This window comes from Mytilus galloprovincialis, chromosome 2 (assembly GCF_965363235.1).
Source record: "Mytilus galloprovincialis chromosome 2, xbMytGall1.hap1.1, whole genome shotgun sequence".
NCBI classification, from domain to species: domain Eukaryota; kingdom Metazoa; phylum Mollusca; class Bivalvia; order Mytilida; family Mytilidae; genus Mytilus; species Mytilus galloprovincialis.
The window spans coordinates 78,498,511-78,631,568 of record NC_134839.1 but is presented as its reverse complement, the minus strand read 5'-3'; the positions used below and the strand labels follow the sequence as shown (position 1 = coordinate 78,631,568).

The window sequence follows — 133,058 nt, the reverse complement described above, 5'->3', positions numbered from 1 at the left end:
TAAACCAAGTCGAACTATGTCAATAAAGGTTAAGTGTACACTTTTCATGCAATTCTACTCGCATTCTTTTGGTCTTACATATATATTAAAAACAAAAAGAAGATGTGGTATGATTGCCAATGAGACAACTCTCCACAAGTGACCAAATAGAAATTAACAAATATAGGTCACCGTTCGGCCTTCAACAATGAGCAAAGCCCATACATGTCTATATTCATCGGACTTCACGTGATTGAAAGAAATTGTGTTAAAAACAAACACAACACACCTCCCGCATAATAAAAAGACTGAAATAAAAATACTATTTATTGAAGCTATCTTTTGTTTATTTTTTTCAGATTCGTAAATGAGATGAGCCTAACCAACAGAGAATTTACATTGTTCTAGGAAGTAGTTGATAGCTTTATTCGTCATTCTATATGTGTTCATTATTACTCATGTCAAAATATTTCTGACAGTATTGTTTATATCAGATTTTATTTCTACATTTGTTGTTACTTCACAGACTCAATATATTTGCCACTTTTTTTTCTTTTTGCTCAAGATCCTATGTGTGTGAATTTTCAAGAATTAATGTCTATATGTTTTTCTCTTTAGTAGTGAATATCGTTATTGTTGAAAGTTTTCCAACAACAATAATATCTTTTCTGCTACTGGAATAAAATTCCTATAGTGCAATCTTACATGTTGTAATACAGAAACCATGTACATAAGTTTTAGTTTTGTTCTCTTGTTCATTAATAAAAAAAAAAACATTACATACAGTATTAAAGCTTTTACATATTATCAATGTACACACTAAAATGCTTATAGTTTCGACTTTTGTAAGTTTAGATACTTGAACAGTCATTTTCTTTTATAGACTTTAGTTTGTATTTCGTTTGTTGACGTACGATTAAATTAAAATATTTGCTAATTCTACTTTTATCTTATTTTACATATATACCTAGTGAAATGTGTTCAATACCACTGTTGACTATGTACTACTCCCACTTGGAAACGGGGAATATTCTTAGAAAATTTTCAGGTGATGTGTATTTCTTCTTCTATCAGTTTCTACCGATCCGTCAATTATTGAAGTTTTTTCGCCGGGTGTCGACTATTATTTTTCTAACTTAGTAATATATAAGGTAACAAGAAAAAAAAGAAACAAAACAATTTAATAATGTAAATAGATATAAAAAGATGTGCCAATGAGACAATTCTCCATCCAAGACACAATTTATAGAAGTAAACTATTAGAGTTCAAAGTAAAGTCTTCAACGCGGAGCCTTGGCTCAAACCGAACAGCAAGCTAGAAAGGGTCCCCAAAAATAACTAGTGTAAAACCATTCAAATGGGAAAACCAATGATCCAATCTATTATATAAAAACAGGAAACGAGTAACACTTATAAACTACATAAGCAAACGACAACTACTGAACATCAGATTCCTTAGTGTGCATTTGAAAAATAACATTTGCTAACGACAATATAGAAAAAGGAAATAGGGCTGAGATTGAGAGGAAGTTCTGAGATTATACCCTCGAATCCCTGTACTGCATATTAACAACAAATAAATAAATAAATAATAACGAAATAATGCTGCACAATGCTGTAAGTGTTAAAACAAATTCACTGAGATTTTCCTAGAAAAACATTTATTAGGAGTCAGCCCTTTTCAATTGATGTTTATAAATTGTTCTTATAAAGTGTTGTTTCTTATAATTTTCCCGGGTGAGGGGGATTGTTGAGCATTTGCTATGCAATCACACTTGACCCCGTCATATTCGTTAATATGTGCATATCATTATCAAAAGCTTATCGTCGTCTGAAATAAAATAAAAAATAAAAAAAGCTGCCAATATGACAAAAACACAATTTTTAAATGAAGGCGACTTATATGAGATATTAATAAAAGAAAATATTAAGGCATATTATTATATGAAAATTTTAATATGTTTCATGTTATTGTGAGATATGTGTTAGAAATCATAGAAAAATCTTTAATGCTGCTTGTTTAAACCGGTCGATTATATATATATATATATGTAACATTTAATAGCAAAAAAAATGCATTTTATTTTATGTTTACTCTGAAAGATATCAGAATCAGTTTCATGAGCGTTTGTGTCGAGTAATTATATTATAGGTACGATCTACAAGTTTTTTTTCCTTGGAAATGAAAGACTTTGGAGTTATCTCTCTTACAATGATTAACTACTAGTTTGGCGAATTTTAAATATCTGGTTTGTAGTACTAATATCTTCTATATCGATCGTTACTTAATCCATATTTGATAATCATATTTGAAACAGTACGTTTTCTAAAGTTGTAAAATAGAAAAAGAAGGGCACCATATATATACTGCTGGCATTGTTATTTTGTGTAGATAAAAGGAAAACACGTACTTAGTAAGATTAGTGAAAATAAGTTAAAATCAGAAAGAATATATTTACTTTCAATAATAAAATACACACACAAATTTAGAAAAAGATAATTCATTCTCCCAACCGCCTGTGAACTGGACGCCGTACGACCATTCACGAATCCGAAAAGCTTTTTATATAATACAAACCTTTTTAATGCTAAAATGTCGTTGTAGAGTTCGCCCCACAGTTTACGTACAATTTATGTGGTTTTTTTTTTTATTAACATGGTGCAAAACTACTTTTTATGGATGCTGAAATTCTAAAGTATTTTTCCAAACATAATGAGAGACATTCTTAGTCAAAAAAAACTACCGAGCCTTAAAAAAGTAAAAGTAGATAGAAAATATGAAAATTCAACTATAGCATTTCTAGATTCGGATATATATTTTAAACTATATACAAAAATTAAAGCAAGAGACGATATTTCTTGTTTTTGCCAAAACGGCTCTGGAAATTTGTACCTCTCAACCGGTATTTTTGGCAAATACCCCTTGTAAGCATGATATATTTGTATAATATTGTTAATTTTTCTTTTTGACGGTGACGTTCCTTTGGTACCTTTGGTGTGTACATATTTCTCAACTCATTCTCTGTCCGTCACGGTTTGTAGGGACGTTTTAGATTGCATTGATTATCCTCTTAGTTTAACTACCACAATCAAATGAAAACTTTTTATAGTGTGCATTTTTTCACAAGTACAAAAATTTGGTTACGGATTTTTGCTGTACCTGCAAATTTTTTTTTAATTGATGTGCATGGTTTATAAATAGAGCACACAACTGATGTGATCTATGTAAACTCATTGATCTTTTTGAATATATTTTTTATTTCTGATGTTGATTCTGCTGGGTGAAACAAATACGGAGGAAATTATCATTCCTCTTACGAAAGTTGTTGAAAATACTAAACTTTCAGATTTTCCCTAAATCTAGAACCTCTAATATGGAATGGCAAACAATACTTCTATATATATATATATATAATTACATACCCAGCATACTGATCTCTAAATATCTATTTGGTTTATTCTGTTGTTTGCATGGCTGCCATGGCACTCAAATATTCTTTTATTAAACTTTTCTAATTACAACCTTTAGCTTGGTTGTAGACGACAACATGTGTCATTGAAACCTCAAATGACACGCTTAAAGGATCAAACAGCCAAATGCGGATTTATAGTTTCAATATTACAGTGGAAATTTGTCCCCGTGGGTGAATTTTAAATCTAAAAAATATTAAACGATAAATTCATACATATGATTATTTGTAATAACAGTAGAATATTGAACGCGAATCGTATTTGGTATATCGAACCATATTCGAATGTTTAAGTAAACTGATTATTTCTGCCCAGGCTTCGAGTCCAAATGGGACATATATGGTTGCAATTTACGGGAGTTCACTGACCCATTTACAAAGCTACCAATGCAACTTTAAAGCAACGATTTTTTTTATAATTGCAAGGAACAGTTTGATAGAAGAATCTAATTTTACATTCATTTTTACCCGAATGTAGGTACCTTTGTCTTGATCAATTTTATGACGAGACACTAGATCTTATCAATTTGGTACCAAGTTAGTAATGGTCAGTAATATATAGCAACACCCGGGTATCTAAATCCGAGAACCCACATCAACCGAATACAGAAGAAGTTGTCAAAGATCTGCAAAACTATACCAACTGTTCAAAAGATGCTGAAGGTCGATACCCACCAATCAAGGAGACGAAATTAAACAACATCGAAAAACGATCAGACACAGAGTACATACATACTGAAGTGCATGGGAAAGACGTGCATCTTCATTTGACATCCACTTTATTAGAACTCTGTTTTTCAAAATATTAAATAGTTTAAACGAAAATCATAGTTTAGTGGTAACAATAAATGAAACATGTTACGCGGGACAGCCTAAAAATAACCGGTTTTTTTTTAAATGAAGCTTGTCACATGCAGCATAGTTTCAACAATTATTTTTTTCGTTTTTATTTGAAAAAAAAAAACATTATTTTTAAAATACGTACAATGACAATGAATATGATATCACAAAATTACATATTTTGGACCTGCACCGATTTTCCAATGAGGTACGAACATCGCGGTAACGTCATTAAAGCAAAAAGGATCAGACACAAGTAAAACATACTTATAAAGTCTTCTCCACAGTCCAGAATACAATGATAACAATACAAATTGAACGTGAGTATGCATTATATGATATAAACAACATATATATTACTAAACTCTAGTGAAACAATTGAGAGAAAATGAAAAAGAACGACAGAGGTTAGGACATGATGATGATGATGCCGTGCGTTTTACCTATGTTGTTACTATACTTCGAGGAATCGTTTTGATCTTTTCAAATAATTACAATAGTTTTGTGTCCAAATTGTAGCCTTGCGGAAGCCAGCTGAGACTATTTAACATAATAGTCCTTTCATTTAGATAGAAAGGACAATCAAAGAAAAAGGTGGTGCATGTCATCAATATCCAAACCACATTACATTTTGGATCAGATATAATGTTAGCTCTAAACAAGTCACAATTCAAGAAGGATGCTGAACATCTAAATTGTATTCAGATTATATTCAATTTTCTTGGACCATATAAATAATCTTGAGATTTATTCTCATTTCGAATGTCGTGGTTTTTTAATTCTAATTTGAATTTTGATAACGAGTCTACATTTCGAACTGACATGTTCAGAGTATTCCAAAGTTTGATTATTGATGGGGTAACTGATTTGGAAGTCAGTGTCAGCCTGCAAAATGGTAAAATAATATCTTGTTTAGTTCGCAAACGATATTGTTAAGTTAGCAAAAGATCTTGTATCAGTAGACGCTTCAATGTGTGGCCAGACATCAAAAGCGTTTTCTTCGGTGAGAGCAGAATCGAGAACAACAGGACTTTTGTAAGAAATACGATTAAGCGTTACATTCTTAAGCTTTGTAAAAATAAACAACGAATAATCCCCTGTTCAAACCAAAAATGTAAAATAAAAGGCGAGATAAGCCCCAGTCCATACTTCCATTCAAAGACGTGTAAAGGGCGAGACGAATCCCTGTACGGCAACAAAAAGATCAATTTGCCAGCAAAGACTCTAATTGTATAGTATTCTTGGTGTAATCAGCTGGATGTAAACGTGCAGAATTTTACACCAGTTTTGAAAATTCATACACTCTGAGGCCCTGTCCTTACTCGACGATAAGTTTCATATTGTTAATTGAAGCTGATATTTAACAATTTCAATATGCAGGCAACCTGATAATTTGTATTTAGTAAGCTAACGTTAACCAATGAAACTGTCTGAGTGCACGAGAAAAGACCAGCAAATATAACTGCCGAAGAACCAATTTTATACATAATGGCAAATGACAACGATAAGATTTTGTCAATAATGTCTTAGATAGGAGTCTAAATTAGCCTGTTTATACCGAAACAGTATGAAGCTGTTCGGATTTTCGCTCAAGAACAACAAAACATGTCATATTCCCTAATTTAAATTAGTCTGAATTTATATTTTGTGGCGGACGGTGCATAAACAGCATCAGGCGCTCTGCTTATTGACGCACCATGCAGTCTCCACTGCGTTCGTTTTTTTTTTTATTCTGTTGGTCATGGTTGGTATTTTCAAAACGGATTAATGGCATTTGAACATCGATATCTACAGTTGTCTCTTCAATTTATACAAGATGAAGTTTTCCTTGTCAATTTTCAATCCATTTCGGAAGTGGCCTCAGTTTTATCTCGGTGGTGTCCGAGGATAATATTTGTTTGAACGTATAACTAGACGATGGACAATGGACGTGAAATGATGATAACATTGACCTATAATGGTTTACTTTTTTAAAATTGTTATTTGGATGGAGAGTTGTCTCATTGGCACTCACACCACATCTTCCTATATCTAAAGGCTCATATTTCAGTGGCGGATCCAGAGGGGGCGTAGAAGGGCGTAACCCCCCCCTTTTTGCTCGGGATTTTTTTTTTCTTTTTGTAAAGTGATTAATTAGACTAGACTTCGTGAACTTCGCCATTTCCCGTGTACTCTAGTATTTAATTTTATGGGACAATTCTTAACTTATAAAGATATTTTTCGCTGGAATTTACTGATTGTCAAAGTCATGTGATTCGCTATGGTGGAGTTGACCAGGGCGTCGAAAAAACGTCGCTCATTCATTTTGAAATTGCTTAATAGGCTGGGGATGACATTTATGACACCTTCAAAGCGGCATAGGATTAAGCAAGAACGCATTGACTTCTATTTCACTATTCCATCAAACAGAAAGTAATACTCTATAGACTATTACACTCTCATGAAAAAAAGTTCCATGGCAATATTATTTACCTACGAAAACATGTTTAACCCCAAACGCCCCAGTCTATTTCAAAATAACATAGCTGAATAATGATCCCCAGTCAATATAAGCTCTAGATATATTTAAAGTCTAAGGCACGAACCATTCTTTTGAGGAGACAGTCTGAGATATTTGAGAGAAAAAAAAAATGACTGATTTTTCCCTTAAACAAAAATTTTGGCCGTAACTGGATTGAAAACAATAATCTTGTCATGAACATGATGAATAAAAACGGGCATATGTATTTTGTGGCAGGGGTTTGCATGTCTGACCCGAATGTCTGTTTCACCGAACTGATATATTAAATACTTTTTTCAAGACCAGACTGCAACCTGCCTGCTGGGTGTGGTCTTTATGGACCTTTATGTCTCCATTTGTCGACCGTTATTCATAAATTCGTTGTCCTTTTCAGGCTCATTCGTAGCTTGTGGTTGATTTGGAGCCCCTCACTTCCCTCTGTTGAGTGAATCATATCAACCAAACATTTGGATAAAAATTGCTTGTTTGTCTTTTTTAACTGGTGTCGGTCGTATAGTAAATTTCATTGAATAGTCCGGAGTATATCTTGTTTACAACAAAAAATCTATGAGGTTATGATAACTTAACTTACAACAAAACGGTAAAAATATCAGTACATATAGTTTTGGATCCATACTATCATTTTATGATAGACAATTAATAGAGAATACAGCATCGAACATGTCCAACCTTTACACTTTACAGCAACTACATGTACAAAATATACATGCCCCACGCCAGGAATCGTTACAAAATGCATATAACACTTATTTTATGTTTTAATCCCAAAAAAAAGTCCCAAATTTTTTTCGCCTCGCTCCGCTCGCCAATCTTTAAAAACTTCGCCCCCCCCCCCCCCCCCCGTTTTCAAAGTCCTGGATCCGCCCCTGTATTTGGTGTATTTGGTATGTTGGGCCATATAGTCGGCATTTTGAGCCACTTATTCAATAAAAAGTGAAGCGTGCATTAAACCGTATATCTTTAAAATCAGAATTGCTTTCTATATAAATGACCAAAACATGTATTTGTGTAAAGTTAGGGACGACACCAAAAGTTCAATGTAGGATAAAAAAAACTTATAATTCACATAGTTTTTTTATTCCCAGACTATATACACGGTTGTGACAATTCTTAATTAAGGGAAGTTGAAATACTGCTGCTCACGTAAATTATATTTTTTTCATTATAAGACGGTAAATTAATAGCAAAATGTATTTTTATCAAAATAGCAAATGATCCAAGATATAAAGATTCATGCTGCAGGTGAATCGGGCCACCGTGACATGGGTGACGAAATTTAAATACAAGGACAAGAGAATGTTAATTATAAACTTTGAAACTTTTTTTTAATCCGGCAGAATCTTTCATGAAACACGGGTTTGAAAAACTAATGTCGATATATATATTGGTGTACGCACAGAAAATAAACGAAACTTAATAATACAATGCTTGTCAATGAACAATGAACCGTATATATTAAATACAATTATCACGTGGTACTGTTATCCAATCGTTTTCTGTAATTCTTACATAGTCAGGATTGTCATTAAATGGTGTATTGAGAGGTCTAAGGTGTTATCAAAGTGAAACAGTACATGAATTTTATACTTATTGGAAATGTATTTTTCGCGACATAAACTGCGGATTTTATCAAATTAATTCAATGTATTTTCAATTAGTAACAAATCCCAGGTGAACAGGAAAACAGGAGTAAATCAGGTTGTTATCATCTGTGTATTGCCTTGTGAATTAGGTCACGTGTGTTATTGATACAAAATAGTCAAGATGATGGAAATAGAACCTGTTATGTCGGTAGATAATACTTCTCTGACACAAGTAAGTTTGCTACTGTAGTTGTTATGGAAATAATTTCTATATATATATATATATATTAATCTAAGGGTTAATTACATTTTCACTGGGAATGTGTGTGACCCAGTTTTGTAAAATGTCAATTGAAATATAAGAGTCGGATGACTGGTGCCATATTATACTTAATTTTCAGACATTTTTTTTAAATCATCAATTTTTTTAGATTTTTGAAATATAAATGGGAGGGAAATGAAGCGAAAAGGTCATAAGAGGCTCTGTATTTTAATCAATTTCTCGGTTCACCTGTTTGTTACCCGGAAACAAATTAGTAAAGGTGAGCGGAAGTTGTCTTTCGAAGTAACTGGAACTTTTATTGGTACAAAGAAAGATCTTGAGGATTCCGAATTACTTGACGTCATTTTCTAATTCGCTGAATCACATTTGTTATGAAGATTCTAGAAGAAACAGAGTGTTGCACGAATTTTAGTTGAAATCTCGCACAATATCGATACAAACATATATCAATACAGTCCAGGCTACACTATTTATACACTTATATCATCAAACTTTTACGAAACTGGTCTATTTTCTCCCTGTAGTAGCTGTCAGTGTCATGGCAGCCGCGTGCGCTCCCTGTTAAAAATGGGAACAAAGGCTTTGTTGTTATAAGTTTTATTTATAAACTAATAATCATTTGAGATGTTTACCAAGTTATAAGAAATTATGGATTAGCAATTTTCACCAGCTTATTAATAAAAATTCACAAAGTGAAGGACAAGAAACCGAAAAAAAAACCATTGTAATCAACTTTTAACAGGAATTCCACAAAGTACTTCCTGTTGTATTGGACAAGATGCTTAAAGACTACTTTGTTGATGGACTTGTGCAAATTGCCATAGTTCTGAGTTTGTTGAGGACTGACTTGAATAACTACATGAACATTCACTATGTAAATTACCCAGAAGTGCAAGAAATTATTCTCGGATCATCAGCTGCATTAGCTCCAACTAACTTCATCAACAACAACATCAATTCTTTCTATGGCAGTGGTAATCCTAAATCAATTTACAGTGATTTGACATATCAAAATCTTATTCAAGATTTACGTTCTTTAAGGCGATTTTCTGTTTGGCAAAGATCTCATTCAGCTCAACAAATAGAAACATTTCTGGTTGGTTTGAATAATTTACCAGAAATTGCAAGGGCACCAGCTGTAGAGCAAAACAACAATAATAATGTACAGTCAGAAACAAACACTGATGACCAGAGTGAGGTTGAATCAAGCAACAGCAATCAGAACTTAGATAGCAATGATAATGTGCAATATGAAGAAGTTGTTCTTGGTGTTGACAGTACATGTAGCACAAGTAGCTCTGTCTCTTCGAGTGTAAATAGTCAATATGACTTTCAGTTTGATGGTCTATCTAGGGAGGTATGAACAGTTTAATTCAAAATAGATTTTCTTTAGCAATATGTGAATTTCCTTCTTAATACCTGTACATATTGTTTGCATTTGGCAGTCTAACATTTAATCGCAATTATCAATTCTCAAGAAACGATTGGATTGCCAGTTGAATTTCCATTCTTTTAATGTTAAAAGAAAGACAGCAATCAAGACAAAAAATATTGTTTCTAAATATTTTTATATGCTCAAATAATACATGTAGACAACTTTCGAGTTTGAGGCATTTCTGTCAAAAACATTTGTGTGTTTAGGGGCGTCGTCACTTCCTTTCAAATGTTGAGCGAGTGGTTGGAAAGCTATAATTGCATAAATTATTTGGCAAATTGAATTCTCATAATTGTCCTTTCAGCACTGCTGTCTTTAGGGACCTGTGATTAAGTACATACAGAACAAAGATTATTTCTAGTTTATCCTACACAATGATGATCATTAAGACCCTTGGTGAACGTTTATAGTGCAGGGATACAGGTGATCCCCTCTATCTGATAAATGACGCAACAAAGGCACTCATAATATACAAGTTTTTTCTGGTGATGACAAACTCGAAAGTGGTCTATTGCAGTTCAGGGATCTCCATGCCCTGTTTAACGTAGGTGCCCCGCCATCGTTTAAATGTCTTGCGCCATCGTCAAATGACTCGCGCCATCGTTCAATTGTCTTCTGCGATCGTTCAAAACTGTGATCGTTTTTATAGCCTGACGACATTTTTTTAGCAATTATAATTAAATGCATGCAATTACATAACCCTCAGGCTTTTTTTATAGTATAATCCAATACAGTTCTAATGCCTGAGGGATATCCGGATTAAGATCGCTAATCACTTGTACCTGAGCTTGTACAGGTAGATAAACAAACCAGACAGGAGAATATTATCTGAAGATAGGGACTATTCATTAGTCGAATTATTTAACTAAGTTTCCACAAATGCTTATGATACAGGGCTCACGCTACCAGGCGACTTGGGCGAAGAAGTCGCCTTCCCGACCGTCACTTCGCTTTCCCCGACCCCCAAAAGCGAAAACAAGTCGCCCTGTTCTTGACGACAGTCGCTTTCAGTCGCTTCCGTCATCGGACATTTTCAATTTTTACCAAGTTGATGAAACATCAATTTTTTAATGATAATTAAAGAAATTCAGACATAAACGATTCATTATCTTTAGGAAAGAGGTTGAAGCATTGTCTTCGCAGTGTGTAGCAGGTTATTTGATAAAAATACAACTTTTTATCACTTCGTGCATAAAATTTTCCGCAAGTCCCGGTGCTTGTTACTCGAAAACGTACATCAACCTAAATTTCGGCGGCAAAATAAGTTTGTTACTTCATTTAAACGTGATAAAAGTTGCCTCCAGTAAATGTTTAATCCATTTATTGCATTAAAACCGTCATGTTCCTTTCCAAATAACTTGTCAAACATCGTTTATTTTTGTAAATTTTCTTGCATTTGTCCGCCATTGACCGATTTCTAAACTACGGATCTGAACCGGACCAGCTATGACCGAAATCCGTACTTTTACAATAATTACTACGGACGCACGGATGGAACAGCTGACAGAAGAATATTGATCCCAAAGTGAAAAATTACGCATTCCACACGCATTAAGAGACTTTTGGTTACATCTAATTGATTGGTGTTTATAATTCCCTATATTTTTTATGGATTGTTTCAAACTATTGATTAAAGTTGCTTAACTCTGAGACTATTCTACTAATATCAATATATTATGGCCCAGCTTAATAACTTTTATATTTTTTTATGAGAAACACTGAATTTCATACACAAGATAATTTTTTATTAAATTGTAATTGATATATTATAATTTCTTTACATTTTTTAAAATATTTTTTTTTTTAGTGCTAGATATTTAGTTGGTTAGTTTCTCACAAGAACCTTAGTAAAACTTAAACAACTTTTAATTTCAAATGTTACTTTAATTGTAATTTTTTACTCATATGAATTGAACAACATAAAAAGAACATTATTTACATATGGCCCTTTATACTATTGTAAAATCCAAACATTGTAGCGCACCACGCGAATGAGCACTTCTCTTTCAAATCTCACCACTTCTCCCTATCAGTTTCAAAAAGAGAAGTCACTTCTCCCTATAATTCTGAAGTAGTGTGAGCCCTGTGATAATTCAGATTAAATAAATAAATTAATTATCCAGTTACAAAGTTTAACAAGATGAGCACGCGCTTTTATTTTGACTTACGCAATCAGCATCCCCCTTTTTAAGAAGTACAAATTAGACGTAAAACAGTGTTCTCCCCAGGCCGTTTTAGCGTCGCGGTACCGCGACGCTATATTTCTTCCCGTGAAGCTATAATAATTACCGCAACGCTATAATTATTTTCAGTACGTTATTTTTCTCGTTCCTAAAATTTTGAACTTTCATCTAATTACCACTTATGATCATAAAAAAATATATCACTTTTAATTGTAATCCCTTCAAGTCGGACAATAGAGGCAATTTAGAGTGGTTAAATAGGTGTTAATTGCCCTTTGGGTGATAACTGTTTGGATACGAATACCCCAAGCTGTCACTTTGACATGATTAATACCACGTGGTTTGCAATCGGCAAATTTCGAAAAGGAGAAAACGTAATCAGAAAATCATAAAAAATCGAAATATATGTTTGCTAAATGAAATTTCAAAGAAACAAACAATTTTTCTCTTTTAAAATGAGGTTGAGTCTTATCTTTTTACGACTTTTAATATATTAGTATTACTTTCTTTCTCTTCCTATTACTTTTTGTAAATCGAGAGTGAATATTTTGATTTTGGGCTAAATAAGTTTTGTACTTTCTTTAACAAGTTATCAAAATTGGCTTGTGTATATGTTTCATCCATTTAATGCATTAAAAACGCCATATTCATTCCCAATCTCTTGTCAAACATTGTTTATTTTCGTATTTTTCATTGCTTTCGGCGGCCATTTAATATTTTAGTGTAAACTACTGATCGGAACCGGACCAGATATGACAAAAACTGCATTTTACAATAATAACTACATATGCACAAATGGCACAGTAGACAGAAAACAATGATACATAAAGAGAAAACTAAGCATTAACAGTCTACTTGTAGATAACTTTGTTAAAATATATCATTTTGTAAAAGGAAGCAACTGGGACCATGAACCAATATGTTTCAAAGACATGATAAAAAATTTTTTCTATTCAAATTTTTTATTAAGAACCCGTTTTTTTCCCTACATATTTAGTGCAATTGTATCTATACAGGTTGCACTATAATAGACCATTCATTCATTTAGCTGGGTATAGGTAGGGTAAGGGACCGTTCAATATTTATCAGATGGATGGGCCGGTGCAAAATGGGGCGGGGCAAGCACTTTTTTAGTGGAAAAATTTGGATGGGCGAGAACTTTTTTAAAAATATTTAATGGATGGGCCAGAACATATTTTACAGGAAAAATTCTACTATCAATTTAATCGGTGTGTAGGAAATTTCTTTTGCAGGCACTCATAACATGTCTCAACAACTGGTAGCTTGGTTCATTTCTGTCAATTTTAAGGATTTAATTAAGGAATAAAAAAGCTAGAATGTTTTTGTTGGAACTATCTTTTAAATTATTTTGACCTAAAAATATAGAATACCAAGTTGTTTAATAGTTAGGTGTATTGCTGTTAAATTTATGGATTTAATTAATAGGTTAAAAAAAAAAAGCTCAAATTTTAAGTTTAGGCTGAATCTAGAAAGTCATCTTTAATTTTTTTTATAACTTTTTTAAATCAACATGGATTTTCATAAAACTCTACAGCTATTTCACTTATACATTGAACTTACAGAATGCCAAGTTGATTTGTAGTTTGGTGTATTCTGTCATTCTTACGGATTAAATAAAAAGGTTAAAAAAAAGCTCAAATTTTCAGTTTAGGCTAAATCAAGATAGTCATCTTTAAATTTGTTTATAACTTTTTCAAATCAACATGGATTTTCATAAAACTTTACAGCTATTTCATTTACATATTGATCTTATAGAATGCCAAATATTTTGGTAGTTTGATGTGTTGCTGTCATTCTTATGGATTTAATAAAAAGGTTGAAAAAAGCTCAAAACAACTTGCATTTTCATAAAACTCTACTGCTATATCATTTTTATATTTATCTTACTGAATTCCAGGCTGTTTAGTTCTTTGTTTTTTTTGCTGTCATTTTAGGTAGCACTCCACAGTTAGGTGTGTAGTTTCGCATTTTGGCCCCTGTGGATTTTTCAAAAATGAGAGCTAGTGTGCAATAAAATTCATTTTTAGATAGCTGAGTATTAAAATAGCCTTTGTATTGAGTTTATATGAACATCAAGATTATGTAATGTATGTAATATAGGCTGTTTTCTATATGACAGTCCGTATTTGCATGTCCCTACCATATATTGGTCCGGCAATTATTGTAATTTTTTTTTCCAACTTTTTATCGCACGAACTTTGTGATTGGATTTTACGAAAAAAATGAGGCGAAAGACCCCCATTTTTTATTTGATCATTAGGAAGATTTATGAAAACAGTTTCTAAAAAGGTATCACTCAAAGGCATTGAAATTCTAGTTTGATCCAAATTTTGGGGGGATATGTGACATGTCCACCCCCCTTTTTGCAATATTTTATGGTAAATAAATGCAGAATGTTGCCATGGATACACATAAAAGGAATTAATTTTCACTCTTTTAACTTTTGAAAATCAAATCTATAGAATATACTGATTACATACATATGCACATGTACAACACAAACAGTTAGGTTAATGTATTAGAAATCCAGGAATAGGAGATGATAATACATTTTGTGGCTCATTTTTAATTTTATTTTCTAACTGTGGAGTGCTACCTTATGGATTTTGTTAAAAGGTTGTAAAAAACTACAATTTTAAGTTTAGACTAAATTCAGATGGTCACCTTCAAATTTCTTTTTCAAATCAACTTAGATTTTCATATAACTCTACAGCTATCTCATTTATATATTGATCTTACAGAATGCTAGGTTGTTTGATAGTTTGGTGTATAGCTGTCAAATTTAGGGAATTAATTGATAGACTTAAAAGGCTGCATGAAAGTCAAAAATATGTCTGCCTATATTTGCTTAAAAAGACCATAATTTCTTTTTAGAAAAGTAGAATAGATAAAGGGACATTGATTATTGAACTATAAACATGCTCTGTTATTAGAACAATAATTAGTAATTCAGCATGTGATAATATGTTTGCTAGTCCAAGAGTTATTGTCCCTGATTTCTTGATTCTTGATTTCAAGACATAAAAATTTAAAAACTTTAAAACAGAAAAAGAACCTAAATCATTTTTGATTGTCTTATAATTTTAGAGGGGCAAGGACTTTTTTTATAGATTTTTTTAGATGGGCAAGCACTTTTTTTCAGAATTTAAAAGGATGGGCATGAACTTTTTTAATGAAACAATATTAAGAATGCACCGGCCCATCCATCTGGTAAATATTGAACGGTCCCTAACTGGAACCACACATATATTTTTATTTAGACTAAGAGGAAAAAAATAATTCTGGAACTATAAATGAATATAGAAAACATAAACTGAAAATACTGTTATCATGGTTATAGTTTAATTGTATTCTCAGTTATGAATTCAACAATATATAAAAACAAAGAATAGGGTGGAATAGAACATTTTATTTACCAAATAAGGGCCTATAGCATACAAACATTATAATACATTTTGTAATAAACAATAATGTATGTAACATCAAGGAAATAAAGCGTTGCCACGACACGATAAATTACATTGAAAAAAAATACAATTTATTTTTTTACGCCAAATGTGATGCTATCGAAAATTTCTGGGGAGAACACTGCGTAAAACAGTAATTATTATTTCATTCGCAAATAACTCGAGTACTGCTGTATTATAACGATAATATAGAATTACTTTAAAAGTTAAAAAGTAAAAACTTTTAATATTTCCTGTAAAGAAATATCGTATCATAATTCCGAATTCATTTCGTAGTTTACAATCAAGTTGATACATCCGCGTTTCCAGTTTCTATTCAGACTTGAAAGATGCATGTTGCATAGCATCGATTTGCTAGATAAAGTCATTCAAAACCTTTTCATTTGACAATGTTTGCTTTACAAATCTTTTAAACCTTTTACATAACCCGTACGACTCGTTTTGTCGTTGATGCAAACTAGCGGTACCGGTAATGTGTTCATGACTTCTGAATTTGACAGTGTCCGTGAAAAATAAGCTCCACATGATTTTTAAGCCTCATATAACAATTACAAAAATAGCAAGAAAACTACATGGGGACCTTCGTGATAGCTATTGGTCATTCTCAACTAAGGGAAATGGAGGGGCATGAGGGCTTGGCCTTTGAAGGGTTACAAACGGCAATTATTGAAAAAATATATACTTCTGTGTAGTATTAATAGTGAAAATTCAAATAAATATAATTTAAATAAGCAATGAATTAGCATGTTCACCTATCATTATGTGGAGGGATGAAACACTTTCGATCGTGCTACACTGTACGGCGTAGATACGGTTTATGATGGTGAAAGTTCCTCCATCGTTCAATTTTCATCCATGGAGATCCCTGCAGTTACTGTCTTTTTATATGATTGACAAGGTTCCATATCACGAGAAAGCTACATGTAGGATAGAGTTTGGGAGTAATTGCCTCAAATATGAAGGAAGTGGGGGTAAAAAAGGGTCCAAAACAAGCCTTTTTCTAATTCCCTGCCAATAACTTGTGTTTATGTTTATTGATCTTTCTGATATTGTACTACAACGTTCCATACATGTACCTTAAAGGGAAGGCTGGGATTGAGTTTGGGGGGTAATTACACCAAGGGGATTCAAAAAGATTTGAAGGAGGTTCTAATTTCAATGGGGGTTTATATTTCTTTTCGTCAAGTTTGTGAAATTTCAAATTTTTTGAAATTTTTTTAAGAAGAAATCTTCAATTGCACAGTATTAAGCTGAAATATTGTGTCCGAACTTGCCCCAACTGTTTAGCGTTTGACCTCTGTGTTTGTATCAGGCTGCACTCAGTGAAGCATTTTATTTGCTGTTGCTACGCAGTATGACAGTATTTGAAATCATTCAAGGTTCATGAACCATTCTGTAGGCCTCTGTGGAAATTTAAGGTGAATGTGAATCAGTGGCGGATCCAGAAATTTTTATAAGTCAGGGTGCCCGCTTCAGTGATTCCCTATAAAATCAACAAAATTTTTCCAACTAAAGGGGGGCCTGCACCTAAATCCGCCTCTGTGAATAAATATATGAAAACATCCAAAACATTGAATACAAAAGTGGTGCCATTTTGTTAATATGCCAAGTAGAAATTCCATTCGCTGAGAGTTATGGTCTTTGAACTTCAAAATTCACACAAATTATCAGTTTCCAGCACATAGTTTTTTTCATGTTTGAAGAATGATGTGATGGTTAAAAGGTTTTGGTCAAGGTACAAATGTAGTTTTTATGATGGTATACTGGTTGTCTTCTGAAGACAGTTGGTTTCCGGACAATAACTTTAGTGTAAGTAAATAGATATCCATAAAAATTAACACAAGGTTTATAACCTCACAAGGAAGGTTAGGATTGATATTGGGATTTGTTTCCAACAGTGCTTTGACTACAGTTATTCTGTGTCAGTAACCTATAATGTGTCAAATATTTAATTACAATCCAAATTCTGACCTGTATCAAGTGTTAATATTGTGTCCAATTTTGCCCCAACTGTTCAGGGTTGGACCTCTGCAGACATATCCAGCTGCGCTCAGCGAAGCAATTTATTGACGTTAAAAGTTCAAGCAACTTGAAACTAAGAACACATGTTCTATGCGGATGATTGTTCTAATTTCAATGCTAAATTAGAGATTTTATACAAAGGAGTAAGTTCGGTAAGGCAGCAACCATTTGATTTTCTGGGGGGGGGGCTATGTTTTTTTTTTCGTTTTTCGCGACACGTCGAAAACAATTTTTTTTCTTTCAATTTTAGCATTACATATAGTGGCAGCTGAGGGTGAAACAAACAATTTTTTTTTCTCAGAATTAAAAACAAATTATTTTTTTCTCCAAAAACTGGAAACAAACTTTTTTTTCCAAAAAAAACCATAGCCCCCCCCCAGAAAATCAAATGCTTTCTGCCTAAGGGTCATATTTGGCGCCAATTATAAAGTTCAATGCTACAAGATAAAAAATGTTTTGAGTTAATTTGAAGACATGAGAGAAAGTTTTATACAATAATTTCTGTCATAGTTTTATTCTAAAGCATTGGATTTTACATCACAGTAAGGTTAAAATTAAGGGCATACGATACAGTTTTGAACCTGTATTTACAAGTTGATGAAAATTTGCATATAGGCTATTTTTTACCTCATTAAATCAAATATGTAATGAAAAATATACCTTCATGTGCTACTTTTTGAGTAAAATGAGTTCGAAATTTTGTATATTTGCTCAAAATTCAGTTTTGTGTCCGTATTTTCTTTTTCGAAAGAAAGACATAACTTTTTGGTTTTAAAAGATAAACACAAAATGGTTTTTATTAAATAATCGGTAATTTCTGTATTTTATAAGTATCATTTAAAATTATGCAATTTTTATTCCGAAATAACTCTATATTTATCAAATGTTCATGAATAGAGGAAAAAACGTCATTTTTTGCTGAATGTTTATCAAAATTAAAAAAATTGCGCTATTTACAGTTTTATAAAATTTGGGTCACATAATCTCCTTGCAAAATGAAACAAATTGCTGTTTAATAGGGGTCCATGCACTCGTTTTCAAATTAAATCAGTTTGAATGATAAAAATCAGTCGAAAAATGCATCTTTTCCCGATAAGTCAGAGTTTGACGTCGCGAAAATAACATTTTACGTTAGCAACGTCATTACCTTCCCTGTAACTGTATCGTATGCCCTTAAGGATATTGGTGAAAATTTATGATCAGGAAACATAGAGCGCAGCAGTCGACAACCTAAATATTCAAGTTAGACATGTAAAATGTCATTACAAACATTAGTGTCAAAGATCTTTTTTGTCTCATTTATGCTCTTTGTTACTTGCCTAAATTTTCAATGGAATTTTACCCATTTTTATTGTTTTTTCATGGAAAATAATGAAAATGAGTAGTATTTGTGACGTCATGAATAAAACGAAGAAACGTAAATTTGCAACAAAAAGACTTCTTTCCTATCTAGTCACTGAATTAGCTATTATTCATTGTGATATTGGTCTATAAATCGCAATTTGAAATTAAGGCTAAAAAATGGGGCCATTTTAGGCCCTTATCAAAACCTACTCCTTTCATGATCCACTGAACATAGTAAATGAAAGTGCCTGCTACAGGTTAAAGTTTTTGGTCAAGGTAGTTTTTGACGAAGTTGAAGTTTAGACCACATGTTCACTACATGATGATCTTTCTAATTTTAATGCCAAATTTGAGTTATGACATCAATTTTCCATATTTTGAAGATATTGACTTCACATTTGTTATGTTACTTATGTACATGTAGTTTACACCATGACAAGTTATGATCATGTTAGCATTTTGTTCCAGTATAATGAATTTTAAACCGGTAGGTGACTAAAAATTTGATGCCCCTTGAATAATCAATCAATATATGAAAATTTGCATTATAAGTGCTCTTATAATTATGTTTTCAATTTTTACCTGAATTAAAGAAAACAAAAAAAAGTAATGGATTTTAGCAAAAAAGCGGGTAGCCAAAAAAAAATTGTTATGTCCCTAAGTACCTCTATACGGGTATGCTTTTTGAGGATTATATAAAAATGGGTCTGAGGACACCATTTAGTGGAGGGTGCATTAAGTTTCAACCCTTGTCTGTATGTTGGCCGGTCTATACATGTACGTTCCAAAGATGGTTTCCATTCTGTATTAATTTAGCTTGCCTCAACTAAATGTTATGAAACGTATACACAATGCTCATTACCAAGAAGTTAAGTTTGATTTTGAATTTTGGTGGTGTCACTTTAACTGTTCTAGAGCTATAACTGTTAACAAATGAAAATATTGCTGAATTTTTTTTATTTTTTTTTTTTCTAATTTAAGTTAGCCTCACTAAACCAAATGTTTTGAGACTTATACACAATAATTATTACCCCCAAATTCAAATTAAGCACAAATTTAAGTAGCATCACTTTAACTGTTCTTCGGTTACATGTATGTCCCTTTATAACTTTATATGATGTGCAAGTGATCATCTGTGTCCCATGGACACATTCCCCATTTATTTAAAAAAAAAAAGATACAGGAAAAAAACAATATTAAAGCAATTATTAACAAGTCTAAGAGTCGATGTAGGATTTATAATACTGGTAGATTTTTAACAATGGCAAATAAATAAATTGGATACTTATACATGTATGCATGTTCTATGTACAAAATGTAGATGCAATTTTGAACTCTGAGACTGTTCAGAAAGTGGTGAGACTGCTGGTGAGACTGCTTGATTTTAAAGAGTGCAGATTTCATGGAGTCATCTTATTGAGAACCTTGGCAATTAAATCAGAATATTGGGGTATAAATACATGTATTTGAAAGTTTTTTTGAAAAAAAGAGAAAAGATTTTGTTTTAGAAAAAAAATACAATAAACTTGTGCATGTACACATTATACATTGTTATACATGTGGAATATGATTGATTTGAAATATTATAGACTAAATGTGTAGATAAGATCTTGAAATTATTTAAGAAGTTTTCTCAAGTATTTTGCATATTATAATCAGTTTGATAAAATATGTTCCAACAGCAAAGAATAAACTACATTCCATTGTTTCCAACATTTTCTACTCAGTTACCCCGCTGTGAACCTTGAGAGAAGAAACCCATTTAAGTTTCAGGTTATATAATATGCAAGGCTTTTGTTTGATTTACATTAAATGGTATTGACTAGATCTTATCGTTTTTCATACAGAAAATAAAGTTTTCAAGTACACAAATCGACATAATGTGTTGAAGTTTCTTAAATATTATTCTTATACAAGTAAATCAAACAAAATGGAGTCCAAAGTCTGAAGTTTTGAGACATATATTTAATAATAATAGATAGATAATATTCCCTTGATTTTTAATAATGGAAGTTTTCTTCACTGTCAAAATGTATTTTGTAGGCTGAAGGTGGATCATCACTTTATATTTCCTCGGATAGAATTTTCTTATACTTTGCAAAACTTAAGATTGTGCCTCAATTCAAAAGTATTGATCACGTTGATCAGTGTGCTACTTTTTAAACGACAAGTCCTCCAAAATTGTATAAATAGTTCTTGAGAAAACATTTTTTGTGAATAAAAAACAAATATATGAGATTTTAAATACTTTTGAGCAAGTTTAAAATGTGTGAAATCACATTTTGACACCAAGACCTAAATATTCTGATATTGTTTTTTCCTTCAGGTAAAAATGACAAAAAAATGTCCATTTGCAAATATAAGAGCCCAGACTGTTCTAAGTGAAAAAATTGGCAATGAATTTCAGAGAAATGTAATATTATATTACACGCATATCAGGATGATTAAGTTGTACAAAATGTAATATAAATATGAGGATTAACTCTGCTTTGTGGTTAACATTCTGAACTGTATAGGTGAAAGTCATTACCAAGGTTCTTACTCTTAAAGATGCAACAGTATAATATCAAGTGAGTGCCATCAATGACAGAGTTGAAGTTCTTACTGAGGAATAGTAAAAATCGTGCATGATAATGAATTAGATAAATGTATGATAATTTAAGGAGGTTTATCCTGACTTCAGTTACAATCCTCAGGTTTCCCACCATACATTTGTACTTTCAAAGACTGAATAATTATTTAACTTATCAAAATCCTGGAAACATCTTTGAAATCCCCAAAAATGAGAAAATGAATGATTTTGAATACATGTACACAATGTACTTAAAACGTGACATGTCTTTCTGCAGACTGTTTCCTTTTGAACTAAAAATGCAGAGCGTTAAAAACCAGTTCAGTATGTTGGTATAGTTCAAAGTTGTCTTGATATTCCTGCCACATTAACATGTTATCATCTTGATAATGATTTGCATCTAATATTTGCAACTGGACATTAAATACTAATCCATCATCCACTCTAATAATTGCAAACAAAAATGTTGTCTGAACTACTTGTTTTCCCTACCTTTAAAAAATCAGAGCAAAATATTATCAGAATTTTCAGAAGGGGTGTTATCATTGAGTAGACTTGGTTATAAACCTAATTTTACCTTAACTTGCATGTACTTATTTCACCAAATCAGGTTATTTATGATTTCCCACTGATCATCAGTGTATCAATAAAAAAAGTGTGAGACTAGAGTGTAGACAAACTACCTTGAAACAGACAAAAGGGAGATGGTTGTTAATTTTAAATATTTTGTAACTGTCAGGTGAACCTTAATATTAAGTTTATTTACTTTTAAAGGTTTTTCCATCCACCTCCATGCATAATTACTTGGTTTCTATGGTGACAACCACAAAAAGTGACTCACATGTTTGTTACTTCCTCTCATATTTCATTTACATTGTGTTCATATAAAATAAATTTAAGGGAAACAAATTTTTTTAAATAATTGTTAGGTGTGACACTTTTATTGGTAATAAAGAACAAATGAGTTGATATACCAGAAGTTAACTTCATAGTGCTTTTTTTTTTTTTAAATGTTATCAGTTGAAGAAGCATATAAAAGAAAAACTTGCGCTGTACTTGAATAATCATATTTTCAACATTTACTAATTATCTAACAAAAGTAAAAAAAAATAAGGAAAATACTTGAAAAAATATTTTCATTTGAAAGGAATTAGAGGGTATTTACTAGCTTTATCCAAGGCGCCATCGAATCAATTCAATTAGTCAGGCCTCAGTGACGGAACTTGATTTGGTGTCCTGGGGCTGTGACACTGCAGGTCAGGTTAGAGCTTTGTAATTGAGGTCATACACCTACTTACCTGAACATACATTTGATTCAAACTTATTGTTCCATGACAAAGAAGCTTTTGTTACTTCATATAGGTAGACAATTTTGTTTTGATGTAATGGTAACTTAACAAGGGTACAGTTAGAAAAAGATGGGTCATATTTCATTTGGATGACGGTCGTAAAACATTTGGATGACGATTGAAGTTGATAGATTAATTAGTAATTCATTTTTCCTAGGGTTGTTATTCATTGGTTCATAAAATGGTTTCAGTATACTATGTACACTAACTAGTAAAAAAGACTTTTCTATCTGACTTGCAAATAGAGGGACTTTTCTGTTTCACAAAATACTATTCCATCATCTGCAAATCTAGTTCAATAATGCAAATTGTACAATGTTATTTATTTTACAGTATGTACTAGGTGAATGTTGTAAAATTGTTTTCAGATAGGCTTTCAGTTTGAATAGATATTGTACTAGGTCCATTTCTCAGATGATATAAGCAGTAGGTCGTTTATGTTTGGTGTATGGAATGATTGCAGGTAGTACCGGGTACATGTCTGTCTAGCAGGGTTCATCTGGCGTTGAATTCCTATTTTCTTGGTTAACTTTTAAGTTACTGTTATATCTGTAGTATACCATGCATCATTAAATTCAATCATTGGTAAAGCTATAAAGCTGGCAAGATATTTCAGCTTGTGCAGTCTTGTTTTTGGTTGCTTTCTCATTGATATTTCTTCATTTTATTTTGGTTTATTTCATATTGAGTGGTCAATATCATGGTCACTTCTGACTTTTTAGATTTCTCATGCCTATGTTTTGTTTTCATGGTTGAAAATGCTTTCAGATTGGATCTCCCACAATGTTGCTTGGTTTTATTGGGTGATACTTTTTATGGCTTTGAAACTTTTTCGTTGTGAACCATTAAAGAAAAATGTTGATTGTACCAGAGAATAAAGTTGAATTCAATGATATAAGTAACACTCCATCTTGAATATGTTCCCTTATAATTTTGCAGGTGTTCATATCAAATGTTGCAGTATAAATTGTAACATTACCATATGGTGTTGATTTTTTAGATTTTGGCCATAGAAATGAAACTCAATATAAAACACAAACTGTAATTGAGAACAATATTTATTGTAATTTTACTGTTGGATTACATAATACAAACAAGACAATAGTAATATATATCATTCTACTGTATAAACACTTGTATTTCACAACTTTAAAATGTGTCCAAAATACTGATTTAAGAAGAAGGGGAAATTTACAAATATGTGTAGTAAACTTGAAATTGAGAACATTTTTATTAAAGGGTGTATACAGATACAAGAATGTTAAAGGTACATATGTACTAATTAAGTCAGTGTACTTGAGATTTCCAAAAATAGTAAAATTAATGTGTAGTCATTAAAGTTTATTATATAAATATATTTATATACATGTATATATTGGCTCATGTGTTTTCATTAAGCACGACATTATCATTTATTTCCTGTGTTTATAGGATGTGGGTTATATTTTCTATTATATTTGTATTTTCCAGGATCTTGATCTCATTGAGGTACTATGGAGACAGGATATAGATCTCGGGATAGGAAAGGAGGTGTTCGACATCAACCTAAGGAAAGAACTAGAGAGAGAACGAGAGATAGAGATACAAAAAGAACAAATCAAAGTAAGTGGTCAGTCACAATGGCTGTAAAATGCAATTTGTTTCATAATTTCCATAAATTTTCTTGTACAGCAAGATTGAAAAACTTAAACATATTAGGAATGGTAAATATTAAGCTATCAATATTACTGATGTTAGTCTTAAATTTACCGATGAACATCATGTGTAAATGCCTTTATTCACAATAGGGAGACATTTTGTTGAACTAATGTAAATTCATCTTATTTTCCTCAATCCAAAGATTACATTGGAAGTGTGGATGATATTTATAACAAAAATGTAATTGATTCATCGACATCTTTTTCTTCCACAGAAAAAAGAGGAAGAACTGTTGAGAATAAAACTTGAAGAACAGCGGCGTCAACAGGAACAACAATGGAGATCAGAGAATTTTACTAGAGATGGAGAAACTGGTATGTTATATTGGCAATATGGTCTATTTCTGGATCGAATTTCTAATTAGAATTGAATGGCCTTCAGATAACAAACAGACGAAAATAGGTCTATAAAAATGTACAACTGAGTCTTCCTGTTATAACTTGAAAAATAGTATAAATGTCAATTGTCATCAAAATTCATTGAATGTACATGTAGGACAACTTTCATTGGTTTATATGACAAGAAAATTCAAAAGGATGTTCTAATAAGAATACATCTTTCAGCATCTTGTTTGTTATAAGATGGTGAATGTCTTGAATAATAAGTTTCACTCAGAGTAAGTCTGTTTCCTAGACATAACTGTCATTACTACATGTATGGTTTAAACTTAAAATTCGGATGGGTTTGTCAACTTTTACCAAAATCTAATTTAAGATTATTTGGGGTGTAAATTTCAATAAGAAAAGCTTGACAGAAACTGTTTTCTATTGATTTCACTTGCTCATATGTTTATGCATCACATGGAAACATATTTCATCTTGGAATAAGACCTTAAATTTATATACCTTGCTGCTGAAATGCCATAGGTAGAAAACTTTATCACTAATGTATATATATGCTATACAATACACAGTCTTGTTGATCATAGTTGAAAATTCTAAAATAAAGTTGTTTGAGCTGTAAGAAAAAACTTATAATGTATGATTTTAATTAAAATTTGTTGCTAAACAATTAAGATTGATAAGATCTTGTCAAGTAAATAGAATATTTAATATAAAACAGTTACCTTGTAAAAATTGATCAGGTAATTATCTGGCGCACACCATACTAGGATTTATGTTTAGTTAATTGAAAAAGGAAAATCAATTTCTATGTTTGAAATCATTTGACCCAGAATATGGTAATAAGGAGGAGTTGTTAGGAAGTCTCTAATGTTTCTAAATTATTGGACATAAAATTGAGAATGGAAATGGAGAATGTGTCAAAGATACAACAACCTAACTAAAGAGCAGAAAACAGCCAAGGCCACCATTGGGTCTAACACAGAAATAAAAATTCAGCACCCCGAGGCGTGCTACAGCTGGCCCCTAAACAAAAATATGTACTAGTTCAGTGAAAATAGAAGTCATACTTAACTCCAAAACATATGAATGAACTGTATTAAAGATCATACAAGACTTACAAAGCCCAGAGGCTCCTGACTTGAGACAGGCCCAAACAATGCAGCATGGTAAAACATGATTAGTAAGATCTCAATCCTCCTATACCTGAATGGTACATGACATAATATTTCAAATAAAAAACTTACTTCATGTACCATTATAGTTATTGCTTTTTTTAAAATTTAATTTCAAAGAAAGGCTTAGGGTTTTGCAATGTTTTTTCTGATTTTAGGTGAATGGGTGCCTGTAGGTGGAAGAAATAGAATTCCCCCACCCCCTCAGACTTCTCAGCAACTGCAGCAAGTCCCACAGCAGCAAAATGTACAGAATGGTCAATACCAGGTAAATGTTCTTTCAACAAAGATGTTATATCAATATAGATAGATGGTGTGTAAATAATGAATTTGTACTTTATAGGCAGTGTAGAATAGGGAAGGATACAATGATCTTACAAAATAAGCTTAGAATATAAATATATTTGAAATCATGTTGTTTTGTTACCCATATCAGAAACTGACCACCATGAAATAGCACAATAGCACTGAAAGTGGTGTTAAACACCCACCGATTAATCAAAAGTAGTAATAAAAGAAGATGATAAGCATCTAGCTTGTGACAGTGATTGACCAGCATCAACAATTTGATTAAAAATTCAAATTACTTGTGAAATTACACTGGGAAAATTGTTTGAAGTTTTATTTTTTTTTTGTAGCGATGAAATGTCTATTTTACTTGAAAATGTTTTTTTTCTTGATGTTTTTACCTTATATTACATGTACTATGGAAATGAATGTAAAGACATCGTATGTAACTGTTCATTTTTTGTTAATAACCTTCTATAATAAGGAACATTTGTAACTTAATACAGAAAAACTATCATTACATCTGACTGGCATTCAATCAAATATTTAGTTACATATTTATAATAATACATAATTGGCAACAATAAGGTGTTTTATTTGTTCTGTATGTTCCGAGTCAATACACACTGCATCATTATAATTGTCAACAGACCTTTAATTATAACATAAATCATCCACACAACAAAACATTAGGATATTAAGATAGCTTTATATTTGTTCTTTTTTTAGGGCTAGTTAATTATTAATTTGAAACAAAAAGTAGATCAAAATGTGTATTATATTATTGGTAGTTTCTCAAATAAGAAGACTTTTCACATATAAGATTGTAAAGTTGGTCCTGCAAGGTGTTCTAGGTTACTTGTCAGCTCATCTTAATCATTATAAAAGGTTTCATTGAAGTTAACTTTTTATTTTTTACATCTTGTTTTAAAGAAGAAACTAATGAACTAATTGGTTTAATTTAGACATGATAGAAGTAAGAAGATGTGGTATGATTGTCAATGAGACAATTCTCCACCATAGACCAAATGACTTAGAAACTAACAACTTTAAGTCACAATATGCCCTTCAACTATGAGCAAAACTTGTATAGCATAGTAAGCAATATTAGGCCCCCTAAATGACAAATATGTGTACTTTGATCCAAAGCTTTGACTTCATTGTAGACAGCTTTTGGAGCTATTTCATATAATTTAAAAAAAAAAAGTGATATTACAAAGTCCTTTAGAAATTCTAAAGGTATCCATTAACAATCTACAGTTATTGTGCAATGGTATCAATACAACAGTTTATTGTTGGAAAATACAAACCATTAAATATCACTCTCTATATAAAGAGAACCAAACAAGTTTGATAAAAAGAGTATTTAATCAATGCAGTGGGAGTGGCTCCATACAATCATTGATATTTATAAAGCCTTTGTTGTCAGTCATTTTGTGTGTATTGGACACAAAAGTATTGATGTTGCTACTGATTTATGTATGCAATATAATGAATGTAAAAGCAGTTTTATTGTATTATTTATATATCAAGCAGTTTTATTGTATTATTTATATATTAAGCAATTTAAATTATTTTATAAAGAAAAAAATTTGAAATGAAATATGTCGTCGTCTGAAAAACTTACTTGTTTAATTGAGGCCCTGACTGGTTTGCTTATTTTGATGTATTAATTAATGGCTTTCTCTGGAAGGCAATAGTTTTAAATAACCAATCACAAATGTAGTGTAGGTCAACACTTGCCACTAAAGTAGATTATGTTGTCCTTGAACTTATTTTCATTAAATCAATTTCTTAGACTATCTGTGATTGTGAGGTGTGCATGTCCATCATGATTTTCATGATCAATCAGTTGCTGGTTTATCATGTTTATACTGTGATAGGTCAATTACATTTTGTCTATTGAATGACTAAACATTTACCAATGATTGTTTGACCAAGATTTTTAAAAAAACATAATTTTCACTGCATGTTTATTTCGTTAATATATCTCTCAAAGCTCCAAAGAGCACCTGAGATCACCCCCAGTTTTTGGTGGGGTTTGTGTTGCTCAGTCTTTAGTTTTCTATGTTGTTTCTTGTGTACTATTATTTGTCTGCTTGTCTTTTTCTTTCTTAGCCATGGTGTTGTCAGTTTATTTTTGATTTATGACTTTGACTGTTCCTCTGGTATCTTTTGCCCCTCTTCTCCTATTTGATCTGTTATTTTAGAAAACCAATCACATATCTATGCTATGATTGTGAGATTTACTCCTAATCATTTGCAATTATGCATGTATCATATCTCCTATGTTTACTATATTTTGAACATACTCAGTTAAAAAGTGGATAAGATGTCTCTATGTTTGTCAAGTTATAGTTAAAACTGGCGGGAAAACTCAAACATGCAAGACATAGATCGATTTGTTAAAAGTTAGGTAACAGATCAATATTTAGTGTTAGAATTTTATATTAGAATATTTTGAACACAGATATTGATTGTTTCAACTTTTCCTGCATATTTAACTCTCTGAAGACCCAGATAAAAGGTCATGTTTTGAGGTTACCTGTAGCAAAACATTGTTTTCAGACCAATCTAAAAACAGAGTTAAGTTTTTGTGTCAAAAATTTTTAAAACTTCTGTCTAGTAATTGACAGAATTCTTTTGCATACAGATAAAATTGAGAATGGAAATGGGGAATGTGTCAAAGAGACAACAACCAACCATAGAGAAGACAATGTTCAGCAGAAGGTCACCAACAGGTCTTCAATGTTTATGTTTTTGATTAAGAAGAATCCTTGAAGTGGAAAAAAAGAATAGAATATGGGTTCTTCAAAGGATTCTACAACAATTTCTATACAACAGTAAAATGTTACTGAAGTCATAAGTCATTTAAGTATAGCAGGCCATCACTATGTATTTGATTTAGATAATTGGTTGGTTTTTCTAAGGATAACCTCAAAGCTAAACCAATTCTTCTAGCATCAATAGATTGTCTTTTTACAATTGTAAAATATATTAAAACATATAACAATTAATGGAAATAAAATATTGTTGACTAACATGGACATTGCTGCTGCCTGAGCATGCAAGTGCTAACCTAAATAACATGCTTGATTTTTCTTTTGACAACAATTTTAATGTAACTGTCTTCTGATTTCAGAACTATATGCCCTATGAAAACACTATGCCTGTGATGAATGAAATGCCACAGTCTTCAGGAGAATATATGATGCCAACCCATGTAGAGCCTCAGTATCAGTCCCTTAGGATACCTCTTGAGAATGTAGATCAGCAGCAGACACAGCAGCAAAATATGACAAATTTCATTCCACAAACAAATTATAATCAGGTACATTGTTGTCGAGCCTGCAACTTTTGTTGCAGAAAGCTCGACATAGGGATAGTGATCCAGCGGCGGCGGCGGCAGCGTTAGCTAACTTCTTAAAAGCTTTATATTTTAGAAGGTGGAAGACCTGGATGCTTCATACTTTGTATATAGATGCCTCATGTTACGAAGTTTCCGTCAGTCACATGTCCAATGTCCTTGACCTCATTTTCATGGTTCAGTGACCACTTGAAAAAAAAGTGCAGATTTTTTGTAATGTTGAATTCTCTCTTATTATAAGTAATAGGATAATTATATTTGATATGTGCGTACCTTGCAAGGTCCTCATGTCTGTCAGACAGTTTTCACTTGACCTCGACCTCATTTCATGGATCAGTGAACAAGGTTAAGTTTTGGTGGTCAAGTTCATATCTCAGATACTATAAGCAATAGGGCTAGTATATTCGGTGTATGGAAGGACTGTAAGGTGTACATGTCCAACTGGCAGGTGTCATCTGACCTTGACCTCATTTTCATGGTTCAGTGGTGTTAAGAATTGCGCTAATATTAACGTACCTTTTTGCGGTACGGCCGCTATCTTTGTGACGTCGCGTAATTGTTATACTTTATGTTGTATTGAATAGAAACGTATAATGGCAGACGTAGTTATATCTTTATCGCCTTAGACTTAGTTAACTTACGATCAAATACACAACGCAACGCAATAATCTACATTGGTGCCGTGACTTCAAACGGAGAGAATGGACATCAGCCGACTAAAATCCTTGAGAGCGGGGAACAAAGCAGCAGTAACAAAAGTTTTTAAAAAACTGGAGGAAGCCATCGGAGATTCACAAATAGACACGGAGGAAGTATCAACATTGCTCGAAGCAATTGAGAAGAAAAAGAAGACGTTAGCCTCAATAGATGAACAGATATTAAATGCAGTCGAATCAGAAGATATTACAAATGAAATTCTTGAAACAGATGAGTATTATTTAGATTTAGAGGGTAAAATTCGAAAATTTAAGAAGTTCTTAAAGCCCGTAACAAACGCAACATCTTCTATACTAGATTCAAACGCACCAGAGTTTGTTCCGTACACAAACCCCTTTACTCACACAAGTCAGCCATTATCTCAGTCAAGTTCTACCTCAAGTAATAACCATCGCCTACCAAAGCTATCTCTTCCCAATTTTAATGGAGACATTCTACAATGGCAATATTTCTGGGATTCATACGAGACCACGATTCATCACAATCACACATTAACTGACATTCAGAAATTTTCGTACTTGAACTCATTGCTTCAATTTGAAGCTGCAAACGTAATTTCAGGATTGACCATGACAAATCCAAACTACCACAAAGCAATTGAATTATTGAGAAACCGCTATGGGCAACCACATAAAATCATTAATGCATATATGAGAGCACTACTTGATATACCCGCACCACATGATACATTAGAAAGTTTGAGAACATTTCATGACAAATCGGAAGCCTACATACGGGGTCTAGAGTCTCTCGGACAATGTCAGGAAATGTACGGATCGTTATTGATACCAGTAATTCTCGGGAAGATACCGCATGAAGTACGAAAAATATAACACGAGAAAACGGGAGCGACAGTTGGAATATTCAATCGCTTAGAATTGCGATAGGTAAAGAGATTTCTATTCAAGAGTCCGGATACGGAGATTATACACAGACGTATTCAACCGCAACCCCTAGCGCAAATTTCATAACTGGCGTTAAACGAGTAACTACAGATAAAACCCGTCCGATAAACACAAAGGACAAATCATTAAACTCGAACCGGAAGAAACAATGCGCATATTGTGACGGAAACCACTGGCCAAACGAATGTAAAGATGTCATAGATCACTATAAAAGAGTAGCCATTATAAAAGAAAAGAGGTTATGCTTTAATTGTTTAGGTAAGCATAAAATAGCCGATTGCAAATCCAAGAATACGTGTAAGTGTTGCCACCGGAAGCATCACTCTTCATTATGTAAACAGAACTCGTACTCAAATAAACATCATATTGAAACTGAACAATCGCAAAATAAAGTAGACACAGAAACTTCTATGTTGTATACCGCTAGCGAAGAAAGGTCCACTGTTTTACTGAAAACCGCATTCAGTCCAGTCGTTTACAAAAATACATGTATAGATGCAAGAATACTCTTTGACGAGGGAGCTCAACGCTCGTTTATAACCGAAGAACTAGCAGCTAAATTGGACATTAAAAAAGAAGGGTCTGAAACATTAAGTATAGCTACATTTGGAAGTACTACGAAAAAGGTGAGAAATCTTGACAAAACAACAATTAATCTTAAGTCTACCGAAGGAGAATTAATTCCTATTAAAGTTTTAATTGTACCAACCATTGCTTCACCACTTCAAACTCACAACATAGGAATAACGCAGAAGTTTTCATATTTACGTGGTCTACAATTAGCACACCCAGTCATGGATGGAGAGCAATTTGAAATATCCTTATTAATTGGAGGTGATTTCTACTGGGACATAGTTCAAGACAAAATAGTGCGTGGAAACGGTCCAACTGCAGTTAGCTCGAAAATTGGATATTTACTTTCCGGTCCTGTCCCTACAAGAACCAGTAATGCATCTTTCTCAATGATGAATATACTAGTATGTCACAAACAAGAAGAGTGCGATCTTGAAAAATTTTGGCAGCTTGAATCGTTGGGAATTGACGCTAAAGAACAAAATGATCCAGACCTAGCTGAATCAATTGAAAATTACTTACAAACCTCTATTACGAAGAAAAATGATAAGTATATTACGAAATTACCATGGAGAGAGAATGCGCCAGAACTACCGACAAATGAAGACATCGCAAAACGCAGAACGGAAAGCGTTATTCGTCGCCTTAAGAAGGATCCCGAGATGTTCCGAAAGTATGGTGAGATAATTACAGACCAAGAACAAAGAGGATTCATTGAAAAGGTATGTGATGAAAGTACATGCACAAACAAGGTTCATTACATTCCGCATCATCCCGTAAAAAAGGATTCAGTCACCACCCCGATACGCATAGTATATAACTGTAGCTGTAGAGCGAATGCCAGTAGTCCTTGTCTTAACGATTGCCTAGCAACATATCCACCAATTATGACTGATTTGACGGAGATATTAGTACGCTTTAGAATGTACAAATATGCAGTTACAGCAGACATTGAAAAAGCATTTTTGCATATTGAATTAGATGTTGATGACAGAGATGTCACAAGATTTTATTGGTTAGAGAATCCCATGGACACAGAAAGCCGTTTGATTACTTACCGGTTTAAGGTTGTACTTTTCGGCGCCACCTGTTCGCCATTCATGTTAAGCGCCACGCTAATGAAACATTTTAGAGACAATCCGTCAACTACATCAACAGAATTACAGAGAAATGTATACGTGGATAACGTTCTGACCAGTTTTACAGATAAACGCAATAATCTACAAGTGGTTATAGTTAAATTTTTGTGTTTTGGTCTGTTTTTTTCATACTATATGCAATAGGTCTACTATATTTGTTGTATGGAATGATTGTAAGTTGTACATGTCTAGCGGGCAGATGTCATGTGACCTTGACCTCATTTTCATGGTTCAGTGGTCAAAGTTAAGTTTTTTGAGTTTTGGTCTTTTTATCTAATACTATATGCCATAGGTCAACTATATTTGGTGTATGGAAATATTTTATGATCTTTATGTCAGTAGCGCAGGTTTCTTTTGACCATGACCTCATTTTCACGGTTCATTGCACAGTGTTAAGTTTTTGTGTTTTGGTCTATTTTTCTTAAACTATAAGTAATAGGTCAACTATATATGTTGTATAGAAGCATTGTTAGCTGTACATGTCTGCCTGGCATGGTTCATCTGACCTTGACCTCATTTTCAAGGTTCATTGGTCTTTGTTTAGTTATCTTGGTTAATGTTAAGTTTATGAGACAGTTGTAATAAAGCTTTATACTTAGGACTATCAACATAATATCAATGATTAGTATAGAAGGCGAGACATTTCAGCATGTGCACTCTTGTTGTCAACTATTTCATTGCCATTGATTGCATGAGTTGATTGACAAGTGTTGGTCAACTAATTCATTGCCCGTCACAATTGTGGTTTAACTTAAGAAATATGTATGCTAATAGACAGATGCAGTGTAAAATATTTGTTTAAACTTCAGTTTTTATTGGTAGAATAACTACCAGCATGCAATCTGTGTCTTGTTATTATTCCCCTTCCATTAGTCCAGCAATTCAGTTTTCCGCACTTTTTATAGGACCGCAAAAATTGAAATTTTTTTTCTTCGTATATTGGTATCACGTTGGAAAAACTTGGAAAGACATACTGGTGTTGGTCAGTCTGTCTCTGTCTGCTCTCAAGTGTACAATACTTGCCAGATTTTCATAAAACTTATAGCATATCATCATTGTCTTGGATTAGTTCAAAAATCTGTCTAGATCAATTATTTTAAAGAGAGTTATTCCACCTATAAAATATTAATTTCATTGAAATATTGCATTTGAACTTCTGGTTTTTTTTTTATTAATCATTAAATTTTGTCTGTGGGAAAGCATTTTTGTAAAGTATTTATTACTGGTACATTTTATTTACAGACAAATCCATACAATCAGGGAGAAAGTTTCGAGGAACGATGGCAAGATATTGTCAGTATGCTGAATTTGTCCCAGAATAATTCAGGAAACATGTTCAATGGTATGCCTCAAAGTATGCATGCTATGATGGGTCATAATGCTAGCATGTACAACCAATCAGATATGTCATCACCTCTTATGCAGTTAATCCAGTCAGTACCAGCAGCAGGTAGAGACAACCAATCATCTGCCATGTTACAAAATATTACCATGCCAACAGCTGGAGACAACCAGTCATCAGTGTTATTGCAGAATGCTTCAATGCCCGTTCCACCTATGAATAATTCCATGAATCCATCTTACAATGCATTTGACAACTCAGGTATAGTGAAATTATACAAAGTAGTACTTAAAAATTATAAATCTTGAGAATTTGAATGAAGTACTGGCAAATTTACCTATGAGATGAATTGAAATTAAAGTGTATCAAATGAATGAATTAAAGATGAAACCTACAGAATAAAATACTACCAGAGATAAATATATTGGCATGTATTTCTTGTGTCATTATTTCTTTCACTTTCAAAATGGCTGCCGTTACCCTGGCAGTGGGGGAAGAGTGCCATCCGTAATTGCTAGCAATTACAAATCTAGTTATTTATGGTTTTGTTCTACAACTTAGTCGGAAATCAATATATATATGATTGATTAAATTTACCAATTTTAAAAACTAATTCATACTCTTGTATTGGAAATTTTCATTGTAAAATATACACATTGATAGTATGAAGCACTATATTAAGCTTGTAACGTTTATATAATTTTTTTTAATCAAATTAGGTACTTGCCAGCAAAATGGTAATTTCACACCCTCAAATCCAGATTGTGGTATGACAAGCCAGCGTGATTTTGAGACTGGTGATCTTCTTTTCCTCAATGATAGTAGTCCCATGAATCAAACAGAATCCTTGAAAGAAGTAGAAGAACTACTGCCTGACATCATTAACACTGAAAATTTAACAGATTACAACATAACTGAGATGGCATTAAATGATGGCTTGCGTTCCATGCACATGCTTGATGAAGAGAGTAGTGAGTCAGGAGTATCTATGGGTAGTTCTGGATCACCAGTACATGTAAATATATAACATTTCTTAATTCAAATTTAGATTAGGATGGTTCATGGGATAGTATGAACTTATATTGAGTAAAAGTAGAAATGAATTTGTTTAAATACTGAAGATGTTATAAAACAATACCAGTAATTCTTGCATTGGACACTCTATCAAATTATTAAGATTCACTTGCAAAAGCACTGGCACATGATGGAATAAATAAATGGTATTCATTATTAATATTTGTGCTGGTAAAGTAAGTAAAGACTCCTGTGAAAAGAATTTAGTGTGCGATATATTTTGTTCCATTATTTTGGTTTTAGCTTGTCTTTTTTTTTTTTTGGATTTACTATCAGACATTTAAAGTAATTTACAGGGTTGGTTTGAGAGTGGATCAAGAACTATCAACAGTTCAAGAGGACTAGTTTTAATTAGATGTTGATTGTGTCATGAATCTAGTGAAAATTCCAATACAAATGTTTTATAATTATCATTGAAATATATTTTATTGCTATATTACATTGTTTGAATTATATATATCTACTTTTTCAGGATAACTTCAGTGACTCAGTTATGTCTCCTTTTGATGGTGCAGGTGGAGCAACTGGGGGTCAAGATTATGGTGAATCACCAAATTACAAAGGTCCCAATTTTAATAACAATAATAATAACAACAAAAATTACAATGGGTACAACAACAGTGATAGCCAATCAAATTGTTCATCTGTATCTAATGATACTGATTACCAAATAGACATGACAAGATCCAAGCATATTCATCATAATCATTCTTACCCAGTACAGCCAGGACAGGAACCGAAAGAGTACAAGAAATATACATTCAACAACGATAAACCTAAGCAGAAAGGACCACACTGTCGTGACAAAAAACGCATAGCAGAATTGAACATTCCACTGACACTTGATCAAGTTATTGAATCGCCAGTGGAAGAATTCAACGAAATTTTGCAGATGCATAAATTTTCTGATCAGCAACTTCAATTGATCAGAGATATCAGACGCAGAGGCAAAAATAAAGTGGCTGCCCAAAACTGCAGGAAACGCAAGATGGATGTGATCGTAGATCTTGAGGACAATATGTCTTCCCTACGTGAGAGAAGAGATCGACTTTTAGAGGAGCGACACATGATTGACAAGCAAGCAAGGGAAATGAAAGACAAATTTGGAGTCCTGTACAGAGAAATTTTCCAGTCCTTACGTGATGAAAATGGAAGACCATATGATCCCCAGTTTTATTCCTTGCAGCAATCCAGTGATGGCAATGTTTTCCTTGTACCACGAAATATGACAGCAGATGAACAACAAGCAAAACTTAACAAAAAAGTGAAGAAAGAAAAGGAAAAGTAGTTTAACAATATTAGATTTTAAGACTATGGAGGGACACTACCTCTAAAAAATGTGATAAAAGCAAGCCTTAAATGAAGCACAAAAATCAGGGTTTTTATGGTGTACAAAAAAAGAAGAAAATATTTGGCATTTGGTTTTTAGTGCATTTGCATTTGAAATAATAGGATTTGCATTTATGGGTTGCACATATTCATTTTTACTTGCAAATTCATTTATAAAAATTTTAAACTGGCACTATATTTATTTGAAGAAAATGAAAACTTCACATCATTGATTTATGATATATAAATATTAAGAATGAATTTTATTTTCAATATAAACTTATTCACATAATTGTTGATCTCAAAGTCCAGCACTGTCAGTGTATAGCATAATATAGAAATAAAGGTGCAAAGTATGAAATCAGTTACCCATTCAAATTAACCCCATAATTAATTAAATCTTAACATCTTACTAAATTTATCAGAAGAAACTTGTTACACCCAATATTCTTTCATTAATACATAAAAACAATATCAAAATGTTTAAAATGAAGGTTTTTTTTTTTAATTGGCAATTATTTTGTCAAGCATATCTTTTGTGCATGTGAATTTTATTTACATGATTGTTACATTCCATTCTTGTGTAAGAGCCAGGTCATAAGTACTGTTTGTTAGATATAAAGGAAGGAGTTTTGGGAATTAAACATTTATTGTATAGGAGTGAAATGATCACTAAAATAATTGTTTTTTATTTGATATGCTTACATTTTGACATAAATTTTGTTTAAGCATTGTATCAGGTGCCTTGGTATTAGGAATGTTAAAATGAATTATTTTATGGTTATATTCTTTTAACGAAAAACCTTTACCATGTAAAAGGGAGAGAGTTCCGATGACAGGTTTGTTTAAGCCACCAACAATTTGTTTCATTGTTGAAGAATACATTCACCAATCAAATTATATTTGAAGTTGTCAAAGAATACCTTCACGCTTCAATTGAATTAAAGTTTCTATAGATCACACATCATACTGTTAATTATGGAAGAGTCCTGAGTTTATAAAAACTGTCTCTTCATACATCTTATACACGTCTACTCAAGATGCAAAGCTTTAAGCAAAATAAATAATAGAAGTTTGATTGTGTAGAAATTAAGATATGATTAATTCCACTAGTATTATATGTAAAGGAGCATATACTAGTGATATATATTTGTAGATTGTAATCACTTTTTTGTTGAATTATAAGTGTCTATGTGGTGCTTTATGTATCCTTCATAGTAGAAACCTGACAGTAAAAAGTGCTAAAAAAAGGTCATTATGAAAATATTACTCTATTCCTTCATCATCTGTTTTCTTTTTTGTTTTGGAAAGGATAATTATATTTTCAGAAAAGCGTTGAAATAGAATATGCCTGTCTTTCCTATTATTGAAGAAAAATAGTTTTGGAATATTTTTATTATGGCCTTAAGTATTATTTTTTTTGTATTTATTTATTTATCTCATTTAACTTACAACATGATCAAAAATATATATAGATATATATAGTGTAAAATTTTTACTTGGATATTTAAGGGAATTTGTGTTTACAGTTTTCTATTAGAAGTGATCATAAGAGGAAGGGAATTCATTTCTTTGGTCTAGCTAAGGGTTTTTGTGCAAAGTCTGTTAAACTGGAACTGGTTCTTGTTTGTTTAATGTTTTATGTTGTTGAATTATTGTTATACACTTGTTATTATTGACTAAAACTTAATTTTTACACAAATTATTGTTTTAAATATTTGATGTTTTATTTTGTCATAAAAGAAAAAAATTGAAATAGGTATTTGATATATAATATTGTTTGTCAAATCTGCAAAAAAATTAGATATTTGATTGTACCAATGATAAATTTTTCAAGTAAATAATTTTCCTTTAACAATGATGGTATAATTTAAGTTTATAAGGTATTAGGACTAGAACTGATGTCCTAAATGCTTACCATTAGGTGGACATTATCAGATTTTCTGTTGAAAAACCTTAAAATTATATTGTTTTCCTTTAAAAAAAAAAAAAAAACTATTACGCAGCGTTGCATGTTTTATTGTCTTGAAAAAAGGGGGGTTACATTTCATTAGTATGGGTTCTATTTAAGTTGTATACAAAAGGATTCCTAATGGTTGTTAATAAGTATTTCAAAGATTGTCTTCAAAGATTTTTTTCAAATTTCCAAAATATCACCACTGATTCTAAATCAATGATTCAATTTAGTATTAATTTTTAAGGAAAAAGAGGATAGTTTCTATTTTGATAATTTACCTGCATAATGTAGTACATGAAATACCATTGACATGTGAAATCACAGGGTTGGGTTATTTTTGTCCAATGTAATGTTGCAGTACTACTTATAATTGTTTACATGTCTGATGGAGAACAATAAATTTTGGGCTTTCAGTAGAAGGATTTATAGTATAAAGTTAAGCAGGTGTGTATAATAAACATTCTATAGAGGTGTTACTGTTTCACTTATAACCATTGTTATGTTTTTATATCACATATTACGTCATAATAGTCTATAGCAAATAAGTGCATATTGTGTGCAGCGTGAATGATAATTATATGGTGATGAAACAAATCTAAGTTTGAATATAAGTAATTAAATTAATTTCAGATATTTGTCAAAATTATAGGTACTGATTATTGCTTTGCTTCATAGATACTTCAATAGAAGGTACTTGTCTAAAAACAAACTTAGTAGATCGGTTATCTTATTATAATCTTGTTACCAGATATGTCACAGATGGTAGGATTTTTATGACTGTTTTGAAATACAAGAATATTTGCAACTACAATTATAATATATATCATTTAGATTTAAGTACATATCTATCACAAAAAAAGTATGTGTGTGTATGTGAATAATGTTATATAGAACAGATTTACTAAGTGAACCTATATGTAATTTGGTGACATTCCATGAACAGAGATTTATCACAGTTGGTAGGAAGGATATGCTGTATATATTTGTTTGAAAAATATATATAATTACAGCATATTATTGGTATTAAAAATATTAACTAACAAAGCCTTTTACAATGTATACCCGTGAGTCCTATATTGTCATGTAGTCCGTTCATCATCAAATAAGACATCATCTTGTACATCACATCATTTATTATTTCACATCCTTTACACTAGAACATTTTACATCTATTGATTTAAGGGTCTGTTAAAGCCAATTATGAATATTCACAATGATTTAAATTAGCTTCCTTCTTACCATTTAAGTAATTTGTATTTAAATTTATTCAAACAAATTATATATGAACATTAAGTTTTCAATACATACAAATTGCACATTATGATCATTGGCCTATTTAAAATACTAATTGAGGTACTCCTTTTAAAGCATCTTTTGAAAATATTTGTTGTTTACTCATTTCAGTACAATTACTGATTCATGGAGATCTTTATGGTCATGCATGACATCAAAGCAAAATGTTTTGTTAGCACATTTTTATTTCATATTTTTTTCAACAATTAAATTCTTATCATCGACTGAAAACACTACTGGCAGCTCACTATTGTCATAATAATCTGACAGAATTGACCTTTGAAATTTGGAAAATTATTATGTCAGGTGAAAATAATGCGTTAATAATGAAGTTTTGTCAAGTTAAAAGACTTATGGTTTTGAAGAAAGGATGGAAGTTTGTGTAGACTTTAGGTATTGAAAATAACCAGGGCTAATGACCTTTGTCAGTGTTTATATAGGTCTAACTTCATTTATTGGATACAAAAACTGTAAGTGTGGTGAAAGTAAAGTTGGTAGAATATTTTTATTGACATAAAAATCCGAGTTTACAGCAATTATCTGCAAGCATTTAAATCAGCAGGATCAGATGTTCAAAGATATATTAATATAATAATAATATTAAGGACATAAAATCAACAAATCTGTGATAAATACCTATTTGTTAGTATTTGCACTTTATTTTCATTTGACATAGTTACACTAAACCATAATATGGGAAGTTATAAATAATAATAATTATGGGAAGAACTGTCAGCGATGATATGATTTAAGTAGTTGTTGTAGCTCCATCATTGTACATAATGGATTGTCTCATTATGGTTGTGTATCAGATATTGTCTGAACAATAAACTTATTTTATATTGATTCTTAATTTATTATGTTGCCATTATTTTCTCAACAAAATTGTTGCACACTATTAATTAATAGATAATGATAGGCACTAGAGGTTGTAGTCTTAGGATGGATAGATGAAGAGTTGGATGTTTTAACATCTAGTGGAAAATCCAATCAGACAATATCTCCACCAGGAACCAAATGAAGTAAAAGAGGTCATTTTCAGTGAACTAGTACACATTTTTAGTAAGGACCAGCTGAGGCCAACCTCTGGGTCTGGTATTTTCTCCCTTCATTGAAGACCCATTGGTGGCCTTCCCCTGTTATCTGCTCTTTGGTCAGGTTGTTCTCCCTTTGACATATTCCCCATTTCAAATTTTTTTTCATGTACAGCAACAAATGACACCCACTGAATTAAAGGCTCCTGACTGGGGAAAGGAAATTACAAAATATAGCAGAGTTAAATATGTTTGAGAGTGCCAAACCTTCACTCTAACCTAGGACAGTTGTGTAACAGTACCACACAATGTTAACGAACTATATGAATTATTAAAGGGCATCAGATCAATACAAAGCCTAAAACAAAATTAACAAAAACATGATACAAAGTACAGAATTGAGATTAATAGCAGTTATTGAAACCAAGTTCAAAGCCAATAACAAATAATTAAAAAAAAAAGTATGAGACTAAAATAGTACACATGAATATATAGTGTAAAGACGTCATTAACAGTCTGAGAAAAAACATGACCTTCTGCATTCTAAACTGTAGATATTGACAAAACGTAGGACTGAATGTGCATAGGTATATAAGGTATATATAGCAATCATATTGTGTTGGGGTTGAAGCTATTGACAATAAAATAAATTTGTTTCCATTAAAACAATATTCAAAGATATAATTATCACCAAATTCATGATAATAGCAATAATGTTAGTACGCGGTCATGTTCAATTCTTCTACAAGACATTTTGGTCTTGCATGACATTAAACAACAATCATTATGTCGTATTTATAAACTTCTATACACGTAAATTGTTAATAGGTAATAACAGATGCTCAATTTACTACCAAGTTAACTAACAAATAGTACATCACCAGAAGTTACGGTGATCTGTAAATCAACAACTCTCTATAAGGTTTAGAGTTCCTTTGTTGAGATTGGTATAGCTCGGGTGAAACTAAAGGAAAGATTAATAGACATGTGTACAGTCATCAATTAGACATCAATAACTTGTAGACCAGCATTTTAATCAGCCTGATCATTCAATCTGATCTATCCAAGTCCACATCATCGAGAGAAAAAAAAAAACATTACAGGACTTACAATCCTCATCTTGCAACACCTCTCCGTTGACAAAAGTACGACTGGCGGATTCTAGAATTGTAAACTACACATACGTTTTAGGGTATATGTATTAAATGTGATGAACATTTTCAACTCTACTTCTCGATGTACAGCGCCGTTACTTCTTTCTCTGTAGAAGTTTTGTTTGAAAAAGTAAAATAACAAAAATACCGAACTCCGAGGAAATTCCCTAAGCAAATGTCAAAACTGAGAGTCAGACCAATATAAAACAGAAGCCTTAGGGCAAAATCGAAATCTAAAACATAAAACGAATGGATAAGAACTGTCATATTCCAGACTTGGTATATAAGCATTTTCTTATAAGTACATGTGAACAGTTACACGACGGGTGCCACATTTGGAATAGAATCTGCTTACCATTCCGGAGCACCTAAGATCACCACCAAATGTTAGGTGGGTCCTAGTTGCCCAGTATTTAGTTTTCTATGTTGTGTTTTTGTCTACTCTTGTTTGTATGGGTATTTTTCTTCTTATATTTTGGCATGGTGCTGTTAGTTTATTTTCGACAGATAAGTTTGAATGTCCCTTTGGTATCTTTCGTCTCTCTTTTAGATACACCCGTGTTGCAGAATCTCGACATTGACGATTTTAAGTCTAAACCTCCTGATTGCACCTGTGCTTGTGCTTGATTCCCATTAATCCGACTGGGCTGGTGACCTTAACACAACTTCTCTGCGAAACTATCCAAAGGCCTGAAATATCGTTACCTTTTGTCCAATCCCTTTTTTAAATGTACGTTTGATATTTGAAGAATAAAATATTTTAAATTGAATTGGATTTGTCAGCCAAAGGATGAAACACGCGAAAGAAGACGTAAATACCTTTTCCGCATGGATAGGCTGTGAGGCCGTTGATACAAATCAGATTAATACAAAAATTGAAAAGGTCTATGAAAACACATGCTGCACCAATCTTTAAAGACCAAAATTCAAATGATGCAAAAAAAACTCTCCTACTTCCGAATATTATATTTTGTTGTCGCCGCAAATAATTCCCCAAACAACATCGTTTTTGTGTGTAGATCACATGCTTTATAAATGAATTAGTATTTACAATTCACTTGGAAACGCAACATATGCCCCGCACTCGACACTTACCAAGGAGGAACTGGATAATCAAAGGCCTGTGCTATGCTTCTTTGAAATTTCAACCAAAGAAGAACAAGATCTTCATTCACTTATTGAATACCGAAGCTACTGAAGTGTCCTTATATAAACAGTGTTATATTGCTGGGTCTTCCAAGTGCTCCACGAAACCTCTTTCTAGATTAATCATCAATTTTACCAGTAATCAAACCTGTGCTTCAAAATTATGATGAAACAACCTATTCTAGAGGTGTCGTGAATAAGATGTGTAAACTAATCTTTTAGAGTGCATACAGTTAAGACACTTTTATTTTGCTTTAGTATAAGAAAAACATTTGACTTTTCTACACTTCACACAGTTAAACCCAAAATCAAAACTAAACAAATTGAAAGAATTCCTTAACTTATATGAGGCTGACTTCATACAAGAGTTTCTTGGGAATAAAATATGAAATTACCATTATCTTTAAATTTCACATTCCGCCATAGAGATTATGCTCTCTCACTAAAAAATTCAAAGTTTGGTTACTATAATGAATGCATCTATCAAATCTATTTGAGATATTGATTGATAGTTTGATTGGTGTTTTATGGCACTTTCAGCACTATCGTGTTATGTCGTGGATGTCAGGTTTTGTCGTTGGAGTAAGCCGGAGGTAACTACCAAATGAGGACCGGTTGAAAACTAAACTTCAAAAAAGATTAGTTCAACTTTCCAATTTTAAACTTTTTCAGATACTTATATAGCATAATTTGAGAGCAGCATTAAAGAAAATGATGATAGGAAATACAAGCCCTGGAATATCGTATCAGCTGGGAGATATATACTCCGTATGCAGGCGCTGCTTGAATGTTGCTACATTGAAATGGAAAGTTCACGATTGGGAAGCCGAAATCATCTCTGTTGTCGTAGTGTTTCCTGTGTAAAGTTGAATTATCTAAATCAAGGAAAGGACAGTTTTTTCTGTTTATATTTTTTTTTTTTTTTTTTTTTTTTTCAATTACAGTAAATTTCAGCAGTATATTGAGAGAATTTTTGATTATTTACTGTTACTTTATTTTAAGTGTTTCTCTCCACTTATTGCAATCATTTAAAATTCGGACTCAATTGTTATTTGTTTTATCAAACCAAACGTTCAACTGGTCGGTCAGAAATTTTAGAGGGGCACAAGCTGTCAAATTCATGTTCACCAATTTGACTCAAATTCTCATATTTGATTATAGCAATGTAAATCATTTATCCAAATTATTAAAAGTATAAAATAAACAATTTACAGAGTATGGACTCGATAATATGTAGCTTCGTTTCGTGTGTATTTAAATCTAATGATCTATCGAGTTGACCTCCGAAAACCTCCGATGGCCATAAAAGGTATATAAATATAAATATAGATATAAATAGATTTTAGCGAACTTGTGCAATTGGATTTAACAAGGTCTAATTAATTTCATATCATAGATTAAAAATATATGTTAATCGTAGTTTTTAACTGTACAAGAATGTTTTTTTGACGATCGAATCAGTCAATCTAATTGTATACCTTTAAGTAAGTAAGTAAGTAAGTAAGTAAGTAAGTAAGTAAGTAAGTAAGTAAGTAAGTAAGTAAGTAAGTAAGTAAGTTAGTAAGTAAGTAAGTAAAACTTTATTTGGATTCGGCATATTGACAAACAATACAAACATAAGCTCTAATGAGCTTTTCACCGAACATATGCAGCATGCAATAAATAATAAAAAGCAGCACCAAAAATTTCTAAGCAAATAGCATATCCATGTATCTTGCAAAATACCAAAATATATATATGAAGCACTAAATTTTTTAAAAATTTCAGTTTAAATTTTTTAGAAAAACTTATGATTTATAAAGTATTCATAATTTCAAATCTTTCAAGTATTAAAGTGTAAAAAACAAAATTTCAGTTGCAATGCAAGATGTATTAAAATGCAGCATAAAAAGCATAAGTATTGTAACACAAACTATCTACAGGCAGAGCAAAAACGTTCTGTTCCACTCCAGGACTGAACAAGACTCTTAAAAAAGTTGTTTCACTTTTATTATAAAAAGTTACCAACACTGTACTTAGATCTTTAAAAAGATTTTGGTTATATTGATATATAAAACAAAGCACAAATGGTGCAATATGTTTATTGTAAAGTCACGATATCTCAGTAGCATGGGTTCGAATCCCGGCGAGGGAAGAACAAAAAATTAGCGAAAGCAAATTTACAGCTCTAACATTGTTGGGTGATGTTTAGACGAGTTGTATATATATAGACGAGTTGTATATATTTGTTCTTCCCTCGCCGGGATTCGAACCAAAGCTATTGAGATATCGTGACACCTAGTCGCCTGCACTGTAGCCGTCCCGCTAGACCACACGACCCCCTGGGCTTCACAAAAAAATAAAGCTTTCGGTGGCCGTGTGTTACCTTTCCTCGTCAGTTTTAATCTAGCGTCGTACTACAGTACAAAGTATAAATCTTTTGTAGAGTTGTCACTGACTCAGACGTACTTATAAATATAATTATTTTCTGTGACTGTATCTTGCATTAATTTGTAGGATCCTTTACTATAGATAATTGAGCTGATTTGTAACAATGACGTCTCCATGCCTTATACATCATGTACGACGCTAGATTAAAACTGACGAGGAAAGGTAGCACATGGCCACCGAAAGCTTTATTATTTATGAAGCCCAGGTGGTCGTGTGGTCTAGCGGGACGGCTACAGTGCAGGCGATTAGGTGTCACGATATCTCAGTAGCATGGGTTCGAATCCCGGCGAGGGAAGAACAAAAAATTTGCGAAAGCAAATTTACAGATTTTAAAACATTGTTGGGTAGGTGTTTAGACGAGTTATATATATATAATTACTTTAACCTGTTCTAAACGATTGATACCGAACACGGGCGATTTAATTAATGATATCCCAGACATCTACTAATAAATCCAAACAATATCTAATAAATGCGTTTTGTCACGTTATTCATATTCCCAAATTGACACATAATGAAACATAAAATTAAAACATAACAATTTAAACAATTAATTAATCTTTTAATTTGATTCTAAATTGATAACTAAAAATAATATACATATAAATCTATAACTGTATTTTCTGTTTGCATTTAGTGAGACTTATAAATAAATTATTGAAATAATTTGAATAGATTGTATGTTATCCTCAAGACTAGAATAGAAAACAAAAACAAAGAAAAGCACGACTCCAAATTGTATTAAAAAGTGGAAGGTCCATAAAACCTAACCAAATCAAACACTTGACTACACAAACAAACAGAACGAATGAAAAAAGAAACCCTGTCATATTCCTGACTTGGTAAAGGCTTGTTCCTTAAAAAATAATGGTGGGTCAAACTTTGTCTGATTGTTTAGAGACTTTTCAACTTTTCAAAACTTGGTCTTATTGAATTGGTTACAGACTTTTCTAAACTTGATCGTATTGTTTTCAAACTTTTGTTTGGTCTCCAGGAAGATTAAAATGTGTAACTTTATTATTGTTAATATTATTATTATCATTATTGAAGTTTTCCATCTTTAGTATACTAAATTGACAAGTAAAAATGATGGTAAAAATCATTGCAAGGACATTTAAGCAAAAATGTACACGTGTATTGTATATTCTACAATAGAGTGCACTATTCAACCTGTAGTGCTGTACCACAAGTAGTTCCTGGGAAATCATAACTTACTAATAGCCTAAGTGTTCTAAGGTCTTAACACCATATATTCCTAAACATCTGACATCTAAACACTTGTTGAAATCTAATAAACACTTCTTGAAATATAATAAACACTTGTTGAAATCTAAACATGTTTAGATGCTAAACGTGTTTCAAAACGTACACAGAAAAAGTGTTTAGATTAGTGTTTAGGATTTAAACACTGTTTTTACAGTGTATATGTGGAAGCAAACTATTTAAAAATGCACACTGAAGATTGACTCAATTTGTTGTAATCTGTAATTGAGAGCATTTGGGATTCTGATTAATTTATACTACATGGTCACAGACAGTCTATATAAAGTGATTAATTTATACTACATGGTCACAGGCAGTCTATGTTAAGTGATTAATTTATACTACATGGTCACAGGCAGTCTATATAAAGTGATTAATTTATACTACATGGTCACAGGCAGTCTATATAAAGTGATTAATTTATACTACATGGTCACAGACAGTCTATATAAAGTGATTAATTTATACTACATGGTCACAGGCAGTCTATGTAAAGTGATTAATTTATACTACATGGTCACAGGCAGTCAATGTTAAGTGATTTATTTATACTACATGGTCACAAGCAGTCTATGTAAAGTGATTTATATAATAGTTCTTGAAAAACTGGTCATTATCGTGATATATGGACTGCCCACAGGACAGTGGTATTGACTAAGATAGTGATAATGACTGAGCCGAAGGCGAGGTCATTATCGCTGTCGCAGTCAATACCACTGTCCTACGGGCAGTCCATGTATCACGATAATGACCAGTTTTTCAAGAACTATTATGTTTATTTCATTGAGAAACCATGTTTTGGAAAATTCTCATAAATTCAAAACGCCTAAAGCGAACTCGAGTAGTTGTACTATTTCTCATAGCAAAGAGTGAAGACCAGTCGTAGTAATACTGCCATTCATTTTAGTGAAACTTTTCAGTATATAAATTCTTAATTAAGTTCCCTTTAATTTTACAATTATCGAAAAAATATAATAAACAATTCAACAACTTAAATGTAATACTAAAAACAGGAACATGTTTAATAAAAGGTACATCTTTCTAAACAGAGAAACCACGTCCCACCGGTCATTAACAGAGAAACCACGCCCCAACAGTCATTATCAGACGTAAACCACGCCCCATCGGTCCATATCATGTAAAAGTTTATTAACGACCGGTTTTCTGGTCCGTATTGTTCTGTTAATGACCGATGGAATTTATTACTGAAGATTAATGAATGTCATGTGACCCCTCTTTATCCAATAAGAGAATCTTATTCTCAACCGATATGAAATAATAATTTATACTACATGGTCACAGACAGTCTATATAAAGTGATTAATTTATACTACATGGTCACATGCAGTCTATGTAAAGTGATTAATTTATACTACATGGTCACAGGCAGTCTATGTAAAGTGATTAATTTATACTACATGGTCACAGACAGTCTATATAAAGTGATTAATTTATACTACATGGTCACAGACAGTCTATATAAAGTGATTAATTTATACTACATGGTCACAGGCAGTCTATGTAAAGTGATTAATTTATACTACATGGTCACAGACAGTCTATATAAAGTGATTAATTTATATTACATGGTCACAGGCAGTCTATATAAAGTGATTAATTTATACTACATGGTCACAGGCCGTTTATATAAAGTGATTAATTTATACTACATGGTCACAGGCAGTCAATGTTAAGTGATTTATTTATACTACATGGTCACAGGCAGTCTATGTAAAGTGATTAATTTATACTACATGGTCACAGGCAGTCTATGTAAAGTGATTAATTTATACTACATGGTCACAGGCAGTCTATGTTAAGTGATTAATTTATACTACATGGTCACAGGCAGTCTATGTAAAGTGATTAATTTATACTACATGGTCACAGGCAGTCTATGTAAAATGATTAATTTATACTACATGGTCACATGCAGTCTATATAAAGTGATTAATTTATACTACATGGTCACAGGCAGTCTATATAAAGTGATTATTTTATACTACATGGTCACAGGCAGTCTATGTAAAGTGATTAATTTATACTACATGGTCACAGGCAGTCTATGTAAAGTGATTAATTTATACTACATGGTCACAGGCAGTCTATGTAAAGTGATTAATTTATACTACATGGTCACAGGCAGTCTATGTAAAGGTATAGAGATAGACAAGAATGTCAGACTACTGTGTGCATAGTCTTGAAATACTGAATTAGATATAAATAAATGCTATCACAGGGGCGGGTTCAGGATTTGAGGCAAGGGGTCGCATTGCTACAGCGGAGGGAGCCGATTTTTTTTTTAATGTAAAATTATCGAAATAATCTGTTACAGTCGGTGCAATATCGAAGCTGAGGACAATTAATCGTATTCAAATAAAGATCCCTGATTTGGCTATGTTTATTAGAATAAGCGAGTTATGAAAGAACTGTATTTTGATGATGATGATTTTTGAATTTGGATAAATAAGGAGGGATAAGGCGGTTAACGACCTTAGTTACCCTTGATGGTCTTGCACGGTCGGTATCTGTATTTTTCGATCAGATAGTTCATTAGCTTTCTTTACAATTTGAAATAGTGACCAATATGTTGAAATTTTAAACTGTTTAAATCGTCCATTGCAAAAAGACTGCATGCTTAGTTCATATTAAGCCTTCTTCTCTAACGGTAAATAAAGTTTGTCGACAGGTTGTATGTATTGCTATATGTACATATAGCGCCCCTTTTTATTTGTTGGATGTGATTAATGACTCTCTTTGTCTTTTACAAGCTTTAGGTTACAGCGAGTTAATTACACCCTTTTCAATTGATTTTCAAGTAACGCTTATGATATGCTCTTCACCACTGTTCAAGGTAAGGGATATGGTTTGGCGCAGGCAAACATGTTTAATCCAGCCCCTTGCAATTCTTATGTGCCTGTCCCAAGTAAGGAGCATGCATGCAATTCAGTGGTTTTCGTTTGTTGCTGTATGTTTCATGTTTTTTGTTTATTGATTTGTACATTAATCAATAAGTTGGTTTTCTCGTTTGATTTGTTTCATATTTGTCACTCGATACCTTTTATAGTTCACTCTGCGGTTTGGATTTTGTTCATTGTTAAAGTCCGTAGGATGACCAAAAGTTGTAAACTTCTTCGTTATTGGGTCTCTGGTGATGACTTCTCTCGTTTGCAATCATGCCGTATCTTCCTTTAGATATGACAATATTTTTGGTGTATTCTAGGTAAACTGTTATTTTGTTTGCTTTTTTTTACCAAGAACACGATTATTATATTTATTCCGAGAGAGTTCCAATTGCGTAATACTATTACTTGTAGTTCCAACTTTCGATCTCCCATACCATAACAAATGGCCCAGCTTAAATGGTGCACTTTGTCGGTTATTAACGTGTACTTGAACGATGCTTCATAAAAAAAATGTCCATATGCGTTAGAGTAGATATGAATGACAAAAAAAAACAGCTATGTTTGGCTTGCTTTTAATTTATGTAGTTGAACAATCGAAAGTATTTGTTTAAAATGACTACCTTTTCAGTCGCTTAGAGCGGCAAAAAAAACCAATAAGAAATACAAACGGGGAAACCCCTTTAATACCCAACATGTCCCATAACACTGTATTTCTTCAGGTTTATGTCAACAAAATAACCGCAATCCAAACGTACCACAAATGATATTTGTTTCCCCCTTCCGCAGAAATTTTTCTGAAGACTTCAATTTAAAGGTTATTTTGTTTGTATGAGCCTCTTTTTATTACAGCGCCATATATAATGTGTTAATATTTTTATTAAACAAGTTTAAAAGAGATCATTATACATATATTTACGGATTTTAAGGATTAATATAAATGTATAATATTGACAAATATAACGTCACAACAAACTGGTTTCGTCAATTTCAGTAGCTTAAATCATGCAATAACTAAATTGTTTGGAACTAGTTTGATAGTCTCAGTGATAGTATTATTGCATTTGGGTATTTTTACCAATGTTTTCTTGTTTCTGTGCAGTATCATCAATTATGGTACCTATTTAACTTACTGATGTTTTTCTTGAGAGACTCATACACATATACTTAACAACTGATGTCATATATCATAACAGACAAGATTCGAATTTATATGTAAATGCACTGGTCAGAAATTTATAGGTTAAACAAGTACATAACCTAAGAAATATTTGTTGTCATGTTGAATGTCAATGTTTACAAATGACTGATTCCATACTGGTACCGCATGCCACATATATAATAGTAAATGTAGTAATAGATCATCCAATTATTTATAAAATGATAAGTTTGTGGTCAGGTATTTGTAGTACATCATTTGTAACCTTAAGTTGTGACAGTATATGATTCATATTAGTTATTATTAACTAATGGGCAAAATCCTTAGGCTAAATAACTGTTTCTCAATTGTACTTAGTCTAGCAGAAAACAATCTTGTATACCGGGATATATTTCACTCAAGTGAATTTCACCTCAAACGAGCTTGTAATTCAGTGGTTGTCGTTTGTTATGTGTTACATATTTGTTTTTATTTCATATTTTTGTACATAAATTATGCCGTTAGTTTTCTCGTTTGAATTGTTTTACACTTGTAATTTCATTGCCTTTTATAGCTGAATATGTCACTTGTGATTTGCTCATGGTTGAAGGCCGTACGGTGACATATAGTTGTTAATTTCAGTGTCAGTTGGTCATTTGGTCACTTGTGGAGAGTTGTCTCATTGGCAATCAAACCACATCTTCTTTTTTATATAGTATACTACGTGGAACTCACTTTTCATGTATGTTTAACCTGAAATTCACTCAAGTGAATTTTTTACACTTGAAATGCATGTGAATTTTCAATGATAAAGTTATTCAAGTAACATTTAAGTTTTCAAATTAAATCAAATTCATGAAAATACTATTTTCAGTATCTTGTAAAGTTCACGTGTAAAATTTCATTTCAGACATGCGTCTTTTGATTTCTTACAAATTCTTCCCAAGTTTTCCTCAATCGTTTTTTATTATGCACATATAGAATGAAAAATAGAAATTGATTTTTTATATTCATTTTTCTCGATACCAATTAATAGTATTTGTATTTTAAAATTAAAAAAAAAACCAACATTTTTTATACACGGAGAGATTTTCCAGCTCAAGTGGAATCAAAGTGAAATCTACCCTAGACAAGCTTATACCGGCGTGAATCCTACATGAACAATTTCACGTAAATTCCACGTGAATGATGAGTTTTAGGGAGCAACCATTTAGCTTCAAAAGGGGACTGTGTTTTGTCGGGATTTTTTTTTGCATTTAACACTATAAGGATTTGGGAGAATCTGGATTCAGAAATTTGTTTTTGTCATCTGCTTGACCACAATATTTTTTTCATTAAACTGGGGATCCATACCCCTCCCCCTTTTTTGAAGTTAAATGGTCGTTTCCTTAGCATTGTCTGTTGCTTTTAATAAGTGATCATGTAATGTGTATGTAAAGATGATTGCTTTCTTGTTACGTGGATGATTTAAGCGAACATTACTTTTGAGGTAGTCAGGCATGTTAGCATAAACATGTAATTGTTAACATGAATGCTTCTCTTTGTTATTTTACTATGATGGGATATTAAAGAGTTGATCATGTACACATTTCCCAATAAAGCGATTTCATACAAAATCTGATTCGGTTAACCAGGAACTTTCTGTTAGTCAGTATAGAAAGTCCCTGTGACAACACTTTTGCATCCCAAATAAATTACAAAACTTGAGAATAATTGATTTCTTTGAAAATACTGGATCAGGGAGCACGTAAAAACTTAGTGATTTGATATGTCGATGTCAAGTTGCAAGATCGTTACGTTATATATATGATTCGACCTTTCTGTGTTTGACAAAAAAAAAGGTCGAGTCGAGATAGGGCGACTTGTCCTTTTCACGTATCAAGGGGACGTAACTCGGAAAAACAATAAGAACCGGAAGTCAATATTAATTTTGCAATGCGACATTGACATGGTTTGAAAACAAAAACAAACGTGTTTACATTCACAAAAAATCAGACCTTGTCCTTTTATGTTGTGATCAACAGAAATGGCAGCAAAACAAAAAAGAATAGCTTTAATGGGCTTCAGATCTGTTGGTTGGTTCCTTTGTATCATATAACTTTTCTTTTCGTTGAATCACAAAAAATGTACATTTGTGTACATTTGTAACGGTGCCCAGATATTTTGATAGTAAATCGTATACCCCATTCATCTTACATCCCTATTGGTATACCTTCCTGTGTCAAAATGTAAAACATTTTACAAATTACTGAAGGAAGCAAGTACTCCCTGTTAGCCTTTTGATGATTCATACTGGAACTTTGATGCTGAACATCATGACATCCCTCGGAGTGAAGCCAGTTGAATACACCTTATCTCTATTTAAAAATGTGTCCCGCTCGAACTTTTGACTTACGTTAATTACTTTTCTATTGTGAGTTCAGATATTTTCTTTTATTACGTCAAAATTTTATGGGAGCTTTTGTGATGTCCAGTAATGGATGAAAAATCGTGAGGTCTTTTCACCACCGCACACCACCGAACACCCCAAAAGTTTATTATTTTGTTTTTTTATCGTTAAAAATGTGACTTAAATATAATATTCAAGTTATTAATTCAACAAATCAGAAGATTAAGAGTCCAAATATCCACAGAAAACAGAGAGAGAGAGTCTTATAACACCCCACTTTTTGAACTCAGCAGACCCCCATGGACACCTCAAATATATTTTTTTTTCCATTTTCTTTTTCTTTCTCTTCTATAAAATAGTTGTACCAATTATAAGAAAAAAGACAAATATCAGAATCCAACCGAGAACAGAGATCGAGGATACTTGTACTGATTAATACTAATTATGAATATTAACACACACAATGTAATCAGGAGAGTGATGAATCCGGAGACGTTTTTTTCCTTATATTGATTATCAATTTTAACATAAAATGTCCATCAAAAATCTGAAAATTGATTAAATTTTACGTAATATAATTTGTTTTATCATTTCATAGTACATGTATAATATCACAGTTTTTCTAAGTGGTTGGTGGTTTTTGGGGTGTTCGGTGGTGAAAACACCCACCCATGAAAAATAGCAATAAGATGTACATTTGTATTGGTACGGGATGGCCAGTAAAGTTCAATTTAGAAATGAACTGACATTTTTATGATGTACTTTCATCATTTCTACAAAATGCGACTGAAAAAAACTACACAGACGTGTGAGAATAGCAGCTAACCACATTGATAAATAACTTTATTGACTTACTTTCACTTTTAACTTAACTAGGTTTTTATTTAGTGTTCTAGCCAGGATTTTAAAAGGGCAAGGTGCTAGTCAGAAAAAAAGGCAATTTTTGCATGAATGTCATTGAAAAAGGGCAATTATTTAAGCCTCATAATTAATAAGAATATAACTTAAGAACTATGGTAAAACCAAGTTTCGGTTAAGGTTTATGTGGACCATTTGGCTAAAATGTCTGCTTATAAAGGAAACATTCAATAGAAAAGAAACATACCTAAAAAAAAAATTAATGATATGACAAAATAAATCATTTTGCAGTGAATGTCATAATGATTAAAGAATAAACAAAAGATAAAAGTATGATATTAACAAATGTTCTGGAAAAAAAGGATGTTAGATAGAATAAAGATAAGGAAAATTTAAAAGTACAAGGGTACTACATTTTGTATAAACATATTACATTCAGATGGAAAGTTGAAGAAAAACCACTTTAAAAGACAATTTTGACATCTCACGTTTACATTTACAACAAAATTTATGTCGATAAAAAACCTCCTGATCTGAGACCTAATCTCCTGACCAAAATTTCCCAATCTCCTGATCTGAGTTTCACAGTCCATCACATGTATGATAAGATGAAGTGTGTTTTTTAAATTGGCGACTATGGAAGTTTTAAAGGACCTTGTCGCCGATTAGGAATTCATACTTCATCTTATAAAAACGGCAATTCAAAATGTATAACTAGTATTCCTTCAATCCATTTGATAGATCAGTTATTAATGAAATTTAAGATGAAACAAATAATTTTCAAAACGTTAATTTTTTAAGTAAAATTAAGTAATTCCAGTGGAAAAATATTTTAAAGTAACATCTGATATGCATTTGCATTCAATTTATTAAAGTTTTTTTTTTTTTACGAAAAAGAACATTAATGTAACTAAGGAGTATAACGTGAAAGGTGATATAAAAGAGGAAATAAATCAAATTTGTTTGTCAAACATTTTTGAAATACATAAATTATTATTTACCTAAAGCCTAAGGTACATGTAATAGGTGTTAATTACCAAGGTGTTTGACACCAAAGCTGTCAGGATAAGATATGCACTTTATTATAGAGTTTACACAGCTAACTGAACTTTCTGTTCATAGAATTACAAATTTGCCAGTATTTCAAAGGCAGAAAATGCTGGATTTAAGTGCTAAAACAGCAGGGCCCCTGAGAAACAGCAGATAAAAGGCATGGCCTTCAATAAAAAAAGGCCAGTGCTATGCCATGTTCAAACTTTGTAGCTAGAACACTGTTATTTCACTTTCTATTTATATCTATAACCTTGTCATAACAACCTTTTTTGTAACATTATTTTTTGTACTTCACTGTTTGATTTCATATGTTATATTGTCCTCAAAACCACGCTTGTTGGCGAAACATATAAACCAGAATAAAATCTTACCATGCTGTAATTATTGGCTATTGTCTTTATTATCGTTTTATGTTTTATATTGTAGGAAAATCATCAGTTACCATTCAGTTTATAGAAAAACAGTTTGTTGATTCATATGATCCAACAATAGAAAACAGTAAGTATGAAACTCCAATCTCATATTCAAAATTGTAATCAGGGATTTCGCTAAAATTATTTGAAGTCCTAGAGTAGAGCTCATCTCTTTTTGCAGAAGTGAGGCTCAGTTGATTTTGGTAAGGTCTTATAATATTACATTTGTAACTCAAATAATTCTTATCTGGATCAGCTGTTGGTCTTAAGCTTTACATCAGTGTAAATAAAGTTTAATCAGTGAAATGATCACAGTTAACAAACCTAACCACTGGAATATTGAGGATTATTATAATAGTAGTAGTAAATCATTTACAAACTAGCAAATGTTCAATATGATGAAAAGAAATGAATCCCTGAATTCACCCTAAAGATATCCTTGTGAAAACACTGGGTAATATTAAATGAAATGTTTAAAAGCATATCAGATTTTATCAATTTTTGAAGTTTAATCACAACAATTAATACTTTGTTAAAAGGAAAAACAATGTAAATTCACAAACGCAAGTTAACAAGTTTTGTATGAAGGACATTTATTGGTAAAATATTTTAAATAGGAACATCTGTATCACAAATAAATTTAACCAAAATTGCACTGAATATACAATAATAAAGTTTCATGTTTTGTATTTTGTAGCCTTCCACAAGAATCTAAAGATAAAAGGACAAGAGTATGCCTTAGAAGTTGTTGACACAGCAGGACAGGTTGGTTACACAAGGCTCGCTTCTATTCAGTGAAAATTACTATAAAAGTGATATTAGATAACTCTGTACATTGATAAAAGTTAGATTGTTGTTATGCCAAATTGTACTTTAATTAATTACTGTTTTGATTCTGTAAAATTATACATTTTACTTGAGAAAAAGTTCTTTTTGGTATTTTTTTGGATAGAAGAGTAAAAGAATTATAATTACATTTATGTCTGTAAAAGTTCATGAACAAAATAACAAAATTATAGTTTACTGTGGATCTGTGCTTGAAATTTGAAGAAAGTTTACTGTAGTCATTAGGTTTCTTTTGTTGAATTTTTAATTGTAGCACACTCAAATTTGTTAAATTGGTTCTTTAAAATTGTAAAACATTTTAGTATTGTTTAATGTGAACTGCTTTTGATTTATAATAATTATTTCTTTTGTCACTTTTATTATTATTTTCTAAAATGATTACAACTCTATTGGTACATATGATGGCATGTCAAAAGTGGGATAACGTTTAAAAAATAACCAATATTATTATTAATTTCAATTTATAATCTTAAAGAGATGAGAATGGTATTTTACTGTGTTGTCTCTGCACAAAAAGTAATGTCTTTAATTTTCAAAGAGAAGGCTATTACTTGAAAAGAAACATTGACGATATTTAATAAATAATTTGATAACAATTAGCATTGATATAATGACAAAATACTTTTTTGAAGGACTTCTTTATGATTTACATGTATTTTTTATACAAGACTGCAAAAAAATTTGTGGTCGTATATATTGGTATCCCGTCCTCTTCCGAAGACGGATGGTTTCCGGATAATAACTTTAGTATAAGTAAACAGAAATCAATAAAATTTTAACACAATGTTTATAACCACAAAAGGAAGCTTGGGATTGATTTTGGGGGTTATGGTCCCTAAAGTTTAGGAATTAGGGGCCCAAAAATAGCATTGATCTAGTGTCAGAACATTAAGTTGTGTATAAGTATTTCAATTACAAGTTCTGAAATTGTACCACAATGATTAATACCAGAAGTAGAAGGTTGAGATATATTTTAAGGGTTATGGAGCAAACAGTCTAGGAAAAAAGGGCCAAAAGGGGGCCAAAAACATGTATTTTTGTAGTTTCAAGTCAATAAATTGGAGTTATCTTTCTTTGTCCAGAATGATTGTTGAATCACCTAAAACAAATGCTTTATATAATCTTCTTAAAAAATTGGAGTTATCTTTCTTTGTCCAGAATAGAAGTTGAATCAACTTAAATCAATGCTACATACATTATACAATGCAATATTCACTTTAGTACCAACTGATAAATTAAAGCAATCTTTACCATTCAGTGATTACAAGCACTTTGATTACCATTCTAGGGTTATGCATTTTACAAGTGGAAAAATTGAAGATTTTTTTAGTTTCTGTTCTCTTTACTTAAGTTTGTCTCAACTAAGTTTAATGAAATGTGTATATAATGCTTATTACCTCTAACCTCAGTTTAAGTTCAATTTTTGGCAGCTTCACTTTTACAGTTCTTGAGTTATGTCCCTTTATAATGTTATATGCTAGCGGGGGCATCATCTGTGTCCTTTTGGACACATTCCCCATTTATTTTAAGTTACTATTAATCAATATTAATTTTAACCAATAGTAGTTGAATCAACTTAAATCATTGTTTTATACAATATACAATGTATATTCACTTTATTTTACATTTTAATATTTTATGATGTATTTAAGAGTAGTTATTGTTGCAAACTCCATTAGAAATTTGAATTGAGATCATTTTTGGAATAAGGGAAAGGGGGAAGTGAAAAAAAAAAATTGGGGTGGGGGTCAATTATTTTTTCTCAATTCTGATTTCAGAATTTAAAAAGAAAATTTCTTCAAATATTTTTTCTTTGACAGGATTAATATTCAACAGCATAGTAATTTGCTCAAAAGCAGAAAAAAAATTGAAATTCATTAGACCACATTCATTCTGTGTCAGAAACCTATGCTGTGTCAACTATTTAATCACAATCCAAATTCAGAGCTGTATTCAGCTTGAATGTTGTGTCAATACTTGCCCCAACCGTTCAGGGTTCGACCTCTGCGGTCGTATAAAGCTGTGCACTGTGGAGCATCTGGTTTTGTATATACGTATACTTTTATTGAATGAAATTAAAATCTGAAAAGAAATTTAGTAATCATTTGCAGTCTATGATTGAACATAATAATTTATATTATTATAATCTTTTTTACAGGATGAATATTCTATTCTACCTCAGAGTTATTATATTTCTGTAGATGGTTACGTTTTAGTGTATTCAGTAAATTCTCGTAAAAGGTAAGTTTTGATTCAGCATTCTTTTAGAGTATGCTTGGTGCAGCAAATATCTTGTTTGATCAAATTTCACTGGATGATGCAATAGGTATGTTTTGACATTAAAATGAAAGGAACTTATTAACTTTGAGAAGCACACAAAATATAGGCTATTACCTAAACACATAATGGTTACTAATATGAATGAGTGAGCTGTGATTCTTTGTTTCTTTTCTTATCCATCTCCATCATCAAATATTACTATTTATTATACAACCGCAAAAATTGAAAATTTTTTGGTCGTATATTGGTATCACATTGGCGTCGTCGTCATCCGAATACTTTTAGATTTCGCACTCTAACTTTAGTAAAAGTAAATAGAAATCTATGAAATTTTAACACAAGGTTTATGACCACAAAAGGAAGGTTGGGATTGATTTAGGGAGTTTTGGTCCCAACATTTTAGGAATTACGGGCCAAAAAGGGCCCAAATAAGCATTTTCTTGGTTTTCGCATTTTAACTTTAGTTGTTAAAAGTAAATAGAAATCTATGAAATTTTGACACAAGGTTTATGACCACAAAAGGAAGGTTGGGATTGATTTTGGGAGTTTTGGTTTCAACAGTTTAAGAATTAGGGGCCAAAAAGGGACCCAAATAAGCATTATTCTTGGTTTTCGCACCATAACTTTAGTATAAGTAAATAGAAATCTATGAAATTTAAACACAAGGTTTATGACCATAAAAGGAAGGTTGGGTTTGATTTTGGGAGTTTTGGTCCCAACAGTTTAGGAATAAGGGGCCCAAAGGGTCCAAAATTGAACTTTGTTTGATTTCATCAAAAATTGAATAATTGGGGTTCTTTGACATGCCGAATCTAGCTGTGTATGTAGATTCTTAATTTTTGGTCCCGTTTTCAAATTTGTCTACATTAAGGTCCAAAGGGTCCAAAATTAAACTTAGTTTGATTTTAACAAAAAAAGAATCCTTGGGGTTCTTTGATATGCTGAACCTAAAAATGTACTTAGATTTTTGATAATTGGCCCAGTTTTCAAGTTGGTCCAAATCAGGGCTAAATTAAACTTTGTTTGATTTCATCAAAAATTGAATAATTAGGGTTCTTTGATATGCCAAATCTAATGGGCCCAGTTTCCAAGTTGGTTCAAATCAGGATCCAAAATTATTATATTAAGTATTGTGCAATAGCAAGAAATTTTCAATTGCACAGTATTCAGCAATAGCAAGAAATCTTCAATTGCACAGTATTGTGCAATAGCATATATTTTCAATTGCACAGTATTGTGCAATAGCAAGAAATCTTCAATTGCACAGTATTGTGCAATAGCAAATATTTTCAATTGCACAGTATTGCGCAATAGCAAGAAATATCTAATTGCACAATATCGTGCAATAGCAAGAAATTTTCAATTGGAGTTATCTTTCTTTGTCCAGAATAGTAGTTGAATCATCTTAAATGATTGTTTTATACAATATACAATGTATATTCACTTTTACTACCAACTGATAAATTAAAACAATCTTTACCATTCAGTGATAACAAGCACTTTATTTTACATTTTAATATATTTTATGATGTATTTAAATGAGAGTTATTGTTGCAAACTCCATTAGAAATTTGAATTGAGATCAGTTTTGGAAAAAGGGAAAGGGGGATGTGAAAAAAATGGGGGGGGGGGGGAAATTTTTCTCATTTCAGATTTCATAAAAAAAAAGAAAATTTCTTCAAACATTTTTTTGAGAGGATTAATATTCAACAGCATAGTGAATTGCTCAAAGGCAAAAAAAATATTTTAAGTTCATTAGACCACATTCATTCTGTGTCAGAAACCTATGCTGTGTCAACTATTTTATCACAATCCAAATTTAGAGCTGAATCCAGCTTGCATGTTGTGTCCATACTTGCCCCAACCGCTCAGGGTTCAACCTCTGCGGTCGTATAAAACTGCGCCCTGGGGAGCATCTGGTTGAATTTATGCAGTCTGTTAATGAAAACAGTTATTTAGTCAAGGTGGAAAATAATCCCCATACTTTATAACTACTCATTCCTTTTTAAGCAATTGTGTTGTTTTGCCTTGCAAAGGAAGAATTTGTGCTTGCTATTAAAAGTAGCACTTACAGTGCCCTTAAGGGAATACGATACAGTAGCAGGGGCAGATAATAACATTTTCAAAACTTTTCGTGTTGTTTTCGCGACGTTGGTAACAAGAACGTTGTAATTTCGCGATGTTTCTAATAAGAACGTTATCGTTTCGCGACGTCGCTTTAAATGAAGTCATAATTTCGCGGAATATACACTGACGTCATAAATCCGGTTGCGCGAAATTAAAAAAAGTACCTGCTGAAAAAGCGGCCATGCCGTTTCTTAAAGACGGAGAAATCCGCCAAGAGCTGGTAGATCAAAAGAAATACTGGAAATGAACAACAACAAATTAAATACAACGTTGCCTGACGAAAATGAAGAAATGGTTATAGACACAGAGGAAAGTACCGACGGGATAACATGAAAAGATGGTAGAAGAATTGTGGAGCTTTTCAGTCTGGCAAAAGCACTGAATAGCTGTCAAAACGTTAATTGCACTGCCCAGCTTAATCTACTCAACGTGGAGAAAGAAAAACTGCAAGGATTTGGGAGCTATCTCACAATTCGTTGCTTGAACTGTAATATGCTTAACAACATTTTAACAAATAAAACACATTACGGAACAAGAGGACCTGCAATTTTTGACATCAACACAAAAGCTGCAATAGGTAATTATTAGTATTGATAGTTGCTTGTCGTCCAGTGGCAAATATCTAATTGCACATTTATCACATTAACATGTTATTTAAATGAGACAACACATACCTTACCTGCTTTGGCCTTTGTATAAGATCAGCACACTGAATATACTTTTTAATGTGCTTCTCACAAGATACATGTAGTAGTTTGTGGAAATAAAGACATGTAACTCTACTTGTATATGTTATTATAATTCATAAATGAGCAGTCATTGTTTATAAATACCATGTAAAAACTTAAAAACTATTGGTTTAAAGAAGACGAGTTGTGAATAATTTTAGTTTATAAACCCCATTAAAAGGAGGATCAGTGTAACAGTACATATATATTATGGCACTGAATAATGTCCAAAACGGAAAAAAAAACCGACGAAGTACCACCACATGTTACAGGAGTCGGCCTTTTTCTGGCACCTGAATATTTTTAGAAATGGTTAAAAAGTATTAACCTTTTACTATTTATTGGAAATATGATCACTATTGTGACTCAAATATGCGCTGTATTCGATAATATAACGGACACTTATCTGAACGAAAATCATCATTTTATTGCAAAAATACTTAAATCTTCATAGTCTTTTTGAGATGGGTTTGTCCTATAATGGTTTACTTTTATAAATTGTGACTTAGATGGGAGTTGTCTCATTAGCACTCTTACGCGCGTCTGGCGTATATACAAAATTTAGTCCTGGTATCTATGATGAGTTTATTTACCACATCTTCTTAAATCAATAAACACAAAAAAATGTAATCATTTGCAGGTATGATTGAGGCTGGTATTGGTCCAAGACAACTTAACAAGTTTGTTACAGCGCTAGGAATTCCAGGAGCAACAGCCAAAACTTTAAAAAAACGGGAACGGGAGATTCAAAAGCCGCTTTCAGAGATTGCAAAAACGTCATGTGTGAATGCTCTTCAAGAGGAGATTGAGAAAACAAGGTAAACTAATATGTAAACGGAGGCATAATGAATGTAACTATGTATAGACATGTTTATTGTTGTTGAAGACCGCTACTTAAATCTCTAGATATTTTTTTTCTTTTTTGGGTTGTCGGGTTGTTGTCTCATTAATGCAGTCCCTTATGCATCTTTACACAGAACGGTATTATCTTATTTGTTTGATAATTTTTCATTTGATCTTCGAGTGAGCTAACTTCTGTTATTTCTAGAGGAGTGCATTAACTGAATAGGTTTTTATTTTTTGCACTGTCCGATCCCCTCATTTGGCTGCTTGTCATAGGAAAATCACGTATTTGACGCACATTTGACGAGTGCATTAACTTCCATCCAAGAAATTTTTATTTGGTGGTCTTATTCCGCCTCCCGGGAATAGCTAGTGAATATTGAAAGATAAAACAAAATGTCACATTTCCATAAAAATGTAAACAAAAACGGTAGCACGACAAAGTATCTATCGTACATGAATTGATTAATAAACTGGTCCGCCGAGCGCAGATGGATACGACCGCAGAAGTCTATCCCTAAACAGTAGGAGCAAAAATGGACACAATATACAATTCTAATATAAAAAAGATGATGTGGTATGATTGCCAATGAGACAACTGTCCACAAGAGACCAAAATGACACGTACATTAACAACTATAGGTCACCGTACGGCCTTTAACAATGAGCAAAGCCCATACCGCATAGTCAGCTATAAAAGGCCCCGATAGGACAATGTAAAACAAGTCAAACGAGAAAACAAACGGCCTTATTTATATAAAAAAATGAATACATGTTTGAATTTGAATTGTTATTAAATAAAACAAATAATAGGTTTCTGGCAAAGAATTAATTAAGTCATAGAACTTGAAATTACACGATTTACACTCTGCTATTGCACACTACATATTGAATCTGTCTTCAGACTTTATACAATGAAAGAACTAGCAAAATAAATTGTAACCCCCACAATTTCTTCAATGGTGAGGGGAAAAAGTACTTTTAAAGAAATTTTAATTTTAATATCTTTAATCTTGCGGGGGATTTTTTTTTTAAACCAACCCTTGAACAAACTATGATATTTAAAAAAAAAACATTTTCTTTTGGTAAAATATGGTACTATTATGGTGGCCGGATGCGACTATTTTCCCTTATCTTTTTTTGCGTTTTCCTCTTTCATTTTTCCAACGCGAAATCGGGCAATCGAGATTGCATAATCTAGAAAATAAACTCATCATAGATACCAGGACTAAATTTTGTATATACGCCTGACGCGCGTTTCGTCTACAAAAGACTCATCAGTGACGCTTGAATAAAAAAAAAGTTAAAAATACCCAATAAAGTACAAAATTGAGAAATTGGAAAATCGGGAAATCGATATCAAGAATTCAAGAAATTTGGAAATCGGGAAATCGAGAAAGCAAAAACGCGAAATCAAGAAATTCATTTCGCGTTTTCGCTTTCGTGTTTTCGCGCTTTTGCTTTTTGCTTTCTTGATTTCTCGATTCGCATTTGCAAAGTGAAAGGAGAAAACATGAAAAGGCGAAATGGCGAAATTGCCGCATCCGGCCACCATATACTATTCAATATATATTCACACATCTTCTCCTTATGGTATTTCACCTGATGGTACATTTTCACAAAAATAAAAAAAACTGAACAAAACACAACTTATTGTCATTTGAAAATTGCTTGTTTTGGTCCCCTTTTTGGACCCTTATTTGTGTTTTTTTAAGAAATGGTTCATAGATTTGATTTTTCTTCCACTACAGGGAGCAGTTAAACGTAGAAACCACAAACGGCACTGACATTCCAAAGTTAACGGCTAAATACGACATGTGTTGGCAAAAAAGGGGCTCCGGTCGTTCGTACAGTAGCCACTCAGGTGTTGGATCTGTAATTGGGCAAAACACTGGAAAAGTTTTAAACTTCAAAGTATGTTCAGACCACTGTCGGATATGTTTAAAAGCATCGCAATTGGGTAAAGAACTAGAAAATCATGAATGCCAGAAAAACTGGAATAAATCACCTAAAGCAATGGAGGCACATATGGGAGCTGAACTTCTAAAAATATTAGAAGATATTGGGGGAACACAAGTAGGTGTGTTAGTGATGGATGACGATTCTGCCACACTGTCCCAAGTGAAGGAACGATTGGGACATCAAGTGGAAAAGTGGAGTGATATAAATCATTCAAGGAAGTCGGTGGGAAATTCAATGTATAACACATTGCAGAAAAAACACAAAACTTTAACTACCACAGTTATAAAGTACTTTCAAAAATGCTTTTCCTATGCTATATCACAAAACAGAAACCAAGAAAATGCACTTAGGGAAACACTTACCTCAATAGTTCCACACGCTTTTGGTCATCATGAGAAATGCGGTAATTGGTGTAAAGCGGACAATGATAACTTCAGCTTTAAATCCCTACCTGGCGGAAAAGCATTATCCGGTGATGACCTTTACAATGATTTGTACATTGTATTTGAGACAATGTCAAACAATTCACATAAACTTGCACCCGGGGGATCAACAAAAGATGTAGAGTCTCTAAATGGCATATTCGCGTCTAAAGCACCAAAGCGAATATGCTATAGTGCCAGTGAAAGTTTGAAGAACAGAGTTTCTGCTACAGTAGCTCAGAAAAATATTGGATACCATTACATTTCGGAACTTCATTTAGAGGCTGGGTTATCGCCCAACAAAATAACAAAGAAACAAAGCGAATGTCTTTCAAAAGAGCGAAAACGGCAACTGATTTATAACCAACAACCAGAGGTGAAAAGAAGGAAAATTAAAACAAATAACGAAAAAAAAACAGAAATAGCTAAGAAAGAGAAAGTGGAAGGGACTACGTATAAAAGTGATGTTGGTTTTTCACTGGTCACTGAGATAAACAATATACCTGGGATTCGATATCGTCCTAACATAGAAACTGTGACCAATTTTTATGGTAATTTTGCTGTGTTTGACTTGGAGACCAGTTCGTTACAAGAGGACTGTGAAATTCTACAAATAGCCTGTAAATTTAACGATAATGAATTTAGTTGTTACATACAACCAACCAAGCCCATTTCAAAGATGAGTAGCGCTGTCACTGGACTTACAAATGAAGGGGTGTTCTTTTTCACCATGGTAAACCAATACGAGCAACCAACAGAGAAGCAGCTTTTCAAAATTTTGTAATATGGCTAAGTCAATACAAACCAGTAATACTAATGGGCCATAACGCCAAGTTATTTGACTCTAAACGTTTAATTTTGAATATAAAGAATTTTACATGTTTTGCCGAATTCAAAACAGTTGTTAAGGGTTTTGTCGATACCTTGCCTTTGTTCAAAAAACAATTTCCGGGTTTTCCAAACTATAAGCAGACTACAGTGTATGAAAATGTTTGTGGAGGACAGTTTGATGCTCACAACGCAATAGGAGATGTTTCAGCGTTGAATTGTATATTGGAAAAATCGAGCATTGGTAAGAAAGAACTCCTTTTACATTCTTTCAGTATTGAATCCCTAATGGAGCAACAGAAATTTGACACAGAAACAAAGAGAAATGAGAAAACTTATGAATCCGTGATAAATGAGAAATTTTTAACAAAATCTATGGCGCGTAGGATGGCTGAATCGGGTCTGGTGTTGGATGATTTAAAATCAATACACAAAAATCATAACAACCGTGGTGTACAGCAGGTATTTACTGAAAAACGTATCAATGGAACACCAAGAGTGACAGACAAAACAGCTATCCTCAACAAATTTATGCAATATTTTTCATGACAAGAACAGTTTTTTTCATTCATTGATACAGAAGAGAATAATGCTTTCTTGAATTAAAAACAATCAGAATTAAATTATTTTGTGTCTTTATTTTTTTATTTTTTTTGTGTAGCATTTGGCAGACTCAAAATTGTATGGAGTATTGTCATTGTAAAGCCACATTTAACAAACTACCAACAAAATAACAAAACCAACTGCATGTGCGAGACCTTCATGAGTAGACAAGGTCGTACAACACCCTATTCGTAAATAAAATAATGAATAGAGTGTATCATCATGTTCTGGACTTGCATTTTGTACATACAAAAATTGCCGAGTTAAAATTGATATTTTTAAAAATATATAAGTGTATGCAGAAAAACTGTCAATAAAAGTATGTTAAAACGATATCAAAAAAATATATTTGTGTCATTTTTGGTTTGATTTTAAGCAAATTAGTACCAAATGATGCAAAACTGTCACACGTCAGTTTTATTAATTGGTTGTATTTTTTTTTGTATATCAAACTGGATGTAATAGACCAAAACAAGAAAATAACCGTTCACATGCTAATAAAAGAGCTTATTATTCAATGTTTACCGTTTGTTATCGTACATCATATTTGTATTTCGTTCATTGTTAAATCAGGCCGTACGTTTCCCGTTTCAGTTGTTTTGAATTTGTCATGTAGGGGCGTTTCATAGCTGATTTTGCGGTATGGGATTTACTCATTGTTGAAGGCTGTCCCATGTCCTATAGTCGTTAACTTCTACATTATTTGGTCTCTGGTTGAGATTTGTCTTATTGGTAATCATACCAAGTCTTCTTATTTGTATAGGTACATCCCTATTGTACTTATTGAGAGATAAAAATTGAAAATCGGCAAATGTACACTAATTGCAGAAAGACAGATCAGAAAGTGTACACACACGTCAAAACTCGTCGCTTTCAAGCTGATGAGCAAATATGAAGTCATTCAGTAAGGTTGTTTCTAAGAAAAGTAACAAACATATTGTTAGACGATCGGACAACAGATCATACAACGTGTTTGCAATATAGCTCTACTCTTAGACAAACAAGTAAGCCAATATCATATAAATATCTATACACCGCATAAAAGGTAATGGAAGTTATCTATTGATAATGACATCGTTCAATATTATTTTCTAATACCGGCTGCTGTACTTCATATGAAATGTTATACTACAACTTCATTTTCGATCGATTGAGGCAATAATGAGACGAAACAGCTTCAACTATAAAACAAGAAGTACTCCTTATCGGTTTTGTCATTGTAGAAGGTTATATGGTTGTCATTGTTGAAGATTATATACGGTTGTCACTTAATGGTATCACCTCACTTAATTTATAGTTGGTTCACATTTTGCCATATCAAGGCCTTTGAAATAATGTTCTATCCTCTTTCAGTACATGAATCAATTTAGAACTAATGTCGGACGGATATGCACCTTTATACTAATATGAGAGTTTTCTTTATTGCCGTACAGTTAAAAAGTAATCTGCTGGAAACCTTTGTTATATCCCATTCTTTATTATAATTGGTTTCTGTCCAAATTTCGTTTCGTAAATGTTTAGCACAAATGTTTTGCCATTTTACAAGGAACCATCATAAGTATCAACGCTTTTGAAAGCACCTGCATAATTATACTTGAGAGTATAGTCGTGTACGGCGGGAACGATTATACGACGTTTTTGCGATTAAAACTTAACATAACGTAATTTAGCACCATACTGACAGACGTCGTAAAATATTAAGGTATATGGCATTTATTGAAAAAACAAGCACATGGACCCCTATTTTTAGCTCACCTGTCCTGAAGGGACAAGTGAGCTTATGCCATCACTTGGCGTCCGTCGTCGTCCGTCGTCTGTCGTCCGTCGTCTGTCGTCGTCTGTCGTCGCAACTATTTCAAGAATCTTCTCCTCTGAAACTACTGGGCCAAATACTTTCAAACTTTAACTGAATGTTCCTTAGGGTATCTAATTTATAAATTGTATCCGAAGTTTTGATCTATCAACAAACATGGTCGCCATTGCTAAAAATAGAACATAGGGGTCAAATGCAGTTTTTGGCTTATAACTCAAAAACCAAAGCATTTAGAGCAAATCTGACGTGGGTAATATTGTTTATCAGGTCAAGATCTATCTGCCCTGAAATTTTCAGATGAATCAGACAACCCGTTGTTGGGTTGCTGCCCCTGAATTGGTAATTTTAAGGAAATTTTGCTGTTTTTGGTTATTATCTTGAATATTATTATAGATAGAGATAAACTGTAAACAGGAATAATGTTCAGCAAAGTAAGATTTACAAATAAGTCAACATGACGGAAATGGTCAGTTGACCCCTTTAGGAGTTATTGCCCTTTATAGTCAATTTTTAACCATTTTTCGAAAATCTTAGTAATCTTTTACAAAAATCTTCTCCTCTGAAACTACTGGGCCAAATACTTCCAAACTTTAATTGAATGTTCCTTAGGGTATCTAGTTTGTAAATTGTATCCGAAGTTATGATCTATCAACAAACATGGTCGCCATTGCTAAAAATAGAACATAGGGGTCAAATGCAGTTTTTGGCTTATAACTCAAAAACCAAAGCATTTAGAGCAAATCTGACGTGGGTTATATTGTTTATCAGGTCAAGATCTATCTGCCCTGAAATTTTCAGATGAATCAGACAACCTGTTGTTGGGTTGCTGCCCCTGAATTGGTAATTTTAAGGAAATTTTGCTGTTTTTGGTTATTATCTTGAATATTATTATAGATAGAGATAAACTGTAAACAGGAATAATGTTCAGCAAAGTAAGATTTACAAATAAGTCAACATGACGGAAATGGTCAGTTGACCCCTTTAGGAGTTATTGCCCTTTATAGTCAATTTTTAACCATTTTTCGTAAATCTTAGTAATCTTTTACAAAAATCTTCTCCTCTGAAACTACTGGGCCAAATACTTCCAAACTTTAACTGAATGTTCCTTAGGGTATCTAGTTTGTAAATTGTATCCGAAGTTGTGATCTATCAACAAACATGGTCGCCATTGCTAAAAATAGAACATAGGGGTCAAATGCAGTTTTTGGCTTATAACTCAAAAACCAAAGCATTTAGAGCAAATCTGACACGGGATAATATTGTTTATCAGGTCAAGATCTATCTGCCCTGAAATTTTCAGATGAATTAGACAACCTGTTGTTGGGTTACTGCCCCTGAATTGGTAATTTTAAAGAAATTTTGCTGTTTTTGGTTATTATCTTGAATATTATTATAGATAGAGATAAACTGTAAACAGGAATTATGTTCAGCAAAGTAAGATTTACAAATAAGTCAACATGACGGAAATGGTCAGTTGACCCCTTTAGGAGTTATTGCCCTTTATAGTCAATTTTTAACCATTTTTCGTAAATCTTAGTAATCTTTTACAAAAATCTTCTCCTCTGAAACTACTGAGCTAAATACTTCCAAACTTTAACTGAATGTTCCTTAGGGTATCTAGTTTGTAAATTGTATCCGAAGTTATGATCTATCAACAAACATGGTCGCCATTGCTAAAAATAGAACATAGGGGTCAAATGCAGTTTTTGGCTTATAACTCAAAAACCAAAGCATTTAGAGCAAATCTGACGTTGGGTAATATTGTTTATCAGGTCAAGATCTATCTGCCCTGAAATTTTCAGATGAATCAGACAACCTGTTGTTGGGTTGCTGCCCCTGAATTGATAATTTTAAGGAAATTTTGCTGTTTTTGTTTATTATCTTGAATATAATTATAGATAGAAATAAACTGTAAACAGCAATAATGTTCAGCAAAGTAAGATCTTCAATTAAGTCAATTGACCAAAATTGTCAATTGACCACTTAAGGAGTTATTGCCCTTTAAAGACTTTTTTCACAATTTGTTCATCATGTTGACTTACTTTAAAAAATCTTCTCCTTTGAAACTGCTGTATCAATTTCAGCCAAACTTAGGCTAAATGAGTTTCAGAGTATCTAGTATAAATTTTATATTTTATTTCCTTGTATGTCAAGAAACATAGCTCCTATGGCTCAAATAGAACATAGGAGAAAATGATTATTTTTTTTGGCTTTTGAAGAAAATAGGACGATCCAAAAAACATTTAAATAAATTGAAAAGCCAAAATAATCATTGATGAGAGATTTAACCAAAAGAATTAAGGTGAGCGATTCAGGCTCTTGAGAGCCTCTTGTTTCTTTTGCAATCAATGAAGTACTGTTTCATGAACACTCCGCCAAATTTTCAAGAAAAAATCAACGATCAAATTTTTTCTGCACTTCCGAAAAGACGTAAAAATATGGTCAAATTCTTTATTTCGCATATTGCAATCTAAATCCGGAAAATTATAATTTGGTTTAACCTTAAAATTGTTTTATCATGTTGATGCCATGGATCAAGGGAACATTTTACAAAAAAACCCGGTTAAGTTATGACTTTTCGTTCAAAAGTATTGTTACTTTCTTTAAAAGTCCTTATTTAAGAAATTTCAGGCATTTTCTTCCAAATATGTAAATTTCAAACCAAATTATCTCAAAAAGTAGGTCATGAAGGTACTTTTTTCTTTGCATATTTGAAAAGTACACATTGAAATTGACCTTCTATCAAAATTTTAAGAAAAAATCAACGAGGGATCTCTACTGTATCGTATGCCCTTAAGGGTTAGCAGTGTCTGATTCACTCTTGGTAGCTGGGCTTAAGATGCATTTAAAAGTCACCTTTAGGGATCTCAAGGAATGGAGATTTGTTGGATTGTTACAATACATATTTTATAAAGCTCAATCAAACAATTATAGAATTTATAAAACTTTTCAAGAGTTGACCTCAGCTTTACCATTTAGAAACTTGTTTAAGGCTGATGACACAGTGTTGCTGTATTAATTTGATATTTCTTTGTATATTTTCAGTTTTGATGTGATTAAAATTGTGTATGATAAGCTGTTAGATATGAAAGGATCTTCCAAGTAAGTTTTGACTAAGGGGTATCTAGTTTTTATACGCCCGTCAAAATTTTATATGCCCGTTAAAATTTTGACGGGACGTATTATGGTATACAAATGTCCAGTGTCCGTCCGTCTGTACGGCGTAATCATGTCGCACCGTAACTTGAGAACGACATCCAAATTTCATGAAACTTAATTTAGTTGTTTCTTATGATGGTCTAATGATCTGTATACTTTTTGGTGAAAATAAAACTAAAACTTTTTGAGTTACGGCATTTTGTAACTAAAACAGGGGTGTGTTTTTTTCACATGTCGCACCGTATCTCAAAAACAATATATGGTTATTGCTTAAAACTTTACACACTTCTTAGTTATATTAATCTTAAGATCTGTATACTTTTTGGTGATGATTCAAAATTTTATTTTAGTGATATTTAGTTTTTTGTAAAAAAAAAAAAAAGAGGGAGGGGGTATTTTGTAAAAAAGGAGGAGGTTTTTTTTACATGTCGCACCGTATCTCAAAAACAATTTATGATTATTACTTAAAACTTTACACACTTCTTTGTTATATTAATCTAAAGATCTGTATACTTTTTGGTTTTGATTCAAAATTTTATTTTAGTGATATTTAGTTTTTTGTAAAAAAAAAAAAGAGGGAGGGGGGGTTCACATGTCCCGCCGTATCTCAAAAACAATATATGGTTATTCCTTAAAACTTTCTCAGAAACTATATATGATTATTGCATTAAACTTCCACACCAGACGTCGGGCGTATCATGCGCTCATGGCGCAGCTGTTTATTACCCTTGTCTGCCCATACATACGTCCCAAAATTGGTTTCCGTTCTCTAACTTTAGTTTGGCTCAATCAAATTTTAAGAATCACAATGCTTATTACCACAAAACAGATCCAGTATGAATTTAACTGTTCTAGAGTTATGTCCCTTTACAAATAAAAAAAAATGCTTAATTTTGGTTTCTGTTCTCTAATTTTAGTTTGCCTTGACTGAATGTTATGAACATTAAACACAATACTTATTTGTGCATAAAATAAACATTCATAGAAAATATTTTAAAAATTTCAGTCAGACTTCTTTACGAGCAGCTTTGGTAAATTATTATATTGAATCTAAAAGGTTATAATTTAGAGTTGATCACAAAAGTCTTGTCAATATAATGCTTACGGGTTCTGAATTGATGGGATTTCTTATACAAGATCAAAGTAGAGTCAATATAAAGTTACTCCCCATCCCAGTAGAAGAAGGTCTTGAGATGTTTTCAACATCATACTTCATTTGCCACAGTATTGCCATAAAGCATAAAACTGTTAGTGAAAGGTTTGTAGAGTTTTTATTCCATAAATGTCCAGTGGCTGCTAAAAAATGTGAAAATACATGTATTTAGAATATATTAGCTATGATTTGTTTGTCTCTTTTATTCATATAATATATTTAAATCAACATTTTTTTTATCATTTTGTGTGCAACAAATGTACAGGATAATAAAAATAAATGTTTGCAGTAACAGGTTCTATTTGTTGTTGTAGTATACCTGTAGTGCTGGTAGGAAATAAAAATGATCTACAAAATGACAGAGTGGTGTCAGTGGATGAAGGAAAGAAACTGGCTTCAGAATGGAATGTGAAATTCTTGGAAACTTCTGCAAAAGAATATCAGGCAAGTTCATATACAAATTTGTCTTCTCAACCTCACTTGTTTTTAAACATATCATTCTTCCAAAATATTGTATATAAGAATAAAACGATGTTGTATGATTGCAAATTAGAAAAATATCTCAAAAATTCTAAATGAAGTAGATTTAGGTAATTAACAATGTGCAAATTTTATACTGTATAGCAAGCTATAAAAGGCTCGATAATTTGAAAGTCCACAATTACAAAACAAAAACCAAATATGATAGACAGTGACCATTTACAACCACTGAGTAAAAATCTCCTGACTTGGGAAGACACTTCAAGAATGTGTATGGTTTAAACATGTTTGTATTTCAGACCTTCCCCCCAACCTATAACAGCGGTGCCAAAACGTAGTATATATTGAGACATGTTCAAAAATAGAATAAAAATGATAGGTCAACAAACATATTCTCAAGCTACTGGTTGTGACATAATGACACATTTTATACAGGAAAAAATATTGTGAAATTAAACCTAAACTAAATAATAGAATTGTAAAATAAGATACGAGAAGATAGCTTTTAGGAAATGCTTTGAGAATATCAAAAGAAAAGATAGGATCACAGTATGTTTTCCCCGGCTCAAATACAAATAGCAAATTTCATGTAGATTCCTTCAGAACTTCAGAAAATGCACTATTTCTAAGTTACTTATAATTGAAATGCAGATAAAATAAAAATGAGGCAAAAAAATCTTAGCTTGTACAAATATTAATATTAATAAATTAAAATTTTATATATTATTCATTTAAATGAAAATTCACATTAGTTATCTGCATTCCTCATCAAATTTTGTTTATTTGATTATAAATCTGGACCTTATGTTCTCTGTTATTTACAATCCAAGATGGAGAAAGACACCAATACTACCTTAAAGTCCTTATCCAATTTCACAAGGATGACCTCCCGGCCATTGTCCTCCATATTTCATCGACTAAATGTTTATGACGATAGTTGATCAAATCATCATTATTTGAGGTCAAAATGGATATGATAAAGTGGACTATAGGTCAAGGGAAAAACATGTCTGAAATGTTAACATAGGAGGCTAGGATGAAAATGAAAAAAATAGACAGGACAGGAGTTTTGAGTTAAAAAAAGGCATGATGAGACACTTTGCAAAAAGAAAAAAGTCAGGATGGCAATTTATGTAAAAAAATGTCAGAATAAACTAAAAAAAAAAAAAAGCAGGACCGAATGAGGTGAAAAATAAAAAGGCTTGCTGAGTAAACACTCTGAGTCTCCTGTTAAAAATTTAACATAATTTGTACTTTGCAAAATAATATAATTGATCAGACATTAACCTTCAAAATGATAAGCTGTATTTACATAAAATTGCACAGACAATATCATTTGGACACCTGTCTGTCAGAAATTCCACGCATGCATATTTAACACTAGAGTTTCTGTGTTTATATAATTATGAATATTCATTGTTTCATGATTTGTATGTTTGTAGACTGTGAATGAAGTATTTATACAGATAGTATCTGCTATAGAGAGGGCAGAGGGTGGAGGTACGCCCGAAAAACCAGGAGGATGCTCTATATCTTAGGAGCTGGAATTTATACAGTTTCCATGAATACACTGGTCTGCACACAACTGTTGCTGTATTAGTGAAATGATATTAACTGAATGGTTGTAGAGGTTATATGGGAATAAGTTTGAATGCTTTATCTTTCTTTGTTTTTTATAAACTAATGAATTATGAATTAAGTACTGGTAAATGTTATTGACTAAATCGAATTTAATACAGGCAGGCATGTAGATTGCAGAATTAATGTCTGTTCTTATAAAGAAAAATGGTCTATTCAATAGTTATGACAATTTCTGCATTTTGTTCTTTGGGAGTTGTGCATTCTGTTGGACATAAACATTTATAATTTAACTTTTCTCTCAAAATCCATGAAATGTTTTATCACCCAAAATATAAAGAACATATAAAGACATGATGTTTTATTAAAGTCGTGCTCTTTCAGTATGACATATTTATATAATTAATAAGTTTTTCAGATGACAATAAATCAAGGTTTGAAAATAATTATATTAGTTTTAATTGCAACTTTACAATTGCTACATGTAACATAAATCATTTACTTGTAATTTTACTTCAAAATATGGATTAATTGTATACTGTGGATTCATTTATATTTTTGTTGGTTCTAGGTAAAGTTGATTGAAGGAATTTTTATTTTTTGTGGATATCTGATTTTGTGGTTTTGCCAAAGCATACGTAAAAGCCTATAGTAATTTTTAACTTCTTTGAACATTTAAATTTGTGATTCACCGTTATCCACAAAATTCATGAAAATGAGTATCTCATGAATAATGATGAATCCACTGTAGTTGTGACTGATTGATTGATTGATTGATTGAAAAATTATTTTGTGTAATTGAAAGAGTGTGTCATTTTGTATTATTTATACAATCACTTTAACTTGTTTAATATTATTGTTGAAATAATAGTAATTTTGATTATATAAGTAACGCTAGTGTTACAGTTATTTTAATGTATATAAATTGTATGTATTAAGCTGTAGATTGTTATGTATTAGATAATACTTTTAAAAGTTACTTATAACGACATGCAGTGTGTTACATATTTAGAGAATTTAATTTTACTTTTAATGATTTGAACTTTAAACTCTCTTGAAAAAATGCCCAAATGAATTTATTTTCCTGCTGATTCTGAAACCCAGAAGAAGAGACCAAGTTGTCAACTTTCTTGCAATGAAGTCAAAAATTGGAAATACATTCATATATTATCCTATTTTTCACGAGCTTGGCCTCTATTTGCAAAGAAGTTGTTAAATAGTAATAATAATATTTTTAAGATTTTTTTTAGTAAATTGTTGTGTTCAGCCTATTCTGGTCAAATTTGCATGGAGTTATTTTTCTGATTTCTCTTATTTGAAGAATTTATGTACAAAGATCCAATTTAAAGTTGTAGTGTTGACTTACATTTGTGTAATTTTGCTATTAGAAAATCGCCCTTGGAAAATCTATGATGAAAATTAGTTTTATTACAGTATTTTGATAAGTTGCAATGAATATATATTGGCATGGCCTCAATTGCTGTAAATAATTTAACTGTTGCAGCATATAAGACAGTTTTGTGTGTCAACTTTTGTTTAATTTTGGGCATTTCTATGATAATAATCATAATCATTTATGTCTAAATGATAGACATTGATTTCTAAAATTATTCAATATTACTAATAATAAAGGCATTACAAATGTGGTGGATTATACAAGGAAAATGTGTTTTTAGATTGAAATATTACTGAGGAGTATTTAACAATAGTACTAGTGTAGTTATATTTATCTTTTCCTTTGGGATAATATGTTTGAATAAATGTTAAGACATAGAATAGTTGATCATTAGTTATTTGATACTATATATAGATTGTGTCATTTAAAGACATGAAAGTCCACGTAAAAATGTGCCAGGCTAGTTATGAGGGTATTAATGCCCTTTACCATCAGGCATATGAGTTGTTATTATTATTTTTGCAAAAAAAATAACGTGATTTGTCAAATTTTCGATTTTTTTTATGGCCTAAAAGAAAGTGTACATTTTAAAATCATGCACCAAAAATGACCTTTACATCATTTGGCAAGAAGGTACACCCATTACAACCCTCAGTTGTAGTCAAGAAGGTACACCCATTACAATCCTCGGTTGTAGCCAAGAAGGTACACCCATTACAATCCTCGGTTGTAGTCAAGAAGGTACACCCATTACAATCTTCGGTTGTAGTCAAGAAGGTACACCCATTAAAATCCTCGGTTGTAGTCAAGAAGGTACACCCATTAAAATCCTCGGTTGTAGTCAAGAAGGTACACCCATTACAATCCTCGGTTGTAGTCAAGAAGGTACACCCATTACAACCCTCGGTTGTAGTCAAGAAGGTACACCCATTACAATCCTCGGTTGTAGTCAAGAAGGTACACCCATTACAACCCTCAGTTGTAGTCAAGAAGGTACACCCATTACAATCCTCGGTTGTAGTCAAGAAGGTACACCCATTACAATCCTTGGTTGTAGTCAAGAAGGTACACCCATTACAATCCTCAGTTGTAGGCAAGAAGGTACACATATTACAATCCTTGGTTGTAGTCAAGAAGGTACACCCATTACAACCCTCGGTTGTAGTCAAGAAGGTACACCCATTACAATCCTCAGTTGTAGGCAAGAAGGTACACATATTACAATCCTTGGTTGTAGTCAAGAAGGTACACCCATTACAACCCTCGGTTGTAGTCAAGAAGGTACACCCATTACAATCCTCAGTTGTAGTCAAGAAGGTACACCCATTACAATCCTCGGTTGTAGTCAAGAAGGTACACCCATTACAACCCTCGGTTGTAGTCCAGAAGGTACACCCATTACAATCCTCGGTTGTAGTCAAGAAGGTACACCCATTACAATCCTTGGTTGTAGTCAAGAAGGTACACCCATTACAATCCTCAGTTGTAGGCAAGAAGGTACACATATAACAATCCTTGGTTGTAGTCAAGAAGGTACACCCATTACAACCCTCGGTTGTAGTCAAGAAGGTACACCCATTACAATCCTCAGTTGTAGGCAAGAAGGTACACATATTACAATCCTTGGTTGTAGTCAAGAAGGTACACCCATTACAACCCTCGGTTGTAGTCAAGAAGGTACACCCATTACAATCCTCAGTTGTAGTCAAGAAGGTACACCCATTACAATCCTCGGTTGTAGTCAAGAAGGTACACCCATTACAACCCTCGGTTGTAGTCAAGAAGGTACACCCATTACAATCCTCGGTTGTAGTCAAGAAGGTACACCCATTACAATCCTTGGTTGTAGTCAAGAAGGTACACCCATTACAATCCTCAGTTGTAGGCAAGAAGGTACACATATAACAATCCTTGGTTGTAGTCAAGAAGGTACACCCATTACAACCCTCGGTTGTAGTCAAGAAGGTACACCCATTACAATCCTCAGTTGTAGTCAAGAAGGTACACCCATTACAATCCTTGGTTGTAGTCAAGAAGGTACACCCATTACAATCCTCAGTTGTAGTCAAGAAGGTACACCCATTACAATCCTCGGTTGTAGTGAAGAATTTACACCCATTAAAATCCTCGGTTGTAGTCAAGAAGGTACACCCATTACAATCCTCGGTTGTAGTCAAGAAGGTACACCCATTATAATCCTCGGTTGTAGTCAAGAAGGTACACCCATTACAATCCTAGGTTGTAGTTAAAAATGTTCAATCAAGTAAAATCTGATATAGAAAATGTTAAACGGGAAATAAATGAAGTGAAATCTATATCAACAATTTGGAGAACAAGAATAATCATTCAGTGTTTTAGAATATTAAATTATTTCTGAAAGATTTAGACAAAAAATGTGACACTTGGTGATTATTTCCTTCCCACTTTGTTGTTGAGTATTTTAGCAATGTTAAGAAATTCCTTTTACACTTTAGGATGGAATATTTTCAGGAGTAAATACATATAGAAATGTATATTTTGTGAAAATTTTAATGAACCTGTACCTGTTTGTAAGTGTATTAATTAATTTCTATGGAAGTAACAGGGGCGGATGCAGGAATTTTCGAAAGGGGGGGTGCTAACCCAGGGCAAAGCAGGGCAAAGGGGGGGGTGCAAAACATATGTCCCGATACAAATGCATTGATCGGCAAAAATAAAGGGGGGGTGCGCACCCCCGGAACCCCCCCCCCTGGATCCGCCACTGAGTAACATTACCAATCAGGCTGACTTTCTAGGTACAGTTTGTGTAGAATATCATGAAAATTTGTATCTACAATTAGTCCAGTGTAATTTGATACATATCCCAGAAATAACAAACTTGTACTTATATCTTATATCAAAAGACGCATATAACATATAAGTTCATAAGCTGTTCAGCTTTTTATGAATTGTTTATGTTGTAACAGTTTATTACATAAAACTGCATATTAAGCTTGTTGAGTTATTTTCATGTACAAATGTACTAGAATTAGTCATATTTTAGATTCTCAGACCTCTTGTTTTCTTTTCATTTTAAGAAAAACATATTCATATTTGTGTAATAACAAAATTATAGTATTTTGGTTAATTACCCCGTTTTCAACAATATATTCTTTCAGATTTAAAACATAGTGGAAAGAGGTTTAAAACATTACTTTGCATGAATGAATTTCTTTGGTTGATCTGAACATTTTATTTTATTTTTGTCCTTTCCTTATATTAAAAGTAATGTATTATCATTAAAAATTGCAGTTTTATATGATAATAATTTTCTTGTCTGAAATAGGGACAAGTGTACAGTTGAAATCCAGTGTATTTTACATATTCCTTTTTAAATAAACAAAGAGAATTAATGGTAAATCTTCCTGTACAGGTATTACTAGAAAAGACAAATTAAATTGAGAATGGAAATGGGGAATGTGTCAAGGGGACAACAGCCCAACCTAAGAGCAAAAAAACAAAACATGTGAAGGCCACCAATGGGTCTTCATTCTCTTCAACACTGCCAGAAAATCTGGCAGCAGTCCTTTTGCGCCAATTACTGTTTTTCAGGGGTATCATTTGCGCCAAATTTTGTTTTCCAAATGTATCATTTGTGCCAATAATTGAAACTCATTTACGCCAATTTACCTGTACATATATCTATCATAAGTATTAATGATTAATATTTATTCTTATTTTTGGCTTAAAAAGTATCATACGATCGGAGATATTTCACCATGAAGATGAACATCTGGAGAGAAATGACTTGAAATGCTGTGAGTAGACAGTCCATGTACAGAGAGAGAAGAAAACTTATTGCTTTGCTGAATATTTGATACAAGATATGCCAAAAGAGAAGAAAATACAAGCTTCTGCTGATTATGTTTTAGCCACATATATTGATGACACAGTGCTTTGCTCCCACCATACGTATGAGCTGAAATTCTATCTACTGCAAGACGTAAATAGTAATGAAGCAGAAGCATTCCACTGGGAATTATAATGAACTGTTTTATGCATTTCATCCTTCAATGTTTGTCTTTTTGGACAATAAACTGAAATTACAAGCTATTACATACATTAAATTAGGAAATACCCTAGCAGCAGCAGTAGTAAGATGAAAGTATGTTTCAGAAAAAGAAACATTTGCCGTGTAAAATGCCCATTCCAAGTCAGAATAAAGGTGGAGGGAAGTCATTTTTCTTCTAATTAGCGCAATCGTATGTTTTATTTTTGGCGCAAATGATACCATGTAATTTTAAAACAGGTGGCGCAAACGTAGCATTGGAGAAAAAAAGTTGTGGCATAAAAGGACTCATTTTTGGCGCAAACGGGTCTCTCCAGAAAATCCTGCACCCCAAGGTGTGTCAGCTGACCCCATTACAAAAATGTGTACTAGTTCTGTATTACATTTTCTGGTGTGGAGAGCTAATTTATGTATTGAGGGCACACCTGCTTCCTCCATCAGTAAAAACTGACTGTTACCAAATAGCACAATAGCGTTGATAGTGGTGCATGTCAACCAGTCGCATTATTGCAAATACTTAAAACCTCACATTATTTTCTGAATTTACAGTTATCATTATATATATTTTAAAAGGATTTTCATTATAACTACTGTTTTCAATAGTTTAATATTTTGATTTTGGTGCATAGTATAACCATATTTTCCTCTAGGCCTTTGAATGTGTATTCATCGTAAGCATTACAACTACATACACTGTCAACAAGTTTAGGAGCATGACTGAAAGCATTCTTTCACAAAGTCTTATACAGAATTGATTGGCTATAATCTGTGCTTCTTTTAAGATAGCTATCTTGTCAGTAATTGCCGTCCTTTAAATGTACTAGTAACTATTTGATTTTGATCAGAATATCTTGCAGTCTTGATAACTTTATTCACAAGGTTTTTTGGTCAAAACCTGGTTCTTTGAACTTTGAATTTATTTATATATTGCAGGAAAGAAACATTTTTTTGTGATTCATCATTTCATTTTTCATCATTTCATTTTGATGATTTCTGAGAATTAAAAAAAACAACACTAAAATGTGATATGCTAAAAGCGTCCCAAGCAATCAATTTCCAAAGAATAATATGAAGTCATTATACGACGGCAAAAATTGCAAATTTTTTGGTCGTATATTGGTATCACGTTGGCGTCAGCGTCGTCGTCTGAATACTTTTGGTTTTCGCACTATAACTTTAGTTAAAGTAAATAGAAATGTATGAAATTTAAACACAAGGTTTATGACCACAAAAGGAAGGTTGGGATTGATTTTGGAAGTTTTGGTCCCAACAGTTTAGGAATTAAGGGCCAAAAAGGGCCCAAATAATTATTTTCTAGGTTTTAGCACTATAACTTTAGTTAAAGTAAATAGAAATCAATGATATTTTGACACAAAGTTTATGACCACAAAAGGAAGGTTTGGATTGATTTTGGGTGTTTTGGTTCCAACTGTTTAGGAATTAGGGGCAAAAAAAGGGCCCAAATAAGCATTATTCTTGTTTTTTGCACAATAACTTTAGTATAAGTAAATAGAAATCATTGAAATTTAAACACAAGGTTTATCAACACAAAAGGAAGGTTGGGATTGATTTTGGTCCCAACAGTTTAGGAATTAGGGACCAAAAAGGGGCCCAAATAAGCATTTTTCTTGGTTTTCGCACCATAACTTTAGTATAAGTAAATAGAAATCTATGAAATTTAAACACAAGGTTTATGACCATAAAAGGAAGGTTGGGATTGATTTTGGGAGTTTTGGTCTCAACAGTTTAGGAATAAGGGGCCCAAAGGGTCCAAAATTAAACTTTGTTTGATTTCATCAAAAATTGAATAATTGGGGTTCTATGATATGCCGAATCTAACTGTGTATGTAGATTCTTATTTTTTTGTCCCGTTTTCAAATTGGTCTACATTAAGGTCCAAAGGGTCCAAAATTAAACTTAGTTTGATTTTAACAAAAATTGAATCCTTGGGGTTCTTTTGATATGCTGAATCTAAAAATGTACTTAGATTTTTGATTATTAGCCCAGTTTTCAAGTTGGTCCAAATCGGGGTCCAAAATTAAACTTTGTTTGATTTCATTAAAAATTGAATAATTGGGGTTCTTTGATATGCCAAATCTAACTGTGTATGTAGATTCTTAATTTTTGGTCCCGTTTTCAAATTGGTCTACATTAAAGTCCAAAGGGTCCAAAATTAAACTAAGTTTGATATTAACAAAAATTGATATGCTGAATCTAAACATGTACTTAAGATTTTTTATTATGGGCCCAGTTTTCAAGTTGGTCCAAATCAGGATCCAAAATTATTATATTAAGTATTGTGCAATAGCAAGAAATTTTCAATTGTACAGTATTTAGCAATAGCAAGAAATCTTCAATTGCACAGTATTGTGCAATAGCAAGCAATCTTCAATTGCACAGTATTGTGCAATAGCAAGTATTTTCACTTGCACAGTATTGCGCAATAGTAAGATATATCTAATTGCACAATATTGCGCAATAGCAAGAAATTTTCAATTGGAGTTATCTTTCTTTGTCCAGAATAGTAGTTGAATCAACTTAAATCATTGTTTTATACAATATACAATGTATATTCACTTTTACTACCAACTGATAAATTAAAACAATCTTTACCATTCAGTGATAACTAGCACTTTTTTTTTACATTTTAATATTTTATGATGTATTTAAATGAGTAGTTATTGTTGCAAACTCCATTAGTATTTTGAATTGAGATCAGTTTTGGAATAAGGGAAAGGGGCATGTGAAAAAAAATTGGGTGGGGGGGAGGGGGGTGTTCAATTTTTCTCATTTCAGATTTCATAAATAAAAAGAAAATTTCTGTAAACATTTTTTTGAGAGGATTAATATTCAACAGCATAGTGAATTGCTCAAAGGCAAATTTTAAGTTTATTAGACCACATTCATTCTGTGTTAGAAACCTATGTTGTGTCAACTATTTAATCACAATCCAAATTTAGAGCTGAATCCAGCTTGAATGTTGTGTCCATACTTGCCCCAACCGTTCAGGGTTCAACCTCTGCGGTCGTACAAAGCTGCACCCTGCAGAGCATCTGGTTTTCCATATGCCTTAAAAACAATTATTTTGCTAACAATATTGTATGTTCTGAAACATAAGATTTTAAGTTACAAAAGTCTTTCATAAAAAAAATGGCAGTGTTTACAAAATTTACTCGAGGGACAGGCAAACCTGTTCTGTTTAAAAGTTTTAGGTTCTAGCTTCCACTAAATATATAGAATTTAAAAAAGAAACTGTTTTTTTTTTTTTTGGATTTGATGGGCATATTTTTCTCAAATATATTTGTGCATAAAGTGTGAAATATACTCAGTTTGGTTAAATCTTTGAGATGCCCCTTTCAGGTAACATTGTATTTTTGTATTGTATTGTTTGATATGGACAATAAATATCTTCACCATAATAACAGATTTTAAGGTAGTTCAGGGGTATAGAAAAAAAATTTACAGAAATTTTGTCAGAACTTTGCCAAAATAAAGATTTTACTATGCTTTTTTCAAAAAATAATAAAAAGTATGGGTCACAGTGCTATTTTTCTAGGTACAAGTCATTCAAAATTGCCAAAATTTGCTTAGATTGTTCATGAAAAAAACACATTTTTGTGCATTAAAAGAAATCTATAACACTGAATTTTGAAAAAAAATATGAGAGATAGGTTTTATAAAATGTTTCAAGAAAATAAAAAATAAAAAATGGTGCTTTCAAACTTGTTTTCTTCCTTAAAGTAAAAAATGAAAATTTCCCTTCGTATAAATTTTGTACTGTAAGAGCTATCTCCCCTTAAATGACTTATTTACAAAAATTGATTCTAAAAACACAAATATTTGGTATTTGTTAAAAGATTTTCAATAATGCAATGAGTCACTGAGTTTTTTTTATGATCATAAACAGTGTAACCAATAAATTGTAAATCTGTCGCCAAATTTGCAGATTTGGGCTAGGAACTAGATCGATTATGTACTGCGTTTGTTCCATTCAAGATGGTGGTATACCCCTGAACTATCTTAACTGAGAGGACAGCTGACCGTGCAAGGGCTGTCAAAGGGCTGTTTAAGCCATTTGAGTGGACAGTATCAAATGCAGTTCATGTGTTTGTTTGTTTGTTTTATCACCATCTACAGTTGTGATAAAAAAAATTTTTTTTAAAAAAAGCCCATCGAATTCCAATATTATCTTTCTTTAAAAAAAATGCATTTAACTTTTTTATATCTCATAGATGCTAGACCTTAAGACTTTTCCAACTGCACTGGTTTGTTTGTAATTGTGAGTAATTTTCCAGATGTAAATTCAACCATTTTTGTCGATTTGCTATGATGAACATCAATCAAACAATATTAGATCTAATACTAGTAAAATGTCTTAGCATAGACGAAAATAAAATAATAATTCAAAACTAAAATTATATATCAAATGATATAAACCAATTCAAGCCACCATGCATGTTCATACCTATTAAGAAATAACACCTAAATATTCACAAATAAAGTTCAGATAAAAAAACTGTCATACAATCTTATAGTTCCCACAGATTGCACACATAGCGATCCTACATTCTGTCGTTGGTGTTGTCGTCGGCGGCGGCGGCCACAAATATTCGCTTTGTGTGTGGTTAAAAGTTTTCAAAATTTTAATTACTTTCTTAAATTATCCTGGATATCTATCAATCTTGGACAGAAAATTGTTCGTGATCATAAGATAGCTATTCTGAAGTAAATTTTGTAATAAAAAATTCCTGTTGATCCGTATCCTATAAATGGACTTCGTTTTTCTGCAGTTAACAATACATTCACTCTGTGGTTAAAGTTTAAAAAATTTTAATAACTGTCTTAAACTATCCTGGATTTGTACAAAACTTTGACTGAAGTTCGTTTATGATCTTAAGATAGTATCCATACATGACATACTTCGCACCCATACAGCAAAATGGGCTTGGCAATTTTGTCAAAAAGATCTCGCTGACATTTTATGGAAAGCTGATACTTCCTTCCCATTTTCAAGACTTTTTTTTGTCATTTTGTTAAAGAATCCTCAGGTGTTACCTAAAAAAGATACAATTAATTATTATAAGACATAACACAAAACTAAAAGATCAAACTACAAAGCCCTTATTTATTACGTAACTTTAGTCAATCAGGATTTGATTGAATTAGGTGATTACAAGTGGCATTATTTAGTTCACAATCATCAAACAGTTGTTGAATAAACACACCAACTAATATTTTGATTAAACAAGTCATTGTGATGAGTTAAATTTTATAGGCTCCACTGGATTGAAAATATTTATTTATCTCTTCTAAGTGTGATTTGAATAAATAAAAATCGCCATGACATTCAAAGAGGTATCAAGGAAAATAACTTAATATTAATATGCTGAAGCTGCTATACAAACAGACACAATCACAACCATTTTCCGGTTTTCGTATTGACTTAAAATATTTCATCCTACTGGTACTCCAATATATTCATATTTCACTTAGCTGTTCTCATGCATCATTGATACTTTTTATAAATTCCATTTAAACTGATTAAAAGTCTTCATAGTGTATTCCTTATCATTTATTATGGGGCCGGATCGACGTGGGGCGGATCAACTTGGGACGGACCAACTTGGGGCAGGATTGACTTGGGGTCGGATCGGTTTCGGGCCGGAACGACCGGATACCGTTTTGTTCGTCCGTCTCCCGTCCATCCGTCCGTCTGTCTGGCTTATGGTTAAAGTTTATGGTCAAGGTATTTTTTAAATTGAGTTGAAGTTCAATCAAGTTGTAAATTAGTACATATGTTTCCTATGAAATGATCCTTCATTTTTTTTTGTAACAAGTTAAGAGTTTTGACCCCAATTTTATGCTCCACATCTGAGACTACTATAACACATGTCCTTTAGGCATAGGCGGATTTAGAGGGGGGCCAGGGGGCCCGGCCCCCCCCTTTTTGGGAAAAAATTTGGTTGCTTATATAGGGAATCATTGAAGCGTGACTGGAGCGGGCCCCCTCTTAGGTCAGTCAGTGGGCCCCCACTTATGAAAATTTCTGGATCCGCCACTGGTTTAGGAACATAGAAAATGATAGTGCGAGTTGGACTTCGGTGTACACTGGACACATTCTGGTTTAATATGTTTTGAAACAGTGAACACTATAAGTAATCTCTTATATACGTTCATGCTATTAAATAAAACCTATTTCTTTATTGAACATTCGTGTTTTCGGGATGTATACGCTGGCTGGGGTTTCCAGAAACCCCACTCGTCACACCCTGTGGTTAAAATCCATAGTTATTCATAACAATAGATCGATTCAATTTACACTTATTTCAGAAATAGAAACTATAAAGTATAACAAGAGAACTGGACACAAGATCTTAGACGGATCGTTTGATGTTGTCTTACTTTTCGATTATATTTCGGTTATTAATCTTATTCCCATGCCGAATTGTCCAATGAAATGTAACGTTACAAAACAGGCCGGTCAAGGTTGGGTCTGATGAAAGTTCCATAGAAGACCATACTTCGCATATATCATCATCGGCATGTTGTCTAACAGTATTTACCAACCACAGGTAAATTAGTTTATTGATGATAAAGTGAGAAATACACCGTTCAAATGCTATATTTGTGTGCACTATTGACACTTGTGTGTTCATTCTAAACAAACTGGAAGACTCTCTCATGTGGTTTCGTAATCATAAACGAATTCGGAGTAAATGTCATAAAATGATAAAGTGAAGTAGAGATCACCACAGCCTCTTCAATATGACAATAGTGGATTTTTGGAAACCCTATCTTGAGTATCTTTCACAGCCATTTAATTTATTGTTACAACCTCCAGGATGTTCTTGAGCCAACCATGATTATGTAAACTCACCATTGGCATTGAATTATATAAACTAAGGAATGAAAGGATTAATAGTTAATTGCTGAAATTATAAGGATGCCCATCTGTATCTGTATTGTCTATCTTCTGCCAATCTAGACACACCTTCTTAATAGGGATAAAAAGTCAACTATCCACCAATATATAATATGAGGCAGGCATTACCTGTTCATGGGGACGAAGTCTGTATGAATTTTTTTTTTGTAACTGTTAAAAAAAGAAACGGAAATACCATAACGTTTCCGATTTTGGTTTTGTTGTTAGGGATTTTAGTTGTGACGTTATTTAAGTTATGACGTCATATGCAATGTAAACAAAGAAACGCTATCATCAGGTAACGTTTTTTCATATCAAGGAATTATTGAAAATGAAATTGGTATTTCGTTCCTTCCTATTTATACTGATAAATATATATTTTACTCAGTTTCATGCAAACGAGACCAGAAAAAGGAAGTACATTGTAGATTTCTGCGCAGATGCGGGAATTCAAAACATGACATCAAAAAAATTGAATGATTTCGAGTTCATTAGTACAATGAAAATTTCGGGATTTTTTTTTTTTTTTTTTAATTGAATTTTCTACTGTTATTGGGAATTTCGTCCCCATATAAAAAAAATAAGAACGGTCACACTATTGAATTATTTACAGTTTTATCACAATCCTCCACCAATAAAACAAATTGTCAAGGTTTATTTACACACCAAAAAAAAAAAAAAAAAAAAAAAAAATTCATCTGCTATTATCTAAGCACACTGTCTCTTATCTGTGATAAACTGAGAATCACAGGGATTTTGAAAAAGTTAAGATATTTATACTTATTGAAAAAAAAATTAGATGAGATAATTTATACTATTTGAAAATAGTTTATCCATAAGTGTAAAAAATTTAAGGGAAACTCGGAAGTACCAAGATGCAATCAGTCCTCAAGAAGAAAAATTGTTAAAGAGTTTTTGACTTCTTTGTAATGTCCAGTAGCTGATGTCTTCTAGCATGTTTTAGCACAAGCTTCTTCATAATGGTTCTAGTTCAGTATCAATGTCTGATATATGAGCTTGAGAGTTCATCCGTGTGCAATAAAAATATGGGTTGACTATTATTGTTGTAATATGAATTGCAGCATCTACTTTATGTTTGGCAAATAGCATACTACTTATGTTTATTATTTCTAACATGAGCCCTGAGGTTTTCGTATGCATTCTACTTCACAAATCAACAGGAAATGATTCAATGTTTCTTCGTTCTTTTTGCACATCATGCAGGTACAATCTGGTATAGCTTCTATATATATATATACCATCTATATATGTATCTTTACAATCTTGAATCGTATCCTAAGGTTGAAATTAACACAAATTGTCTCTAGTCTTGGTACTCCTTGAATTCCTAATACATTGTAATCGTAAGTACCTCCTTCTGTCAGTCACATTTTTGGTTGCCAGATGATAAACATGAAAGAGGAGAATCAATTTTTTAAATGAATTGAAATTTTAAAAGAGTGCTTCGGACCTCTTAAACAGGTTGAGTTAGATTATTGTCATTTAACTTTTACCTTCCAGAATAATATTAACCCTGGATGTTTGAATAATTACTAAGTTTGAGGTTTGCAGATGATAAATTATTTATTTTGAAATTGATTGAAATTTTATATTTAATGTTAACTTTGCTTTTTTTATTCTTTTCAATTATACTTTTCAGAGTTTTATTACTTTGAAGGTTGGAATAGTTTTTAAATGTTTTTGGTGTACCGATATAAGAACCCCCTTTTTCAAATTCTTTTGAAATTTTGATGGAATGTTTTGGACCACTGTCCACTAAAGACAGGTAAAATCCAATTTTTGTCTTTCCTTTTTCATAGTGGTAACGGTACATGATTGCTGAAAATTTAAGGTTTCCTAGTTTTTATACGACCGCAAAATTTGAAAAATTTTTCGTCGTATATTGCTATCACGTTGTCGTCGTCGTCGTTGTCTGCGTCGTCGTCGTCGTCGTCCGAATACTTTTAGTTTTCGCACTCTAACTTTAGTAAAAGTGAATGGAAATCTATGAAATTTTAACACAAGGTTTATGACCACAAAAGGAAGGTTGGTATTGATTTTGGGAGTTTTGGTCCCAACATTTTAGGAATTAGGGGCCAAAAAAGGGCCCAAATAAGCATTATTCTTGGTTTTCGCACAATAACTTTAGTTTAAGTAAATAGAAATCAATGAAATTTAAACACAATGTTAATGACTACAAAAGGAAGGTTGGTATTGATTTTGGGAGTTTAGGTCCCAACAGTTTAGGAATTAGGGGCCAAAAAGTGACCCAAATAAGTATTTTTCTTGGTTTTCGCACCATAACGTTAGTATAAGTAAATAGAAATCTATGAAATTTAAACACAAGGTTTATGACCATAAAAGGAAGGTTGGTATTGATTTTGGGAGTTTTGGTCCCAACAGAATAAGGGGCCCAAAGGGTCCAAAATTAAACTTTGTTTGATTTCATCAAAATTGAATAATTGGGGTTCTTTGATATGCCGAATCTAACTGTCATGACTGTGTATCTAGATTCTTAACTTTTGGTCCCGTTTTCAAATTGGTCTACATTAAGGTCCAAAGGGTCCAAAATTAAACTTAGTTTGATTTTGACAAAAAATGAATCAGTTAGGTTCTTTGATATGCTGAATCTAAAAATGTACTTAGATTCTTGATTATTGGCCCAGTTTTCAAGTTGGTCCAAATCGGGGTCCAAAATTAAACTTTGTTTGATTTCATCAAAAATTGAATAAATGGGGTTCTTTGATATACCAAATCTAACTGTGTATGTAGATTCTTCATTTTTGGTCCTGTTTTCAAATTGGTCTACACTAAAGTCCAAAGGGTCCAAAATTAAACTTAGTCTGATTTTAACAAAAATTGAAATCTTGGGGTTCTTTGATATGCTGAATCCAAAAATGTACTTAGATTTTTTATTATGGGCCCAGTTTTCAAGTTGGTCCAAATCAGGATCTAAAATTATTATATTAAGTATTGTGCAATAGCAAGTCTTTTCAATTGCACAGTATTGCGCAATGGCAAGAAATATCTAATTGCACAATATTGTGAAATAGCAAATTTTTTTTTAATTAGAGTTATCTTTCTTTGTCCAGAATAGTAAGCAAGAAATATCTAATTGCAAAATATTGTGCAATAGCAAGATTTTTTTTTAATTGGAGTTATCTTTCTTTGTCCAGAATCAACTTAAATCTTTGTTATATACAATATACAATGTATATTCACTTTTTACTACCAACTGATAAATTAAAATAATCTTTACCATTCAGTGATAACAAGCAGTTTTTTTACATCTTAATATTTTATGATGTACATGTATTTAAATGAGTAGTTATTGTTGCAAACTCCATTAGAAATTTTAATTGAGATTAGTTTTGGAATAAGGGAAAGGGGGATGTGATTAAAAAAATTGGGTTCAATTTTTCTCATTTGAAATTTCATAAATAAAAAAGAAAATTTCTTCAAACATTTTTTTGAGAGGATTAATATTCAACAGCATAGTGAATTGCTCTAAGAGAAAACAAAAATTTTAAGTTCATTAGAACACATTCATTCTGTGTCAGAAACCTATGCTGTGTCAACTATTTAATCACAATCCAAATTTAGAGCTGAATCCAGCTTGAATGTTGTGTCCATACTTGCCCCAACCGTTCAGGGTTCAACCTCTGCGGTCGTATAAAGCTACGCCCTGCGGATCATCTGGTTGTAATTGTAATTGAAAAATTTGGACCTAATAATAGGTTAAGAGTTTTTCATCATTTTCGTTTTTGGTGATGGCAGGGGTTTTGTATTCACTGGACCTCTCTAGTTTTCAAGGAAATTCATCATTATTTCTAAAATTTGAGATTAAAAACAATGAACATGTACTGTTTCAGGTTGTTGCTGCATTGTCACAGTTTTCTTCTCTATTGAGCTCTGCCAGAACAGGATCTAGTTCTGGTACCTATAGAAGAATAAATACACAAAGAACCAACAGAAAGACAAAACAAATAGCTAGTCAAGCAGCCAAACAAACAGATGAAGTTAAAAAGGCAACAAAGGTATCATTAGTACTTCACTTCAATTCAGACCATACATTGGACTTCTAAAAGTGTTTATTTGTTTATTTTCAGACCTTCAGGACTTTCATACATGTATTGGGAGAAGATGGTAAAAGAGGCTCTAAATTATATTTAATTTGTGTAACAATTCCTGCTAAATTTTCAACCCAAATCCGTCAAGCAGTTTAGTTTGTTTCTTTTATATACATATTGTGCATTGATGATGAGCACCATAGCTAATTTTTTTTTTTGCTGAATAAGGTTCTGTTTAAAACAAATAAAATCTCAAGAGGTAGACAAATAACAAAAAAACTATACAGTTAACTCTCGTTGTCTCGAACTCGGTTGACTCGAAATTTCGGATGAGTCAAAGTTTTCACGTGGTCCCGAACTTTATTCCATACAAAAGTATGTAATTCGACTCCTGATGAGTCGAAATTGGATGAGTCGAAATTTCGGTTGAGTCAAACTAAATTTACGGTCCCAAGGTTAACAAAAGCATTCAAAATTCATTTTTTATCTCGAACTAATACACATATGTCAAAACAGGACCTCCGGGATTTAAATGGATTGAATAGTTAATCTGACAATACACGTGTAATTAAATTTCCGGTCACTGACCACTCTATTGATTTATGACATGCTATTTCCATGAGTGTTTACCTAAGATTATCTTTTATAGAATTTTGACAAATAATTAGTGATAAATTGTTAATATTCATGAAAAAGTATTTAAAATGTTTACAAAACAATTAATTTGTGATTTACACTAATGAGCTTGGGCGTGTATAAAGTGAGGATTATGGCTTCCGTTGATGATCACCTAAAAACTACTCAAACAGCGTCTTAAATCTTGTTATATTTTCTTTTGAAAAGAAAGAGTGAGATACAAATGTAGAATAGAAATCAACATTTTTTTTAAATCTCTTGTATCCGAGAATAAACAATTTTGTCAGCTATAACCGACCTGAATAACGAAACTTTCAATTGGAAATTACTCTCTTGGAAAAGCCATAGGATTTTTTTTTAATTGAAAGAATTGAATAAATAAAAATAAGGCCTTTATAATAATAAAGGACTGTGACAAACAAATACATCGATCTGATACTAGAATATCGATCCCCTTGCCATATTCACCCGGATTTATTTTAGCTTTACACAGCTAAGCAAGAGTTGTGTCTCTTAGATTGTCGAACTTCCGGTGCTCGTTTGAGTCGAACTACGTGTATCTCGAAATATTTCTCTGGTCCGGCTGACTTCGACATAACGAGAGTCGACTGTATTGCATTTTTATACTTTCAAACTAAATTATCTTAAAGTCATAAGAAACCTCAAATTAAAAGAAAAATAATGCATATATGTTTTTTTATAACTCAATGGATAGTTTTCATTATAAAATTTATGTACATGTACTTTTTTCTAAAGAAAATTCTTAAATTTATTCATATTTAGAAGAAGTTTACTTTATTTTAATTGCTTCCTTCCAGAAAGAAATTCCCCCGACATATTTTCCGTATGCAAAGTGACCTCAGTGTGACCCATCTCGTAAAAATCCGGTGATCACAATACGCATGGATGTCCTTAAAATAAACTATTATCTGAATTTACATGTTAAACACATGCTCAATTTCCATGTTTTTTGGTTGATTTTTTGTCGATTGTTGACAAACAGGTGACAATCGTTAAACCTCGGCTTCAAAACACAAACTTTAATTACCTGCCATATTTTCACAACAACACTGACCGATTTGTTGAAGAAGCTACAAGCAACCAGAAAATAAAACTTTTAAAGAAAAGAAATTACTATCAAATTTGGCTACTCTCATGTAGCTAAAAAAAAAATTGACGATTATACGAAATTTACACAAAAAAATGATAAATTCGTGCACAGAAGAGTAAGTTAATGATGTGTGTATGCATTGGATCAAGAATTGGAAGAACATTATTTTTCACCGGTCACTCGTTTCTTATGACTTTAATGGCACAAGTTTCATTTGATAAAATTTATTTTGCAGGAATTTGAGATAGATATCAATGATGTTGTTGCACTGCCATCACAGATCAACATTCAGGAGTTGTCTCCCCACATGTCTTTGATTCATAAAGGTTGTCATGTGTCCCATGTCTCAACTGACACATTTTTTGAAAACAAATCAGGTAATTAAGACATGTAATATATACATGGTTAACATTTCAATTACCAAACATTATTATACTATTTACTTTTAAACAAATGGTAATTTATGTTATTCTATGTAAATATAGGTAGAATTTAGAAATTTCCTAATCATACCTTCTGGTTGACAGGCTTATTGCTCATGGGAAACATTTCATCCAAATTGTACTGATTCAGTTACTTTTGAATACATTTATTATTTCAATAATTGAAGAAGACTAACATACTAGACCTATAATGGTTTACTATTATAAATTGTTATTTGGATAGAGAGTTGTCTCATTGGCACTCACACTACATCTTCCTATATCTATAGATTAATTATTTGTTTTAAGTTTTTCTTTTGTGGAAATTGTCAGAATCATAATAATTTTACAAAAAACACTGAATTTCACAGTTTGATCATATTGTTAACACTATAAACACATTAACACAGTATTGCCTGTATTCATGTATGTATCTGATTGACTTCATCTTTCACATCAACTAAGAGACACACCAATTTATTGTGTTTAACCAGGAGAATGTGTAATTATACCCTTGCATTAAAAAAAGTGGGGGGTATACTGTCTGTCCGTCTGTCTGTCCATCCATAAGTCAGTCCGTCCAATGAATATTTTTTGTCACATCTTTCTCAGGAACTACATTACAAGGATTTCTGAAATTTGGTTTTAGGGTTTACTGTTAACCAACTTATTTTCGTGACTACTTTATTTCGCGTTTAGCCCTTTCTAATCAATTTCGCTGCAATTTAATTTTGCAATTCTCAAACCAACTTGATGAAGAAACATCAAAGTTTTACATAATCACAAAGATTAATATTCAGGTTATTTTTCCACTCATGAAAGTCACGAACATAAATCGCTTGCGAAAAATTATCTGGTTTACAGTATATAAGTCGGCTATAATGTTACAAGTTTTGAGATTCATCACTCCACAACTTCCTGTTTAATGGCAAGTATTTGGTCTGAGTCCACAATTGTTGTCCCTTGATTTTCGTTGTGGGTTACTTGCCAATGTTTTTTATACCCCTTCCAAATTTATTTCTCCATGTTTTATGCCTCAAATTGCAAGAAGGGGGTGAAATTACACTGTCGAAAAATTTGGGTCCAGAATTTTAAAGGAAAGTAGTGATTTGGTCCAGCTGAAAAAGGTTAAAAATTAGCGCTTCGGAAGCTGTTAAAAGATTTCAAGACGCCCTAAACATAAAATTGTCCATATTTTGAGTTGGAGCCGATGAAGTTTTCTTTTATTTTGATATAATTTGTCCCAAAAGTAGTACAACACACTGTAAAAATTTAATTGAGAAAGCGCATGTGGGATTTTTTTAATATTCATTTATGTTCCAAAAGAAATGCACTACAAAATAATTGTGGTCTCGGACCTAATTTGGTAGGCGTATCATCAGTGAGCAGTGGCTCATAGTTTCACTTGTTTGTGGATACAATGTTTTCTATTGACTACTGTCAATCACTTTGTAGACCTACTAAGAATATACTGATAGGTCTGTTTAAATACATATGTCATTTAGGATTTTAATTTATTTAGCAATGTTGGAGTTTTTTTTTAAGTCTTGTAAGATTTTATCTGACTTTCTATTTGCAGGATTATCAGAAAAATTTGTAAACAGTGAAGTCCATCAAGAAGTTCAAAGAATTTTAAGAACAGAACCTTTTAGAAAACTGCTGAAAACATGTACAAATAATCTCTGTAAGATCATTTTTATACGACCGCAAAAATTTTAATTTTTCGTCGTATATTGCTATCACGTTGGCGTCGTCGTCGTCGTCCAAATACTTTTAGTTTTCGCACTCTAACTTTAGTAAAAGTGAATAGAAATCTATGAAATTTTAACACAAGGTTTATGACCACAAAAGGAAGGTTGGTATTGATTTTAGGAGTTTTGGTCCCAACATTTTAGGAATTAGGGGCCAAAAAGGGCCCAAATAAGCATTTTCTTGGTTTTCGCACCATAACTTTAGTTTAAGTAAATAGAAATCAATGATATTTTGACACAAGGTTTATGACTACAAAAGGAAGGTTTTGATTGATTTTGGGTGTTTTGGTTCCAACAGTTTAGGAATTAGGGGCCAAAAAAGGGCCCAAATAAGCATTATTCTTGGTTTTTGCACAATAACTTTAGTATAAGTAAATAGAAATCATTGAAATTTAAACACAAGGTTTATCAATACAAAAGGAAGGTTGGGATTGATTTTGGGAGTTGAGGTTCCAACAGTTTAGGAATTAGGGGCCAAAAAGGGGCCCAAATAAGCACTATTCTTGGTTTTCGCACCATAACTTTAGTATAAGTAAATAGAAATCTATGAAATTTAAACACAAGGTTTATGACCATAACAGGAAAGTTAGATTTGATTTTGGGAGTTTTGGTCCCAACAGTTTAGGAATAAGGGGTCCAACGGGTCCAAAATTGAACTTTGTTTGATTTCATCAAAAATTGAATAAGTGGGGTTCTTTGATATGCCGAATCTAACTGTGTATGTAGATTCTTAATTTTTTGTCCCGTTTTCAAATTGGTCTACATTAAGGTCCAAAGGGTCCAAAATTAAACTTAGTTTGATTTTAACAAAAAATGAATTCTTGGGGTTCTTTGATATGCTGAATCTAAAAATGAACTTAGATTTTTGATTATTGGCCCAGTTTTCAAGTTGGTCAAAATCAGGTCCAGAATTTAACTTTGTTTGATTTCATCAAAAATTGAATTCTTGGGGTTCTTTGATATGCTGAATCTAAAAATGTACTTAGATTTTTGATTATTGGCCCAGTTTTCAAGTTGGTCAAAATCGGGTCCAGAATTTAACTTTGTTTGATTTCATCAAAAATTGAATAATTGGGGGGTACTTTGATATGCCAAATCTAACTGTGTATGTAGATTCTTAATTTTTGGTCCCATTTTCAAATTGGTCTACATTAAGTCCAAAGGGTCCAAAATTAAACTAAGTTTGATTTTAATAAAAATTGAATTCTTTGGCTTTTTTGATATGCTGAATCTAAACATGTCCTTAGATTTTTGATTATGGGCCCAGTTTTCAAGTTGGTCCAAATCAGGATCCAAAATTATTATATTAAATATTGAATTTTTAATTGCACAGTATTCAGCAATAGCAAGAAATCTTCAATTGCACAGTATTGTGCAATAGCAAGAAATTTTCAATTGAACAGTATTGCACAATAGCAAGAAATCTTCAATTGCACAGTATTATGCAATAGCAAGTATTTTCAATTTCACAGTATTGCGCAATAGCAAGAAATATCTAATTGCACAATATTGTGCAATAGCAAGAAATTTTCAATTGGAGTTATCTTTCTTTGTCCAGAATAGTAGTTGAATCAACTTAAATCATTGTTTTATACATTATACAATTTATATTCACTTTTACTACCAACTGATAAATTTAAACAATCTTTACCATTCAGTGATAACAAGCACTTTTTTTACATTTTAATATTTTATGATGTATTTAAATGAGTAGTTATTGTTGCAAACTCCATTAGAAATTTCAACTGAGATCAGTTTTGGAATAAAGGAAAGGTGGATGTGAAAAAAAAAATTGGGGGGAGGGGAGGTTCAATTTTTCTCATTTCAGATTTCATAATTAAAAAGAAAATTTCTTCAAACATTTTTTTGAGAGGATTAATATTCAACAGCATAGTGAATTGCTCAAAGGCAAAAAAAAATTTAAGTTCATTAGACCACATTCATTCTGTGTCAGAAACCTATGCTGTGTCAACTATTTAATTTTAAATTTAAATAAGTTTGAAGAAGAAATCTTTAATTGATTTGTAAGATCTTGACATTTTTTTTGTGTAAAAAACCCATATAATGTCAAAAATTTGATCACAATCCAAATTCAGAGCTGAATCAAGCTTGAATGTTTTGTCCATACTTGCCCCAACTGTTCAGGATTCGACCTCTGCGGTCGTATAAAGCTGCGCCCTGTGGAGCACCTGGTTCAGTTGGGTAGAATTTGTTAACTTTTCTGTCAGTAATTGAAATCACATGTTTCAATTTACAACTGTGGAATTTGTTAATTTTTTGAAACAATATCAGGTTTTAACAGTTTTGTAAATATTTGGCTCATCAATGCCAGAGAGTCTAAAGAACACTCTCAATCATTGTTGAAGAAGCTACAAGCAACCAGAAAATAAAACTTTTAAAGAAAAGAAATTACTATCAAATTTGGCTACTCTCATGTAGTTAATAGCATTGAGCAATTGAGTGAAATTCACTTTGGATAACAGTTTCAAATGACAAATGAAAAGACAGAAAAAACAGAGAAAATGTATTGTATAACATGTATAAAGAAAACAAAAAAATGTTCAACAAATAGAAATTCTATGAAACTTTCCTGGCAGCAATAAGATAAGATAGATAATAGTTTATTTAAGTGTCACATATCGATCTACGATAAAATAAGCATAGAAATGATTAATTAATAGACTTAAGATTGCAGTTTTGTGTTAAATAATAGCTTTATTTCTCTTTGATAATTTATAATTAAATATGTCTACTTATGTTTCATTAATCAAATTTATCTCAACAGATTATCAGCAAACAAGAGGATTTAAAACACAAAGATTGAAAACTGTAGGAATGGGAGGACAGAAATCAGAATCTGAATTAAATAAAGTTTGTATTCTTATCATTTGTAATAAAAAAAAAAAGTGGATACATACATCTGTGTAATTAATAGATTTGTTCCATAATTCAACGATAATTCTTGGCAGAACTTATAAAGGGTAATAGGAACTTTGAAAAAAAATAATGAATTGTACAAATGTTTCTATGCTGTTAATAGATATAAGAAGATATGGTATGAGTGGCTGAGTGCCAATGAGACAACTCTCCATCCAAGTCACAATTTGTAAAAGTGAACCATTGTAGGTCAAAGTATGGTCTTCAACACGGAGCATTGACTCACACCAAACAGCAAGCTTTAAAGGGCCCCAAAAAATTACTAGTGTAAAACCATTCAAACGGGAAGACCAATTATGTAGTCTAATCTATATTATAAACGAGAAACGAGTCCAGTTTGATCTTTACATTTATATACTGGTCAAAGTTAAATTTTAAATACACTTTTATTATCTGTTCATTGCAGATTTTACTGTATTTTCAGTGACAATTTACAATTTAATGTATTGTATTTTTCTTGTTCCTCCTTCATTAAACAACATTAACATATATATTGTTGTACACAAAAATCACATGATCATTCTTCAGTTTGATAACTTGTATGAAAACTAATTCTTAATTTATATTTATGTTTAATTTCTTTTGTAGTTTGTGAATATATTGTTTCAAGATAAAAGTGGACAAAAACCAGTTGAAGGGGAGAAATTTAAAGCAATGCATCAAAAGCATTCAGGGGACCATGCAACACAACAAGAATTAAAAATATCTTTTGCTGATGGTTATCTGGCAAGGGATCCTTCACACAAGAAGCATTACTTTGATAATGTTATACAGGGATTATTGAAGTCAGCTGTCTATCTTTTCTGTTTGTATGTCATACTCAAACTGGTTGCCAGCAATTTAATGGGTAGAGGTTAGTGAAGATGTACTATTGATATCAATTCTTTTTTTAGAGACTTCCCATTTACATTGCTTATCTTCTTTTCCCACTTGATAATGAAATAAAAAAAGGCACATGCAGCATAGTTTTACAGCATGTTAACATGAAACATCTGTTCAATACATTCTTCACATCCAATATTTTCAGTTAAGTTGCTGCTAATAAAGAATAATAGTAATCTATCCATCATAGCTATTATAAAGTAATATTATGGAGATGAATTTGAGTAAAAGTTGATATCAAATAGTAAGAATAGTGTTAAACCATCATGTATCTTAAGAATATTGCTTTTGTTTCAAATAATAATGTTAATCATTTTGATAGCTGCTGGAGACAACAACCAAACTAAAGTAGTGAGTTTTAAATGAGAAAAATGTCCTACTTCAATTCTGTAAAAATGAATTGTTAGTTTATTTCATTATTTAATCAGAGTATCATGTCCAACCTAGTTATAGAACCCATGCAGTCATTGAATGATGACAGGAAAAATAATCAGAACAACTTACTACTGTTGTAGGTTCTGGAGTAGGTGGACTCAGTATTCTGAAACAGGAACCATTTGAAATAGCACCTGAAGATGTACATGTTACCTTTGATGATGTTAAAGGGGTAAGTTTTATAGCTCATTAAGGTTACACAAATGTTTTGTGCTGTAATTTTGAATGTAATTAAATAAATTATACCCCACTCAAGAAGTGGAGGCTGTATTGCTATCACCCTGTTAATTTGTTTTTCAGTTAAACCAACAAATATTGCCATCACACTTTTCTCTGAAATTACATACCACTTAAAATGTTATAAGCAGTTTGACAATAAGGAGTTATCAGTCACCTACTTCCTGTTTTCTGATATTTGAAATGACAAGCTTCACAAGAAAACACTTGTATTCTAGTTATTTCTATTCATACAATGCTATAGATATTTTGGTTGAAGTCATATTTTTGTGTACTTTGCACCTGAGTTGAAAGTAGTGCCAAAAATGATTTTTTGACATTTGTCCATGTATTTATGGAACATAAAGATATATTTTGAAAGTTATATGCATAGAGATATTACTCATCTCTTTCTTTGTGTGGGTAATCTAAAACCTGCCTAATAATATTTTTTGTAAAACGCCATCTATGTGCAGACAATTCAGAAGAAAATAATTTCATTCTCATTCATAAAATCAACCGACTAAAATTATATTTATTTTTCATAAAGAAGGCTTAATATTCCAGCCAATCAGCTAAACTCAGACATAACAGTAACTAACGTTAAAGAAGCCAATCAGCTAAACTGAGACATAACAGTAACGTACAAGAGAGGCAGAAGATACCAAAGGGATATTTAAAATTGTTAAATGAAAGACAAACTGACAATGCCATGGCAAGAAATCAAATGATTTATATAACAAAAGAAGTAAAATAAAGACTGCAGTCACATTTGTTGAAATTTGATCTTAATTTAGATTTACATAACGTCGATTGTAGATTGATACAGCTAAAGATGAGTTGATGGAGGTTGTTGATTTCCTTAAAGATCCTGATAAATATACAGTATTAGGGGCCAAACTCCCAAAAGGTATGTAAACTCTCAGTCAAATTCACCAAAGGTATGTCAACACTGAACTGTACATGAGTGGTCAAAGTCACAAAAGTAATGTCAGCAAAGAAATGAACACATCATTAGAGGTCATATTCTGAAGAAATGTTAAGAAACTCCTTAAATGTTTGTTTCGACAGAGATTTTCATATCAGAGGGCAAATTCAAGGAACGAATTGCAATGTACATATCTTCAGGTGGTTAACTAACAGAATTGAAATGAACACAACATAAAGCGCTAGCTAAACTCCATAAAAGGTTTTTAAATTGTGAATTATGATAACACAGCATCAGAGGTCAAAATCAAACATAAAATGAGATGAGATGTGGGAAATTATTGTTTCTCCCTATTAGTACTTTATAAATTGCATACTACTTAAATTGCTTATTGTAAATAAATATGTACCACAGAGCATATTATTGTACAGAAGATTAGCTTGCAGCAAAATTCAAGAATTTAGATTTTTTTATTCAAATAATATATTTGTTGATTTTTTCCCTTCATCATGTTTATGGTATATTATTATTACATTAACAGGTGTATTATTAGTAGGACCACCAGGAATTGGTAAAACTTTGTTAGCCAGAGCAGTAGCAGGTTTGTAATCTCATAATTGATATCTCTGTAATAATTATAGTATATACCAGATAGAAATACAATAAATCACTCATAACTGATAAAAAAAATTGAGATCTAATTTTAATTACAAAAATTGTGTGAAGGACAATGGTTTCTAAAATTATGAATGCAATTTTCTTGTTTACCCGGTATTGTGAACCTGAGTCTCATTTTTAGCTATAATGCATTCACCTTGTCTGACAGTCTGCTCGTCAATCTTTTCAACCAATTGATTAACTGTACAGATTTCATTGCCTAGTATTTTATCAAAATAGTTGTAGACTAGTTGCAAGGATATTGGTATTTTATGTGTGGTTTGGTTGTAAAACTGATTTTGTGCTGTGTTTTACCTGTGAATATTACTTTATATTACAGTGCTTATCCAGTGACCTTTGGGGTATCAGATTAGCAAAGACAAAAACAGTTTACCAAATTGCAGTTAGATTTCTACCCTAACTAACTGATCAACTGGTAAAATATTTTAGCAGATTGCTCAAGTGAAATTTTGTTAGTAAGAAGTGTGTGCTGTAAAATAAAAAGTAATACTTACCATCCAGAGCCATTTAGTTGATACCTTTGTCAATCATTTCTAACAAAAATAATATCTTACTATAGTATGAGTCACTGAATAAAAAGGTCTAATTTTGACATGGAAACTTCTATCATAAATAAATATTGTAAATGAATAGTTCAAAACATTGTTTTGTAGGTGTATGTTTTATAGCTTTGTCTTCTTAGAGAAAGTTATTGTGCAATTGTGATTCGAATAATATTTTCTAACAAATTACTGATCTGCTGGCAATAAAGGGAAATAATTTACATTACTGATAATCAGCAAAATTTTGTTCTGTCTGACAAATATCAAATTTCCCCCATTTAATTTGTTTGTAACATTATTTCTGTGATTATTCAACTTTTATCCTCTGTTCTGAAAAGAACCATGAAACTTATTTAATGATGAAAGACGATTTTAAATTTTGAAAAAAAGCTGTTAAAACCCTATTATTGAACACATTCAAAGTTCTATAAATCATTCAAATTCCCCTTTAAATTAAGAAGATATCACCAGCCCAGTAATCAGCAATTTCATTTTGACATGCATTTTTATTGATAGGGTAAAATTATAGATTAACAGTTGTTTTGCAAAATGTTGAATTGTTCAAAGTATAAAGGATTCTCTTCCAAGGAGCACAAGATAACTTATAAGCAGTATTTTGAAAAACCTTTCTAATCTGTGTCCTACATGCCCTTCAACTTCATACTAATTTTGCATTTCAATTTTTTTTATTCAAGTCGTGTTGATGATTTTTTTTAAGGCAAAACCATAAGCCTGGTATCATTGATTAAATTTTTAGTGTACATTTGAACTCAATATAAATTATTTCCCTTTAATGCCAGCAGATCAGTAATTTGTATAGAAAATGTTATTCGAATCACAATTGCACAAGAACTTCATCTTAGAAGACAAAGCTATATAATATACACCTACAAAACAATGTTTTGAACTATTCATTTATAATATTTATTTATGATAGAAGTTTCCATGTCAAAATTAGACCTTTTTATTCAGTGACTCATACTATAGTAAGATATTATTTTTGTTAGAAATGATTGACAAAGGTATCAACTAAATGGTTCTGGATGGTAAGTATTACTTTTTATTTTACAGCACTCACATCTTACTAACAACATTTCACTTGAGCAATCTGCTAAAATAATTTACCAGTTGATCAGTTAGTTGGAGTAGAAATCTAACTGCAATTTGGTAAACTGTTTTAGTCTTTGCTAATGTGATACCCCAAAGGTCACTGGATAAGCACTGTAATATATTTTGTACAGGTGAAGCAGGTGTGCCATTCTTTCAGTGTTCTGGATCTGAATTTGATGAAATGTTTGTTGGTCTGGGTGCAAAAAGAATCAGAGACTTGTTCAGTGAGTATTGTCTATGTCAAAGCATTTATTGTGTTTTTATACGACCGCCAAAAACATTTTGGGATCGTATAATGGTATGATGTCGACATCGTTGTCTGCGTCGTTGTCCGAAGACACATTTGGTTTCCAGACAATAACTTTAAGGTTCAATACCATAAAAGGAAGGTTGCTATAGATGTTGGGGATGATGGTCCCAACCGCTTAGGAATTAGGGGCCAAAAAGGGGCCCAAAACAAGCATTTTTCTACTTTCTGGATAATAACTTGTGAATAAGTATTTCAATTGCTCTGACATTGTACCACAATGTTTAATACCACAAGTAGAAGGTTTGGATTCATTTTGGGGGTAATGGTGCCAACAGTTTAGGAATTAAGGCCAAAAACAAGCTTTTTGTAGTTTCTGGACAATAACTTGTGTGTAGGTGTATGGATCTCTCTGACATTGTACCACAAGGTTTCATATCACACAATTTTTATTTCAAAATTATTCAAATTTCAAATTTTTGAAAAGTTTCAAGTAGAAATCTTTAATTGATCAGTATTGCGCAATAGATTTGTTAGAACTGGACATTTGTTTTGTGTCAGAAAGCTATATTACGTCAAAAATTTGATCACAACCCAAATACAGACAGTATCAAGCTTGAATATTGTGTTTAAATTTGCCCCACCTGTTCAGGGTTCAACCTCTGCGGTCGTATCAGGTTGCTCTCAGCGAAGCTTTTTAATATTTTTAGTTAACATTTACTTCATCACAGCTTTAACTCATATTGTTTAACTTTGATATGTATGATGTCTGAAAACACGTCTTTTGATCTCCTACAGCCTATTAGATTAGTCCATTATTATTTGTTCCATGTGGTATACAATTTGATAACTAGAGCAAGATTTGTTGTCTCTAGAGTTTTAAAGCTAATATGATATGCAATGTTTTATATCATGTATTTTGAGGGACTTGAATCACAATAGAGATAAGACAATTTAGAACTGTGGAGTTCAAGGTTTGAGTTGAAGTGTCCTGCAAAATCATTTTAGATTTGGATGTTGTTGATTCATATATTTTTAACCGGATTTTTGTGTCAAAAATGTCGGTTATTGATTTGGGGATGTACGCCGGGCGGCAACCAAATGTTGTCCTTGCATTTACTCATGAAGCGTTCAACCAAACCTTTTAAAATTTTAATATGTTGTTACTGACAACAAAATGGAGGTCAAGTTCAATAATGACGATTTTTGATATTATTTGTAGGACAAGCCAAAGAAAAAGGAACCTGTGTGATATTTATTGATGAAATAGATAGTGTAGGAGCTAAGAGAACAAGTTCTGAGTTACATCCTTATGCTAATCAGACTATTAACCAGCTCCTGGCTGAGATGGATGGGTAAGAACTGAAAAAAGCAAAAACTAGAGTCAAACTCAACTTCAAAGAAAGGTTGACAAAAACTTGAACAAAAATAATGAAAAAACAACTGTCTACAAAACATCACATGGAAAAGTAAACACTAAGTAAACAATAACACCAAAAAAAAAATGGAGGTCATCTGCGGAGCTCTAGAAGGCTTGGCAGATCAAATTCCAAATGTAACACTCATCAGGTTATTCGTATTAAATATGATGAAAAGTTACATCAAGTGATTATACATTACTCAATAGCAGATTGTCTCTTATAATGTTTATCTAACCATAAGACATCAACAAATTTGTTAACATTCAGTAATTTAAATACTGTTACCCAGGGCTTCCAAAACGGTCATATATTCCGGTCATTTGTATAATGTCCGGTAAAAGTCTGGCTGGTTAAAGCATGAAACGGTCATATATACATTTTAGTTTTCAAGGCTTTTTCGGTCATTTTTATACGCCCGTCAAAATTTTGACGGGATGTATTAATGTATACAAATGTCCGGTGTCCGTCCGTCTGTCCGGCGTAAACATGTCGCACCGTAACTTGAGAACGACTTATCCAAATATCATGAAACTTAATATAGTTGTTTCTTATGATGGTCAAATGATCTGTATACTTTTTGGTGAAAATAAGATTTAAACTTTTTGAGTTACGGCACTTTGTAACTAAAACAGGGGTGTGTTTTTTTTCACATGTCGCACTGTATCTCAAAAACTTTTCTTGATTATTGCTTAAAACTTTACACACTTCTTAGTTATATTAATCTTAATATCTGTATACTTTTTGGTGATGATGCAAAATTTCATTTTTGAGTTTTTGAGTATTTTGTAAAAAAGGGGGAGGGTTTTTTTTACATGTCGCGCCGTATCTCAAAAATGATTTATGATTATTGCTTAAAACTTTACACACTTCTTTGTTATACTAATCTAAAGATTTGTATACTTTTTGGTGATGATTCAAAATTTCATTTTTGAGTTTTTGAGTATTTTGTAAAAAAAGGGGGAGGGTTTTTTTACATGTCGTTCTGTATCTCAAAAACGATTTATGATTATTGCTTGAAACTGTACACACTTCTTTGTTATACTAATTTAAAGATCTGTGGTTTGATTCAAAATTTTATTTTAGTGATATTTGTAAAAAAAAACAGGGTGGGGGGTTTCACATGTCCCCCTGTGTCTCAAAAACGATAAATGGTTATTGCTTAAAACTTCCTCAGAAACTATTTATGATTATTGCATATAACTTCCACACAAGACGTCGGGCGTATCATGCGCTCATGGCGCAGCTGTTTATTACATAATTCACGATCTTTTTGACCCAACCTTTTGCCTTTAACATCATCACATTTCCGGTCATAAATGTGACATGATGATTAATTACTATCAAAACAACACCTACTTCAATACTTTCTAATTTTAATCAAAGCTAATTAGTAGTTGGACAGCTGAAATCTACCTGTTCAGGTGACAGGTGAACTATGCTCAGTACCGGACATCGTATAAATTGATCGATTTATTCACATTTCTAATTGATTTAGTCCAAAAGATTAAAATTATTAGAAATTAGTTTATCAACATGATTTGATGAAAAATTTAAAAAGGTTTTAAATGAAAAATCGTCAGAACTACGTCGTATGAACTAGAACACGTGTGCGCATGTGCACAGGTGGGAAATTTAATTATGCATCCTACATTTCTTCAAAAATGCTAAAATTATCATTGATACATATATCTTACGTTCATTTCAAGTATTTTGTTGAAGAAATAATGTGGAAAGAGCTTCTTCACTCATTCGTGCTTTGTAAACGTACACGGATTTTACGTATCCGTTTATGGTCCATGTTTTACCATTGTCAAGTCAACATCCGGTTGACCTCTCCGGTTAGAACAATGTGAAACGAAAGTAAAGTTTTTGACAATGTCATTTTGCACAAATAAAAAGTATAAGGCAGATATGAGCACGCTGATGTGCACACTTTGAATGATGCACTGCCAATTTAACAGTTACATCCCTACATCAAATTCATATCATATCAAAGTAAAGTTTAAAAATCGTTTTTTTTAATGTTATGTCAATCATTGGAATGGCCATCTGATTACCATAATTGCCTTTTGTGAACAAGTCTTAAGGGATTAAAATCGGGATCAGATATGAAATGTCCGGCTGGCTCAAATATTTTTTGGAAGCCCTGCTCTTACCTTAAAACTTGACTTAATGAGAAATTTTGAAATTTAAACACGTTTTTCAAGTATTGGAAATAAATCATAAGCAGTATATTGGGGAAAAAATATTGATGAATAAGAACAGATTGTTTGTTTAATAATAATTCTTTTTATCCAGGTTTGCCCAGAATGAAAATATCATAGTATTGGGAGCAACAAATAGAATTGACCACCTAGACAAGTAAGGATTTAATATGTAATGAGAGATATTAATTATTGGGATCTTTTCTTTGTGTAGTAAGTTTTGAAATTTCAATAACCAATAATCCAATCTTAACTAAGAACCAAAATGGCAACAAGTTTTAAGTTGTGTTATTTTCAAGTTGCTGTAAAGGGGCCTTGGTGGCATAGTGGTCTAAGTAGTTTTACTACTGTAATCATTAGCCAGTCAACACACTGAGGTAATGCGTTAGAATCATGATCTTGCAGGTGCACTCGACTCCAATCTTAATTGACTAGGATTGTCATTTTCTTATCAAAGGTCATGGTTTTCTCTGGGCACTCCACCATCAATAAAAACTGAACGCCACAGAAATAGCCCAAAAGTAGTGTTAAAACACCAACAACCAATCAATCAAGTTGCTGTTAAGTTATAAAAAAGGTGTGATATGATTGCCAATGAGACAACTGTCCACGAGAGACCAAAATGACACAGACATTACCGTACAGCCTTCAACAATGAGCAAAGCCCATACCGCATAGTCAGCTATAACAGGCCCCGATAAGAAAATGTAAAACGATTCAAACGAGAAAACTAACAGCCTTATTTATATAAAAAATATGTTGTTTTAAAAGATCTGGAAACTTTTTATGCCCCATTTATGGGCATTATGTTTTCTGGTCTGTGCGTCCGTTCGTTCGTTCGTCCGTCCGTCTGTTCGTTCGTCCGTCTGTCCCGCTTCAGGTTAAAGTTTTTGGTCGAGGTAGTTTTTGATGAAGTTGAAGTCTAATCAACTTGAAACTTAGTACATATGTTCTGTATGATATGATCTTTCTAATTTTAATTCCAAATTAGAGATTTAACCCCATTTTCACGGTCCACTGAACATAGAAAATGATAGTGCGGATGGGGCATCCGTGTACTGGGGACACATTCTTGTTTTAAATTATTTTATAATTTGTTTGCAGGGCATTACGGAGAAAGGGTAGATTTGATGTTGAAGTAAGAGTTTTCCCTCCAGATCTGAAAGGAAGAAGAGATATCTTAAATCTGTATCTTGGCAAGGTTAAAGCTGACAAAAGTAAGACTTATTATAGGATAACAAATTAACAATTACTCAAGTTAAAGTAAGCGCACTGAATTGCCTCTTTTCAGCCCCCCTCTACTTTCATTTAACTGCCTTAGCTTGTTGGCCTCTAGCATAAGGTGGTGGGTTTAAACTCCAGCTGGGTCAAACCAAAGACCTAAAATTGGTATTTGCTGCTTTTCTGCTAAGAACTCAGCATTATGGAGTAAGAGCAAAGACTGGTTGGCTCGTATTTAGAATAATGAGCAGGGTAGTAAGACAGGTCTTCCTGCAGACTTTTAGCTTGTGAACTAGCATGTTGAAAATTGGGCTCAGTGTGTCAATTTAGTACAAAGCAGGGTTCATATTCATATTGGATTAACACATTTTCGCCCTAAATATGCATTTGATTAGCCACTTGAAGTTTAACAGCAATCATCCATCCATCCATACACTTTCATTTCAAACTGGAGCACTGCAATAGTGTATACGATGATATTAAACTTGAACATACAATACTCATCTGTTTTGTTGATGTATAGCAACCAACTGTATGGAATGTGAAGTGGCTTTCTGTTGATGGTTGCATAATTTTAGGTTATCTAAACTTCTTGCTTAATGATGGTAATTTTCTACAGCCTTGTTTAGATTTGAAAATTAAACTATTTTAAATACATGCAAGAACCATGATTATACATGTAGAAGTAATTTTTTTTTTAGAAAAGTAACTACTTTTTAATATTTTTTCAGATATAAAAGTAGAAGATATAGCCAAGGGAACAACAGGTTTTAATGGTAAGAAATATATAGCACGATAGTAAAGCAAAATAAAGATTATTAGATCATTTAGATAGATTTCACTACTTGACAGTGTTGTAGTTGTTTGGTATAGTTTAAGAGGATGGAATTCATGTTAACTTTAATTTTAAAAGTAACAATATATTTATGAATATAATTTAGGTGCTGACATACAGGACTTGGTAAACCAAGCAGCTTTAAAAGCAGCCATGGAAGGAGAAGATATGGTCAAAGAAAAACACTTATACTGGGCCAGGGATAAAGTTCTGATGGGTAGGTTTATTAACTGCAGCTTTTCAGGTATGAAGTTGAAGAGAATGATAAGGGAACAGCATATTAATCTGGTGTTTTCTATATATATATATATTGTTAGAATGTACAGAGAACCTGTTTATAGTGTTTAAAAATTAATTGCTGTACAAAGTAGAAAATACATACATTTGTAGGTTGTCCTTTGAAACATATGGTATGTAGGAAAGGCACTTTGAAAATGAAAACTCTTATACAACATATCGACATGCAGTACACCATTACTTTAAGAAATATTTGACACACAGCTCCAGATGAGAATTAAAAGTACCCTCCCTTACCTTATCTTTTCATGGAACATCACCATTTTGAAGATAAAAAAAGATAAAAAAAAAATAAAAATATTCATGACTAAAAATATCCTTCTGAATTTAAATTGCAAAACCCCTCCACTAAAAATTTTGTAAAACCTAAAAATGAGTTCATTTGTTGAATGTTTCAGGACCTGAAAACAAAAATAAGATACCAGATGAGAATACCAATTGGAATACAGCTTATCATGAAGCAGGACATACCATTGTTGCATATTTCACTAAAGAGGCCACAGCCCTTCACCAAGTAACAATCAGATCCAGAGGTGTTTCTCTAGGTCATGTAAGTAGAATTGGCCACACCCCTTCACCAAGTAACAATCAGAGCCAGAGGTGTTTCTCTAGGTCACATAAGTAGAATAGGCCGCACCCCTTCACCAAGTAACAATCAGATCCAGAGGTGTTTCTCTAGGTCATGTAAGTAGAATAGGCCACACCCCTTCACCAAGTAACAATCAGAGCCAGAGGTGTTTCTCTAGCCTCTAGGTCATGTTAGTAGAATAGGCCACAGTCCTTCACCAAGTAACAATCAGATCCAGAGGTGTTTCTCTAGGTCATGTAAGTAGAATAGGCCACACCCCTTCACCAAGTAACAATCAGAGCCAGAGGTGTTTCTCTAGGTCACGTTAGTAGAATAGACCACACCCCTTCATCAAGTAACAATCAGATCCAGAGGTGTTTCTCTAGGTCATGTAAGTAGAATAGGCCACACCCCTTCAACAAGTAACAATCAGAGCCAGAGGTGTTTCTCAAGGACATGTAAGTAGAATAGGCCACACCCCTTCACCAAGTAACAATCAGATCCAGAGGTGTTTCTCTAGGTCATGTAAGTAGAATAGGCCACACCCCTTCACCAAGTAACAATCAGAACCAGAGGTGTTTCTCTAGGTCACATAAGTAGAATAGGCCACACCCCTTCACCAAGTTACAATCAGAGCCAGAGGTGTTTCTCTAGGTCATATAAGTAGAATAGGCCACACCCCTTCACCAAGTAACAATCAGAGCCAGAGGTGTTTCTCTAGGTCATGTAAGTAGAATAGGCCACACCCCTTCACCAAGTAACAATCAGAGCCAGAGGTGTTTCTCAAGGACATGTAAGTAGAATCAAATGATAACATGTTGTTACTGAAGACAGTTTAGGTTAAGTTAAACGTTTTTCAATGTTGCTGTTCAAGAATTGTGGTTCTTGATTGAATAAAAAATGGCATTTTAAGTCAATTCTGTGCAATTACTTAAGAACTTTTCGGTCAATGCTCTAGTTATGTCATGTTTTTACTGATGAAAATGATAGAGGTCGTACGGCCAAAATTGCTGTAACATACATGATAAATGGGATAAAATCCTGGTTTGACAGCTTTTTGTATTGATTGATTGGCAGGGTGAAAAAGAATCAGGAAGTTATTGTATTAAATCTAATTACAGACCTCCTTCATCCCTGAGACAGAGGAATACAATCAGACCAAGGCAAAACTTACAGCAGAAATGGATGTAGCAATGGGAGGAAGAGTGGCTGAGGAAATCATCTTTGGAAGTGATCATGTCACAACAGGTTTGTATGCTTTATTGTCTCCCATTCACTGGTAAAAAGTAAAATCACAAAAGTACTGAACTCTGAGGAAAATAAAATCAGAAAGTTCCTAATCACATGGCAAAATCAAATGACAAAACACATAAAAAACGAATGGACAACAACTGTCGTATTCCTGACTGGTACAGGCATTTTCAAATGTAGAAAATGGTGGATTGAACCTGATAAATTAGTTCCAAATTTAAAAAAAAATCTTACCATTGATCATTTATGTATGTTTTGTTGTATTGGACATTTAAGAAAAATGACTGTCCTCCATAGTATATCTAATTATTGTGCTTAGATCTGCCCTATTTTTATGCCCCATTTATTATGCCCCATTTATGGGCATTATGTTTTCTGGTCTGTGCGTCCGTTCGTCCGTCTGTCCGTCTATTGGTTCGTCTGTTCTTCCGTTCGTCCCACTTCAGGTTAAAGTTTTTGGTCGAGGTAGTTTTTGATGAAGTTGAAGTCCAATCAACTTGAAACTTTGTATACATGTTCCCTATGATGTGATTTTCTAATTTCAATGCCAAATAAGAGATTTTCCCCTATTCTCATGGTCCACTAAACATTGAAAATGATAGTGCGGATGAGGCATCCGTGTACTGGGGACACATTCTTGTTTATTGCAGTTATGAATCTATGAAAAAGGTAACTTTAATGACAGGATTTTTTATATTTGAAAGAAGATACATGTATATATGGAGAGACTTTTTAAGTTGCATAATCCTATTGTCAATGTTTAGGACATTAAAATATGTTATATTGGATATTTTTGACACATTTGATATGACAATAAGCCTTGTGGGCTTGCTTGATATTCTTGCAGATAAAGTCTGTGTCAAAAACAAAAATCAATGACTGTAGCGTGGGTAATGCTGATTCTTTTCAATTTTCATGATCATTTTGCAGGTGCAAGCAGTGACTTTCAGAGTGCTTCAAGGATAGCAACAGCAATGGTGACGAAGTTGGGAATGTCAGATAAGGTAGTAATAGTTAATTATAGTATTCAGAATAAATGTTAATATTCTCTTCACTTACAGTTTTATAAGAAAGAATTAATAATTGTTAGTTGCCTATCATGTGGAGGCAATTTTAGTAAGAAAAGTTGTTGCTTTGGCTGTCAAACTTGCAAGGATTTGAAATGGATTATTTCGTAAAATAAAGCTAAATTGTGATTTGGTATCTGTCGAATCAGGCATAGACTTGTTTGAAATATAAAAATAAGAAGATGTGGTATGAATGCCAATGAGCCAAATTTCCATTAGAGACCAAATGATATAGGGGTTAAAAACTGTAGGTCACCATGCAGTCTTCAACAATGAGCAAAATCCTTACAGCTGTTATAGGCACCTAAATGAGAAATGTAAAACAATTAAAACATAAAACTAATATGTTATACAGCAACAACTGACTTGAGAGAGGCACATACAGAGTGTGGCAGGGTTACACACGTTTGCTTGGGCCAAATCCTCTAACCTAGCACAGTGATGTAAAAGTGCAAAATAAAGATCCCAAAATAAGAACAAAGTATAAAAAATTCATAGAAAAAAAGCAACAAAAAATGTGGTATTTTTATGCCCCCTTTCCTCCTAGGATAGTAAGAGAATATTTTTCTGTTCTATATTCCGTTCTTTCATCCTGTATCAGATTTAATTTTTGATAAAGATGGTTTAACAGGATGTTGAGGTAAAAAGAACTTGAAACCTGACACACATGTTCATTATGATATAAATCTTAAGATCATATCCCTGATTGTGGTTTTGACATTAATGTTTTAGATTGTATCCCAGATTTTGATTTTGACACACAGTTTCCTGTTAACTCATCATTGAAATGTGATAGTGTGAAACCAGTACATTCTCAGGTTAAATATTTTGGTTACGGTAGTAAACCACATCAACTTGAAACTTAGTACACATATTTATAATGAGTGATCTATTTCAATTATATGCCACATTACGGTTTGATCCTGATAACATGGACTATGATAATATTATGTTTATGCAAGTGGGGTATTGTGTCCAATGGACAAATGTTTTGTTTCTGAACAACTATAAATTCAGAAATTATTGTGATGTTTTTATTATTGAGAAAAATGTAACGGGGTTAAAATAGAAATAATTTAAACTCGCATTTTGAAATCATTTTGGATGGATAAACAGTATTTTATCTCAATATTGCAATTTTTTTTATCACATTTTAATCTAAAATAACGTAATTGCAATACTAAATGCACACAATCATTTCTGAATTTACAGTATATTGTTTGTATTTACTTTAAACTCGACAACATTCTGTTTATGTATGCCTTCTAAGGATATAATGTTGTTTGTCTTGTTAAGCATATTTACAATAAACTTCATGCTTCAAATGATGGTTTATAGGTTTTTGTGTCGACAGAAACAGGATATGGTACAAAGAAAAATAAGCATAGTTCTATATCAAAATGATTCATAAATACTAATTTTCAATTGGAGGGTGGAATTGGATAAGATTTCTGACAACATTTTCGTTCATTTTATACAATAAATTGTTTCTTTTATGTGAAGAAATTTCATTAGAGTGTACAGTATGATTAAACAATGAGCAGAGGTCATTACATATGCATCGAGCATTGCCTCAGATAAAAATGATTTACATTATCAGATAAAGATCACTGTATTAGAAACATAATAGTACTAATTATTTTCTTGCAGATTGGAGTTCGTGTGTTTGACATTCAGCAACAAGATGGCGGGCTTGGCTTTATAATGGTTAACCAATACAGTGAAGCTGTGACGAAAGAAATAGATTCAGAAATAAAACGTCTTCTTCAGGTATTGAAATAAGATATCATCACTATCATTACCAAGATATGTCATTGAACCCCCATCCGCTATCTTATATACACACTACCACAGCAATAAAGTGAAAAAAAATCCTAGCCATGCCTGTCCATCTATGAACCAATGATACCCTGGTCATTTGTTTGTTTTTTAACCAAATTAGCAGCTTGGATATATATTTGAAATATTTTGCCATTTCACTAACTACTTTTGATTGAACCAGTTTTTAGATGTTGATTTTTTTATTAGATTAATTGAGATGTGACATAATAAACCCTGTTTTTCTCTAGGGGCTACCTGATCTATAAAGTTATATCTGTCTTTGATGTGTTTCTGATTGGCCTAAGGCACAACTTGTGTTGCAGGGGGCATAGAAATACAGGGCATCCATTCCTGTGTCTGGTCTTGTATAAAGCTCACTGGAGTACAATTTATGCAGAATTTTTCTGACATGTTTATCAAAGGTTTATATCAGCAATATATCTTGGACATTTTTGAAATTCAGTGCTATTAACTATTTTTCAAAGAGTATCCCTTGGAAAAATAAAATAATATGGAAAATTGCATTTATAGCAGTCTCAAGCTTACATTTCTTGTCAGACTTTGTGAAATATATCAGTAATGTCTTAAACAAGTTTGAAAATAATTATCAATCAACTATTGTTACAGGAATTATGACCTTTGAAATATGGTTTATATTGAAAATTGCATTGTGAGCTTTACAATTTTTCAAAATATTAATGAAAAAGTTTAAAAGAGCCAGCAGTAATATTGGAGTTATTGCCCTTAGTAGTACATTGGCAGAGGACATTTGAAGGCTGTTTTTTTTATTGAGTTTGTATTTTTATGTTACAGGAATCTTATGACAGAGCTAAGAAGATTTTGACAAACCATTCAGAACAACATAAAGAACTTGCTAAAATGTTAATGAAATATGAAACATTAAACAAAGATGAAATTAAACTTGTGATGGACGGCAAAACACTCAACAAAAAAGTTTTCAGTTGATATTAGTTATGCAGCATTATTTTATATAAAAAAAATTCTGGTCATTGTGATTTCTTGATTTGGTAGTTCTTAAACAACAGGAACTCAAGTGTACACATAATCATTCAGAAAATTTGGTGTCAGAACACTATTTTATAGTTTTGAGTATCTGAACTAGCATTTTAATGAACTTTATGGTTGTTTAATTTTCTGAGAAGACAAGATAAATGTAATTCAGGGATACTTATGTATAATAGTAGAGTTATGTGTTATCATGGTGTGGCTATTTGTCTTCATCATTGTTGTAAAATACCTTTTAGGTGTTCGGTTAAATATTACTTACCCCAACAGGACAAATAAAGTTTACATGCATTTTATCATTTCATACTTATTGAAATTCTCATTTTATTTTTATCATGCACTCTGTATATGTGTACAGCTTTATAACCACATTTAAATTTTTTGTATCTACTTGCCACTACTAAAAACTGATAGAAGACACATTGTAGCAGAAGATATTTCCACCTTTATACCTATAAGAAAAATTGATACAAACAGCCTTATTGTATAATTTTTATAGAGTTTTTTTAAGAATGTATAAAAATTAATAAATAATATAATATGAAATACCAATACATGATTCTTATATTCATGTTAAGAATATCGTTTAAATATCTGTTCAGTTAAAAAAAAGATTCATTTGTATTCAGTCTTGATTTTGTTTTTACTTTTTCAGTCAATATTAATTTATGAGTAAATCTATCCTGATAACAACAGCAACAGCCCTATTGTTGATCTTATTGAATGTTAGGTCTAAAGAAATAACACACAATATATGTTAAGTACATTACTGATCAACCCATCAATAGATGACAAAAGGAATGACCTGTATTGAAAATTGAAATCTTGTCAAGTAAGAAATCAAAGTTTGGCTAATGTATACTTTTTATTATTTTTATTATTTTATTTTGACTCACCTTTCTCATGTCTCATAAAAAATGTTTTATGTTTTATGATGCTGATAGTTTTACCTAAAAGGAACCTTTTATATATATTACTAATACTTTAGTTATCTATTTCAATGGTATGCTGATAGAGTGATATATGTTCTAATAATAGTAGGGAATGTATTGTTATCCGAATATTTTTATCTTAAGAATTGAAATTGTGTATTCATTCATTTATTTATAGGTCAGATGCAATGTTTTTTAGCGAGTTATGTATAAAATTTCAAAAGGTGTTTTGGTCAACAAATATTGCTTTTTACTTGTATATAATTCTAGTAAGAATGAATGGTTTGCAGATAAAACAACATTGCTGATTTCCCCCAATAAAATCACATATTCTACATGATGTCATTTTATAGTTGCTATTGTGTCAAACTGTAAAACATTTCACATGAATATTTCACAATGTATTTTTGTCAAGCATTGCAAAGCTGGTGTTAATTGGAAAATGAGAGTGTTAGGGATTTTGTGCACTATCTAGTTATCAGGGGGTTCCATTTACACGTATGATTAATAAAATGATATTATATGGATATTTGTTAGACCAGGCAGTGTTTTTGTTGACAATAAAATCATTTTTCATAACAAAAGTTTTGTGGTTGTTATTTTTACTCCTTTCCTTTAATATAAGTTCAAATGACCAGCAGGCTTGAATTAATGATGAAGGATTACCTGTAAAATGTTTAGTCAATACTGTATAGAAATCTCTTACCTCAATTTTGAAATAACTACTAAGTATAACCAATACTTTGTATATTGAGATAATTGCTAGGGCTAGAGATTATGAGGTTGCAGTATCTCAAGTATTTGAAAAAAATCTTTTCCCATTCTTATGGCCTCCAAATAAAAGCAAATACTAGCATTACTGGTGACATTTATTAATCCCCTTCCCATGAAGTCTAAGGGGACTTTAAGTAATAAACAGGAAACTTAATTTTTCTGTAGTTGGGAAACATTAAACAATGTATTCGATAAAAAATTCAATAAGATAATTTTTTTTTAAAACTGACGAAATATCAAATAAAAATAAGGTTTTCACAGGCCTCACGTTTTTGAAAAATAAAAAAAGAGTTCAAAGAGCCCTACCAAATTCAATTTAGTTATCTGCCCTCCTGTTTAGAAGGAATTTATTGGTCAGAAAAAGACACCTGATCTACCTTGAGGGAATACCAGAATTATGTTCGCTTTAGTAATGCCCACTAATTTTTATAGGTCTGTTTAAGGGACTTATGGTATACCGTTGTCAATACTTTGAAAAATAACTCAAAAAGGCCTTATGGAATTTTAATTGTTGAAAAATCGTTGAAATCTGACTTATCATGGGCTCATGGTGCCGCTCTTCTTTTAGATAATTTCAGAGGACACTATCACTTTGCCAATGATATCTAGTCCCAATAACAAGAACAGATAGAATTTTACTGGAACAGATGTCGATTTTGACAATAAATGGCTCCTTAGTGTTCTAACTATATACCCAATCAGACAATTAAACCAGTTATGCACGAGGGAGGTACATTTCCTTGATTTAGAACGATAACAATTTCATACTAGTAACAGAAAATTTCTTTAGTACATGAACTTTTCATGCTAATACCGAATTACTGTACCTTTGGTAACATCCTTCCATGACTTAATAGTCCACAGGGAAGACTTCAACCAAGAGGTACAAACAACATTAACTCAGCAAGTTTTACTGTACCAGATGAGCATTTTGATAATTGATGTCTCTTCAGTGATTCATGAGACCAACATATTTGACAGTTCACAGAGGCGGAATTAGGGGGGGGGGGGTCCCCCTTTTTGGGAAAAAAATTGGTTGCTTATATAGGGAATCATTGAAGCGTGACTGGAGCGGGCCTCCTCTTAGGTCAGTCAGTGGGCCCCCACCTATGTAAATTTCTGGATCCGCCACTGGTTCATATTAAACCGTATACAAACGTTAAAGAGCTGATAATACCAAAAGGGTTGAAAATTTGAGCAAAACCCGAACATATCATCCAAGCTACCCATTAGAAAGAAACAATCCTCAATTTAAAATGATTTCCAAAACTTTACAGCAAATTCAGTAAGACAATATCCATATGTTCATGCCAGTACGAAGCATTAAACATTGTTTTGACTATTTTAGACTTCAGATCTCTGTTAAAAACGTCATCTATCATACCAAGCTAACGACAGACTGACGAGTGTTGTCTTCAATTGACCCCTCTTTAAAACAAATCAGAAGTTAAAAGCCAAATACGGCACGATGTCGAAGAGCATTGATAAGACAACATTCCTAAAGGTTTTGTCAAATGCAGCTAAGTTAACATATTCCTGCAGGCAGAAATTCTTTAGTATCCCGAACAATTCAAAGTAAAGTAATACTTCTAGTACTAGTAACTATTTTATATGATATGTGCAATTCTATATTTTTCATAACAGACATACTTTTTATATGTGTATAATTTGTAAATTGGTTAATATAAAAACTACAAGGGCTTATGAATGGAAAAAAAACTATTTCGTGGACTAATATATATGTATGTTGATTATCAGTTGGTGTAATAATTTATATTAGGTATATTTTCCTGAATAGTCGAGCAAGAGGTTCAAAAGGACACTTCACTGACTCGAGTTTGGACACTGAAGTATGATACAAATAGGCGAACTGAAAAAAAGCTTTTATATTTGTTGAGATAGAAGTAAGAAATAAAGAAAAAGACTGTCGACTTTTAGAGAAAATAACTAGGTGAAAATATTGCTTACCATTAGAATTATTCGGTCTCTAGAACATTATTTCTCATTACCAAAGTATTTTGTTTATGTTAGTTTACAGACGAGGATTGTCGCCCCTTTCCCAGAAGAAAGATGTCAATCGATTTTTATTTTATTTTAAAGGAAACAAAAAATACGGGAATTGACTGAACCAAGGATTTTAGTAGAACAAAGTATTTTGATAGGAAAGGTAGGGAAATAAGAAATTAAGGTTTCAACTCATTCATGTATGATGATCTTAGGTAGATTCAGCTATTAAGTAATGTGCCTGCTCCTCATTTTTTTTAATGTATTTATGCATTGCTTACTATTAAAGTTTTATGTTTTAGCTTTCTTAATCAAGATAAACACAGAAAAGTTTATTGGACGCTACCATTTCATCAAGTGTTATTTTTTATAATCGGATTTTTCGATTTAATTATCTGAGGCCTCATTATCTTCAGCAACTTAACGAGATCTTTAATTTTAGCAATTTTTCGAAAAATATATTCAACGTGACTTTTAGTCTAAACATGTATTGAATATAAAAAATAAAAGAGTTTACAAAGCAGGAGATTTCCATAATCTTCCCAAACTAGGAATGAAATGAACCACATCGTCCAAGTCTCACAACAGTCTAAAGGTAAGGCAAACATGCCTCTGTCGTATCATTAATCATTAATATGGTGTAACACAAAAAAATATTTTGTAAATAGTTATGTTGAAGTACAAGTTGAAATGGTTAATATAATAAATACGTAGAAAGATTTATTGTTAAAAACTCAATGTTTCAAGTTTTTGGAAAAGTTCACAGTAGTTAGCAACAGGCTACGTTATTATGACAAAAAAGTACATATGTTAGGGTTGGTGAGTGTGTAGTTACTTTTAATTTAAAAACAATAAGTAAAATGAAATAGTAATTTAAAGTTAAAAGAAAAGAAAACGTCAGACTTTTAAACTAATTTTGATTATTTCACTTGTTGAAAGAAGAATTTTTAAAATTTATTCCATGATGTTTTAACTTTTTTTTTATTACTATTTGAAAGTATGATTGTTTGATTAAATATTTTTTTATTGTACGGGGGTATCATAAGTGGGCAGAACCTCGCAGCTTCACTTGTTCTTTCTTATATTTTGTTATTTTTTAGTACAGATGCATCCAACATTTTGTTTGAATTTGACTGTTTGCGGTCTCATTAACGTATCTCGTACATTATCTCCTTAATTCATTCATTTATTCTTTGTGAATGATCTGCAGATAACCTATACATTTGGTAACATGATTTTAGAATGTAAACAAGCATAAAATCCACATGTCAAAGTTATTGATTGTGTATCAAATCTTCTATAACTTGATCGTACATATATGATAACAATAAACAAAAAAGTCGAATGTGACCAAATGTTGGTTTAATTATTATTTAGCTAGGCTTTCAAACTATCCACCATTCAGATATTATTACATAAGAATAAAGGAGAAAGATTTATTTCTACCAGGAAGAGAAGCAGTGCACTTTACGTCATGAAACTGGCACGTAGATGATAACAATATGAAAAGCAAATCCATTTTTGTACCGAATGTACTTATAATCCAGAATGTAACACCTAACCAAGGAAATACACATAAAAAATAAAATCTCTGTATTATACCCCCTTTGATACAAATTGATATATACTACCAGGATAAAGACTGCATTCTACGTCGACATGGGAGCTTTATTTTAAAAGAAAAGCAAAGGCAATAGTGGAATACCGCTGATCACTAATCATAAATCGATTTAACTGAAATAAATCCTGGTCGCAGACCAAAACTGAAGGAAACCCATTAACTATAAGAGGAAACAAAACGGAACAACAGGAACACTGACTTGCTACAAAAACAAACGTCAACAAATAAAATATTCTAACGTTCAATATTTAGAGGACTGTCCGTTTGTTTGAAATTAATTAATCTCGAAGCGATTAATTGGGTAATAATGTTTGAACAAACACTCATTAACTTTACTTATTTGCATTTCGTTTGTAAATAATGAAAATATAAACAGATTGACTCCAGAATCAATAGTATTCTAGTCAGATCTTAAAATGTTTCATCCTTTATTCATACCGTAATATGTTTATCCTTTTAATTGTCAAAATGTAATATAAGTTGTTCTTGATACATGTCGTAATATGCTTTGTCCTATATTCATCGTAATATAGTTTATCCTTTACTAATATCGTAGAATTGTTATTCCTTTACCTATGTCGTAACATGTTTTATACTTCGGTGATACTTTATTATGCTATACGACGTAATTAGTTATTCACATATCTGTTTAATCTGTCTAATCAATTATGCGTCCTTATTTACTTATTAACTTACCATATACAGATGACACAAAACGTTCTAAAATTGGCTAAATTAGTTATCAAAGGTACCAGGATTATAATTTAATTCGCCAGACGCGCGTTTCGTATACATAAGACTCATCAGTGACGCTCAGATCAAAATAGTTATAAAGCCAAATAAAAAATACGGCTAAGGTAATCTATTCCTGTGATAAGAAAATCCTTAGTTTTTCGTAAAATTCAAAGTTTTGTAACAGGAAATTTACAAAAATGACCATATAATTGATATTGATGGCAACACTGAAGTGATGACTACTGGGCTGGTGATACCCTCGGGGAAGAAAAGTCCACCAGCAGTGGCATCGTATAAAATCAGCAAATCTCAAAAACCAAGGCATAGATTTAAAAAATAAACATGGTATAATTAACACACATTTTCGTTTGATTGTTATCTTGCGTGTTACATACGGATCCCCGTTGATGTAACATTATCATAAAGTCAACGGCCTTTTTTTGGTGCTTTAACCAATAAAATAACTTGTTGGGAGAGTCAATACATCACGATTATTTTTACGTTTTGTTGCATTTTTTCCACCAAAAATATCACTTTAACTGATGTGTTCCGAAAAAAAATTCATTGACCCTATTGTACATCATAAAAAAACCAGAAATGAAATCGAACAAAAGTATATCGATTTAATAAAAGTCATATGAAAAAGTAAATCATACAAATACTGAACTCCAAGGAAAATTCAAAATGGAAAGTCCCTAATCAAATGGCCAAATCAAAAGCTCAAACTCATCAAACGAATGGACAACAACTGTCATATTCCTGACTTGATACAGACATTTTCTTATGTAGAAAATTGTGGAATAAACCTGTTTTTTTTATATCTAGCTTAACCTCTCACTTGTATGGCAGTCGCATAAAATTCTATTATATTTACAACAATGTGTGAACAAAAAAACAGACATAATAGGTAAAATAGTCAAAAATTGGGGTACAGCAGTCAACGTTTTGTTATTGTCTTAATCAAAATTTGAAGTATCATATAAATTCTTTATTGCACTAGTATCTACTTGTTAACAACTTCCCATATAGTACAGCTATTATATATCGGTTTATCCCTGTGTGTTAATCGTCAAATGAACCAAAGGATTGACCTGACGATATTGTATATTCTTCATTGTTAGAATAATTTACATTTGCATATTACATTTTTGTAAAATCTATCCACAGGATGAAGAGAAGGGAGTTTTAAGGATAGTTTTAAGATTTATTTTACGCATTAGTCTAACTATAGTAAGGGTTTTTATTAACAATTATCACTGTTAAAAGGATGTTTTTTTTCCAATTTTCAATTTGAGTTCAACGTACCTATGTAGTATGCAGCGTTTTACCAAATATCTGTAGCCTAGCCCATTTACTGTTCCTTGACCTTTAACATGTTTACTATTTTTTTTTCTAATATCGCGTATTTGTTTGTTTTTTTAATCTAATGATATCATGCATATTAATAATAAAACGTTTAAATGAGGAAGAACACCGAACAACTGCAACATACGTATCTACATTCCATTGTTACACATCTAACATACTATTGATAAAAAATCAACACATTTCACAAAATATATGTTAACACGGAAACTGAAAAATACTGAGACTAAGGCATTTTGCCAAGTTCATTTAGTCCATTGTACGACCTAAAATATTACAAAGACTGAGCATTAGACCTTTTGCCTAGTTCATTTAGTCAATTGTACAACACAAAAACAAAAGAGCATTATATAAGCCTATATACTGTAATTTTTTTCTTGTGCATTGTACTCCAAAAGAAATTGTCGGATGTTTTCCATTAATTATCAGTAGATAGATATATAATATATATATTCTATTCTTTACTACCTATACTAACTTCCAATATTTTACTCAAAATATATACAATAATTGTTTGCAGTTATGAAAACACTTGAGTCAAACCTATACAGTAACTTAAAACATCCTACGAAAAGACCAGATTGCAACCACAAAGAGCATTACATATGATCTTTATAAGAAATTCAGGATGATAAGTGTCAATATCTGTTAATATAATTCGTCACGCAATATAGCATTGACCTGCCTTGAATTAATACAAACGCAGAAAACAGTAGATTTAAACCACTGAATTGAACAGGAGGGTATTATTTTTTTATAATCCTGATGAAACACGAGGAAACTGTTGAAAAGTGTACGTGCGGTCATAAGTTGAACAACCTATATGTTTATGACGAAATAATACCGAGGGAAATAATTTCTTTCATTAAACAGGAAAACTAATAAAGAATGTGCATATCAATGAAATTAATGTAAGAAATACGACCCATTCCATGATACAATCAAAGTACTGATGTACTGGAGTCTTTTATGTTAATCGACTTCAAAACAATCAGAAAAAAATTGGCATTCCCAAATATCAACCGCTAGTATTATTTGAATGTATTTTCTTTAAAAACTATACTTCTATAAATTCATCAATAATGCTGAATTTTTATATATAAATAGAAGACTTTAATCGATTCTATGGATGCTTACTGAGAAGGTAAGAAATTGTATAAAAAAACACCTCAGTCTTTTATACTAGACGTACATAATAATGCTTTTTGAAATGTACTAGAATTTCGAGGGAAAGTCTTGAACTTACAGTGCGATGTGAGCGTTTATTCCGTGTTAAATGCCTCACTGATATTGAAGGACGAAGACCAACACAGGTGCTGTACCTTTGCTTTTGATTTTGTCCAGTATGTAGTGACTTTGAGTCATGAATTAATGCTTGGATCCTTTCCTTTCTTATAATTGCGTTGTTATCAATTAACTAAAACGTGAATAAACATTATATATTCGTGAAGAAGACTGAATAAAGAATCGAAAGATGTATGATTGATCTACTAGAAAACAAGATACTAACATTCTACTCTAGGTTAACTTCTTGCAAAATAGTCTTATCTTGAAATTTTGTCTTTTCAAAACTCAAACTTTCGACTTTGTAATCTCGAAATCTCGAAAATTGAAGTTTCAAAATTTCGACTTTAAACTCAAAATTATGACATTCTACGGATGAACCATCGTTTTTCTGCAAGTAATCGAGAATTCAATTTGTATTATAAAGGGGTCACTATCGAACAAAGCGATGGGTTTGCGAAAGAGGCAGCATTTTATATCAATTGCAAAATAAGATTTTCATTTTGAAATCCTTCGGCCTTCTCTTATCCTTTGACATAAGTAAAGCTGCGAGCTGATTGTAAAAAAGGTATCTAATCTGATGATATGTGTGTCAATTATGTGAAACTAATAAATCATATATCACTGACAGGTAATAATGGTATTACAATGCAATAAAGGAATACGATCGTATTTTGACATACTAAAGGAAGAAAAGTCGAAATATTTAACTGAATTTCTTATATCAGGACGCATTTCGAATTAACTGTAATTTCCTGACAATTTATTAGTGACATAATGTTGTTTTACAAATTAAAAATATAGGTACTTCGAAATATGTACATTTCACCTTCATACATCAAAGTATAGAACACATCAAAATCATTTTTTTTTTATCAATCTTTAAACTGATGTATAGCAGCAAAACCAAATATGAGGGGAAAAAAACACACTTAGTCTCCATCGATTTTCGAAATACTAAGGATTTTTTTTTAACCCAGAAATAAATTGCTCTAGCTTTCGGAATGTAGGTCCTCTATGCTATTCAACTTCGTACTTTATTTGGCTTTTAAAACTTTTTGATTCGAGCAACACTGATAAGTCTTTTGTTGACGAAACGAGCGTCGTGTGTTTTTCAATTTTGAAACTGGTATCTATGATAAGTTTTTGACAGTATACATTTGTTTGGGGGGGGGGATACAAAAAGTAGGATACTTAGTACATGTTTTCAACATGAAACATAAAGCAATAATGACTTTAATCATTTCTTTATACAAATAAGGTGATGTCCAATTTTTTATGTTTGTGTGTTTAATTATTCCAAAAAAAAGAATTTAAACGCAGAGCATAAATGTAGTGTAAATATCGGCACACACTAGTAATATATAGTTGTATTCAAAGGGGTTTTCTTGAGTGTCAGGCTTAATCATTCCATCTTATGTATTTCACAATTGTATCCCCTCTGTTAACCATTACCCTACTGCAGGTACTTCTGTACTTGGATAACTGCAATAGAGAAAATGAATTATTAAGTTAGATCACTACATATAAAGTAATTCATTGAACAGTTTTAATTCTAATGTTGAATGGTTATTGTTTAAACAATTGCGATTACCCCTTTAATTTGTTTGTTTAATAAAGTCTGAAAAACTGTTTGAAACATATTTTTAACGTCGATAAGTTTAAGCTCTGAGTTGAAGATGGAATTATTTGCACTGGAATATTGCGCTATCTTTGTGTAACGATTTGTAAATTTATACTTTGACATACATGCAGCAAATAGAACTATTTGCAATCGTTATGCCTTAAATGGTGTTGATTTACATTTGTTGGGGGGAAATATGTATAAGATAAACGCATTCATTATTTACGTTGCCTTCTTATTTAAGTTCCGTGATTCGAACTATTATTGTCCAACTAAATTTTAGAAATATTCAAGAATTAAAACACCTTATGAATAGAATGAATGGATTTAATATAATCATTCTAACAAATGAAATGAATAAATTATTCATTGATTGCAACCAAGACATAAATAAGAAATGTGTGTTACATATTTTGTGCGAATAAATCGACGAACATTGTTATAATTTGGATAACACCTGATTGTTTGTTTTTGCAGTCTTCTTATTCATCTTATCGTCTTGATTGAATTAACAAAATTATCATAAAAAGATACCAAATGACGTAAAGGTCATCATATGTCCTTCACGATTACAATGCATAAAACCCATACCACATAATTATACCAAGCTAAAAAAAGGCCCCGACATGATAACAAAACAAAATGTAAAATTTGATTTTAAATGTTGTACAAAATGTACATGCACTCTTTTCAAAGAGTTAATAACAAGGTCCAAGTCCGTATATGCCTTCATTTTTTTAATTTAAATTGTATATGCATTCATTATTCCATACTTTATTATTTTGTTTTGGATCTTATTTCATGGATTTATCATATCATCTTCTAAGCTATAGTTTACTCTTTTTCGCATATAAAGTTGTGTCCGAGCCAGCAGACTCCTGATACCCAATGATAGTTGTACAACAAATCGAGAAGTGCACAATCTTGATCAAATATATTATCTGGTTCATTAGTGGCCCAGTTGGTATACTCTGGTCGTGCTCCTCCTTGTGACCATCTCCAATCACCTTCAGTTACTGAATCTCGTAAGCCAATCCAATTTGCTGTAAGAAGAAAGACATACAAAGATCAACACAGCAGCCACACTTCAAAATAACATATAGTAGACTCATAGATTTTTTGACCTTGTTGAAGGAAAATGAAACAGAAACCTGTCATAGGTTATGGATTATAAATGGAAGTGAATAGAGCTGTTTTGTGTTAACTTTGGAATATCAAATAACCAGCAATTACAATTAATATAGTTTTTATTTATGGATACTTCAATTTTTTTATTTATGAAGTTAGAGAATTGATATTTTGGAGGGCACACATATTGCATGATAACATTTTGAAACGATGGCACACTTCTGAATTCTGACGCACCGAAATTAACTTCGTTTATCAATCAATCAAGCTAAGAGAAAATGCATTTCTATTTCAAACGCAAACACAGTGTTGTTGTTACAAAACTAAACGCTAATTGTACCGTTATACATTCGCGTTTCATTTTATTTTAAGAATGGTAGTTTTTGTTTTAATAAACTTACAACGTCCGGTGTTTCGTGAGTAAGCACGTATGTATTCATCCTCATCTGCACTCTCAACTTCAACCAGATGTGAACCATACTGTCTACACACAGTCTGCAAAAATAAATAACACGATCAACTTTAACCAGATGTGAACCATACTGTCTACACCCACTTTGCAAAAATAAATAACATTATCAACTTCAAACAGATGTGAACCATACTTTCTACACCCTCTCTGCAAAAATAAATAACACTATCAACTTTAACAAGATGGGACCCGTACTGTCTACACTTACTCTGCAAAAATAAATTATATTATTGAATTCAACCAAATGTGATCCTTACTGTCTACACACACTCTGCAAAAACGTTTGAATGACAGCCTTTGACAGTTATAATTGTTTCAAAACAACTATCACAAGGGTTGACTTATAGAAATTGGTCACCCTGAACTACTCCCGTCCGCATTGATGTTCGGGATGTGGAAGTTGTTGGATTGAATATTTGCCATTGAATGCTAAGCAAATAACAACTAAACATAAATCGTTAGAAATCCGACATCTGACTTTTATTATAACTTTCTTATTTAATTCCTGGATCTTTAAAAACGCATTTTCTTGTTTAGAGTAAGCTGTATGTATATATGTATATACTTCAAACAAAATAAAATGTAAATGCTTCAACTATAAATATCACCATAACCATCATTATAAACTCCGTAGTATAGCTTAAGGTATACATGTTACTTCACTGTGAGTATTTCAGGATGAAAAGTGTTTCAACTAATAGTGATCGTTTTTAGAATTAGTAAATAATTTAAGTTAGTTTGTAAAGTTACACCAAGGTACAAACATGGAGTTTCGGCACGTACCGACATGTAAAGTAATGAATTTATCAATACTTTTACCTTTATTAAAGATTAGCTATGTTTTAACATTTTAACATTTTCATCTGTATATATTTCTAGGATTTAGTGCTTGTGCATAATAAAATGGACTTACCTTGCTCATCGGGACTAAGATTAACGGAATTAGTACTTATACTTGTAAATAATTGAACAAATTATAAATAAATAAGTATTATTACCTGTATTTTACCTGATTTTACCTGTCAAAAAATGCGCGCAATTGTAATCAAAAGCTGCGAGCAAACGTAATGGTTTTTGCGCGCAAATGTAATGGTAATGCGCGCAAACGTAATGACGTTGACGAAGCATATAGTAATTTATTTCAATTGATTAATAGTGAAGTTATCTCAAAAATATGACACAAGAGTGCACATGATGACCAGCATAGAATAACTAGTGAAAGTCAAAATATAAACCATACTGAAACGAAAACCTTCAAGAACATTTGGAGAACGCATGCGAACAAGAGAAAGTTTGACTAAAGTGCAAGATATGTAGACCGAAGAAAAAACGTCTTAGAGAACAGTTCGTAACAGCCAGAAATGATTTTGATAACTTCTGCGAAAGGAAAAGCGTAATTATCAATTGCGTCAACAAAAAGAACTTTTTGACCTATCGAAAGAAAGTAATACGAAGGATTTTTGGCGAAAAATAGGAAAACTAGGAATAGCGAAAGATAGACATGACAAAATACAAATGGAAGTTCGTCTACCAAATGGCAACATAAGCAAGGATATAAATATTGTTTATGAAACCTGGAAAAATGAATATGAACATTTGTTTAACATTAGCGACGGGGAATACGATGAGGAATTTCTAACATTTATTCAGCAACAAGTAGATCATGACCTAGTGAACAATATTGAGAATAACTCGGACACATTAAACTCTGATATTTCATATGAGGACTCGGAAAAATCTGTTTACCGTGCAAAGTTGAACAAGTCCACCGGGTTAGACCAGATATGCGCAGAATATCTCCTCAACAATTCATGTGTTGATATGATATTCAAGATCGTAAAATTTGCATTCGATAACTGGGTTGTACCAGAGACTTAGAACCAAATCTGAATCAATCCGATTTTAAAACCATATAAAGACAACCGTGATCCTCTGGGATATAGAAGAATAGCTCTTATGTCAATTCCTTGTAGAAAATATGCTGACATTCTAAATGTACGATTGTTATCTTGGTTAGTAGACAACAAAATTCTTGCTGACGAGCAAAACGGTTTCAGGAAGGATCGTGGCTGTATGGAACATCTTTACGCTTTAACAACTTTAGTAACTAATAAGAAATTGAACGTAAGTCGACTTTTGCGTGCTTCATCGACGCAAAAAGGCCTTTCACACCGTGAACAGAGAAATGTTGTGGTATAAATTGATGGCACTTGGTATAAATGGAAAGTTCTTGAAAGGGTTACAGTCATTGTACGTAGATGTTCGCTACGCAGTAAAAATCAATGGGTACAAGACAGATATGTTTAACGTTAATTTGGGTGTGAAATAAGGATGTAAATTATCCCCGATGTTGTTCTCAGTTTATGTAAACGATCTGGCAGATGAAATCAACTCTTTGAATTTGGGTAGATAGTATGATTTCGATATTATTATACGCAGATGACATTGTTCTATTGGCGCCCGAAGAATCACTTCAGCAAATTTTAAATATTGTTCATAAATGGTGTTCGAAATAGATGTTATGTATAAATTTTGACAAAACTGGTGAAGTGCATTTCAGATGTGGATCCTCACCTCGATCTAAATTTGGGTTTACATGTGGAAATACCGTTGTAAAATACGACAGCAAATAAAGATATCTTGGAATGTGGATAGATGAACACCTAGACTGGAAGTTTACGGTTAGAAAAGTAAGAAAATCGGCCAGTCGAGCTTTGTCGGCACTTTATACCAAATTTAAAGCCTGTGGCGGAATTGACTTTGATATATACGAAAAATTATATGAAAACCTTATTCAACCTGTATTGTTGTATAGATCAAGTATCTGGGGGTATATCGGAACATAAGCAACTAGAAACTGGGCAAAATAGGGCATGTCGAGGGGCATTTAAAAGCTCCAAAAATCTAGCTGTTCGTGGAGATATGGGATGGACAACAGTTAAAACAAAACAGAACATTAAAGTTATGAGATTATTTTTCAAACTTTCTAATTTAGAGGATGATAGAATAGTTCGGACTATCCATGAAACATGAAGACAAAACAACAATCATGGCATTCACTTGTGTTAGCTTTACTGAGAAATCCTGAATTGAACTTTTTAATCAATCTCAACATAACAACCAAACAAAAGCTACGAATGGCTCAAGACAAATTAACAGCTATAGATCAAGAGAAATGGTTAATTGATATTTTTGACGATAAAAAAATCTGTAAATGGAAACAATCTTAGTACATTCAGAAGGTTTACAAACAATTGCAAAACTAGTTTATTTGTTAAAACAATAAATTTTCGTGACCATCGACGCATTTGACCTACCGAATTAGACTATTTACCGGATTTGTAATCACATAAGCAACACGACGGGTGCCACATGTGGAGCAGGATCTGCTTACCCTTCCGGAGCACCTGAGATCACCCCTAGTTATTGGTGGGGTTCGTGTTGTTTATTCTTTAGTTTTCTATGTTGTGTCATGTGTACTATTGTTTTTCTGTTTGTCTTTTTCATTTTTCAGTTTGTTTTAGATTTATGAGTTTGACTGTCCCTTTGATATCTTTCGTCCCTCTTTTATCAAACTTTCGATGTGGATAGCTCCGCTTGCGGTTGAGACCGGACGTTACACCAAGCCGACCACTCCATTATGTGATAGACTTTGTCTTTTCTGCAATGACAATTTTATAGAGACAGAACAACATTTTTTAATATACTGAAATTTTTAGTCAGATATAAGAGAAGAACTTTTTAATTATATTAATGTTCTGAATAACACTTTTAATGCTTTTAACTCTGATGAAAAGTTTGATTTTATAATGAACTGTGATCATGCTCAGGTTTTATTAGCCAAGACATTACATCTTATGTTTAAACGTAGGAAGATTAATTTGTAAATTTTTAATCATTATTGATTGTATAAATGAACTCAAAGGAGTTTTTAGAATTTTTAGTATCATGAAAAGTTTTATTATTTAAATATTTCTTTTACATTATAGAATATATTTTTTAGTTTGAAAAGGATAAAAGTGTCTCATATGTCTTAAAGACAGGGATCTAATATGGTTTTAAAGATTTTTATATTGTATATGATGATGTATTTTGGATCGTGACACTATAATAAACTATTTACTTACTTACTTACTTACTTACTTACTTACTTACTTACTTACATAATGCACCGAAATTAATTCTAACTTGTGACATCTCAATGATCCACCAGAGTATAAATATATGGTCACTCATTGCCTTCATGAAGCATATCTTAATTTCACAATGGTTTGCCCTTCATCCCGGTGCACCTACCTTACCATACCTTTAAATCATATCAGTTGATAATTTGTTCTCTTTCTGAATGTGCATAATATATTTGCCGTTGCAGTTTAACAATCAACTATCAACCAATCAAACTAACTGCGCACTGAAAACCTTACATGATTAATCAAATTATTATAAACTGAACACATAGTTTTTCTATCCTCAATTAAATGGACAATGAAGGTGTACATATCTGGTTTAAGCAGGCGCGGACCAAGTAAAAATAGCAATAAGGAGATGTAGCATGAGCGTCAATGAGCCAATTCTCCATCCAAGTTACAATGTGTAACAAGTAAACCATTATAGGTCAAGAAACGACATTCAACACGTCGCCTAGGTTCACGTTGTTTTACAGATTTTGACCCTATCGAATATGATTCATTATCGGGTTCTTTCTAATAATGTAGCGAAGTTCAGCCGGTATGTGCGTGCTCAACTTTCCGAAAACCTTTCATGTTCTTTTTATTTAAAACACTCATATTCATAAATATTACCTCTGCATCTTCCCAATTACGGATTTCTGTGCTGAAGTAATAACATTTATTCCAACGATGTTCCCAGCCAGGATCGCATTCACCATAAACCATAACTAATAAAGACAGAATACACACTGTTATACTCAACAAGTCTGTTCAGCAAATTTACATTAACAAATGTTCAAATATGCGTAGAAACTGCGACTTAGAAAATATGCAAACAAATACAGCAGGTGTCAATTTTGTTTGACATTAAAAAGTTAGACTTACAATATTTGTCTGTGTATGTCACAGTTAAGAAAACCTGGAATCCCAAATTTTCCAATTGTCAACAACCCATTTCTCAGTAGTAACATAAACTCTGTCCAATCGTATTATGGTGCATGATGTATATATATCTCAATAAATATCTTTTCCTCGTGCATGGTACCAATTTATGAAGTTCATTAACAGGGGTGTGCTCCTGACATAAACACGAGTTATGAGGGAAAATGACAGAAATCGTCACTAAATAAGTCACCATCACGAATTGGTTGACCGATAAAATGTGTCTATTATTCCCTTACGACAAAATTTAGCCGAATAAGATCTTTGATACCAAAACTGTCTCCTAATCTGTACATTAAGGTATTGTAATGTATTCCTGATTGGGACTGTATATCGAGTGATGATTCGCATTGCGGGTGTTTCATGGGTAGCTGGAGACTCAAAGTTTTATCTTTAAGCGTTTATGTCTGATGATGTGTTCAAAATGAACTACCATAATATTGGAATCTCACAAAAACACATAGACAAGAAGTAAAAATTGAAAGACGTTTTGAACATGGCGCTTTTGTGAAATAAATTCATGGGAAATTTGACCTACCTTTCTGTAATATTACTTACCTAATAATAAACAGAAATTAAAAACATTGAAAAACACCATTCTATAGAAAGGAAAATATTCTAATGTTGATATGTCCAAATTCTATATAACTGAGGATGATAAGAGTTGCAATCGTGTGCAGTTATATCTTGTACAATCTTATCTATACCACATGTTCATATACATGACCATACAGATGTAGGGAGAAGAATGATTGAACACAAACAACACCCTTTTGGAGAGAAAAAACAATTTTTTTTAGTGTTGTTCAAGTTATATAGTTTTATTCTAAATTGAAAATGATACCAATTTGAAAGATGTGGGGAAAAACGACTCCAATTTAAAAAAAAACACACACACAGACATTTATAGGTTTCAATATGGTTTCAACAAAAGCCAATTTTCAGTACAATATACCTCAAGTTACAAGTAATGCCACGGCTAGTGTAAACTAGTTCCGAACGAATTTAACGGACATTATCTAAGATTTGCCATCAATGAAGCGATGATCGTAAGTACGAATTCGGGTCACCTTTGATAATTAAATAATGCTGATAATTCCATGTCCAAAAAGTAAGG

At 32.1% G+C, this 133,058-nt stretch overlaps 4 protein-coding genes across 5 annotated transcripts; 3 read left to right on the top strand and 1 right to left on the bottom strand.

Moving 5' to 3' along the window:
- The first annotated feature begins 8,302 nt into the window (after positions 1–8,302).
- LOC143064480 (endoplasmic reticulum membrane sensor NFE2L1-like) lies at positions 8,303–37,116 on the top strand. Of its 2 annotated transcripts, none has more exons than XM_076237333.1 (8): positions 8,303–8,625; positions 24,540–24,671; positions 24,982–25,081; positions 26,442–26,551; positions 29,714–29,902; positions 34,515–34,875; positions 35,334–35,629; positions 36,161–37,116. In XM_076237333.1, exons 1-8 carry the CDS (start codon positions 8,575–8,577, stop codon positions 36,974–36,976), a joined length of 2,055 nt encoding a protein of 684 aa, XP_076093448.1. In that variant the 5' UTR covers positions 8,303–8,574; the 3' UTR covers positions 36,977–37,116. The 2 variants fall into 2 exon arrangements, with proteins under 2 accessions (XP_076093448.1, XP_076093447.1); XM_076237332.1 differs by lacking the exon at positions 8,303–8,625 and adding an exon at positions 9,014–10,033.
- Positions 37,117–53,250: 16,134 nt separating this feature from the next.
- LOC143064478 (GTP-binding protein Rheb-like) lies at positions 53,251–74,952 on the top strand. Its single transcript, XM_076237330.1, has 7 exons — positions 53,251–53,410; positions 56,062–56,133; positions 56,746–56,813; positions 59,053–59,135; positions 71,546–71,602; positions 73,127–73,256; positions 74,735–74,952. Exons 1-7 carry the CDS (start codon positions 53,362–53,364, stop codon positions 74,828–74,830), a joined length of 555 nt encoding a protein of 184 aa, XP_076093445.1. The 5' UTR covers positions 53,251–53,361; the 3' UTR covers positions 74,831–74,952.
- Positions 74,953–86,727: 11,775 nt separating this feature from the next.
- Positions 86,728–115,316, top strand: LOC143064476 (ATP-dependent zinc metalloprotease YME1L-like). The gene is made up of 20 exons (XM_076237320.1): positions 86,728–86,865; positions 91,088–91,252; positions 93,268–93,409; positions 95,034–95,138; positions 97,991–98,076; positions 98,731–98,995; positions 99,540–99,631; positions 100,495–100,585; positions 101,145–101,204; positions 103,065–103,157; positions 104,403–104,535; positions 106,900–106,962; positions 107,910–108,022; positions 108,758–108,802; positions 108,968–109,078; positions 109,557–109,708; positions 110,848–110,974; positions 111,908–111,981; positions 113,695–113,814; positions 114,679–115,316. Exons 1-20 carry the CDS (start codon positions 86,836–86,838, stop codon positions 114,829–114,831), a joined length of 2,220 nt encoding a protein of 739 aa, XP_076093435.1. The 5' UTR covers positions 86,728–86,835; the 3' UTR covers positions 114,832–115,316.
- A 9,510-nt stretch (positions 115,317–124,826) lies between these two features.
- Positions 124,827–132,632, bottom strand: LOC143064479 (perlucin-like protein). The gene is made up of 5 exons (XM_076237331.1): positions 132,500–132,632; positions 131,633–131,727; positions 126,760–126,853; positions 126,069–126,273; positions 124,827–125,091 (listed from the first exon to the last, which is right to left on the bottom strand). Exons 1-5 carry the CDS (start codon positions 132,537–132,539, stop codon positions 125,058–125,060), a joined length of 468 nt encoding a protein of 155 aa, XP_076093446.1. The 5' UTR covers positions 132,540–132,632; the 3' UTR covers positions 124,827–125,057.
- Positions 132,633–133,058: the final 426 nt, after the last annotated feature.

What these genes read in the sequence shown, in the direction of transcription:
- LOC143064480 (XM_076237332.1), top strand. Translation starts at nt 9,455, where the DNA reads ATGCTTAAAGACTACTTTGTTGATGGACTTGTGCAAATTGCCATAGTT. An exon ending in TTGATGGTCTATCTAGGGAG is followed by an intron (nt 10,034 to 24,539) that starts GTATGAACAGTT and finishes TGTATTTTCCAG; the next exon opens with GATCTTGATCTCATTGAGGT. An exon ending in TACAAAAAGAACAAATCAAA is followed by an intron (nt 24,672 to 24,981) that starts GTAAGTGGTCAG and finishes TTTCTTCCACAG; the next exon opens with AAAAAAGAGGAAGAACTGTT.
- LOC143064478 (XM_076237330.1), top strand. Translation starts at nt 53,362, where the DNA reads ATGGCAGCAAAACAAAAAAGAATAGCTTTAATGGGCTTCAGATCTGTT. An exon ending in TGATCCAACAATAGAAAACA is followed by an intron (nt 56,134 to 56,745) that starts GTAAGTATGAAA and finishes TGTATTTTGTAG; the next exon opens with CCTTCCACAAGAATCTAAAG. An exon ending in TTGTTGACACAGCAGGACAG is followed by an intron (nt 56,814 to 59,052) that starts GTTGGTTACACA and finishes TCTTTTTTACAG; the next exon opens with GATGAATATTCTATTCTACC.
- LOC143064476 (XM_076237320.1), top strand. Translation starts at nt 86,836, where the DNA reads ATGTTGTCTAACAGTATTTACCAACCACAG. An exon ending in CAAGGTTAAAGCTGACAAAA is followed by an intron (nt 108,023 to 108,757) that starts GTAAGACTTATT and finishes ATATTTTTTCAG; the next exon opens with ATATAAAAGTAGAAGATATA. An exon ending in CAGGGATAAAGTTCTGATGG is followed by an intron (nt 109,079 to 109,556) that starts GTAGGTTTATTA and finishes TGAATGTTTCAG; the next exon opens with GACCTGAAAACAAAAATAAG.
- LOC143064479 (XM_076237331.1), bottom strand. Translation starts at nt 132,539, where the DNA reads ATGGTGTTTTTCAATGTTTTTAATTTCTGTTTATTATTAG. An exon ending in TAATTTCTGTTTATTATTAG is followed by an intron (nt 131,728 to 132,499) that starts GTAAGTAATATT and finishes TGTCTTTATTAG; the next exon opens with TTATGGTTTATGGTGAATGC. An exon ending in AACTTTATATGCGAAAAAGA is followed by an intron (nt 125,092 to 126,068) that starts GTAAACTATAGC and finishes TCTCTATTGCAG; the next exon opens with TTATCCAAGTACAGAAGTAC.